Source organism: Elephas maximus, chromosome 3 (assembly GCF_024166365.1).
Source record: "Elephas maximus indicus isolate mEleMax1 chromosome 3, mEleMax1 primary haplotype, whole genome shotgun sequence".
In the NCBI taxonomy this organism is placed as follows: domain Eukaryota; kingdom Metazoa; phylum Chordata; class Mammalia; order Proboscidea; family Elephantidae; genus Elephas; species Elephas maximus.
The window spans coordinates 194,344,500-194,470,196 of NC_064821.1; the positions used below are offsets into that span (position 1 = coordinate 194,344,500).

The window sequence follows — 125,697 nt, forward strand, 5'->3', positions numbered from 1 at the left end:
TCCTCTTCTGAAACTGGCCTGAATTTCTGGCAGTTCCCTGTCGATATACTGCTGGAGCCGTTTTTGAATGATATTCAGCAAAATTTTGCTTGCGTGTGATATTGATATTGTTCTATAATTTCCACATTCGGTTGGATCACCTTTCTTGGGAATAGGAATAAATATGGATCTCTTGCAGTCAGTTGGCCAGGAAGCTGTCTTCCATATTTCTTGGCATAGACAGGTGAGCACCTCCAGTGCTACATTTGTTTGTTGAAACATCTCCATTGATAGTCCATCAATTCCTAGAGCCTTGTTTTTCGCCAGTGCCTTCAGAGCAGTTGGACTTCTTCCTTCAGTACCATTGGTTCCTGATCATATGCTACCTCTTGAAATGGTTGAATACCGACTAATTCTTTTTGGTATAATGACTCTGTGTATTCCTTCCATCTTCTTTTGATGCTTCCTGTGTCGTTTAATATTTTCTCCATGGAATCCTTCACTACTGCAACTCGGGGCTTGAATTTTTTCTTCAATTCTTTCAGCTTGAGAAATGCTGGTATATAGTAAATGCTATTTAAGTGCTGAATAAAACTGTGGTGTTCTGCAAAAAAAAATTTAAATGGCAGCAACAGATGGAGTAGGTCTTGGACTCCACCACCACCTCTTACTTTATAAATTCTGGGTGAGTGGGGCAGGATATATTTTGGGTCATTATTTTATAGCTGCACCTCAACAGAATGAAGTCAGCAAGCAGTGACAGTCCTTTATTTATGTATTTCTGCATTTGGGGAAGCAGTACATTATAGAATAATGGTAAAGAGTACAAGCAGCCTGGATCCTAGTTCCACCAACAGCGATCCCTGTGTCATTGGGCATGTCATTCAACATCTTTGAGCCTGAGTTTTCTCATCTTTAAAATGGGAATGATAATAGGGTTGCTGTGAAGATTAAATGAGATGAATCATATAAGCACCTGGCACATTAAAAAATGTTAGCTATGTCAAAGAAACACACTTCACATTGTGTCTTAGAAAGGAATCTTTCAGAATCACCAAGTTTATTTTCCCAAACAAGTCTAGACGCAGTCTTAACTAATATGTAAAAGTGAAGCCACTTATGTGCTGGTGAAGTTATAAAGTTAGCAAGGTTTGAAATAAGATTATTTAATGGTAGCATGTACATTACAGTTTAGATGAGTAAACTCAGTTTCCAACCACAAACAGTTTAACAAAAACAATTCCTTACCACAATCATTTGGTTTCCCACAACAAACATGTAAGACAAACAGCTGGAGGCCAAAGGTACATCCCGTAGGTGGTGACTCTTTTATAATTGAAAAGGAGACTATGAGATGAGTAGTTAAAAGCAGGAGGGGATTTTTACTTTCTCAGTGAACTAGCCAGGAATGCATTTCATGATACAGAATAAAAATAAATCTTGCATGAAAACAGAACGTTAACTCCACCTGGATCATTGTCTTTATTCTTTCTGCCTTAAGGGTAACTAGTTTATTATTCCCAACCCTCTTTAACCATGCAACAGAGTGTATTTAGCATTCTCTATTCCCATAGCTATATCTTAATAAAGCTTGCTTTGGACAATCATCAAGAGGAATCACTCGCTAGGGAAGGACACTGTGTTTGGGGAAGGAGAGGACCTACTAGGTCCAGTGAGACCCTGGGTGAGATGGTGAGATGGACTGGTACAGTAGGAGCAAGCATGGACTTGAATATGCCTGTGATGGAGAGGATGACACAGACCAGGCAACTTTTTGTTCCGTTGTACATAGGGTTGCCATGAGTTGGAGTCAACTCCATTATAGTTATCTACCTAGATCTCTATCTTAATAATCTGCTGCAGTCTGGTAAATTCCAACTCATGGTGGCCCCACGTGTTTCAGAGTAGAACAGCACTCCATAGGATTTTCAGTGGCTGTAAACTACACAAGACATTTCTTCCATGGTGTCACTGAGTGGATTCAAACCACTAACTTTATTAGTGGCCCAGCTCAAATCCTGTGCACCACCCAGGGACCTATCTTAATAAAGTCTTACGTATGATTAGGGAAGTACACCGTGCTATACTGCTAAACAAAAGTACCATACCCATTGCCATCGAGTTCATTCTGATTCATAGCGACCCCAGAGGGCAGAGTAGAACTGCCCCATAGGGTTTCCAAGTAGTGGCAGGTGGATTCTAACTGCCAACCTTTTGCTTACTAGCCTTAGCTCTTAACCACTGCCCCACCAGGGCTCCATAAAACATTTAGTGTAAATAACAACAATAGATTAATTTACTAAACCCTATAAAAAAATTTTTTTTTATATATGTGCCAGGCGGGAACCCTGGTGGCGTAGTGGTTAAGTGTTACCGCTGCTAACCATAAAGGTTGGCAGTCTGAATCCACCAGGCGCTCTTTGGAAACTCTATGGGGCAGCTCTATCCTGTCCTATAGGGCCGCTGAGTTGGAAACGACTCGACGGCAACGGGTTTGGGTTTTTTTGTTTATGCGCCAGGCCCTGTGCACAGCTTTACATTCATTATCACCCTATAAAACATGTACTAGTAACCCCATTTTATAGACAAGGAAACTGAAACCAGGGGTGTCTTAAGGTCAGTTAGTCAGTGGTGGGGCAGGAATTTGGTTATCATATACAGCTTCCTAAGATAGCTACTCGGCTGCTAACTGAAGGGTTACGGGTTCGAACCCACCAGCCGCTTTGCGGGAGAAAGATGTGGCAGCCTGCCTCCAGAAAGATTTACAGCCTCGGAAACCCTATGAGGCAGTTTTTCTCTGTCCTGTAGGGTCTCTGTGAGTCAGATTCAATTCGGCGGCAATGAGAAGAGTTACTTAAATATGAACGATTATTATTATCTAAGAGGGATTGGGAGCAAAGCAAATTATTTCGGTACATCTGGAAATGTAGGGCAATACCGGGTGACTGCTCTGGAGGAGTGTTGGGCCCCAGGCTGTAAAGGAACGTGCACAGAAGCTGCCTGCGCTCCACAAAGGAACCGGAAGCCGCCACAGCCCCGCCCCCGAGCTGTCAGTCCCCGGCCGCTTCCGGAGACGTCGCGCGCCGGCCGGGCCTCCCCCGGGGCGGGGCGCAGCGCCGCGCATGTGCCGTGGAGGGCAGGCCGGGCTGCGGGCGCGCTCTGCGGGCTGCATGTCCGGACTGCGGGCGCTGCTGGGGCTCGGCCTGCTGGTTGCTGGCTCGCGGCTGCCGCGGGTCAGAAGCCCAGCTGGCGTCTGCCGCTCGGGACGCGTCTGGTGGGCGTCGCCGCGGCTGAGTTCGGGGGGCCACGGAGACCCAGGGGCCATGGCGAGCATAGCGGTGAAGTATCTGAGGTGGGCGAGGCTCCAGGCGGGCCCGCGAGGCGCAGACGCGCGTGGACGGCCCTCCGTCTCGGGGGCGGGGCCTGGGGCGGCGCGCAGCACCACCTGCGCGACGGAGCACCTGAGGGGCGGGGACTCAGGCCAGAGGTTTTCCCCCAGCCAGGAGGAGGCCCAGGCGGTGGATCAGGAGCTGTTTAACGAGTACAAGTTCAGCGTGGACCAACTTATGGAGCTGGCTGGGCTGAGCTGTGCCACAGCCATTGCCAAGGTCAGTGGCACAACGCTCGCCCCCTGGAGGAGCTCCTGACAGCTTGGCGGAGGAGCAAGGGAGGCGTCCCTGTCCAACCTGTGGGTTGTAACTGCCCCTGCTTCGGCTCCTCTGATTCTGCCCTCAGGCATATCCTCCCACATCCTTGTCCAGGAGCCCCCCAACGGTCCTCATCATCTGTGGCCCCGGGAATAATGGAGGAGATGGCCTGGTCTGTGCTCGACACCTCAAACTCTTTGTGAGTACGTAGGGCGGGGCTGTGGGAAAGGTCATGAGGATTCTAGGATCTGGGATTAAATTACCCCTTCCTCCTAGGGCTACCAGCCAACCATCTACTATCCCAAAAGGCCTAACAAGCCACTCTTCACCGCGCTGGTGACCCAGTGTCAGAAGATGGACATCCCTTTCCTTGGTGAAATGCCTTTAGAGGTAGGAAGCTCTAGGTCAACACCTCACCTCCCAGTAGGCATTACCCTTCCCTCACTGCCAGGCTGAGGTCATTTATCTTCATCTCTAAACTAGTAACTCTCAGAGGACAGGGATGGTGCCTGAAGGGTACAACTTGAATATAACTGGTTTAAGGGTCATCTCTTCCTATGTAAGGTGTGCTCTTTGAGACCCCAACACCTTCTCTAAAGCTTTCTCTCCCCTTCATCTCTCCTGGTCACTCCTTTCACTCTCTAGTCAATTCCTCTTTCCCTAGCATGCAGTAAACACATCCTCTGCCCCTCTCAGGAGCTGGAGTGACTGCCTTATCTTAAACCATTTCTGCACACTTGGATTTAGGGGTAGAAAACTTGAGAACTTACCTTTAAAAAAAAAAACACATTTCACGGATGGTGAGGCTGAGGTACAGAGAAAAGAAGTGGTTTACCCAAAGTCACAGAATCTGATGGCAGAGCTGACACCAGAACCCTGCCCTCCTGACTCCTAGGGTCGGGCTGTCCCACACCGCAGCCTTCCCAGTGATAGGCTGGCACTCAGAACAGATAACGTGTCTAGCTTGGCTTGATCAGTCACCAACTCACACTTACGTTAGGTCTCAGAATGCCCTCTGAACAAGAGAGAAGATTGAACTTGTGGACAGCCCTCTCCAGTTAAGGGCTCTTTGTGCAGCTGCTGGCTTTGACCTCTTTTCATGTTCCACCACAGCCTCTGATGATTGATGAGCTGTACGAGCTGGTGGTGGACGCCATCTTTGGCTTCAGCTTCAAGGGTGATGTTCGGGAGCCATTCCAGAGCATCCTGAAAGTCCTGAGTGGAATCACTGTGCCCATTGCAAGCATCGACATTCCCTCAGGTGCTGGGCCCAGGGAGGTTGGGAGGTATCAGGGCCCTGCCCTCTCTTGAGGCGGGTACCTTGGAATCTTGATTTTTGACTGAAAGCTCATACCAGGTCTAAAATAATTTAAGTCTGGATGTGCAGGACATGGCTTTATGGATCCCGTATCAGGGCTAGACAACAGAACTCAGGAGCCCCCAGTACACACCGCCTCCATGAAGAGACCAAAGCCCAGGGGTGCATGGAATTCCAAGGACAAGAGTTCCTTAGGCGGGGACCAAGGGGGCTTACCACCCCTTTTAGGACTAGGGTTAAGCAAAATGTGGCAGGGCAGTAGATATTGTGGTCTCATGTGTTCTTCCTAAATACTGTTCTCTTTTCAGGGTGGGATGTGGAGAAGGGAAACTCTGAAGGGCTCCAGCCAGACATGCTCATCTCCCTGACAGCACCCAAAAAGTCTGCAACCCAGTTTACTGGTCGCTACCACTACCTGGGGGGTCGTTTTGTACCACCTGCTCTGGAAAAGAAGTATCAGCTGAACCTGCCCTCCTACCCTGACACTGAGTGTGTCTACCGTCTGCACTGAGGGAAGGTGGGTGGGCATTCTCCCCAATAAAGACTTAGTGCCTATCTTTCCCAGAACTGTGGGGTCCTGGGAGCTCTTCTGGCAGTGGGTGGCTGGAGCCAGAGAACACTGAGGATATGGGGACATCTCTCTGAGGGAAACAGCAGGCAAGAGGTTGATATGGCATTTGGAGGCAACGAAAATTTGACTGTTAGGTGCTGAAACAGACTCCCAAGTGAGGTGTCCTGTTCCTTAGACACAAGTGATTCTTACACATTTGGGCTGCAGGTAGGGAGCTGGATGAGGCTCCCTAAGCCTTCGCCTTTCACTTAGCAGTACAGCAAAACTACAGTTAGCCAGTAGGGTTTTCTCCAGAGGCCTCCAAGGAAAATCCAGTTTGTATTGAGGACCTGCCCTGGAGACCCAGGCTGGGAATGGAGAGGCCAGAATATATATACATATGCTAGGAGCCCAAGCTGATGTTTATTCAGTTATCTGGTATAGTGTTAGAAACTGGCAGTCCATGGGGTGAATTCAGACCTGTCTGTGTATGTTTTTATTTAAAAATCAGAACATTTCAAACAAGTCTATATTTTCAGCTTCTCTTTTTTTAAAAAAAGAGGGCATCTGACAACACTGGGCCTACATGTCGGCATTCAGCTGGAACTGAGGCAGGGATGCCCTTCAAAGGGTATCTGTGTTCCTGTTTGAGGAACGCAGTCCTTGTCCCCAGCTACCTGTCTGCTGTAGACACCCAAGTTCATGATCTCTGGGTTAGAAGCTGCAAAGGAGACCCCACCTGCTCCCTCAACTCAGGCATGGCTCCCACGGTCTCTCTTCTCAGGAGATTGGTGTTCCAGAGCTCAGTTCCCTCCATGGGAGGGACTCCTCGTTAAAAGGGGTGCAGAAGACACGAATTGACCCAGGTCTCTGAAGCTCTAACTCCTGAAAAGGAATCAGTTGAGCCCCACCTTCAGTCTCTCTTCTTCTGTTTCTTCTTTTTGGTTCTCTGGCCAGTGTTGACTTCAGCTCTTTCCTCCTCTGGAAGCTGCTGCCTCTTCTTTTTATCTCTACTGCTTGGAGCAGTATCTGTTCTGTTCTCTGCTTCCCTAGTCCTCCCACCTCCTGCAGTCTCATCTTCACCCTTTAAGTCCAACACCTCCTCCTCCTCCTCTCGATGCCGCTTCCTTTTCTTCTTGCTTCTCCTGATACTTGGGTCACTGCATGCTCTGCTTGCTGCTTCCCTGGTCCTGTTGTCTGCAGAAGCTGCCTCACCTTCTTCATCCTCTGTGTTCAAGCTGTCTTCCTCCTCACACTGCCGCCTCTTCTTCTTGCTTTGTCTGCATGGGTCAGTGGATGCTGTGTTCTCCACCTCTGTCCTGACAGCCCCTGCAGCCACCTTACCTCCTTCTCCTTCATCCAGGATTCCCCCTTCCACCTGCTGCCGTCTCTTCTTCTTTTTTTTCCTGAGGGGCTGATCGGTTTGTTCTCTGCTCTGCAATTCCCCAAGCCAACTTGTTCCTGCACCCTCTTCCTCCTCATTTTCTACAGTTCCCTCTCTCTCACCTGAGACTTTTTCTTCTTGGTGTCGCCTCTTCTTCTTGCTTTTCCTCGTACTCTGGTCAGTCTGTTCTCGGGGTTCCTCTTCCCCACCCCTTTCAGTTGCTGTAGACTCTTCCTTCTCTTTCTTTTTCTCTTTTTGGGGGGGCTTGCTGTCAGACTGTGGTTGGGGAGCCCCAGGGTCCTGGCCTTTGAGATGAGCCAGGAAGGCCTGTTCCTGGGCCTCCAGCCGAGCAAGCTTGGCCTTCATTGTGATACCAAGACGGGCAGCTCTGAAACAGACAGGGCCCAGGTCAGAACAAGGATATGGGGGGAAGTGGGCTAATCCTTGGGACTGGAGGAAGGTTGAGGGGGACAGGCTTCATCTTCAGGTAAGAGACAGGTGCGTACAATGATTTCCCTGGGGCAGAAAGAAGACAGTAGTGGCAGAGGCCATCCTCAAGGGTGGGCTTGGGTGTGGAGAGGAGAAGGGATCAAAGGAGCTGACTGTTACTTACTTGTGTGCTGTTCGCCCCTCACAGGCTTGGAGCAGCATCTCATCGGTCAAACTGGGGGGAGAAATTAGGCGTTACAAACAGATCTGGAGAACAGGCTTAACCTCTCCTCCCCTCTAAAACATTCCCTCAGCATGGAGTTATTGTTTAGGACTTGGCACTTTTCTAGGTGTTGGGATATAAAGATTAGTACAAGACGGTTCTACAGCCCCCCACCCCCAGAAATCCGTATCAGCAGTAGAATTGATCCTTTCTCTTGAGGTCTGAGGACATCTCCTCCCACAAGCCCCCAGCACTAAAATCGTCTCACATCTTTGGGGACTTGGGCCCCTGGTTGTCATCGTCACTGTAATTCTCCAAGTCCTTGTCTGGTTTCTCCCCGCTTGAAGTCAGCGTGGCCGTCTAGAAGGAGGGATCATGGAGGTGGACAAGGCCCACTCAACACCACTGCCATCCCTGTTCCCTTAGGGAAGCCCCCCAAGAATTCATAGCCATAGGCACAAATCTGCCAACCCCCAACGTTGCAGAGCCACATAGAGGTGTGCCATCCTGCATGCTCCAACTTGGGCAGGACGTAGGCAGCTGCTGGGAGAGGGAGCAGCTCTGAAACGGGGTAGTGGCTGAACTCTTACCCTCAAGGGAGGGCTCTGGGTCATCAGGTCTCCCCAGTAGTATAAGTGTCCCCCTGCTGGCCGTCCCCCGGTGCCAGTAACTGACAGAGATGGCACTTTACCGCCTCCAGTAGCTATTTACATTTAACAAGTATTAGATGAAGCACCTTCATTTAACCAGTATTTATGGAGAATCTACTATGGGCAAAGGGTCTGGGGATACAGAGTAGAATAAGAATGAGGTGGGTCCAGCTCAAACAGAACCTTCATGGTGGGCGGGGGGATGGGGAGGGAGGAGAAGCATGTGGCAGGACACAGGCAGTTATGACGGAAGAGCGGCCTGTGCTGCAGGGGAGGCACCTTAACTCAGACTTCGGGACTAAGGTCAGGGGCTCTGGAGACAAGAACAAGTTCCCAGGTGAAGGAGAAGAATGTCTCAGAGGGGGATAGCATGTGGAAAAGCATGGAGGTGACAGCATGGTACCTTCAAAGAAAAGAAACACTTCATCTGGCTTAAATGTAGAGGTCCTGGAGAGAGGAGGCAAGAGAAAAGGCTGGAGAAAGCAGGGACAAGGCTTGAAGGGCCATGCAAGCCATGCTGGTAAGTCAGGGCTCATCATCCTAGGTAAAAGGAATCAGTGACTTGGTGAAATCTCTGTTTTAGAACACTCTGGCTTCTTTGTGGAGGATGGACTGATAGGGGAGGAGTGAGGCTAGAAGTGAAGAGTTTGGTTAGGTGGTTCAAAAGAAATTACGCAAAAGATGATGACGGCATGAACCGGGGTAGCAGATGGCAGCAGAGATGTAGAGAAACGGGAGAGACTTACTAAATAACAATGTTAAGCCCTTAGCATGTAAGATCACCTCAGCCCTGGGAACACAGTGGATAAGAGCACACCTGCTAGCCAAAAAGGTCAGCAGATCAAATCCACCAGCTGCTCCTTGGAAACCCTGTGGGGCAGTTCTACTCTGTCCTGTAGAGTTACTCTGAATCGGAATCGACTCGACAGCAACAGGTTTGGTTTTTTATCATACAGTGCCAGCAGGGGACAGTAGAAAGCAGGAGTCTGAAGACCTGGGCTCTAGTTCTGTCTGCCATTACTAACCAGTTATGGGCTCTTCAGCAAGTCTTTCCCCATCTGGACTTACCTGCAAAATAAGGAGGATGGACGAGATAATCTCTCTGGTTTCCTTTGGCTTCTAAATCCTTTGAAGACCCCCCCTCCACCCTGCTCTGGCAGCTCCTGTCTGGAGGGACTACACCCCACCCTCCGCTCCCTATTGCTACCCCTCAGCAAATGTGGGGGACCTGTGGAACTTGAAGATCTCAATTCTTGCTGAGGGTCTAGGCAGTCTAAGTGAGCGAAAACAAGGTGGTCACAGGATCCTACCATGTTACAGCAGTTCTGAGAACAGGTGTGGCTCACAAGGCAACTGTTCAGGCCCCAGGGGAGACCAGCTAAGGAAAAAAGGATGGGCCTCTCACCCCCAGCCTGTAATACCTTCACAAACTTCTGATACAGCAGGTTGGGCTTGGGACGATCATGTCGGGTAGTCTCCTTAGAAACATGCTTTATCTGAACTCCATCCTGTGGGAAAGTGTCAGTGAGTGGGTGACATGCCATGTCTTCCTCACCCCCACATCCCCCAGCCTACATGTTTCATGTACGTATTTATTAGAGCTCATACCTGCCCAGTTTCCACTACCAAGCTGGCTGCAGTCTTGTTGAAGAGCTCATTCCACCAGTGGTCTGTGAACTCCGTGGCAGGGTCATGTCCCACCTGCCAGGGGAAGTATGAGCTCTGAGCACCTGCCCTGCTGCCCTGCTGCCTTTTCCCATCCATACCAGCCTCCCTCTGCCACCCAGTCTTACCCCATGAGTATCCTGCTTCAGCGTCACCCTGATGGCCTGGGTGATGCCATTCTCCTTCCGGCCCAGGCCTTTGCCTACAGAGGACAGTGAGTGATTTGGCTCATCTTGCTGCCTGCCCCAAGCCCCCACAAGGCACCCCCCACACATGCCACTCCTTGCCATTCCACACATAGCACTGGGCCATACTCTATCCCTCCCAAAAGCCCTCCCAGTTCCATTCTTTCTAGCACCACTCCATGGAGTCCCCCTGCCTTTGTCCAAGCCTGAACTATCTATTCATAACTCTTTCAGGACAGAGGCCATGTCTCTTCCTCCCTCCTCCCCCAGTCCTCCCAACCTCTTCCTTCTCACTACCCACTGTCAAATTTCTTCCATTCTTCCCTTTTCCGGGAAAGTCAGGAAATGTCTTCTGCAAACTTCTCTTTAAATTAGCTTTTACTCCTCTTACTGAATGGTCTAGATGAGGGTCATCCCAGGATGCTTGAGTCTGGCCTCTCCCCTGGGCAGAGGGTAGGTAGAGTTGGGGGGATGTGGAGGGGCCCCATGAGGATCACCTTGAGTCCATCCATGCTTTAGCAGCTGCTCCTCAGCAAACTTCATCCCACGACTCTTGACCTCTGGGGTGACACTCATGGTGAGAAATCTCCGTCCTTAGGTCCTCACCGGGGAAGAAGTCACTATTACCCCTTTGGGAGGAGAGGAGAAAGTATCCAAATCATCCACCAACTCCATCCTGACTGCTTTTACAAGAATTCTTTCCTGAGCCCTGGGGAGAGACAGCGGAAGGAGGAAGCCTGGTCTTCGGGGAGTTCCCTGTCTGACCACAGTGAGGCCAACATCAACACAAGTCAAGGAGGATTAATGTTAATAAAAAAAAAAACCCTGTTGCCATTGAGCCCATTCCGACTCATAGTGACCCTGTAGGACAGAACAGAACTGCTCCATAGAGTTTCCAAAGAGCAACTGGTGGATTTGAACTGCTGGCCTTTTGGTTAGCAGCCGCTCTCTTAACGACTACACCACCAGGGCTCCAATGTTAATAACTAAATATATGGGAGCTTACCACATGCTAGACTCTGCTAAGGCTTTACATGGGTTACCTCATGTAATCTTCCCAGCCTATCAGGAAAGTATTATTATCCCTATTGTACTAAGGCCTAAAGAGCTCAGGTGATTTGCTCAAGGTAACACAGCTAATGGGTGTAGAATTCAAACACAGGCAGTCTTATCTGCAGTCTACACTCTTCACCACTACTTGGTAACATCTCCCAAAATATACTACTATGTTAAACAAAGCTATCAGGTGCCTGTTAAGTTATTCTAAGAACCCATAGTCCCTACCTATGCTCCAGCATTTACACTGTCTTTCCAGTGTGTGGGCTACATACCTATTCCCACACTGCCACTGTCTTTCAGTCTTTTTGGAGCTCCCCTTTTGAAACTGTCCAGCTTAGTTAAGGCATTTTTATTTAGCACTTAATGCGTAACAAAGGGAGTCCCCGGGTGGCACAAACAGATCAAGAGCTATGCTGCTAACTGAAAAGTTGGTGGTTTGAGTCCACCCAGAGGCACCTGAAAAGAAAGGCCTGGTAATCTATTTCCAAAAGATCAGTCATTGAAAACCCTATGGAGCACAGTTCTACTCTGATATGCATGGTGTCACCATGAGTCAGAATTCATGGCAACTGGTGATGCCTGCAGAATCACTATGAGTCGAAATCGACTTGACGGCAAGAGTTTTTTTTTTTTTTTTGTAACGCCTAACAAGTAGATTACACATGTCCTGACAGCTCTGCAAGATAGGTTGCCCTTATTTTACAAATAAGGAAAACAAGGCCTGGGTTTCCTGTCTGACGTTACACAGCTAGTAAGAGATAGAGCTAAAATATGAGCCCAGATTGCCTGACTCCAAAGTTAGTCCTCTTTCTACTGAATAACTAAGCTGCATTTCTTTACATGCAGTGTTTCTCCTTCTGGACCCACAATGGCATTATCCAACTTACATACGGAATTTCTCCAAAGTGGTTAAGATGGCACAAGACATTCAAAACTAAGACTACTAATGTTGACTTACTACAGTCAACTCGTACTAAGATCTGTAGATTGTTCACTTATTACAGGCATTGTAGACAATGTTTAAAGCTAATTAATGGGCACCACTGGAATAATTCTTAGCCTCCCAAAGTGACAACTCTAAAGGGTAATAAAACTTTCATTTGAGTTTAAAGACAGTCTCATAGTATGTTTAGAAAAATTGGTTGCATTATAGTCAACCCTCCTAAGCAAGAGCCCACTGCCGTTGAGTCAATTCTGACTTACAGTGACTCTACAGGACAGAGTAGAACTGCACCAAAGGGTTTCCAAAGAGTGGCTGGTGGATTTGAACTGCCGACCTTTTGGTTAGCCGCCAAATGCTTAACCACTGTGCCACCAGAGTTCCAGTTAGGGATAAGAATGGTGACCAATCTCTTTGGGCCAAATTCTACACACATTTCAGATAACTCAGAGCACTGTTCACATTTCTATCGTGAAGGTCAATTACTTGAAGACCTAACTGATACCTTGAGTCCCAACAGAAGTGTTGCGCGAAGAAGTGGCCTTATCTTGCTTCTTGATACTATAAGAAGTAAAATTCAAACATGGAAGCTTTTAAGGCAGTCTCAAAACTCCGCCTTCTGCCAGAAGACATCTTTGACCTCTCAAACCCTAGACTGCAATAGTGAAAACCACCTCTAAAACTTGTTGCCCATTTACTCAATGCCGGCCAGCCTGTTACTAATAGCTTTACGTGGACTATCTCATTTAACTCTCCCGACAACCCTATTAGGTGTTATTAGGTGTAATTTACATATGAGGAACCAGGCACTGAAAGGGTTAGTTACTTGCTCAAGTCAAATACAGTAAAACCTGCAAAAGCCGGAACCCATATCAGAGAAGGAAAACTCATATATTTTCCACTAAGCCGAGCAACAGAAAAGTGTTAATTAAGAGTGCACCCTGTCAAAGGCGTAAAACTTGAGAGACCTGGAAACACAAGGCAGTTTCTGTCGAGTTCCGGCTCTCACAGGTTTCACTTTAGCTAGCAAACAGTGGATACAGCACTAGTACTCAGGCATTTCAGAACTGCCGTTCTTAATTATTACAGTCTTCAGTCTCTTACAGCTCCTTGTGCTTGCTGCCATAAGGCTGCCCACACCCTACCCCTTGTCGCAGTTAATTAAAAACTACACCCCCTGGAAGTTAGAGGCTGGCTTTTGGCTTTATTCCCCAACCCCAGAGCACTTAATGAAGCGCCAGGAACCGATAATGTGTTCAGTCGTATTCGTTGAACTGAATGACACATAGGTAGGAACTGTTCTAATGGGTAACTGTGGACAGACGCGACAAGGTCCCACCCAGGCTGTGAGCCGCAGTCTTTGCAAAGGCTGCGAGCACACTTAGAGACACTCTTCTCTCCGGTCAACCTGAGTTTTCTGAAGGAAAGACCCAGCCGGCTGCCCTTTCCCTCGGCCTCCTTCCTCTTGAGGTCAAAATTCCAGCCCTCCCGCCGCAGTCGCACTTGGGTAAGACCACACTCTCCCTCTCACATTTGCTCCTGAGCCCGGGCTCCTCCTGCTAACATTCAGAGGGATGGGAGCCCCTTACCGTCATTGCGCTATCCCCTCCGTAGAAACATGTGCCAGAAATGACATGCGTGCAGCCATCTTCCCGGAAGTGCTGCCTTGGTACTTCTAGGCTGTCGAAACCATAGAGACGCCCGAGGAAACCAACGTCCGGGTCCTCCCAGGAGAAACTCTATGATGGAGGGCAGCTTACCTGTGTGCTCACCATAGGAATTGGGCCCTGGAGTGTACCCGTTTCCGGAGGTTCTGGAGGGGTTCGGCTTGCTTCCTCTCTGCAGGTTCTGAGCGGCCAAGGGACGATGGCTTTCCCAAAAAGCTGAGAACAGCTTCGGGTCCCACCTTCAGTTAGTCCTGGGCACAAGATGGAAAACAAGGGGAAGCACCGAGTTACCTGAGAGATGGCAGAGAAGGAGGTAGCATTTCTGCGGTGATTTTGCGGGGACGAATACTCAGCCTATAGGAAGTTATTTATAAAAGCCTAAAGGCTAGAGATTTTAGTAGGTTCATCAAACACTTTTTTGACTCATTACGATGTCCCAGGACCTGTGCCTTTGGTATTCGGGATACAAAGATGCCTAAGACAGGAGCCCTGATTGCGGGGAACACCATGCTAACCACGGAAGTTGGGACCTTCGGTGGAACTGGAGGAGATGGGGTTTAGGGCACGGAGAGAGAGAGATGCAGGATCCAGGAATGAATGACAGGCTGAGCAGTTTTGGACTTGCCTTGTAGGTAATGAGGACCTACTGAGCAGGGGAGGGGAAAAGATTTTACAAAGAAACCAGCAAAAGGGGTTGCACCTGCCCCCCCTCCCACAAGCTATCCTTAGGCTTCACTCAGCCACCCTTTCCGAACAGTGCCCAGGAACTAAAACCTGTTTAAAATCTTTCTTATCCTCCCGCCCCATGTCAATACTTTCCTTCACTTAGCGCCCCCTAGGAACTTCCGAAGAGAAAAATCGCCATTTCACAGTGAAGAGTTCCTATTACAACTGCTCAGTATGTCATATCCCCTTGTCTCCGTAAGATTTTTTCCATAAAATTAATTTTACTTTTAAAATATGTTACATGGGGACAATACTTTAAACAATGGATCTTGGTTACTGAAATTTTAGATGCTTGCAGAAGGGTTGTGGGATGTTTCAAGGGACTCCTAAATTCACTAGAGGAACATTCTGTGAGCTGAGTCCCTTTCCCACTCTACCACTAATTGTGTGACCTTGAACAAGTCACTTCTCGTAGCCCAAGAGCACCCCTTCCCTGATTTGTAAAATTAGGGTATTGGACTAGTTCGATAATTTTGCAAACTTAGTTTTATTTCAGTGTCTGAGGAGCCACTGAGAAAATTACATACACAGGACTTAAGTTTTCATCACCCCTCCTCCATCTCTTCTACCACTCCCATGTCTTCTACCACTTCTCTTTTATATTTTAATGTGCATGTGTATAATTTATAATATGTTTGTATGAAATGTAATGTATACAAACATTGAATACTTTGAAAACTCCTAAGTGAGGTAACCTCGAGAGCCCTTTCCAGCCCACAATTCCTGTGTGGCATACTTTGCAGGCCACTCTGAAAATTAGGTGGCTGTAAACCTTTAATTTAAGACTCCTAGTCTGGCCTAGGACCTTCAGCTCTCTGCTTTGCTGACCCATTCATTCAACAAACGTTTATTAAGGGTCTCCTATTTTTTTTTTTTTTATTGACCAGGGGGAAACCCTGGTGGCGTAGTGGTTAAGTGCTACAGCTGCTAACCAAGAGGCTGGCAGTTTGAATCCTCCAGGCGCTCCTTGGAAACTGTATGGGTCAGTTCTACTCTGTCCTACAGGGTCACTGTGAGTCGGAATCGACTCGACGGCAGTGGGTTTTTGTTTTTGTTTTATAGACCAGGGATTAAAACCAGACCAAAACCCGTTGCTGTTGAGTTGATCCCAAAGGACAAAGTAGAACTGCTCCAGAGAGTTTCCAAGGAGTGGCTGGTGGATTTGAACTGCTGACATTTTGGTTAGCAGCTGAACTCTTAACCACTTCGCCACCAGGGCTCCATAGACCAGTGATTAAAGATCTAAAAGTATTCAACCCTTGTCCTTTTGGGGCTAATAATCTTGTCCACACAAAAGCCTGCATATGAATGCTCATAGCAACATTATTCATAATAATCAGAAAGTGGAAGCCCAAATGTCCATCAACTGATGAATGGATAAACAAAATATTGTATAGATATACAATGTAATATTATTCAGCCATCAAAGGGAATGAAATACCACATTCTTCTCCAGCATACATGGATCATTCTCTAGAAAAGACTGTATCTTAGACCGCAAAGCAAGCCTCAATAAATTAAAAAATATGAAAATAAGGCAAAGCATCTTCTCAGATCAAAACGCTGTAAAATTAGAAATCAATAACAGGAAAAAATCAAATACTTGGAAACTGAACAATGCCACTCTTAAAAACCACTGGATAATAGAAGTTAAAAATGAAATCTAAAAATTCCTAGAATCAAATGAAAATACAACATATCTAAACTTTTGGGAAAGAGCAAAAGCTGCTCAGAGGCCAATTTATAGCAATAAATGCACACATCAAAAAAGAAGGGCCAAAATCAATACCTTAGCTATACAACTTGAACAAATAGGAAAAGAGCGGCAAAAAAAGCCCACAGCCAGCCGAAGAAAGGAAATAATAAAGACTAGAGCAGAAATAAGTGAAACAACAATTGAAACAATCAACAAAACTACAAGATGGTTCTTTGAAAGGATCAATAAAATTGACAAACCACTGGCCAAATTGACAAAGAGAAATATAAATAACCCCAATAAGAAATGAGATGGGCAACATCACAACAGAATCAACTGAAATAAAAAGGATCATAACAGAATACTACAAAAAATTATGCTCTAAAAATTTGAAAACTAGAGGAAATGGGCAAATCCCTAGAAACACACTACCTACCTAAACTAACACTGAGGTACAAAATCTGAACAGACCCATAACAAAAGAAGACATTGAAGAGGTCATAAAAAAAAAAAAGAAAAGAAAAAACCCTGGCCCAGACAGTTTCACTGGAGAGTTTTACTAGACATTCAGAGAAGAGTTGATACCAATACTACTCAAACTATTCCAGAACATAGAAAAAGAAGGAATACTCCTGAGTTTGTTCTATGAAGCCAGCATAACCCTGATATCAAAGCCAGGCAAAAAAAAAAAAAAAATTTTTTTTTTTTTTTTTTTTTTTTGGCAAAGGCACCACTAAAAAAGAAAATTATAGGCCAATATCCCTCATGAACATTGATGAAAAAAATCTTAAACAAAATTCTAGCCAATAGAATCCATGAGCATAAAAAAAAACCAAAAACATGACCAAGTGGTATTCATACCAGGTACACAAGGGTGGTTCAAAATCAGAAAATCAATCAGCGTAATCCACATAAATGAAACAAAGGAAAAGAATCACATGATCATCTCAACTGATGCAGAAAAGGCATTTGATAAAAGTCCAACACCCATTCCTGATAAAAACTCTTACCAAAATAGCGATAGAAGGGAAATCCCTCAACATCATTAAGGGCATATACAACAAAACCAACAGCCAACATTATTCTCAATGGACAGAGATTGAAAGCATTCTCCCTGAGAATGGGAACCATACGAGGATTCCCTTTATCACTACTCTTATTCAACATTGTACTGGAAGTCCTAGCTGGAGCAATAAAACAAGAAAGGGAAATAAAAGGCACCCGTATTGGTAAGGAAGAAGTAAAACTATCCCTATTCACAGATGATATGATCCTATACATAGAAAATCTCAGAGAATCCACAAGAAAGCTACTGGAACTGATAGAAGGATCCAGTAAAGTGACACAGTACTAGATCAACATACAAAAATCAGCTGGATTCCTCTACACTAACAAAGAGAACTCCAAAAAGGAAATCAGGAAAAGAATACTATTTACAATAGTTCCCCAACTGGCATAACATAGTTCATAAACAAAATATCCAACATCCCACTTTGGTGACATAAAACACTTATACAAAGAAAACTAACTACAAAACACCACTGCAAGAAACCAAAAGAGACATTCATGAATGGAAAAACATACCATGCTCATGGATAGGAAGACCTAACATTGTGAAAATGTCAATACCACAAAAGCGATCTATATATACAATGAAATCCTGACCCAAATCCCAACAACATTCTTTAACGAGATGGAAAAACTAATCATCAACTTTATATGGAAAGGAAAGAGCCCCCAGATAAGTAAAACATTACTGAAAAAGAAGAACAAAATAAGAGGCTTCACACTACCCGATCTCAGAATCTACTATACAGCTACAGTAGTCAAAACAGCCTGGTACTGGTACAACAACAGACACATAGACCAATGGAACAGAATTGAGAATCCAGAAATAAATTCATCCACCTATGGACACCTGATCTTCAACAAAGGGTAGAAATTCATTAAATGGGGGAAGAGACTGTCTCTTCAACAAATGGTGCTGGAAAACTCGATATCCATTTGCAGAAAAATGAAACAGGAGCCATACATCTCCCCATACATAAAAAGTAACTTGAAATAGGTCAAAGACCTAAATGTAAAACCTAGAACTATAAAGTTCATGAAGGAAAATATAGGGACAACACTAGGGGCTCTAATTTATGGCATAAATAGAATATTAAGCATAATTAAAAATGCACAAACTCCAGAAAATAAACTTGATAACTGGAACTTCTTAAAAATTCAATATTTATGTTGATCAGAAGAATTTTCCATAACAAGGTGTGTATAAATTTTTGTATGAGAAACTAACTTGAGCTGTAAAGTTTCACTTAAAGCACACACACACAAAAAAAGACTTTTCCAAGAGAGTAAAAAGAGAGCCTAAAGACTGGGAAAAAATCTTTGGAAACAACATATCTGATAAAGGATTAATCTCCAAAATATTCAGAAAACTTCAACAACTCAACAATAAAAAGCAACCCAATCACAAAATGGACAAAGGACATGACAGATACACACCAAAGAGGATATTTAGGTGGCCAACAAATACATGAAAAGATGCTCACCATCATTAGCCATTAGAAATGCAAATCAAAACCACTATGAAATAACATTTTCCCCCTGCAAGAATGGCATTGATCAAAAATTCAGAAAACAATAAATGCTGACAAGGTTGTGGGGGAGATTGGGACTCTCATACACTGCTGGTGGGAATGCAAAATGGTACAACCACTATGGAAAATGATACGGTGCTTCCTTCAAAATCGAGAAATAGAAATACCTTATGATCCACCAATGCCACTCCTAGGAATATATCCTAGAGAAATAAGAGCCGTCACATAAATAGACATTTGCACACCCATGTTCATTGCAGCATTATTCACAATAGCAAAAAGATGGAAACAACCTACGTGCCCATCAACAGATAAATGGATAAACAAATTATGGTACATACACACAATAGAATACTACACAACGATAAAGAACAATGAATCCGTGAAATATCTCACAACATAGATGAATCAGGAGGGCATTATGTTGAGTGAATAAGTCAATCACAAAGGACGAATATTGTATGAGACTACTATTATAAAAACTCAAGAAAAGGTTTACACAAGGGAAGAAACAATCTTTGATGATTAGAACAATCTTTGATGTGGAACAACCTTTGAAGGAGGGTACAGGTAGGGAGAGGAAATCACTAACCAGACAGTAGACGTGTCAACTTTGAGTGAAGGGAAAGACAATACACAAAATAAAAAGAAGTCATCACAACTTGAGGCAAAAGAAGTCACTTAGAGGAACACAAGGGGAAAAAAAAAGAGGCAATCACAGTAAATATGACAGTACGTACAACCCTACAGTAACAGTAAAAACAACTTACAAACAGACACAGGCAGACAGGATAAGGGAGGAGGGCACATAGCAGTATATGTATATACATACATAGACTGTGGATATTTTTACATACAAGTTTGTATGTACAGCATGTATATTCAAATATATAATAGAGCACAAAGGGGGCACAGTCATAGAAACTTCCTAGACACATCCAAACACCTTGAGGGACTGAGTTAGTGGGGCTGAGGCCAGGGGACCATGGTCTCAGGGGACATCTAGGTCAATTGGCATAACATAGTTCATAAAGAAAATATTCAACATCCTACTTTGGTGAGCAGCATCTAGGGTCTTAAAAGCCCACGATCGACCATCTAAGATATATCTGTTGGTCCCATTCCATCCAGAGCAAAAAAGAATGAACAAAGCCAACGACACAAGGAAAATATTAGTCCAAAGGACCAATGGACCATGTGAACCACAGCCTCCACCAGGCTGAGCCCAGAAGAGCTAGGCGGTGCCCAGCTACCACCACTGACCGCTCTGAGGGATCACAATAGAAGATCTCAGAGAGAGCAGGAGAAAAGTTTAGAACAAAATTCAAATTCACACACACACAAACAGACTTACTGGTCTGACAGAGACTGGAGGAACCCTGAGATTATGGCCCTCAGACACCCTGCTAACTCAGAACTGAAGCCACTCCCAAAGTTCACCTTTCAGCCAAAGATTAAATAGGCCTGTAAAACAAACAATAACACACATAAGGAATGTGCATCTTAGATCAGTCAAGTGTACAAGAACAAATGGACAACACCTGCCCAAAAGCAAAGACAAGAAGGCAGGAAGGGACAGGAAAACTGGACAATTGGAAATAGGGAAACCCTGGTGGAAAAGGGGAGAGTGCTGACACATTGCAGGCATTGCAACCAGTGTCGTGAAGCAATTTGTGTATACGCTTTTGAACGAGAAACTAATGTGCTTAGTAAACTTTCACCTAAAGCGCAGTAGGAAAAAAAAAAAAAAAGCAGGGAATGAAGGACTGATACATGCTACCACATGGACCAACCTTGAAAACATTAGCTAAGTGAAAGAAGCCAGACCCAAAAGGGCACATATTTTAGGATTCCATTTGTATGTTGTTGTTGTTGTTGTTGTTAGATGCCGTGGAGTCAGTTCTGACTTATAGTGACCCTATGCACAACAGAACAAAACACTGCCTGGTCCTGTGCCATCCTCATAATCACTGCTATGCTTAAGCCCATTGTTGTGGCCACTGTGTCAGTCCATCTCGTTGAGGGTCTTCCTCTTTTTTGCTGACCCTCTGCTTTACGAAACATGATGTCTTTCTCCAGGGACTGATCCTTCCTGACAACATGTCCGAAGTATGTAAGAAGTAGCCTCTCCATCCTTGCTTCTAAGGAGCATTCTGGTTGTACTTCTTCCAAGACGGGTTTGTTTGTTCATTCATTCTGGTTGTACTTCTTCCAAGACAGGTTTGTTCATGGCAGTCCATGGTATATTCAATATTCTTTGCCAACACCACAATTCAAGGGCATCAATTCCTCTTCGGTCTTCCATTTGTGTGTAATGTCCAGAATAGGCAAACCCATAATGACAGGAAGCAGATCGGTGGTTGTCAGGGGCTATGGGGAGGGGACAACAGAGAGAGACTGCTAACGGGTACAGGGTTTCTTTTGGGGATGATGAAAACGTCCTGGAATCAGGTAGAGGTAATGGCTACATAGTCTTGTGAAGTCAATAAAAACCCCTGGCTTCTATACTTTAAAAGGGTGACTTTTATGGCATATGAATTATATCTAAAAAAAAAAAAACCCACAGGCATACTAAAATAACATGTTATGAACTGTCATCCCTAGGTGATGGGATTATCGATAAGTGTTTCACCTTCTTTATACATTCTCCCTTCATTTCAAATTTTCTACAATTAAAATATTTTATCCGAAAAAAATAATTTAGAAATAGCAAATGGATACAAATCAGAGTTCCTCAGTGCCGAGGGGCCTGGCACAGAGGTGAGGAGAAATATGGGCAGCAACAGGGGAGGACCTTTAGGAGGAAGTAAATGTGGCCTCTGGGATGACCAGCTCTTGGATTCCTTCCAAATTTTTTTTGCAGCAGCATTAAGGTAATGAGTTAGGGTTCTATTTCTTCCCCTTCTCGGTTTAAATCCTCCCACAGTGTTGTAAAAACTATATTACGCCAGCAAATCTCTGTGGCTCACAAAGTAATCTCACTTCTCTTCCTCCACCTCTGTGAAGAAGGAACGGCTGTTATTTTTTCTGTCAGTGAAATCTGAGGCAGAGGGAGGAGAAAACAGCTTGTGGTTGCAATTACAATGTGGGATTTTAAAATGCCTGTGTAACAAATATTGGCAATGTTTACCTAGTAGAACGTTATTTACTTTTCTTTTTGTTGAGGAAAAAAAAAAAAAAAAGGTGTGCTTGTATCTCACAGGGTTTTTCTCAGGCTGGTATTGTTTTCCTAATCCTCAGCCTAGGCAGGTTCTGATTTTTTTGAGTCCATGATTAAAAAGAAAAAAAAAAAATACAATCCATTGTGCACAGTAGTTTACTATTTAAAAATCATTTCCACAAACATTATCATATTTGGTCCTCACCATGATCCCTATCTCTTGGAATTGCCATGAGTTGGAATCAACAACAACTGGTGTTTTGTTTTGTTTTGTTTTTGATAGATAAGTAAGGAGCCCTTGGGTGGTACAGTTAACGAGCTTAACTGCTAACCCAAAAGCTTGAGGTTTGCATTCACTCAGAGGTGCCTCGAAAGAAGGCCCTGACGATCTGCTTCGGAAAAATCAGCCATTGAAAACCCCACGGAGCACAGTTTTACTCTGACCCACATGCGGTTGTCATGAGTCAGAGTAGAGGCCTCAACAACTGGTTACTGGTTATAGGTAAGTAACCTGAAGGCCAGGCAGAGCAGAGAGAAAGGAAATGGAATGAGAAGACCATGGTCTCAGCACTATGACTACTCCCCCCCACCCATGCAATCTAGTGCTGCTTCAGTTTAAGAAACATTTATTTCTCTTTGATGCCACTGCCATCTGCCCGTTGTTACCGTCATTCTCTAAGCCCTGCATCACTGTCCCTCTAGTTCCTGTCTCTGCCGTTCCCTGGCCTCAGCGTCTTCTCTTTGGAAGGACTTGAAAACCCCAGTGTGTGTAGGAGCTGGTTATGGGGTGGCTGGGCAGGTGGCATGGAGGGAGGTGGGGCTAACAGTTCTTACTGCCACTTCTAGGGTTGCCCTAGAGGAATGCAGGTTTCAAGGAAGCACGCGCTCATGTGGGTTGCTTTTTAAATGTTTTAAAAAATGAAATGTTTCTAGAAAATTCCATGAAAACGCTGTGGGAAATTTTCTGAAAGGGGCAGTATAAAAGACACCAAAAACCAACCGGTGTAGAGGTGGGAAAGAGGACCAGGCTAGAAAGAAAAACGGCAAGGAATCTCAGCTTCAGGCTTCCTCTTGGCTTTGCTGCCACAAATACGAAGAACAATGCTTGGAGAAATTGGGACTCCCTCCCTCTGAAATAGAGCTTAGCTAAGCACAGAAAAAAGCAAATCTGAAGGGCTTGCTGAGTCTGAAGGACACCCCGTAACTGTGAAGGCTCTACTCAAGCATCTTCATCTCTGAGCACCCTCAGCGTGGGACACCCGATGATCCCTGCAATAGTGCTCAGGGCTGGGTGCAGCGCCAAGAACTCAGTAGCATACGGTCAGGGCTAATAAAGCGGCCTTCTTGCCCCACCTGCTGGCCTTCTGCTGTATTGCATGTTACCGTTTAAATCAAGCTTTTAAAAAAACACATACTATGTACGCATATAAATGCCTTGAAAGTTTGGAAGGATAGACAATAAAAAGTTAAAAGTTATTTCCTCTATGTGGTGGCACCAAGGGGGATTTTCATTTTATTACTGTTTTATGTTTGTTAAACTGTCTACAATTAACATTGTCCCCCCCCCAAAAAATTGTAGACAATGTTTATCATTGAGTAAACGGTGTATCACTGGGTAATCAGAAAAAATGGCAATAAAAGTTCTCTTCCAGTTGTAAAAAATTATTGTTCTAATATTTATTCTGGTACTTTGATGGTTTCGTTTTTGCATTTAAACTTTTGAGCTTTCTGGGATTTATCTTAGCAGAAGGAATGAGTATGGATTCAACTCACCCCCGTCCCCAGCACACACAGAAGTAACCGGTTGTTCCAGCCTCTAGCAGCCTACATTATGCTGCAGCCATCTACCGGAATACCATACAGACATGGAAAAAGGATAAGCAAGCTTTGTCAGGGACTGATAGGGGAGGTGCTGGCGACATATTACTAGGTAAAAAAAGTGAGGTAGGCAACGCTGTGTATAACATGATCTCAATTCAGTTCATAAAAAGAATATATGTATGATGTATGTTTCTATCGACTTACATGTTTGTAGATTCTTAAAAACTTTCTGGACAGGTACAGAAGCAGCTTAACAACGGCTTCATTGTTCCAGGGGGAGGTGAGAAGAAGGAAGGAAGGGAGAATTTTACTTTTCGTTTTATCCTTTTCATCATGGTTTAATTCTTTGCGTTACATGCATGTAACACTTTTGTTTTAAAGAAATAAATAAAAATAATTAAGTAGGTGGCTTTAACGTTTGCATGTGTATGTGTGTGGTTTAGATGTCCTTGTAAAAATCAGACGACCCCTTAAAATCAATCTTTATCTCTGTTTTGATTAGTTCTGTTCCCTTGGACACGTTTTTCTTTCACCAATAATAATGGCTGAAATGTACTGAGTGCTTTCTATGAGCTAGGCAAAATTAATTCTAATCTAATTCGCTCTGATTATTGTAGCTGTTGTGGTGGTGGTTGTTATCTTCATTTTCAGATGAAGACACTGAAGCACAGAGAGGGTAAGCTGCCTGGTGTTATCCAGTTAGTAGGTAACAGGGCTGAGTTTTGTCTCCGGACACTCAAGTTCCAGAGCCTGTAGAATTTAACTACTACTCAATACTGCCTTTTTCTTAAGATTGCAGATGTTGGAAGAAAATTTCAATTTTATTTATTTATTCAGGAAACATTTTCTTAATGCCTAGTGTGTGCCAGGAGGCCCTGGGTGGTAGAAACAGTTAACATGCACAGCTGCAGCCAAAAGATCTGTGGTTCAAGTCCACTGAGAGGTGCCTTAGAAGAAAGGCCTAGCAATCTACTTTAGAAAAATCAGCCACTGAAAACCCTATGGAACACAGTTGTACTCTGATAAACATGGGGGTCACCATGAGTCAGAATCAACTGATGAGAGCTGGTAACTAGTAGTGTACGCCAGGTGAGAAAGCTGTGAAATCCCTTCTTGCTTTGGTTAAAGAAGGCTTCCTGAAGGAACACAAACAGGTGCATAATAAAGTTTCTTTGATATTGCTATTGGGACAGAGGAGCTGTAACAAGGGGTGGCCCACTGGGGCAGCAGCCTGTGAAGGGTGTTCTTAAGTACCAGAAGGCACTGCAGAGGACTCTTGCTGAGAATGGCCATTTCCTCTGAGTGTCCACTGCTGGTCCAAGCCAGGTGCTGACCAGGAGCTGGAGATACAAAAAGGGCCTGCCCTCAAGGAGTTTCAGTCTTCCTGGGAATCCCTGCTCTAGTTCCACCAGCAGAACTGCGTGGGGGCTGACTCAACAGTAGGCAACAACAAAATACCGTGTCACCTATCATTCTGTTTATGACAGTCCACCCGCTGCTGTGTCCAGGTGGGCCGTGGAGCTGGGTGTTTGCTCTGCTAGCCCTGCAAAGAAGCCCTGGTGGCGCAGAGGGAAGCAGAGTGCTAGTGTGCTGCCTTTCATGTAGTGAAATTGAGAAGTGTAAAAAGATGATTCTCAAAGTCTTTTGTTAACTCACGTCCAAGTTTTATTGAACTCATTAATGAAGGAACCGGCAAGAAGACAAAAGAGCTACATTGTTTAAAATGCATTTGAGAAACAGGGATTTATATAGTTGCTGAGGAAAGGAACACCTCAATAGATTGTTCCTTTAGATATAAACTGGTGCCACCAAGTTGACTGGTGACAACCACATACATGTCAGAGTAGGCTGCTCCAGAGGGTTTTCAATGGCTGCTTTTTTGGAAGTAGATCACTAAGTCTTTCTTCAGAGGTGTCTCTGGGTGGACTCAAACTCCCCACCTTTCTGTTAGCAACTGAACCTGTTAACCATTTGTACGACCCAGGGCTCCAATTTAGACATAGGACCCGTTAACTTTCTAGGACAATAAAACCCACAGCCCTTGTAGTTCACTTCTCTACTGGACAATAAAACTATGCTTTTATCATGTTTTGCAGGTTGACTTCTGTGATGGTTAAGATGGCTAAGATTCACTGTATTGATTGCGTGTGCTGGGCCATGATTCTCAGTGTTAATATGTGATCACTCCCATGACTGAATCTGCTGTGAGTAGCCAATCAGTCGAAAGGGAGTTTCCTTCGGGGTGTGGCCTGCATCCAAATATAAGCAGATGTCCTGGCTTCTTCACTCATTCTGGATCCTGCACTGCCTCCTGTTCATCTGACCTCCGGCTCTTGGGACTTGAGCTATCAGCTCATCTGCAGATCTTGGAATTCATTGATCTTCGCAGCCTGGGAGCGAGAGCCCTGCTCTCTGACCTGCCAGTCTTGGGTTCTCCAGCCCCTGTGGCTTTGTGAATTGAGAGAAGCCTCTATCCTGATACACCGACTTGGGAGGTTTCAGCCTCTACAATCGCGTGGCCTGTTTCCTTGATATAAATCTCTCTCTCTCTCTCTCTCTATATATATATTTATATGCTTTACTGGTTTTGCTTCTCTAGAGAACCCAGCCTGAGACAACTTCGAACTGTACAGGCTGTAAATATCTACACCTTTGTCAATTGTGGATTATTCCTCAATTATACTCTGATGACAAAGTCACATTCCTCAGATGAATCAGATGAGGGTCAAACAGGTTTATTAGAAGATGCTCTAGCATGCTACCAAAAATTAAATAAATGTAAAAATTAATCAAGCAATCCTCATTTACCTTTTTCCAAGTTTGAAGATAAACTACCTGGTTTACTTCGTAACTGTGTGTTCTGTAGGGTTGCTATGAGTCGGAATTGACTCGACGGCACACAACAACAACATAAGACCTTGGCAAGTTACTACTCTCTCTGGACATCAGTTTCCTTGTTTATAAAATGGGAATAATGAGACTGTGCTAATATTTCTTTCTCCCAAGTGCAAGAATAGAACTCGCTTTTTTTAAATTATTCAAATTCTGGTCTGAGAAGGGTTGATTAATACTTGCAAATCTTCTTGCTTCTGGGATATGTTTGATCAATGTGAGCCTGGGAGTGAGAGTTTGTACAAACTGAAGTCAGACCCAGCCTGGACTGGCTAGAAGGAGAACAGAAGCAGAACTTGGAGAGAGAAGCCTTGATGCCTGGAGCCATGAGATGGACATAATAAAATGAAGACAGGACCTCAAGGTATTTGCAGGGGTCAAAAACCAAAAAAATTAATTCTTTGCTGTCAATTTTAGAGAGCAGTAGAACTGCCCCCATAGGGTTTCCAAGGAGCAGCTGGTGGGTTCAAACTGCCAACCTTTTGGTTATAACAGAGCTCTTAACCACTGTGATATCAGGGCTCCTTTGCTGGAGTAGTAGAACAAAAATGCAGTTCAATGGTCCACCTGAACACAGCAGTGGATTGATTATTATAAATAGAATGATAGATGACATGGGTATTTTGTCATTGGGTGCTGTTGAGTCAGCCCACGCCCATGGTGACCCCATGCACCTGGTCCTGTGCCATTCCTACTATCAGTTGCAGATCTATACGGTTTTCACTGGCTGGTTTTTGCAAGTAGATTGCCAAACCTTTCTTCTGACATGGATATTAATAAGTAAAGCAAAATTGTTAAGTCTTAGTAACTGTGAAAACCTCTTCCAGACATTTGTCTTTGACTTTTCTCTGCACTTCCCATCATTTGATTTTACCCTTGCCTACCTCCAAGATAGGTGGAATAGGTATCATCCCATTAGACTGAGAGCTTCACAAGGTCATGAACTGCATTTATTTCTGTTTCTCACTCAGTGAGGGCCTTCAGAAAATAATTTAAATTGAACTGAGTTCCCATGGTGCAGGTGAGGAAACAAGCGCACTGACGAGATCTTGTCCAGGGTGACACAATTAGTGGAAGACCTGTAACTAGAACCCAGGTCTCCTGCCTGCCCTCTACTATATGTCTCATGCCTAGTAGCTGCAAATGTTTGTACAGCAGAGCTATGCCTTGCATGCCCAGGGTGGATTTCTGTCTAGGTGGTGGGTACATCTGTAGCCAGGAGTAAAGCCTAGGTGGTTGTTGTTATGTGCCATGGAGTTGGTTCCAACTCATAGCAACCCTATGCACAATAGAACGAAACACTGTCTGGTCCTATGCCATCCTCCCAGTCATTGTTATGCCTGAGCCCATTACTGCAGCCACTATGTCAATCCATCTCGTTGAGGGTCTTCCTCTTTTTTGCTCACCCTGTACTTTACCAAGCATGATGTCCTTCTCCAGGGACTGATTCCTACTGATAACATGTCTAAAGTACCTGAGACAAAGTCTTGCCATCCTTGCTTATAAGGAGCATTCTGGCTGTACTTCTTCCAAGACAGATTTATTCATACTTTTGTCTATGTTGGTGACCCAAATAAAGCAGAATGCTAAGTTCAATGTTGCTGCCTTTTGGCCCTAAAGAAAGACCAAGGAGAGCCATGCCTTCCTAATACTTTTTCTCTGACAGCACTGGCTTCAGGAGCAGGCTAGCCCAGGAGAAGGAGCAGCACCCTGCCTCTTCACCCCCGTGTCCTCAGCATAGAGATAATTAATGAACTTGAACATTTGCCAGGTTGAGATGAGGACAACATGATACCTCCATCCATTCTTTCAAGGCCTTTCAGAGCCAGGACAAAGCTGCTTCTGGAGCTAGGCAGCTTCTCCCTCTGGACATCTTCAGTTCTAGCTTTCAGGTTCTGATTAACACTAGTGGCACCATGAGATCTACTTCTCAGGAGTCCCAGGTAAAGGCTGGAGTGAAGAACAGGAAACTGAGTTCTCACCAGGATTTCCTGACTGGTAGGGTAGCCCAAGAGGAAGCACAGTCTCCTGTCAGGGCTCCAAGTGGCACCTGAGATATGATGGTGGCATCCCTACACTCTCCATGTTGTTGCTGTTGCTGTTAGTTGCAGTCGAGTCGATTCCAGCTCATGGCGATGTTATGTGTGCAGTGTAGAACTGCTCCATAGGGTTTTTAAGACTGTAACCTTTTGGAAGAAGATCACCAGGCCTTTTTTTCGAGACATCTCTTGGTGGATTTGAACTGCCAACCTTTCAGCTAGTAGTCAAAGGTTTAACCATTTACACCACCCAGGGACTCCATACAGATGAAAATATAGAATAATAGAGAGGTCTCTGGCTATCTATTATTTTTTACTTCCCCTTCCTCTCTCCCTCTTTCCTCCCCTTTCCCTCCCTCCCTTCCTTTTCTCCTCTTCTCCTGTTTCATATTTTCAGGAAATAAGGAAACTGGGGTACTCCACGGGTGACTGTCGTGGTAAAGGAGACCCCAGCCCCACAACAGGCCCTGCCCGTTCACTTAGAGGGTGTGACTAGTGAGAAGATGAGTGGGTCTCTTCTTCCCATCTTGTTCTCCCCTTCTCTGACCCTTTTCCTGTTTGAACCATATAACAATAAACCTAACTCATAGTGTGCTTTGCACTTTGTAGAATGCTCTTTCTTTACCCTCTCACCAACCTGTACAGATGAGCAGATACCATGCTGCCTGTTTGATAATTAGAGACTGAAGCTCCAGGAAGTAGGTATAGAGTCTCATGAAGTTAGCATCTGGCTGGAACAGGATTCCTGATTCATGGACCAGTGTTTCTCCCATTAGCTCCTGTGGCCTCATGCTCCTTTCAGACTGGCAATCTTCCCCCTGCCCCTGCCTCACGAGCATGGACCCCACCTCTCACTTCCTTCCCACCCTTGACTATATGCCCAGTACAAGGGCTGTTCAGGGTGCAGCGAGGCCTCCTGAGTGGAAAATAAGGCTTTCCTCAAGACTGAACCTCTCAGACTCACTCCTCATATCATCTGTAGTGAAACCAGGATCCAGTCCCAGGAGAGGCCAGAAAGAAATGACTTGGGGGTTCCCAAGAAGGAGGCGAAAGGTGGGAATCAAAAGAAGGAGGCGAGGAAAGCTCCAATCCAGCATCTGCAGAGAACTTCACTGTGGCAGGCAATGGAGGTAATGAAGTAACTGTGTGTAAAAGTGAATTTTATTCGGAAGGAGGGGGAAGTCCTAGCAAATACACACAGCCCCTGCCTGAAATTCCCCCTAAGATGCCATCTTGCCAGCTCTTCCACTTGTTCATGCAACAGCCCCAGTGGTAAAATTGGTACCATGTTTACCATAGGTGAATTAGTTGCCTGGGGCTGCCATAGCAAAGCACCACAAACTGGGTGGCTTAAAACAACAGAAAACAATTTTATTCTCTCACAGCTCTAGAGGCCAAAAGTCCTAAATCGAAGTGTTGGCAAGGTCACGCTCTCATTGAAGGCTCTAGGGGAGGAATCCTTCCTTGCCACTTCTAGCTTCTGTTGGTTGCTGGCAATCCTCGCCATTCCTTGGCTTGTAGACGCATTGCTCCAATCTCTGCCTCTGTCTTCACACGGCCTTCTTCCCTGTGTGCCTGGGTGTCCAAATTTCCCTCTTTTTGTCAGGACATTCGTCATTGGATTAGGCCAACCCCAACCCAGTATGACTTCATCTTCACTTGATTACATCTGCAAAGATCCTGTTTCCAATAAGGTCATATTTTGAGGTTCCAGGTGATCACGAATTTTGGTGGACACTATTCATCCCAGTATACCAGAGGTCAAGGAAATTGGTCAGCTGAACCTAGCTGAAGGATGGAAGCTGAGTCTGAGAAAGGGATGTCAGAACTCCGTATGCCTACATAACTCCCCCTCACCCTGATCAGTAGGTAGCAAGAGTGGCAAAGGTCTCTCCTCAAAAGATACTAGTTCAGTGCAAAGATGCCAACTCAAGCCTGAGCAGTCTTACCTCATTCTTGTTTTGCCGTGTCATGGGGCAGAGTGAAATTGACCTTGAGTGAACTAAGCAGTTTGTCTATTCACTGTATATTTATTCCTGTCTTTTCCTTTCTCATTCAAAGGGTTCTTTGTGCATCTATCAAATAGTTCTAGGCGTTCCTCCCTGCAAAACTCAGTCTCTCTGGGATTTAAATACCAGAGACTTCTAAGGCACAATTCAGAAGTGATTTAGGGAGAAAGGAGAGGTAATGAGTGAGACTGGCCTTGGAGGCAGTTACCCAGGCTTTGGAGCCATTTACATTCTCCCCCTTGCTCTGTTGGGAGGCTGTTTGTTTTGGTTGGGTTGAAGCCAATCAGATGCACTGGATCAGGGTGTACCGTCAGAGGAGACAGGGGGCTATTTGTCTTCTCTTATGAGACAGTCCAGGGGGTGGAGGGAAGGGCCTAGAAACATGGGTGGAGTGGACAGGGAGAAGATAGTGAATCAGATCACTAGAGTGGAGTTGGGATGGACTCCCTATTACTAGGTATAGGCCAAGTGAAGATCCTGGGTTCCTCTGACTCAGAGAGGGACAGAGGAGCAAAAGAAGAATTTGTGTAGAAAGCAAGAAGTTCTAAGATCAACAATTGGACTCTCTGTGATCTCAGGCAAGCCACCTTCCTCTCTATCTGCTCTTCTTCATTTGGTAAATGAAGAAGCAAAGTGTCTGAGGTCCTCTTCGGTTCTAATAGTGTGATTCCAATCCCATGAAGCTATGGATATGGGGCTGTTCCGCAGAGGGAAAAGAAGGGTGAGAGGCGATCTGAAGGTCTAGAGGTTTCTAAATGACAAATTACAGGAGATTTCTCCCTCTGCATCCATAGAAAACAGAAAGGTATGGGCTTATTCTGGGTTGTTGGAAGTGTTTTTGTCTTCATCTGGTGGTAGTTACGTGGTGTGTACACATGTAAAAACTCAACAAGTTGTACACTTCAGATCTGTGCACTTTACTGTGTGTCACTTATACCTCAATACCAAATAAACAAACCCACTGCCATCCTATAGGTCTAGAGTAGGACTGCCCCATAGGGATTCCAAGGAGTAGCTGGTGGATTCAAATTGCCGACCTTTTGGTTAGCAGCCAATCTCTTAAGCACTGTGCCACCAGGGCTCTTCAATAAAAAGGTTTAAACTCCAGCAGCAGCTCATACTTCAGAAGGAACTTCTTAACAAGAGGAACATTAGAGGGACTGAATTTCAACCCAGGGAGGTTAAGAATCTCCCTTCTTTTGAGAATTTTAAGCCAACAAGATTATTCACCTGGACCAAAGAGAGCTTTCCAAAGCCCCTCCATCCCAGAAATTCCCAGGTCCCTTTCCCAGGGACAGAAAAATCCTCCTTGCTGTCTAATTTCCATCTCTCGCATTGTAGTGCCAGCCATTCATTCTGCCCTCTGCAGAGCCCAGCCCCTCCCCTGGCCTCAGACAAAATGAGAGCCTTGTAAGTTGCAGTGCTGGGAGACCCCATTCCAACCGTCTCACCATCCATTCTCTCCCCCTCACCTCCTTCTTTTCTTCTTGGGGATCTCAATTCCTGTTCTGAGCCCGCCCCCACCCAGGCCCTTTTTCCGGTGCTGTGTGCCAGCCGGTCCTGCATCCCACATCCCCAGCTGTTGACATTTCGTTGCCACTACCCATGGGATAAAGAAAGGAGCCCTGTTATTCAACAATAGGGGGAAAGACGGAGACAATGGGAAATTGTGCTTTCCATGGGGTGGGGACAGAGAAGTAAAGAACAGACAGACGGACAGACAGGGGACTGGGCAGAAGGGATCAAGTTTCTTGAAGCAGCTGGAGGTCCTGGAAATCTGGTTCCCACCTTGAAAGCCTCCTCCCATAGGCAATGTGCACTCAGGCACCGGAGGGCAGAGGTGAGGACTTTGTCGGGGGTGGGTGGCAGGGGGTAGGGGTACAGGGTACTACTTGGATGAGGCCCATACAGAAGTGTGGAAGCAACTGAAACTTGACATAAAGATCTTTGAGCCTCATTCATAGTTCATTCCCATCCCCATCTGTCCGATACCCTCCTGCCCGCCAGTCAATCCACCCCTTCTCCAACCCAAGAACATCTCAGAAGCAACGAGGCACCGACTTTCCGCACTCTTCCAGGTTATCACATCATCCCTTTCCAGCCCACCCACTATCCCGAGCCCAGCACCTTCTCCTGATCCTGTGACAGTGAGCTCCATAGATGCAGTGCACGGCCATAGAGCTGGACGCCAGTCACTTAGCCTGGCTTAGCAGAGTGATGGGGAAGGGGAATGGCTAGTTCTTGGCTCCTTGGATTCTTTTTGAGCTCATGGCAGAAGCCTTTCCTCAAAGGTGCAAAAGGAGAGACCACGTTCATTAGGTCTTCAAGTCCTGGGACTTTAAGGTGCTTGGACTTCCCAGGCGCCCAGGCAGCACCTTCATTCGGAACCTCTTCCTCAAGCAAGACCAAAAGCTGCTAATCATTGCTCTCTCGTCTCTGTGAAAAGACTAACTTCTACCAGGTAGGCAATGAAGCTGTTGGCACTCGTTTTCTTTAAGGGGTATGAAGATGATATGTGTGCACCTGCTTTTTTTTGTGTGTGTGTGTGGTAACATACACATAACAAAAGATTTGCCATTTTAACCATACAATTCAGTGACACTAATCATATTCACCATGTTGGGCAATCATTGCCATTTTCTATTTCCAAAGGTTTCTCATCATCCAAAAAGAAACTAAGTACTCCTTAAACAATAACTACCCCCCTCCCCCAGCCCCTGGTAACCACTAATAAACTTATGTCTCTATTCATTTGCTTATTCTAGATATTTTATGTAAGTGGGTTGATACAGCATTTGTCTTTTTGGGTCTGACTTATTCCACCCAGCATAATGTTTTCAAGGTTCATCCATGTTGTAGCATATATCAGAACTTCATTTCTCTTTATGACTTAATAATATTCCTTTGTATTACATACCACATTTTGTTTATCCACTCATCTGTTAGTAGACACTTGGATTGTCTCCACCTTTTGGCTACTGCAGATAACGCGGCAATGAATATTGCTGTACGAGAATCTGAGTCCTTGCTTTCAAGCCGTTTGGGCATATACCTAGGAGTAGAATTGCTGGGTCACATGGTAGCTCTAGGTTTAACTTTTGAGGTGTGTGCTCCTGCTTTGAAATACAGAAACACTGAAGATCGATTAAAAGCTTGAGACTCCTGTCAGATCTGGGTTCAAATCCCAGCAAACTCTTTCTTCTTATTAGTGTGTGACCCCACTCAAGTTTCTTAAAATTTACGCTCCTTTTATAAAATGGTTTTCATCATAGTTCCTATCTCATAGGATTTCTGGGAGGAGTATATAAACTTATATATGTAGATACACGTGTGTGTGTGTGTAGATAGATAGATGTAAACGTAAAGCGCTTACAGCAGTGTCAGGCACATTAAACTTTAAACACCTGTTAACGCTGCTAGCATTATTTTTGGTCTCCGAATTGATTTTCTAGTCCCCATGATCACTCTTATTTACCAGGTCGTACTGTAAAGGAGAAGTGGTTTTCTTGCCCATGTCCCTGTTCCAGACACTTTCACTTTTAACCATTAGGAAGTTCTTTCAGTGCCTAACCTCCATTTCTCCTACTGCAAACTCGTCTTTGGCTTTCATTTGCAGGAGGACAGAACTCAGGTCCTTAGCTTTCTCACTCCTTTCCTCCCACTCCCTATGTCCCAGCTCTCCTTCTCACAAGTCCTCAATGTGAGCTCATTCACTAAAACACACACATTTATTTAGCCCCTACCGTGTTCCAGAGGAAACCCTGGTGGCATAATGGTTAAGTGTTACGGCTGCTAACCAAGAGGTCGGCAGTTTGAATCCACCAAGCACTCCCTGAAAACTCTATGGGACAGTTATACTCTGTCCTATAGGGTCGCTATGAGGCAGAATCCACTCAGCGGCAGGGGGTGTGTTTTGGTTTGGTGTTGGTGGCACGATGATTAAAGCGTTGGATACTAACCAAAAGTCAGCAGTTCAAAGCCACCAGCTGCTCCTTGGGAGAAAGGTGTGGCAGTCTGCTTCCATAAAGATTACAGCCTTGGAAACCCTATGTGGCAGCTTTACTCCATCCTATAGGGTCACTGAGTCCATTCGACCTGACTTCCTGGGTATTCCAGAAGCTATGCTGGGAGCTAACACATACATCACACTTACTATGTATCAAGTGTTATTTTAAGCATTTTACATCTATTAACACATCTAATCTTCACAACCACCCAGTGAGGCAGGTACACTATTATTGCCCACATTTTACTAGTGAAGACACTGAGGCAGAGAGAAGCAATTTGTTCAAAGCCATGCAATTAGGAAGTGGAGGAGCCAGATTCGGAAAATGAAAAAAAAACTAGGTCAAGAGATCCCCAGTCCAATTTTAAAGAAGGAGGGACAAGGTGATAAAATATAGATACCATAAAGAAGGGGAAAAATTAATTACCAAAATAGACAATTGCATTTAAAATAGTGTTTTCTAATAACTGGAAAATTTCATTGATATATTTTATCCTTGAAAAAGCCAGTCTGAATTAAGAAAAATATAAACTACACTTTAAAGAGAAGGAAAGGGTCAGCAGTTCAAATCCACCAGGCACTCCTTGGAAACCCTATAGGTCAGTTCTACTCTGCCCTATAGGGTCGCTACGAGTCGGAATCAATGGCAATGGGATTAGTTTTTTTTTTTTTAATAAGCAATACATATGCATTACTTTCAAATGCACACTGTAAATTTAACTGCTAATAAAAGTAATTCTAAGGGGAAAAAAGACCCCAGTCCAGTGCAGTAGGGAAACTAGACAAGTGGATCACAATGCATACAGTGTGGCCAGCTGGGGGCTGAGGAAAGGTTTACCGGAATAAGCGAGGCCCAACCTGATGCCTGAGAAATCGGGGTGAGGGCAAACACAGACTGTTTGGGGAACTCCTGCAAGTCTAGTGTGACCAGAGTGTGGTGTAGAGGGCGCAGGTGCTGCAGGGCAGGGGTGTGGGGGAGCAAGGCTGGAGGGGCAGAGACGCTGCATCACAGAGAGCCTTGGAAGCCATGGTTGGGAGATGGACAATGGGGTGCCACTGTTTGAAGCACGAGAGTGACATGATCACATGTATGCTGACTTCAGGGTGGAAAATGGGTGTTGGGAGAGGGTAGAGACTGGAGATGGCAATCCAGATGCCAAGATGTGGGAATTAGCAGTTGTGATGAGAAGGGCTTAGATAAGAAAAAAATGTAGATCAGGACCTACTGACTACTTCTGAGAGAAGAGAAATGGGCCCAGGAGGCCTGGTGGAAGGTTTGGTTATTTATGTTCCTTTTGCTGGCAACATCAGCCTCTTTTTCTGCCCCCATGGCTTCTAGCTGGACAGTCCCCTCTGAGGAATCCCTCATGGGAGTTCATCCCCAATACTCCCCCTTTCCCTCAGTCCTAAGGAACACCACTCTTCATGTCACACAGACAGTGCTGGGCTGAGTCGCCATCATGCTAGGGTGGCTCGCCCTCCCGGCACTCTGCAGCTTCCTCCTCCCTTGGACCTTCACCATCTTCCATACAGCCCTGGGGGACACAGGTAAGCACCCAGCCCAGCCTAGAATCTGGGGAACATTGTGGGGGAGGCTCTGGGGCTGGGAAAAGTGAAAAGGGCAGCTGTTGAGAGTACCCAGGGAGTGAGAGCAGTCGCTGCCCGGCAATGGAGAAGAGGATTGCGGGAGTCCGGGGAACTGCGTTTGGGGGGCAGGGTCTGGAATGGGCACTAGGGGCAGTGGGGATCAGGGGGTTCCTGCCACTGTGGCCCCCTCTGCTCAGCGCCCCACCCCGGCCCCCACTACCTCCTGCCCCCCATCCACGAGGTGATTCACTCTCGTCGTGGGGCCACGGCCACGCTACCCTGCGTCCTGGGCGCCCCGCCTCCCAGCTACAAGGTGCGCTGGAGCAAAGTGGAGCTGGGGGAGCTCCGGGAAATGCCGATTCTCATCACCAACGGGCTCCACGCCCGGGGCTACGGGCCCCTGGGGGGACGTGCGAGGATGCGGAGGGGGCATCGGCTAGACGCCTCCCTTGTCATCGCTGGCGTGCGCCTGGAGGACGAGGGCCGGTACCGCTGCGAGCTCATCAACGGCATGGAGGACGAGAGCGTGGCGCTGACGCTGCGCCTGGAAGGTGAGGCTCTTGCGCTCCCGCCAGCTCCTCCCGTGAGAGGAGGGTCCGGCCGCCTCGCCTCGGGCCGCCCAGGGCTCCTTTCCCAGCACTCCCCAACCCCCTCCCACGGGTCCCGGGCCCCTCTCGTAGGCTGTCCCCTCGCCAGGCTCTCCGCCACCCCCCAGGTGTGGTGTTTCCGTACCAGCCCAGCCGGGGCCGCTACCAGTTCAATTACTACGAGGCCAAGCAGGCGTGCGAGGAGCAGGACGGCCGCCTGGCCACCTACGCGCAGCTGTACCAGGGTGAGTGGCTGAACCCCAGCACGGCACAGGCCCCTCCCGGCTGTCACAGGGGCCCCAACGAGGGGACGCGGCGAGCTTGGGGTCTGGCTCTTGCCAGTGGCGCCTCTAATTGCCCCGCCCGCTGCCATCTCCCGCCAGCGTGGACCGAGGGTCTGGACTGGTGTAACGCCGGCTGGCTGCTCGACGGCTCCGTGCGCTACCCCGTGCTCACGGCGCGCGCTCCATGCGGCGGCCGGGGCCGGCCCGGGATCCGCAGCTACGGACCGCGCGACTGGAAGCGCGACCGCTACGACGCCTTCTGCTTCTCCTCGGCGCTGGCGGGTGAGGGCCGGGGCAAGGGGCGGGGCGGGGGCGGGCCCGAGCCGGCTGTGGGCGGGGTTAACGCGTACGGTGGGGCGGGGCGGGGCCAGCTGGGGCAGGGACTTGGGCGGGGTGTGGAGGGTTGGGGGCGTGGCATGGGCGGGGAGAAGTAGAGCGCGGAAAGATGGAGACCAGGGGCGGGCCGCCCTGTTTCAAGGCCCCGCCCCCTGGCGCTAACCGGCCCAGCGCCGCGGGCTCTGCTCCCCACGCCTGCGTCCCCCCGCTCCGAGCTCGGCCCCGCTTCTCCACCGCCTGCCCCACGGACTCCGCTCCCTGCGAGTCTGAATCCCGCCGCTCCCCGCCGCGCCCTGCTCTCGGCTGGTGGTTGACTGGCTCCCGTCTCCAGGAGACGTGTTCTTCGTTCCCGGGCGGCTGACGCTGTCCGAAGCCCACGCGGCGTGCAGGCGGCGCGGGGCCGTGGTGGCCAAGGTCGGGCACCTCTACGCCGCCTGGAAATTCTCGGGCCTGGACCAATGCGACGGCGGCTGGCTGTCGGACGGCAGCGTGCGCTTCCCTATCACCACGCCGCGGCCGCGCTGTGGGGGCCTCCCGGATCCCGGGGTGCGCAGCTTCGGCTTCCCCAGCCCCCAACAGCCGGCCTACGGGACCTACTGCTACTCCGAGAACTAGGGACCCACCTCACGGCAGTGCGACAAAGCCTGGGGGTCGTGGCGGGGTCCCTCGCCGCCCCTTTCCCGTAAGCCTCCGCTCCCGCCAGACGGAGCGGCCCTCCTGACCCGCTTTCCCGGACCCAGGGTGCAGGCCACGGACCCCGGCTGGCCGGCCGTCGGGGAGGCGAGGTGGTGGCGCCTCCTGCAGTAGGGTCCGCATATGATCCTTGGACCCATGGATCGACGACTGCCGGCGAGGACGGAGCCGCCTCAAGGGGGGCCGGTGGGGCGCCCAAGGGCATTAACTGATCTCTGTGTACAGCAATAAAATAACTTGGGGACTTTATGTATTGGGTGGAGATGTAAGACCTGCGAGACGTGGGGGGTAAGGTGCCCTACTCTGGACCCAGCGTGCCAACTGTGCGCCTAAGAGGACAGGGTAAGAGCAGAGGCCTCTGCCGCTACGAGGTGAACCAACAGGAGACGGGGAGGTGCTAGGAGAGGGGACCAAGAGGCCGAAGGAGACAGAGTTGGAGACAGTGCATCGCCTGGCGGGGGATGGACGCTGGAGAATTTAGGATGTTGTAGCTCCAGGCGCCACGAGGGGGCGCCGCACAATCACCGATTGCTCTGGTTCGGCTCTACCAGGAGCGCTTCTTCCATACCCTGAGGCCTACGCACTGGGCCCCACGGAAAGAATATAAGATGGACCTAAAAATATTTCAAAATGTGTTTGTATCCTGCCAGAAACGCATTGCAGAAACGTTTCCAGGGACTACTATTAAAGACAGGGAAGTCATACAGTTGATACAGGAAATTAAACACAAACACCGTCCCCACGAGGCTGATAATTCACCTTGATCGTGCACTTGGTTTAAACTTCGCCACCTACGCCGCCAAGGCGAAAAGCCGAGAACTGTACCAGTAACATTCTTAACATCTGGCTAAAGGAACCATAACTAATAACTCAAGAGACAAACTGTAAGGTTAATTCATTTTTCCTTACCTTTTTTTCAAAAAAATTGTTGAAGAAATCCAACTAATTACAAAAAACCTGGACTAGAGAAGAGTCATGAAGGAGGCAAAGGGTATGAACATTTTAATGGTGCTCCATAAATGTAAAATTGCTTCCTAAAAGGGTTCTTCTTATAATTGCTAGAGAGAATTCATTCCATGAGATTTTATATAAGGGACAGCAAAGGACAGAATGCACAGCATCTTCAATAACCAACATATGGCAAATAAAATATCTCTGCCAGTTCCTAAGCCTTGGTTTTCTCATCTGGGTCATGGGATAGTAACATCTGCCTCCTGTGTTAGTTATGAGGATTCATTGAGACAATGCATGTACTAGGTAGTAAGTAGTACAGTGCCTGACAGATAGGAGGCTCTTGGTAAGTGCTACCAATAACAATAATTGGGAGACATTGGTGGTTCGGTGGTAGAATTCTTGCCTTCCATGTGAGAGACCCAGGTTTGATTCCTGGCCAGTGTACCTCATACACTGCCTCCACCCATCTGTCAGTGGTGGCTTGCTTGTTGCTATGATGCTGAACAGGTTTCAGATGAGCTCCTAGACTAAGATGGACTAGGAACAAAGACCTGGTGATCTACTTCTGAAATTCAGCCAGTGAAAACACTATGGATCGCAACAGTCCCATCCACAACCAGTCATGGAGATGGCGCAGGACTAGGCAGTATTTGGTTCCATTGTGCATGGGTTTGCCATGACTCAGGGGCAAACTCAACGGCAGCTAACAATAACAACATAATAATTGTAATACTTTACTACTAATTATTATTATTTAGGTTCTTACCAGGCAGTTTGTAGGACTGGGTTTCTGTATGGCACTGTATTAGTCAGAATAAGCTAGGTTATGCTGTGATAACAAACAACCCCAAATGTCAATGTCTTAGAACAACAAAAGTTTATTTCTCACTCAAGCTACATGGGCATCATTGTCAACAAGCAGGCTGTTTTTTTTTCAGTGACTCAGGGACCAAGGCTGATAGGATAGCCACCACCTCAAATGCCATCAATCACCACACCAAAAGGAAAAAATAAAAGAGCTTTGGAGGGCCTTATACTGGCAATTTATTGCTCCGGCCAAGAAGTCACACCTGTCCCTTCTGTTCACGGCTCATCCCAGGGTACAAATCACATGACCCCACCCAAACCACAAGGAGGCAGGAAAGTGTGACTTTGGCCTAGAAATAGAACTACAAGTATTTGATGAACAGCATCAACAGAGTTCACCAATCTAAACTCTGGGACATATTGCTAATCACTCACCCTTCTGCGTCTCTTCTGGATTTTCTGAGTTCTGGCCTATTTGAAAGTCAGAGCCTCAACAGCTACGGTGGCAGAAATTTGGCTTTCCTTCAGAGTAAAGCCTCTGTCAACAGACGTACAAGATACAGCCATGAGAGAAACTTGCCTTTTGCTGTAAAGTTCTGGTTCTTCACTCATAAAAACACATGACCCATAATTCTTACAAGTACTCTGCAGATTAGGTCCCCTGGGTTGCACAAATGGTTTGTGCTCAACTATTAACCTAAAGGTTGACGGTTCAAACCCACCCGGCTGCACCACAGAAGAAAGGCCTGGCAATCTGCTTCTGTAAAGATTACAGCCAAGAAAACCTTATGGAGCAGTTCTACTCTAACTCATGGGGTTGCCATGAGCCACAATTGACTCAACGGCAATGGGTGGGTGACTCTGAATATTGCTACTACCATTACTTTTAAAAATCATTATTATGGAAACTTTCAAACATGCACAAAAGTAAAGAGAATCGAATAATGAACTACCGTGTCCCCATCACCCAGCTTGACTATTATCAAAATTCTGCCCTTCTTTGTTTCATGTGTTTGTTTTTGCTGGAGTATTTTAAACCAAATCCTAAACATTCTATCATTTCACCTATAAATACTCAATATGTACTTCTAACAGATAATGAATTTTAAAAATAACCGTATCAGCAGGAGCAATCGGAAAAGAAAATTAAGAAAACAATTCCATTTATAATAGCATCTAGAAGAATAAAATATCTGGGAATAAGTTTAACCAGGGACATGAAAGACTTGTACTGTATATTAAAACTATAAAGCATAGCCGAAAGAAATTAAAGAAGACATAAATAAATGGAAAGACATACTGTGTTCATGGATTGGAAACTTAATATTGTTAAGATGTTAATACCACCCAAAGTGATCTATAGATTTAATGCAATCCCCAGCAAAATTCCAACAGCTTTCTTTGCAGAAATAGAAAAGTCAATCCTCAAATTTATATGGAATTGCAAGGGGCCCTGAGTAGCTAAAGCAGAACAAAGTAGGAGGACTCACACTTTCTGATTTCAAAACGTACTATAAAGCTACAGTAATCAAAACAATCTGGTACTGGTTTAATAGTAGACACATAGACCCAATGGAATAGAATTGACGGTCCAGAAATAAACCCATACATCTATGGCCAGTTGATTTCTGACAAGGGTATGAAGTCCATTCAATGTGGAAAGAACAGCCTTTTCAATAAATGGTGCTGATACAACTGGATGTTCCTATGCAAAGAATGAAGTTGCACTCATGCCTCACACGATATACAAAAATTAACTCAAAATGGATGAAATACCTAAATTTAAGAAACAAAACCATAAAACTCTTAGAACAAAAGAGAGGAGTAATGCTTTGGGACCTAGTTTTCAAAAATGGGTTCTTAAATATGACACCAAAAACACAAGCACCAACATACGAAATAGATAAATTGGGCTTCATCAAAATTTAAAAGTTTTGTGCATCAAAGGACTTTATCAGCAAAGTGAAGAGAAAATCTATAGAATGGGGCAAAGTATGTGGGAACCATATATCTGATAAGAGTTTAGTATCCAGAATATACAAAGAATTCCTACAACTCAACAGCAAAAAGACAAACAACCCAATTAAAAAATGGGCAAAGTACTTGAATAGATATGTCATCAAAGAAGATATACAAATGGCCAATAAGCACATTAAAAGATGCTCAACATCATTAGTAGATAGATATAGAGAGTGAGAGAGATAGCTGCCATTGAGCCGAGTACGATTCATATGGACCTTAGATGCAACAGAACAAAGCATTGCTTGGTACTGTATCATCCTCACGATAGCCAGCGTGTTAGGAGTCTATTGTTGCAGTTATTGTGTCATTTCATCTCAAGGAGGGTCCCCCTCACCGTCGCTGGCCCTCTACTTCACAAAACATGATATCCCCCTCCAGCGATTGATCCTTCCTGATGAAGTGTCCAAAGCAAGTCAGACAATGTTCTGTCATGATCCAAAAGGTTTTCATTGGCTAATTTTGGGAAGCAGATCTCCAGACCCCTCTTCCTAGTCTATCTTGGTCTGGAAGCTCTGCTGAAACCCATCCACCATGGGCGACCCTGTTGACATTTGAAATACTGGTGGCATAGCTTCCAGCGTCATAGCAACATGCAAGCCACCACAGTAAGACAAACTGATGGACAAGTGAGGGTTCCTCCAAAGCAGACCTTAAGTCAAGGATCTGAATATAAGTGGTCTATCTGGAAGAACTTCAAGGAGATAGACTGACACAGTGGCTGCAACAATGGGCTCAAACATAGCAGGATTGTGAGGAAGGCGCCGGACCCGGCAATGTTTTGTTCTGTTGGACACAGGGTCGCTCTGAGTCAGAACTGACAACAGGACAATAGAGCAGGTGGGAAGCTGGGAAAACTGGGACTCAATCCTGTTGGGGATCTCTGGGAGACGATATAGAACCTTCCTCAGAGAATCCTACCTGAGGGGAGGAGAAACTAGGGTATTTTTCATCAACTCTGTTTTTGGTTGAGGGCTATTTCTGAGCTTATTAACTTTCTAGCATTCCTAGTTTGCCCTGAGCACAAACTGCTCCCAAAGCCAGACAAAAACCCTCAGGCAGAGCCACAGATGTTTACAAAAAGGAGCCTCCTTATAGGGGTGAGTGCTGAAGGATGTAGGTGGCAGCTACAATCCACCCTTTTCACTGCCCAGATCTATTTGTGCCCCATGTTTAGTTTACTTTGTCCTGCTATTCATTCTTCAAGGTGGTGACTGCTACAATTTCTAATTTTTTTTTTTAAGTCTTACAGTAGGAGAGTTGGTGGGACAAACTACAGTGACCATTGCTGCAGCTGGTTCCAAAGCTGCAACCAGTATTCAATACCTCCCTCCTCTACAACCCATTCTGTTGGTCTAAGTGGCTTTCTCAATGGATAAACCCAGACCTTCTTCTTTGACAGCACCAGACTTTTGTTACCATACCCTTGTCAGGCTACTATTGGTGCAATTACCTGTTCATGGTTACCGCTTGACATGAGTTATCAAGATGAATAATCAAGATCAGTTTTATCTGCCAGTAAATTCCTTTCTTTGTTGGTCAATTGGCATGAGGTGTCCAAAGTGACCCAGTGGCTGCTATAGCCTTAAGATTAGTGGTATCCTTACTGTGATCCCTGGTAAACACATCCTCCACCCCAAGAACCAAGCCTCTAGCCCTGAAAAGCCTAAATTTATAGGGACAGAAAGTACAAATTCCCCAAATGGGTCACTGGGAATGATGGGGAGAGGGTGTCTTAGGCTTGGTTCTCTAGAGAAGCAAAACCAGTAAAGCATATAAATATATAGAGAGATTTATACCAAGGAAACAGCTCATGCGATTGTAGAGGCTGGAACATCCCAGGTCCATGGATCACAATAGAGGCTTCTCTCGATTCACATATTCGCAGGAGTTGGCGAACCCAAGATCAGCAGGTTGGAGAGCATGGCTCTTGTTCACAGGCTGTGAAGATCCACAAGTCCCAAGATTGTCAGGCAAGGTCGCAAGGCTTCTCCTGATTCACATAACTTCAGGGGCTGGTGAACCCAAGGTCAGCAGGTCGGAGGGCAGGGCTCCCACTCACAAGACTGTAAAGATTGACAAATCCCAAGATCGGCAGATAAACTGATAGCTCAAGCCCCAAGAACCTGAGGTCAGACAAACAGGAGGCAGCCACAGGATCCAGAGCCAGCGAAAAGCCAGAACCTCTGCTTATATTTGGAAGCAGGCCACACCCCCAAAGAAACTTCCCTTCAACCGATTGGCTACTTACAGCAGATTCCATCTTGGAAGTGATCACATATAAACACTGAGAATCACGGCCCAGCCAAGTTCACACACAATCTGAACCGTCACAGAGAGGTAGTCCTACTTCCACATCTTGATTCCTGTACCCATAATTTCTGGTTATCTTGGACACAGTAGCATACAATGGTCATTGGTTCAAAATATATACAGCAGTTTGAAGGATAGCAGCCCAATCCCAGAAGGTGTTATCCCTAAGCTGGTATTTAGATGTGCCTTAAAGAGACCATACCCTTTAAGTTTGGTAGTTTCTAGGTGATGTGGTACATTGTAAGACCAATGGATCCTATAATCATGTGCCCGTTGTCATACTTCCTTCGCCATAAAGTGGATTTCCCTTGGTTAAAGGTGATACTACTTGGGAACTCATTTACTTTGAGCCCTTGGATATCGGTGCAGACTAAGGCACTTGAGCAGGTAAAATAAATCTACCTCCAGAATATGCATTTATCCCAGTGAGGACATATTGTTGCCCCCTCCAGATTGTAAGAAGTCTTTTGTAATCAACAAGATACTAAGTGGTTGGCTGATCTCCTTGAAGGACGGTACCAGGTTGAGGGTTCAGCATCTGTCCCTGCTACTGACAGGCCAAATATTTAGCAGTGGCAGTAGCTAGATCAGCCTTGGTGAGAGGGAGCCCATGCTGGTGGGCCCTTGCCTAGTCTCCATATCTATAGCCATAGCTATTCCATTCATGAGCCCATTGTGCAAACACAGGGAGGGCGGAGGACAAAGGCTGTGTTATCTGCTTTTGCCATGACCCTTAGTCTGATAACTTCCTAATTTTCAAGCATGACAAGCTATCCTGCCCACGCCTGGAATTTCTTCAAAGAGTCCTTGTTCCTTTTAGTGAGAAGTGTTATTTAGAGACCACAATCTGGACATTAGAGGTGTTCATTGCTACTGGGTTGTCACTGCTCCTGTCTTTTCAGTAGACAGGAGATATATCTACACACACACATCATGAGTTCATGCTGATATTTCCAATTCATGTTAAAAATTAGGAGGTTTTCTTTCCCCCTCTTTACTTTCCTCCTCTTATACTGAAAATCTTGGTTCCTAATACCATTAATGCAATTACTTATTTGCTTTATCTCAACAGTGTTTTTCAAAATCACATATCAACATTTAGATTTCTCCATGGTTTCTTTTGTTCTTATAGGGCTAAGGATGTATAGTCAAAATGCTGAGTTTTAAAACCACTTGAATGAAAATTTTTCTATGTGTGGTTTTACCTCCAATTTCATATACAATTAGGTGCATTTATTTTCATTTGTTTTGGTGGCGCACTGGTTAAGAATTCAGCTGCTAACCAAAAGGTCAGCAGTTCAAATCCACCAGCTGCTCCTTGGAAACCCTATGAGGTAGTTCTACTTTGTTCTGTAGGGTCACTATGAATTGGAATTGACTCGACAGCAACGAGTTTTATGGGTTTTATATTTTTAGAGACTGCTTTACTTTTTTCTTTTTAATTTTTTTAAGTCTAATATTGTGTTCTAATTATATAAAAAATGTACATGGTTCCAACATCAAAACCATAAACAAGGTGTTACTACCACCTGGCAGGTGAAGAAACTGAGACTCAGAAAGAAATGAGTGGTCTTTTCCTATCAGGAGACAGGGTGGGGGGCTGCAGGGAGCCTGTGTGTTTTTCTCAAGAAGTAGCTATGGATGTACTGAGTCAAGCCCTCCAGTAACTTCAGCTGTTCTTTGTGGAAGAGGCTGGTGGTCTCTGAACATGTGAGTTTGCACCCCACAAAGTGGGGGTTCTGATCCACTCAGGAGACACGGGATCAGCCTGAGGGTCCCACCGCTGTTTCCCCACCATCCTACTTCTCCCCATTTGGCTGCAGAAGGCCTAAGAGCTACACTTGGACATCTCTGGCCCCTCCCTTGCCTGAGCTGGGGTCCCGAGCTTCCTGGCCCCTTTCAGCAGCTATCAAAGCCCCTATTCTCCAACCACAGCTGTGCTAGCATTCAGCATGCATCCATCCCCCCTCCCAGGCCCACTCCCATATCCCCATGGCATAGAACACAGGTGCCTGTGCTACGTGCAGCCCCTCAGAGAGGAACTCAGCTGCCTGGGCACCCACCCCCATGTCTGGGTGAATGGGAGCAGATGTTCACAGGGCTGGGAGGCCAGTGGCTAGTGCAATTGAGAATGCAGTGAGGAAGTCTCGGGGCTAACACTGGAGAAGGGGGAAGCTCGGGATGCAGGAACTTGGAGGGGAGATTCTGTTTCCTCAACTTGGGTCACGGCCTCAGCTTTGGCCTGGATTGGGGAGGTAGGGGGTGTGTGGAGGCGGGAGATTGATTGTTCTCGTCAAGAGAGTCTGGAAAACTCCCCAGGGCCTGAGAGGCTGGGAGTCAAGCCAGCTTGGCTACACGTGGAACAGGGAAGAGCACTGCCCACACTCTCTCTCCTTCTCTCTTTCTTTCTTCCTACTCCCACCTCTATTCTCTCCCCTGAGACAGGCAGCTGGCCTGGGAATCAAAGACTTGGGTTTTGGTCACAGTTCAGCCAATTATATGCTGTGTGACCCTGGACAGTCACTTTGCCTCTTTGGGTTTCATTTTTCTTGTCCAGAAGATACCTAAGGTTACCTGAGACGTTCTTTTCCCATTACTGGGGCAGGAAGTTCTACCTGAAATCAGACTTTCATTCTTCCTGCTTCCATTGACCCTGTTTACTTTCAGCCAGTCCCTGAAGATCCCTTTCTGCAACGTGGAAGGGCTGGACCAGGGGAGGCCTTGGTTCTTGCTTCTTCTCAGAAAGCAAAGAGAAATGGGGGAGAGTCACATGGCCGTGGGTCAAGACGCAAAGCTCTGTAAAGAAAATCGCTCATCAGCAATGGCCAGTTCGAAGTCCAGGTTAGACTTCAATATGAACTTTCCCGGCTGGAGGTGGAAAAGCCTCAGGAGGTGCTCATTTCCTCCACAGGAAGCCCTCAGGAAAGGACCCCTCTCCCAAATAATGAGCCCTCCATCCCATCCACAGGGAAGTGGCCTACTGACCTCCCCGCCAGGAGATCTGATGCAGGTTAGGGGTATGCGGTTGTGCATGCGTGCATACGTGCGTGTGTGTGTGTGCGTGTGACTGGCAAGGGAAAAAAGGCTAGATTTTGCTGAGCCTAAACCGTGGGCGTTTCACTTACCCAGGTGCAGAAATACAACCCACTACAGTAGATATTACTCAGCCCATTTATTGTACGGAAGAAGAAGCAGTTTCAGAGAAACTAAGACCTTCCCAAGGTTTTGACACTGCAAATGACAAAATAAGAGTTTGACCTCAGTGGACCCCAGAGTCCTTGCTCTTCCAGGTCTTCACAGCAGCAGCTGTCTGCCCTCTCGCCCTGTCTGGCTTCTCACCAGGGGTTTGCCTCTTGAAACAGACTGCCTGGTACCAGGCTTGTTGTCCAGACAAGGTGCGGCTGGCCTCCGTCAGGGTTGGATCCCCCCAGGGCACCAAAATGTATGCCTACATTTTAGGTCATGAGGGGAGGAGGCAGCGAAAGTCACTTTCTCTGCCTGCCGGGTCACAGCCAGGTTTTCCCCAGGCAAGAACTGTGGTTATATCTGAGCCACCACTGGGGTTGAATTTCAGCCTCTTGGTTGCCTGCCTCAGCAGGGCTGGGCTCGGGCTGCAGAGCCTGTGTGGGGTAGGCCAGACACACGCACCCACACTGAGACTGTCCCAGGGGCAGGGGTTCTCTTTCAGCTCTGGGATGCAAGGTCTGAGGGAAGCAAAGAGAAGTCCTCCAGCCACCCAGGGTGCCCAGATTTGTCCCTAAATGCCTTCTCAGATCCCCCTTTCCACTAGGCTGCATCTCCAAGACCTAAAATAGTGCCTGGCACATAACTGGCATTCAATTAATATTTGTTCAACAAAATGAATAAACTGAGGTCTCTTTCTCCCCAGACTCTCCGAGGTACCTTGCTGTCTTCCCTTTTGACCTGTATTCCTGTTTGGGGCATTTGTCTTGCTGAGGTACGTTACCACTCACCACCCCCTGGCCTTCCTGCCCTGCCCCCACAGTCCATGGGTCTCTGGGGAGGAGCAAGAATCCTCCCTTCAGATCCTCAAGGATTTAGGGGAAGAGTTTTCTGTGAGCTTCCCAAAGTCTACAGAGTCCACAGCACCGGGAGTGGAAGCAGCAGGCAGTTGGGGGCGTGGGAGGCAGTCCAGAATTCTCAGCAAGAGGGACTTAGGGTACAGACCAGATGGGAAGAGCCCTGAGCTGGCTAGAGGACCTGCCCTCAGGTGGCATTTGCATTCCAGGCACCCCACTGTATTTGGGATGTTTCAGGATTCTGACGGATAATATGGGGATCAAAGTCTCCTCCAAGCTACCCTTGGTGCCACTGTTGCCATCCAGGGCAGAGAATCCAGGCGTCAACTGTGCCTATAGTCTGTGCCAGGGGCTTTGCCTGGAGTTCCAGGAAGGAGGAGGAAAAAGGGAGGAGGGAGGAGGAAAGGGAGCCTGGGAAAGTCGAGGGAAGCCCAGGCCCTGGGGCTGTGGAGGGTGTGGGGTGGTTGTCGTTGGTATTCTGGGTGATGAGGAGTCATTCCCCCTTCCTGCTGGGCAACGCTCAGGGCCCGCCCCCTGGCACCAGGCTGCACATTCAACAGCAGCAGCCCTGGCCTGTGGCCCTCTGGGCTCCCAGCAACGCCTGGGTTTTGCACATTGGCTTGCATGCCCAGTAATGTCCATCCACAGTGCCACCCCTTTAGCCCGCCTCCCCCCTTCCCCCCGCCCGCCTCGTGTCTAGAGATTTCCTGACTTGCTTTACTTAACCCGTGATACTGCTGTCTAACCTCCATCCCTCCAGCTGCAAAGTCAGCTACTCCTCTGTTCAGGGAGTGGGAGCCTCACAAAGACAAAACTCAATCAGAGCTTCCTCTACGGTCATTTGCACTTCATCTCTGCCTCCGAAAAAGATATTTCTTCCTCCATTTTTCTCTCTCAACCCAAACTATGAGGGGAGGGATCATCTCTCTTTCCAGAAACAAAGTCTCTCATTTTCCTTTCATCTTCCCCCCTCTCCCCCGTTGCCTAAGTCTGAATCTCTGAGTCCCTCCTCTTCCTCCCTTGACTAATGGGAAGTCCCTCTGGCTGTCTAACTTCCATCCCTCCAGCTGCAACATCGTCCTCTTGCTCGGCTAGCGCTCCCTCCCCGCCCCTTCTGCCCTCCCTCCCTACTCCAAGTCCTCGGCTTCTCGTCCCCAGAACCATGTCCTACTTCGCTCGTCCTTGCTCTCGTCGCTGCCGCCGGAAACAGACGCAGAGGAGGTAGTCGGTCCCGTGATCTACCGGAGCCCCTCAGGGTTCCCTGCTGGGGGAGGGGGGCGGGAGCGGCCCGGGAAAAGGCGGGGCAGGGGCGGGGGGAAGAAAGGGGGTTTTGTGCAGCGCCCGGCAGCCCGGCGCCCTCTTCCGAGCGTCCTGCGGGCCCGGCCTCTCCACGCGCCCGCGCAGTCCCCGCCGCAGTCTCGCCTGCAGCTGCAGGACCGAGCCGTGGACCCGGAGGAGCCCCCGGAGGAGGCGGCAAACTTCGCGGTGCCGCACACCCACCCCGGCCCTAGGCCGCCTGCTGGCAGGTGAGTGCGACCGCAGCCCAGCCGCCCGGCCCCGGGAGGGAGAGAGAGAAGGCGCGCCCACCGGCCGCCCTGTGGTCCGCACCCCTGGTCCCGCAGCCCCTGCCTCCGAGGCTCTGGTGCGCCCGACTCGCCGAGCCCGGACACCTGGGCGAGGTCCGCTGCTGGCCACGGCGGAGCGCCTACTGCTCCTGCTGCCATCTGCCATCTACAAACGCCCGGCTTTGCAGCTGGCACCCCCATTACTGCTTGCAGCCTGACCGGCAGCCCCCTCTGGTCCGCGGCTAATGGGAACGCCACTTCTGGTCCTTGCGTCCTCCCTCCTGCGCGCTCCAGTTCCGGGGCCGCCGCCGAGATGCTCGACCTTGTCCTGGGCAGGGAGACCGCGGTCGGTGTCAGCCCTGCCTCGGTGCGGGAGGTGCGAGCCCCACCGCGGGAGGAGCAGCAGCGAAGAGCCCTTCTTCTGGGGACACTTCGCTGTAGTCCGCGGACAGCCGATAGGAGGCGCTGTGGCGAGTGGTAGTGGCGCGGACTCCGAAACTGGAATCCCCTCTGCCACTTGCTGTGTGACCTTGGGCAAGTTAATTACCTCCCTGAACTTTGGGTTCCTCATCGGTGTAATGACGAAAACGTAAACATAGTGTTTTGCTCACAGTTGAGGCTTTATCCACAGGAAGCAAGTAGGAGGCCTGGTTTATGTAGATGTTCGGGAAGAGTAACAGGTAACCGGAATGCCGGTTATCACTCCTGCTTTCCATTCCTAGCGTGGCCAGTGGGCTCGGAACCCTTTCCCCCCGGAACTCCCTAATCCCTTCCTAGCAGAACAGCTCTTCTCACGTGATTCTAACAGGGCCAAGAGTTTTGCCGTGGGTTTTGTTAGCACTGCCATCACCTGCATTCCTTAGAGTCCAGGTAACACCAGAAAGATCAGGGAATACTTTTACTGATAGACCCACCGTATTACCACTGCCTGTGCCATCATGGCTAACTTGGCCATTGGTAACAGCACCATCCACATTTCAGATTTTATACTAAAACGAGCTGCAATAGCTGGGTTAATGGTGTTGCTAATAATACTACTAGTCGTACTGCCAATAAACAGGACGATTTATATGATTACTGCAATTACCCCTGCCGGCCCTGCTAAAGCTCGCTGAGACACAAGTTCATGTTGCTCTCTAGGCAGCCACTAAGGGGACAGCTGAGAGCTATCCTGCTGTGACCAAAGCTCTGGCCTCCTGCTGCCTGTGCAGGAGCTGGAGCTCAGTTCCTAGGGGGCATGCCTTGGACTGCCAGCTAGCGAGCATTCAGCATGGAGGTGGTGGATGTCAGGTGTGTGTGTGCGTGTGTGCGTGTGTGCACTGGCTCTGTAAGCCTGTGAGAGAAGTGCAGGTCCTAGGTCAGACAGGAATGGTGCTCTAACAAGAAGGAAGTTTCCTGAACAGCTCGAGGAAACTCAGAACAAAGGCAGAAATCCAGAGGCTGGGGCAGGAAAGAGAAAGTTGAAGAGGCAGGGAGGAGATGGAGTGGAGGCAGGGGAAGGGACAGGATGACTGCCAAAGGAGCTCTGTAGATTAGAGATGGAGCTCAGTGTCCTTCTCTGGAGGAAGACAGAGTGGAAGTGGATGGTGTGTGTAGGACAGAGAAGGCCAAGGCCTGGATCCCTGGGTTATGAGCCAGGTGCTGGATGAGGGGATGCCTGCATTTTCTCAGGACTCCTGGATGGATGAGGAAGCAGCTGAGGTCCAAGCTTGAGCTCCCTGAGAACCTGCACAACCAGGGCTACCCTCTTGGCCCCTCTGGTCAGTGGCTCCCAGTCCTAGAGTTGGGAGTGGGGTGCCCTCCATGTTCCAGGACAGCAGACCCTCCTCCTCTATTTCCCCAGCTTCAGAACAGGAGTGGAAGGGGTAGTCCAGGGTGTTAGCCTCAGAGTGGCTCCGGCTATATGGGTTTCTGGGCTGCCTGTCTGGGAGCTGGGTGCCAGGTCTGTGAGCTGTTCCAGCTCCAGCCCAGAGAGGGGAGGGAGGGCACCAGGAGAGAGCTTGGCCTAGGCCCTGGCACAGCTCAAATGCATGGTCAATGGTCTCCTAAGCACCTGGCAGGCACTGGCTCCCCATGCCTGGTAGTGCCCTCTCCAGCTCCAGCACAAAGCCCTCCCAAGTGCCCATGCCTAGTGCTGGTTTCAGCACCCTCTGATCTGGCCCCCTCCAAGAACCTCCTCCCTATCAAAGGTCAGTGAGAGGCCCTGGGCATCTGGCCCCTGTCACTCCTCCCCCAACTCTGACTCTGAGGAAATGACACCCAGCCACAGTGGGTTACAATGGTGAGGAAGCAGGAGAGCTAACCCTGGGAGGATCTGTGGAAAGGGTGAAATTTCCCATCAGTGCCGGTTCAGGAAAGGCAGAGCCTGAGAGGGCAGAGGAGATGGTGGTTGAACAATGGGCCTGGAGTGGGAGTGAGTTGCCAGTGAGAATAAGCCTGAAAGTCTTGCCTGCAGTCTAATCTTCATCCCTTCTGCTGCATCATTGACCTACTCCATAGCAGACATGGGTCCACATGCTCTTCTATGTCTAGCCTGACCCTTACAGGTAACCTTGGACACCGGCTGTGCAGCCTTCTCTCCTGAGGGCACATGACCTGGTACCTAACTTGCTTTGCTGGGGACCTAGTGTCAACCCTATCCCTCTCTGGGTCTCAGCTTCCATTCTCAGTGTCACATCCCCACCCTCCCATTATGACAGTATAAGTGCTGAGATCTTCAGAGGAATATTCTGAGGTTTTAGAGCTTCTGATAGTCAGGGGTAGGAGGGGGATGGCCCCTCCCATTTATTCTCACTCCCCTTAGCCCACCCTCCCAGCTCAGGGTTTTCACAAAAGGTGGGGCGGGGGAAGGGAGAGGCTGGATGGGAGCCAGGCTGGCAGAGACAGGGGCTTTGTCCCAGCTAGCTTCTGAGCCAGGAGAACCGGTGGGAAAGCCCGTGCCAGGCATAAAGGAAAGGCTGGGGGGAGGAAGTGAGGAGGCAGCCAGGGAAAGGGGGTGGAGGATTCTGGGGAGTAGAGAGGAGCTTCCTTATAAGTAACGGGGAGGGGGAGAGAAGGAGTTGGGCAGAGGAAAGGTTGGGCATTGCCTGGGTTCAGTCTAGGGGGCCATCTTGGAGGAGGCCAGGTGGGTACGGTGCCTAGGAAGGGAAAGGTAGGAAGGGAAGGTCAGAGGGGTACTATGGGAGGAAGAAGCTCTGGGTTCAAGGAAGAACTCTGGCACTGGGAAGAGCAGAGGGAGTCCTAAGTATAATAACACCCACAGTTTATGCTACAAGCACTTATTGAGCTCCTACTGTGTGCCTGGTGCTATAAAGCACTCTCAAAGCATCATAACCTTGTCACAACCTGTGAAGTGGTAGTAACGGTGCTTTTTCACAAGTAAGGAAACAAAGTCCTAGAGCGGGTAACGAACTTGACTAAGGTCACACAGCAAGTTGACTAAGACCCAGGTCTTAGCTCTGAGGAAGAATCCTTGGCTGGAGACAGGGATCACACAGTCACAGTGAGTTAATGGTAAGGTGGGGGCAATGGGCTTCAGAGGCCAGGATATGTGCGAACCCAAGTGGATATGGTAGGGGGCCAGAGGAAGTCTATCTTAAGGTCTAACTCCATCTTTCCTCCTCAGGTCCCTCCACCAGCCTGCATCATGGCGCCACTGCTCCTGCCCCTGCTGGCAGCCCTGGCTCAGGTCCCTGTGGCCTTAGCTGACACCCTGGAAAGGGACAGCTCAGGTAAGCAATTCCACTTCTTGTCTCTGTCTTCTGCATCTCCCCTCTGGTAGGAGTTGGCCTCTTTTCCAGCCCAAACCAAGCACCTCCTGCCTTGGGGTGGGGAAGGGTCTGGGCTGGGGCACTTGGAAAGAAGGTATGAGTTGTGGGGACCCTGGGTGGGGTGGGGGAAACCTGGGAGTAGGACTTGGGTGGGGCCCTAGGTACGTGGCTCCAGGACCCTAGAGTCTAGGTTAGGAGACCTCAGGAGAAGGACGGATGGGGTTGGGAGGCAAAACAGGTATGAAGTTGGTAGAAAACTTGGAGATGGCTCTGAAGAGAGCAGACTGGGAGATTTTGGGGACAGGGCTGAAGGACACAGGGGCGAAGTTAGAGGACCCTGGAGGTTTCCAGGGAATCCTGGGGGTGAGGTTGACTGGGAAACTTTGGGATGGGTCTGGAGGACTGTAGGGGTGGGGTGGGGGCCCTAGAAGAGGAAGTAGCAGGACCCTGGGAGCAGGGCTGGGGTCCTGGGGGCGGGGTTAGGAAACCGAGGGGCGAGGCAGGGGAGGGGCACAGGGCAGGGCTTGGAGACCCTGGGCGGGACCCGGCCAGTCCACAGCACTTAGTTCCAGCCAGCTTGGCCTGCCCACAGAGGACCGGGCTTTCCGCGTGCGCATTGCCGGCGACGCGCCGCTGCATGGCGTTCTCGGCGGCGCCCTCACCATCCCGTGCCACGTCCACTACCTGCGGCCGCCGAGCCGCCGGGCGGGGCTGGGCTCTCCGCGCGTCAAGTGGACCTTCCTGTCCCGGGGCCGAGAGGCTGAGGTGCTGGTGGCGCGGGGGCTGCGCATCAAGGTGAGCGAGGCCTACCGGTTCCGCGTGGCGCTGCCTGCCTACCCTGCGTCGCTCACCGATGTCTCCCTGGCGCTGAGCGAGCTGCGGCCCAACGACTCTGGCATCTACCGCTGCGAGGTCCAGCATGGCATAGATGACAGCAGCGACGCTGTGGAGGTCAAGGTCAAAGGTGAGGGGGCGGGGCTGGGGAGAGGTTCCTGAGGAAGGGAAGGGAGCATTCTTGCACTCAGGGAACCCATAGCCTGAGAGGGGAAGCAAACACACCCAGAAGGCACACACTGAGTTGGAAAAGGGGTAAGGAGGTACTGGCTTTTGTCACCTTTCTCTTGGAGCCCTGGTGGTGCAGTGATTAAGCGTTTGGCTGCTAACCAAAAGGTCTGCAGTTTGAATCCACCAGCTGCGCCTTGGAAACTCCATGGGGCAGTTCTAGTTGGTCCTATGAGTCCTATGAGTCGGAATTGACTGAGCAGCGAAGGTTTTTTTTGTTTTGTTTTGTTTTTTTTTGTGGGGGGTGGTTCTCACTTCAGATGCACTAACTCAAGCTCGCATGCTGTAGAGTGGGAGCAATTTGAACTTCATTGTTTGCATACAGAGGAATCACAAGGAAGGTGAGGGAAGGTCAGTGTGTTGGCTGGGTGATTACGGGGCTCAGGAATCCTCTCCACCCCTCAGGGGTCGTCTTTCTCTACCGGGAGGGCTCTGCCCGGTATGCCTTCTCCTTCGCTGGGGCCCAGGAGGCCTGTGCCCGCATCGGGGCCCGCATCGCCACCCCAGAGCAGCTCTACGCCGCCTACCTCGGGGGCTATGAGCAGTGTGATGCTGGCTGGCTGTCCGACCAGACCGTGAGGTGGGCTAGGGGCTGTGGACTGGTAGCTTCCAGTTACGTTTGTGAGGTGGCTGTGGCCTGTGGCTCTGCCAAGGGCTGCATCGGGTTGGGCATACAGGGCTCTCTGCCTCAGGGAATGAGATTGGTCTGAAGAAGGTGATGAGAACCCTCCACTGGGGGACAGGGGGTGGAGGTGTCCCTGCAGAGCTGGGAGGGCAGCCAGACCATCAACAACTGGCTGCATTGAGAGGGCATTGTGATTTGGTAGGATCAATATGGGATGGCTTCCTGGTGAAGGTGCCTGTGCTGAGCCTCTGCTCTCCCTCCCCAGGTATCCCATCCAGACCCCCCGAGAGGCCTGTTATGGGGACATGGATGGCTTCCCTGGGGTTCGGAACTACGGAGTGGTGGACCCGGATGACCTCTATGATGTCTACTGTTATGCTGAAGACCTAAATGGTGATTGGGGGTGAGGGGTTCCCGGAAGATGGAGCCCATTCTCCAGCATTGACCGTAGGTCTTCCTGAAGCCTCTGCTAGGGGAAGACCTTGCCCATCTGGACCTCAGCGTCCCTCATGTGTCTAAGGGGGAAGTCAAGGGCAAGGAGATAATCCCTCCTTCCAAACGTTGTTGAAGAGGCCAAAGCCTCAGGTGGCAGGAGACCGAATTTGAGTTCTGACCCTGCTGCTACCTGCTGTGCATTGCTCTCTGCTTCTTGGCATATCTGGGCCTCAGTTTCCTTCTTTGCAGAATGAGGGTGCACAGGCTGGTTCAGGTCGCTTTCAGCTCCAATATCCATCCTGAGCGTCTATCCAGACTCTGACTCTATGGAGTAGAGTAGTTGACCCCATGTCACAGATGAGGAGATTGAGACCTGGAGAAGCTTGCCCAAGGTCCCTATGGGATCCCAGGGTTGAAGGGGCTACAAACCACCTAGTAATCCAGCCCCCTTTTCCTCACACAGGAGAGCTGTTCCTGGGTGCCCCCCCAGAAAAGCTGACTTTGGAGGAGGCAAGGGCATACTGCCGGGAGCGGGGTGCAAAGATTGCCACTACGGGTCAACTGTATGCAGCCTGGGATGGTGGCCTGGATCGCTGCAGCCCAGGCTGGCTGGCCGACGGCAGTGTGCGCTACCCCATCGTCACACCCAGCCAGCGTTGTGGTGGGGGCCTGCCTGGTGTCAAGACCCTCTTCCTCTTCCCCAACCAGACCGGCTTCCCCAACAAGCACAGCCGCTTCAATGTCTACTGCTTCCGAGGTGAGCCTCTCAATCCACAGAGGCTGAGACCAATTTCACAGGGACAGGGTCAAGCCCTAGAAGTCCTACCCCAACTCTGATAGAGTTCTCTTAGGTCTCTGCCATTTGCCTGAAGGACCCTTGGGTGATACATGACTTTATCATCTAGGGCTGTAATTCTGGGCATGCCTCCTGGCTTGGTCTCACTCAGCTGTGTGGCCCCATGGAGCGATCACCTCCGTGCATCTCTTCACTTGCCTCCCACATGCCTTTCTCTTCCAGTTTCAAAATTACTTCTCCATATTGGGCTGCTGATTGTGTTCGCATTTGCTGTCAGCTCATTGACAGAGCAGAGATGACTGACATTCTCTGAAGCCAAGGAGTGGTCATATCTGCTCCTCAAATTCTCCCAGTCAACTAAATGCCTTCAAGAGCCCCTGGGGGTGGGTGTGGGGGGAAGAGGCAGAGTTTCCAGAACCTGAAGCTTGAAGGTGTCAAACCTTTAACTACTAAACACTGATGGGCAGACAGAATTCCCCCCATAGGGAGCAGAGTCTCAAGAACAGTTGGGTGTAGAGATAGTTCCCTGCCCACATCTTATATTGGGAGGTGGAGGGAAGGCACTGCCTGTGACCCCCAGAGGTGCGGCATCCAGGCCAAGGGTGGCTAACAATCAGGGAAATGTTACCATGCGTCCTCTAAGTCCCTGCCCCAGTTGTGAGCCTGCAGTCCTGGTCCAAGGTCTGGGGGCAGAAAAAGGAGGGGGAGACACAGCCATTGCCCTCAGGGAGCCCCTAGTCTGAGGGGGAGGACACAGCTTTTGCCGTGGGAGCCCCCAGTCTGAACAAAGACAGGATGCCTCACTCCCAGGATGAGAAGAGACTGAGAGAAAAGCATGATTTCCATTGGACAGATCTCCAGACATCTTTGGCTTGGGGCTGGGCATGAGCCGGAGATGAAGTTTGAAAGATGATGGGTCCATCTGGGGAGGTTTCCTGGAACAGGGTTAACAACAACAATAATGACTATGATAATGGTAGCTAACTTTTCCATGCACGATGTGCCAAGCAGTGTTCTGGGAAGAAATGAAAGGAGGAGCTGCATCAGGAGGAGGGGAGAGGACAGCTATTGTTGGGAGCAGGTGGAAGACAGGCAAGCGAGGGCACGGGTTTGCTTTTCTGGCATGGAGCAAGGCTTACTGGAGCAGGTGATGAGGGCAGGGACGTCCTGTCCTGTCTTGCTCGGCTGAGTAGACAGCCCTCAGGGCTTTTCTTAGCCCAATTCCATCTTTGCTTCATTGGTTTTCTCCTTTCTGTTCCCTCCCCCAAAGGACAAAGTGGTTCATTCCAAACCTCTAGTTACTTGAGAGGCGCAGACCCCAGAAGAAGGGCATGGCCCTTTCTTTGCCCTCTTGTCCCAATTCTGAGATCCTCAGGTGGTGACTGTCAAATGTTCTTTCTGAACTCTGCCCTTCACCTCTCCTGTGGTGATGGCAGCCTGCTCCCTTCCATTTCAAGATTCTTGGGATGTGAGGCTGAATGAATGGGATCCTTCATAACCTTGCCACCCAGCCCAGGGTCCCCAGGTGCTGAGGCACTCTGCCCATCCTTTTGCCTCCATCCCCTCACTCAAGGGAATATCTCCCGTCTGAGCCTCTCCTGATCACTCTACCTAAAGTACTTCCCATCATTCTATCTCCTTTTCTGCTTAACTGCTCTTTACATTGTAACATTATATATTTATTCATTTATTTTCTGTATCTCGAATATAAATTCTCTAGACAGCAGGAAGTTTGCTGTTTTGTCCTTCACTGTATCCTAGGTGCCCGGAAGTGTACTTGGCTTGATAAATGGTAGACACTTGATTAATGTTTGAGGAATGAGTGACAAAGCCCTGGGATGCTTCCTGGGCCCCATGGGAGCTTCACAGGGAAGGTGTGAGAGGATCCCATAGTCTCTGACAGCCTAACCCTGAGCCCTAACACTGTAGGCCATGACCTGAAAGGTACCTGTTCAACCTCATTTTGGCCCTTTCCTCCTGCCACAGACTCTGCCCAGCCCTCTGCCATCCCTGAGACCTCCAACCCTGCCTCTGATGGACTGGAGGCCATCGTCACAGTAACGGAGACCCTGGAGGAGCTGCAGCTGCCTCGGGAAGCTGTGGAGAGTGAGTCTCGTGGAGCCATCTACTCCATTCCCATCATGGAGGATGCAGGAGGTGGCACCTCTACTCCTGAAGACCCTGCGGAGGCCCCTAGAACCCTCCTAGGTAACTAGAATCCCTTATCCTGGGGATGTCTCCACCTGAGAGAAATTTGGGCCAGAAAGGGCAAGCCCAGGTAGTTGCTAAGGTCATGACTGGAATGACTCTGCCCCATCTTTTCTCAGCAGCTCAGTGATGCATGGCATCTCCCCTGTCCCTCTCCCAACCTTTGCCTTTCCAGTACATCCCACCCCCAAGTCTCTGGGATGTCAGTACCCAGAGCAGAATCAGTGAGCTGGAAATGCTTGGACTAAGGAGCTTCCCCCAGGAAAGAGGAGTCTCCTTTCTTGCCTCCCCTAAACAGAATATTGACAGGCAAGGAAAGGGAGATCCAACGAACATGTCCTCTTAGGCTGATGAAGAGATTACAAGGACTTCTCAAGTATCCTCTCAATGCTGAAGCTCAGGCTGAAGTTCTGCTTACAGTGTGGAGCAAAGAATACCCAGAGCCTCACCCTCCCCAGCCCTGCCTTTCTCCCCTTCCCTTTCCTGCTGAGACGCTGTCCTTGGTGCTGAACTCTCTGTGCTTTTGCCCAGAATTCGAAACCCAATCCATTATACCTCCCACGGGGTCCTCAGAAGAGGAAGGCAAGTTGTTAGAGGAAGAACAGAAATACAAGGATGAAGAAGAGAAAGAAGAGGGGGAGGAAGAAGAGGCGGATGTGGAGGACGAGGCCCTGTGGGCCTGGCCAAGCGAGCTTGGCAGCCTGGACCCAGAAGCACCTTTTCCCACGGAGCCTGCCCTGGAGGAGTCGCTGTCCCAGGCATCCCCAACAGCAAGGGTGGTCCTGCTACCTGGTGCATCACCGCATCCTGGTAGAGAGTCAGAGGCTCCCAGGCCTCCAAGGGTCCGTGGGCCACCCACTGAGACCCTGTCCACTCCCAGGGAGGAGAAACTGGCATCCCCACCGCCTTCCATACCATTTGGGGTGAGAGAGATGGGGGAGGAGACTGGGGGTCCTGAGCTGTCTGGGGTCTCCCGAGGAGAAAGTGAAGAGACAGGGAGCTCCGAGGATGCCCTTTCCCTGCTTCCAGCTACACGGGTCCCTGAGGGCACCAGGGAGCTGGAGGCCCCCTCTGAAGAAAACTCTGGAAGAACTGCCCCAGCAGGGAGCTCAGTGAGAGCCCAGCCTGTGCTGCCCACTGACAGCACCAGCCATGGTGGAGTGGCCGTGGTCCCCTCATCAGGTAACGCTGCCCAAGGCTCCACCTTCGTCTTTATCCTCCTCCTTTTTCTCCCTGTGCTGCACTGGGTCACTTGACCTGTAGTCCTTTAATCCACCATTGTCCCAGACCCTCCTGTCCTTTACCTTCATTCTGTTACCCACCTGTACCTGGACACCCCACCTTGAGACTTCCATCCCAACTCTCTAACTCCTCACCCTGTGACCTCCAGCTCCATGATCCCCACCCTGTGATCCTCTCACTATTCTTGAAACCCTTACCCTGTGACCCTCAGCCCCACCACTGACCACCTGGGCTACCCTTGGGCTCTCCACCCTGGGATTTTCATCTCATCCAACCCACAGAGTACCCTCACGCCCTCCTCAGGGTGCCCCCCTCACCTGTCACACTCTTCAGGGCCCAAGTCCATCTTCCACTGTCCCCTTCCCCCCTCCTGTGTGCCACCCCCTTCAGCTGCCTCCCAGTGATATCAGGGAAGCCTGGGATTCCATCTTTCCTCTCACAACCTTTAGAGCCCAGGAGATACCTTGTCCCCACGGAGCCTTAAGTGACTACTTCTGTGAAGTATTTTTTTGACTGTTTCATGGAAAACAATCCTCGGAAATAAATCTCTATTAAACCGCTTTATAACCAAAACGCTGGCACCCTCTGTTTCCATCTCCAGCTGTCTGATCTTTTCATTCCATGGATCTGTGTCCTACAAAGCTCTTTGATGCTTCTCTACGGCGTCATGTCTCTCCCTCTCTTTCTCTCTCCTTCTGTCTCTTTGTGTCTCTGCCTCTGTCTCTCTTTGCCTCTCCTCCTTTTTCATCTTCAGCCTGGGCTCTTTCTTGGCCTGACAGTCTAACAGTTTCTTGCTGCTCTCTCATCTCTTCAGGCCTGTCGACACTTTCCTTCCTGACTGCTGAGATTCTAAATATGACTGTACACATTACCCCAGAGAAGTCATCATCAGCCTGGGAGGGTGCTGGGACTTCTAGTCCCTCACTCATGATGGGGAGAGGCCTACACAGCCTGGGGCGTGTCTGTGTGTGCATTTATATCTATTTCTGACTCATCCTGGTTGCTCCCATATACACAGAAGCGACTGAGATAATCCTTGGTGTAGAAGCCCTTGCCTGGAACACAGGTGGCCCAGCCCTCCACCCTCTGCATCTCAGCAAGGGGAATGGCATCTAACTCTCATCCCACTGCCCATAGCTTCCTCCTCCTCCACTAATCCCTGCACTAATGACCACCCTCACACCCCACAGAGAATGATTTCACCTTCCCAAACCCAAAGGACCTCAAGGTCCCTAGTGCTGGAGAAGACACAAATCAGAGATGGAGAATGTGGAGGGGAGCAGAGGGGGTAGTTAGGTTCTGGGGTCTGAAAGAAGTTGAGCTTCCCAATGGAGGCCCCTAGAGAAGGCTAGGGGCCTCTCTGCCCCTGGAGCCCCCCTTCTAGATGGCCCAGGGTGGGCTAGGTGCCCTGCATCTCACCCAGGCTCACCATTTCCAACTGTTGGCTCCCTGACCAGTTGGCCTTGGAGTTAGTTCAGCACCGGGAAGGTGGTCTTGGTGGGGGAAGAAGCACCTCTGGAGGTGTCCGTTCTGTCTTAGTTACCTGAAACTCACCATGTGACCAGACTGGAGGATGAGTGAGAGGTCACCTGGTCTGCTATTGCAGCAGGAGGAAATGGTGTTAGATCCAAGTAAAGGAGGAAGGAGGACAAAAAAAAGTCTCAAGAAGAGCTCCTTCATCCCCCACTCTGTGGGTCCTGGGCCCAGGTTCTGCAGCCCACAGCCAGGGAAAGGGACCTGTGACCTGGGTGGGGGACCAAGTTGGACCAGAGTTGGAGGTTTGTTGGGTTGGGCAGGAAGGAGCGAAGAGGACAGCAGGAGGGGCAGTAAAGTGGGGGAGGGGGGAGAGGTGTGCAGGATGCCTAAGCTGTGTGGGGCCTGGTGCTTAATGAGTTAAGTAAAATGCCTCCCCCTTTGCCCAGGGGAACAGAACTCCCAGCTTGGGAGAAACTATTGGCAGGAGAGGAGGTGGCAGGGAGAGTGGTGCCGGAATAGCTGATTCATTTTAACCAAAACAGCTAGGTCATCCCAGCAAAATTCTTTGAGTCAACTCCAGATTCTCCTCTCCCCACCCTTGCTCTGATCCCCATCAGGCAATGGGATCTGGGGCCAGAGTGAAGCACTGTGGGTCTTGGCCTGTACCACTACGGGTAGGTGGTACAGTCTGAAGGGTCCCACCCATGCAAGACATTAACTCCTAGGCTGAGGGCCCTAACCTGCACTGTAGTACCATCTTGCCCTGGGTCATCTGGACCACAAATGGGTCAACTGACAACCCCTCTAGCTCCCACGACCCAGCTTAAGGGCAGACAGCCCTCACCCCAGGATCCAGAGAGAGAGGTAGTCTAGGGGAGAAGGCAGGTGGCCTAGCCAGACACAGCTGGATCCAGACAGCAGATTCCAGGCTGTCAGAGTAGTGTCAACCTAAGAAGACTGCCTGGAGGTGAGGGAGCCAGAGGAGGAAGTGAGATGGAGTGGCAGTTTTCTAGGTTGGGAACTTGAAAAGGTCCTGAGGTGGAAGAGGGAGGGGAGTCTTGTAAGGGGGAAGAGTCCTGAGAGATAAGAAGTAGAGGCAAAGAGAAGAGGTTGGATGATGCCGAGAGAAAGCTGAGTGTGTGGGGCTGGCACTGCGAGACAGTGGGAGCCACTGCAACTTCTTTCCCGAGCTGTGGGAGAGGAGGCAAGGCACTGAGGAAAGAGCCATGGATCTCCACTGACGGCTTCTGGGGCTGGCTGACCCTGCCCAGTGGACAGCAGGAGGAATGGTTAGCCTCCACCTGGGCCACCCCAATACCAGGTCCCAGAGGCAGTAAATGTCAGGCCACACCCCACTGTTGCTATAGCTACTCTTGTAGACCATACAGACCTGTGCTGCGACCTGGCACAAAGAAAGAGGGGAAGCACTAAACTCCAGGTCTAGAGAAGGGCATTGACCTGCCCAAGGGCATGCAGCAGAACTAGGAGCCAGATAAGAGTCCAGATCTCATGACCCATGGCCGGGTATCTCTTCCCTTAGTGTGGTTGGCTCCCGAGAGCCTTCGTGGGTACTTCTCTTCAGCCCCTGTTGGGCTGGGCCCACACTGGCGGGGATGAGGATGGCCCACAGGAGCTGAGCCAATGCTGAAGGGGGGAAGGGACCGGGAAGAAACCCAGAACTCAGGGCTGGTCTTTGAGCAGAGGCGGGCTCCAAGGTGAATTCTAAGGTTGTTGTGATAGCTACCAGGACAGGGAGGTCAGGGCTGAGGGACTCTCTAGACCCTCTCCAGAGGGGCTCTGGCTGCAGAGTTGTGCTCCCCCACCCCACCCCCACCTCACTCTTTCCACCTCTCAGGTGACTGTGTCCCCAGCCCCTGCCACAATGGTGGGACTTGCTTGGAGGAAGAGGAAGGGGTCCGCTGCCTGTGCTTGCCTGGCTATGGGGGGGACCTGTGCGATGTTGGTAAGTGTGTTGGGGGGCATGGGGGGGAGGAGATCTAGAGCCTGGATTCTGCCACACGTACTAGATCATAGAGGAAGGGCAGTGGCTTTGGCTCTGTCACTAACAGGTCCCCATATTAGGCAAGGCGCATAGTCGTTCTGAGCCCTGTGCTCAACTTTCTCACCTGTTAAATGGAACCAAAAGGCCTCTCTCAGGGGTCCATGGGAGAGGAGCACTTAGCACACTCCTGGCATTTGGTAGGCACTCCATTCATGCCACTTTCCATTCTCCCAGGAAGAGAGGAGGGTACCATTCTTTTTTGGGATGAAAGAAGGCAGAGACCCAGGCTGAGATTGCATCCCTTGCCCTGCTCCTCCCAGGCAGAGAAGGCATCAAAGACCCCCGCTCAGGGGCCCCCCCATCGGGCTCCCGCCCCGCCCCCTCACGTTCTAAGAGCTCCTTAGCACCGCCTCCTGCCTCTTAGGCCCATCCTTTCGCTCCGCAGTGGTGGGAGGAGCCCAGTCCTTTCCAGGGGGACCTCGCCCCTTCGGGTTCCAGGGTTCTCCTGCCTAAGCTGCCAGTCTTATGTGCCCCAGGCCTTCAGCTCTGCAGCCCCGGCTGGGACGCCTTCCAGGGCGCCTGCTACAAGCACTTTTCCACTCGGAGGAGCTGGGAGGAGGCAGAGACCCAGTGCCGGATGTACGGCGCGCACCTGGCCAGCGTCAGCACGCCCGAGGAGCAGGACTTCATTAACAGTGGGCCGAGGACGGGGCTGCCGGGGGCCCCGCCATCCGCTCACTCACTCATTCACTCATTCATTAATTCGCCCCTTATTCATTAATTCACTCGCTCATGATTTGGCTCACTTCATTCGTTCACTTTTTCGTCCTCTCTTCCTCCTTCCCACTCCACGCTTGGGTAGTGGGGCTTCAGGCCGGGGAGGGCCGGGGTTTCGCGCGTGAGGTTACACAGGTAGAAGCCTGGCCATGGCTCAAGGAGCCCGCCTGCAGTCCCTATCACCCTCCCCGGGGCTCACCCATCTCCATCTGCTTTCCCGACTCTGACCTTACTGAAAGTTTTTACTCTTTTCCTAGAGTTTTCCCCTTTCTAGCCCTGCTTGGTATTTCTCCCACTTCCATCCCCACCCCTGCCTTCCATCTGGCCCGTACGCAAAGGCTGGAGGGAGGAGTGAAAACTGGGAAGTGCGGGCCTGGGACGCGGGAAGGACTTCCCAGGGCGGTCACCTACAGACTGCCAGATAACGGGGAATGAGCGGCATCTGCTGGCCAAGATGCTCACTGCACTCCTTCGTTTCCTCTGCGGTCATTTACCAGATCGATACCGGGAGTACCAGTGGATCGGGCTCAATGACAGGACCATTGAAGGCGACTTCCTGTGGTCGGATGGTGTCCCACTGGTAAGAGGCCCCAGCCGCCCCTCATGTCTTCTAGTTCACATCCCTGAAGCACTTTTGCCCTCCATCCCACAATGACCCCTCCCCTCCTTCTGGAGTTGGGCCCCTTCCTTTTCCCCTGCTCTCTCCCTATTCACCCTGGTCCCCCCTCCCTTCCCTGTGACTGTCCCTTCCCTGTATTCCTTTTTCTTCTCCTCCAGCTTCCATCCTCTCCCCGTGCCCCCTTCCGCCCTTCACCTTCCCTCTCCTGGTGCCTCCACCCTTCCTTCTCCCTAGATACTCTAGGCCCCCTTCCCCCAGTGCTCCTGGTGTTCCAGAGCTGCCCACCACTTCCTCTGTACTCCCCCCACCCAGCTCTATGAGAACTGGAACCCTGGACAGCCTGACAGCTACTTCCTGTCTGGAGAGAACTGCGTGGTCATGGTGTGGCATGACCAGGGACAGTGGAGCGATGTGCCCTGCAACTACCACCTGTCCTACACCTGCAAGATGGGGCTGGGTGAGGGCGGGCGCGGGAGGGTCAGGCAAGGGAAGGGTGGGATGGGGCCTAGGGGATCCAGGGGACCAAAATATGTATAGAAGAGGGTGTGAAGCTGCACAGTCAGAAGTGTGTCCCAGACCCTGGGAGGGATAACAAATTATGTGAGACCACTCGGAATCCCTGCTGTTTTTTGTGTCAGGTTGTGGCTCACTCCTTTCCTCTCCTCTCCATCGACTGTGCCCCCCTGTAGTGTCCTGTGGGCCCCCACCGGAGCTACCCCTGGCTCAAGTGTTTGGCCGCCCACGACTGCGCTATGAGGTGGACACCGTGCTTCGATACCAGTGCCAGGAGGGGCTTGCCCAGCGCAACCTGCCACTGATCCGCTGCCAGGAGAATGGTCACTGGGAGCCTCCCCAGATCTCCTGTGTGCCCCGAAGGCCTGTGAGTGCCCAGGAGGGGGGACACTAGCCAATAATAGCCGTGGGCTCCCATCCCAGTTGGCTGTGTGACCTTAGAGTAATCACTGCCCCGCTCTCCGCTTGGATCCTCCTCTGCAAAGTGGGGGCAGGGGGGGCAGTTAGGGGGCTCAATGCTCTGGGACCCCCTTCAGTGCTGATATCTGAAAACATGCTACCTTACTCTGGGCTCTTAGGGCTGAGCCAGGGCTAGTGTTTTGATAAGATCAGAGACCAGGGTGCAAGAGCACCAGGGGGCAGGCTCTGAGAGAAAAGGAGGAGGAGCCCAGGATGGAGGGTGAGTGTGCTTGTCTTCTCCAGGCCCAAGCCCTGCATCCAGCAAAGGCCCCTGGAGGACACCAGGAGCGGCTGCCTGGGCGCTGGAAGGCACTGTTGACTCCCCCTTCCAGCCCCACTTCAGGTCCATCGGGAGCAAGGCCTTGAACACTGCTGCCCCCAGCACTGGCCTCTCACCCAACCCTCCCTTGCTCCCTGTGTTCTTCCCACCACAGGCAGTGACAAGATGAGAAGGCTGGAGCTGGGGTCAGGTGACAATGTCTGAAGGGCCTTCTGGGAAACCCCTGGTTTGCTCTGCCAGCCCAGGCCCTCTCTCCTCCCACCCTGGGCATCAGGTTTTTCCCTCAGGGCAAAGGGTAAGTCCCTAAGTGCCTCAACTGCTCTCTCTGCCAGCTATCCTGTCCTCTCCATTCCCCTAGGGGGCACTGTGCCCACTCATTCTTGGTTTCCAAGAGAATGGGATTGTTGGATGGAGTGCCTGTAAAACCAGCAGGAAATAAAACTGCGTTTGAGCCTAAGCAAGTTGGATGCCCTTGTGTGTGTGAGAGAGAGAGAGAAGTGGCGTTGGGCAGGGCCTCATAGGATAGATAGGGCCTCTGGGTTTATTAACTTCTGAAGGTAAGAGAAGTCCCCGAGAAGTCAGTGGCTAGCACGGTACCTGGCACAGAATAGATGCCCAGTAAATATCTGTGGCATGAAGGAACCCACAGGCATTGGAGGACAGCTGGAGGAGTGCAGCATCAGGACGTTTGGAAGGAGATGAAATCCCTGGAGTGCTCAAGATCAAGCAGATCTAGCCAAGAGAAAAGCAGAGCGGTGGGTGCTTTGGTGTCCTAATTTCAGAGCTCTGAGGCTGATTCTCTTAGGGGATGTAAGAATAAAGGGAAAGCTAGACAGGCACTGAAGCCAAAAGATTGGGGTCTAGAATGCAAGAAGGCTTGCCGCCAGCAGAGAAGGCAAGATGCAGGAATCCGGCAGCGGTCCCCAGCCCTGCTGTGGGGCTGGGCTCTGGGGAATAACCTGTGGGTCTTTCAGGCTGTGACCAGCAGAGGGCGATGCGGACGTAGGCACGTCGCCATGAGAGTGCTGTGTGCGCGTGTGTGTGGACACGCCTGAGAGGAGTGTGGAGAGTCCTAGAATACCGCCAGGGGGCGCCTCGGACTTTCTTTCTCTGGCTCCCGGAGGGGGGAAGGGGGGTATTTGGCTGGGAGGCAGGGTAGCACTTCCGGCCAGGCTGAGCTGGCCCTGAAGGGTGTGAGTCAGCGGAGATTGAGGTGGTGAGGTCACTCTGAGAACTGGAGAGAGTGACAGACCGATGGTGTGTGTGTGTGTGTGGTGTGTGTGCGCACGTGTGTGTGTGTGTGTTACCTTATGGTAACGTATGTGTCAGGATTGGTATGTCTTTGTGAAGAAGGTGAAACATATTGCCCCATATCCTCACACTTAACCACACTCTGTCACGGATACGCACACACGGGCATGCTGTCATATGTATCACTCCTGCTTGTGCCCACTCAGTTACACCACATTCACCCACATGGGTAATTCTTACTCCTTTTCCTAAAAGTCAATGAAACCTGATACAACCAAGAGACAGGGAGGCATATCCAGAGGAGCAAAAATATGAGAGAAATATGAGACATGCAAAGATGGTGAGGCAAGATTGGCAGAGAGAGACAGGTGCACGTGGAGGGGAGCTGGGGGCTCTCACAGATCATCCCTACCCTGCTCCTCGGCCTTCCACCACCCTGTAACTAAACCTCAACCAGTTGGTCTCTGAGATACCAGCACTGAAATCCCAGACCTCAGCTGCCCCCCTCCCCCACCCACCTCCACATTCCTCTCCTCACCCTAGGGGCCCACCTGCCTACCTTCTGTGCTCTCCACACAACCCAGCCCAGCTTGGCCAGGGAGTGGGGACTGTTTCTTGGGGCTACAGAGAAGAGGTTGATCCCGGGACTAGAGTGGACCCCGACTTTATCCTGTATTATTTTGCCATTGCTAACTCAGTACATTTTTAGGGATGTGAGGGCACTTAGCTGGAATCATGAGTAGAGGAAGACCAAGGTGGGCCTTTGAAGGTAGTCCCTGAAGAGGAGAAGACTGGAGAAGGGGATGTTTGTCCTTGGATTCTTGAGGGAGTTTCTCCGAAAAACACATCCTAACAGAGATAGAGTTTCAGTAACAAGTTGGATTTCCCAAAGAGGCCCTGGTGGTGAGCTGGAAGGGGCCTTGGTTTCTCAGCCCTCTCTTCAACACTCTCTCACTGAATTCCCCCCACAGTGGTAGGCAGGGATCCACCAGCTTCTCTGATGTGTGGATGAGGAGAGTTCCAGAGGGAGATATGGGACTAGAACTAGAATCTTTCCCCTACTTCTGACACCTGCTGGGCTGCCTGAGCTGGGCCGGAAACGGAAGCTTCTCCTGGCTTTGTTAGGCTTCCTGGGGAAGGGTGAGCTGGTCTGGATGACTCAGCATGCTGCCTAGAATCCAACCCCTGGCCCAGTGTAGGTGTCTGTGTGAGGCATGCTGTCCTGGCCTGGGGAGGGGGATTTGCCTTTCATGGAGTGTCAGCCCCATGTTTTGGGGGGAGATGGAGCAGGGGCCACGCCTATCTCTGCTTCTGCCTCTGGAAGCGGGGGCACAGCACAGATCTGACCATATATCCCCCTGCTAAGGCCCTAGATGTGTGGTTAAGCTCTCTGTCTCTTTGCTGCATCTCTAAAATGGGGTCCCCCCACAGAGTTTCCCATTCCCTCGGGGTGAGAAAGGTCAGAGAGTGTACCTATGGGTGTGTACAGAGGGAGGAAGGCCCAGCCTGAGTAAAGGTTGGGGGATGGAGCATTGTGCAGGGCCTGAAATTCCTGAGAGATGGGCCTTCCAGAGATCACCCACCTGCCAGAGTCCCCAGCTACCCCCCAGACTGTTCTGATCCAAAAGCCACCCCCCATTGCCAGCCCCCAGTCCCCACCCTCCACCCCCGAACTCCCACAGCCCTGCCCTGACCTCACTGGGGCCTTTGTCTGATCCCTGAGGCCCTGTCTGTGGGCCTGTCTCCTGCATAGAGAAAGAATGGATCCCATTGTTCAGACTGCCTGCTGTGACAGAACTCCCAAAGACTTCCAAAAGCGCTCAGTCACTTGGACCCCTGCGGGTGGGTGGACTCTCTAAGCTTTGAACCCCATGCCCAGGGGCTGCAGTCAGGCCCCTGCCTGGAGTGAGGACCCAGATGCCCATCCTCATAGCTATGCAAGAGTTCCTCCACCCCCAGACTAGAAGTACTTCCTGAGAGCTAACTTCCACCCTACTTGCTGCAAGGGAAAGATTCCAGTGGGCAAAGCATGAGAAAAGGATTGAAAAGAAGAGTAAAGAAAAGAGAGAAAGAAGGAGGATGTGAGGAAATTCACCCCCTGCCGGATGTGGGAGACCAGCTGATCCATCTGAGTGGGTGGTTCTGGTTCTCGTGGCTTCTGTGTTTATTTCCTGGTGGCTCTTTTTTAGTATTTAGACGGTTGGTTAACAGAGGGAAGGTCATTGACCACTTTGGCCTGCAGTATTTAAGGAGAGAATCTCACAGCCCCTGGCTCGTGTTCTACCTATAGACCCCAAGTGGTGTCTAGGGGCTCCTAGGATCATTGACAAGGTGCTTCAGTTTCCCCACTGAGGTGAGCTGAGGCTCTCTGACATTGTACAGCTTTCTGGCAAATGAGATGAATGGAAAAGGGAGGAATATAGGAAAGCCCAAGAGACTGAGGAGATGGGCAGGGGCCTAGGAGGAAAGATGAAAGTAGATGGAAGACAGAGGAGAGGTGAGAATGGGCAAATAGCAAAGGAGAGCTGGGTCCATGAGTGAGACTGACAGCATGAGGGGTCTCTCCTTAGGGGGAGGTTGGAGTCCAGGAGCATCCAGAAGAGGCCCGGAGGCAGCTGGGCATTGCCCCAACCCACCAGGTCTCCCAGCCACCCTTCCTGGGCCTCTGGGGCACCAGCTTATAAGCAGCTGAGCCCACAGTTGCTGGGAGGGGGTTCCTCGACAGAGGCCTCCTGGCACCTGCCTTGGTCTATTTCTGGAGCCACAGCTGAGTCACTGGGGAAGGGGGGGGCTGTTGAATAGGACTGGAGTTTGTGGCTATGAAAGAAAAAAGCTGAAGGGGGAAGAAAGGGGTCTAGAACCTTGGATTCTAGGGTGTGGGGGGTGATCACTAGGATCTATCCCTTTGGGGCAAGAGGGGCTGATGTTACAGCAATAAGAACAGGAGTTAGATTATGGGAGGGACTTCCACATTGGAGTCCTGGAATAATGTGGAAGGGTTGGGGAGCAGGAGGTAAAGCCTTCTTTTTCTGAAGTAGCCTGATCTGGGGGTGGGGAAGTGGGTGCTGTCTTAGAGAGGAGAAAGAGAAAAGGGCCCTACAAGAGTGGAGGGAAGCAGGGGGCATAGATGGGGGATCTCAGAACCCTGCGAGAGGAAACCAGAGAGGACCATGGTTTCCTCTGCTCCCAGTCACAGACTCCGTGGACCTGCACCGCACCTGAGGCCATTCTGCCCCTCCCTCTGCCTCTGAGTCCCTTCCTGGGTTTGGCTGCTTGAGATTCTCGTTTCTCTTTCTCAGTGGGCCTGAGAACTCAGAAACAAGACGTCTAGCTGCTTTCTTTCTCCAGGGGAAGACTTCCCCTCTCTCACTTCCCAGGAAGACCCTCACCTCAAACTTCCATCCACCCCATTGCTCAGCCTCCCTCTGTGAGTTGGGGGTGGGAGCCCAGTTGAGGCCCAGGGGCCTGTCCCCAAGCCTGAGCCTTCTTGGGTTTCCTGGCCTTGGATAGGCTTGGTTTCCATTCCCTCCCCCATCAATGGGCAGCAACAGGGGGCACATTCCAGCTGAAATTAAATTACATTCCTCCTTCTCTGTCTGACAAGGATGGCATCGATGACAGCAGCTGTGCCGCTACAGGGTCAAGTGGCAGCAGCCGGTTCCCCAAGATGGGGCTGAGAAGGGGGAGCTGAGGGGAGTCCAGAGACCAGGGCCTCTGGAGCCAGCGAATGTGCTCATATTCTTTGATCTCAAGAGGCCAGAGCAAGAGGGCCAGACCCTGCAGTGGGAGGGATAAAGGTTAGCCCACAGGGTAGCACAGCTATATGGTACCTCAGGGAATGATCAAGTCCAAATGGTAAGGTAACGTGGGAAAACCTAGGCCCCGTCAGCAGGGAATAGTCCAGCACCATGACCTCTGAGAGGACCCTGGAAGGATGCCCCCTCCCCACAGCAGACACGAAGGCTGAGAGGGCCCTTTAAGAGATCACGCTTCAAGCCATCTTGTGCTTGGCCAGAGCCCAGAGCCCAGGCCTTTGATTTCCTCTCAGTCTCTGGCAGTGGCCGGTGGTGGCAGCAGCAGCAGGGACAGCAGCAGCCTGGGCTGAATAGGGAGCTCAGCCTCTGACCTCACCCTCTGTGGTGCCTCAGCCTGCACAGCCTTATAAGGAAGTGCCTCAAACAAACTGAGGAAGCCACCTCCGGCCCCCCACCCTGCCCCCTGTGCCGTCCCAAGGCTATATTTACCCAGAGGAGGCCCCAGAATAACCTCCCACTTGTCCTCTATCCTCGTGCTGGGCTGGGGGTGCTGCCCCTCCTCACTCCCTCCCGGGGGAACTCCTCCCTCAGAAAAGCTTCCTGTTGTCTGACCTCATCTTAGTCATTCCTTCATTCACTTATTCAGTACCTATTTCTTGAGGACCCACTGTGCCCCAGGCACTGTGCTAGGCTCTGGGTGATAAACACAGATTTCCTTTGCTTTCCCAGAGATTTCTAAAATAACAGGGTTTTTTGAGTTGCCACACCCCCCTGGCTTCCCTTCTACTCTCCCTTTGGCTCCTTTGTCCTGGATTCTCCTCCCCTCTCCTATAAAACTCTCACTGAGTGATCTCTAGGTCAATGACAGCCTAATTCTTGTCTCCAACCTGGCCTTCTCGCCTGAGCTCCAGGCCCACATATCCACCCTCCCTCAACCAAAAAAAAAACCAAACCCATTGCCGTGGAGTCTTTTCTGACTCATATCTGCCCTACAGGACAGAGCAGAACTGTTCTACATGGTTTCCAAGGAGCGCCTGGTGGATTGGAATTGCCAGCATTTTGGAGGTCACGATTTCCTCCTGGATGCTCCATCTCAGAAAATGGTACCGCCATCCCCCAGCTGCCCAGGTACCACCAGCCCACCTCCGCTGTCTTATCCCATCTTGTCTCCCACACTGGATCACCAAGTCCTGAGATTCAGCTTCCCTTACCTATCTCTAATCCATCCCCTCCACTCCCTGCCCAAGGCTGCCATCCTCCCCTGCCTGAACCCCTGCGGTCTCCTCCCTGATTCACTCCTGCCTGCCCCAATCCATTCTTACACACCAGCCTGAAAGTTTTATTTAAAACGCACACCTGGTCCTGTCATGTCTTGATTTAAAACCCTTCAGAGGCTCCCCATTTCCCTGAGAAAGAAATCTATATTCCCTGGCAGCCGGGTGAGACCTCTGCCCCCTGACTCCTGACTCCCTCTCCATTCTCATTGTGAACCTTCTTCCCTCATTCTGCTCTTTCCAGCCACTCATGCCTTCCTTCTGTCCCTCAAAGGCCCCAGCTCTCTCTTGCTTCGGGGCTTTGCCCACGCTGTTCCCTCTGACTGGAATCCTTTTTCTCTACCCTCCCTCCATCACCAGTCAGCTCCTGCTCATCCTTCATGGTCTCAGGGTGGCCTTCCCTGACCACCCCCTCCCATGTCCCTCCAGCAAGAACAGATGAGGGCCCCTGCTCTGTGTTCCCATAACCTCCTGCTCCTCTGTTTCCAAGTATGACTACCACTCAGAAGCCTTTGTTCAATTAGAAGGTAAAGCCCTCTGAGCTAGGAAGCATGTTTTTTTTTTTTAGCTGTTGCTGGATTCCCAGTGCCTGTCCGGTGCATGGCACATAGTAGATGCTCAGTAAATATTTGTTGGAAAATGACAATCACCCCTGTACCTACCACCAGGAATATTCCTGTTACTATCTCACCCCGTTTCTCTTGCTCTGCTGTCAGGCCATCACTGCCACTAAGAGCTCCCTTTCGGAAAGTTCTCACTTTTGTCTAACTTACATCCTCCGCCCTGTTTGGGCTTATTGACAGAGCTCTATTTGGGTGTCCCTGGGTGGCACAAGGAAACCCTGGTGGCATAGTGGTTAAGTGCTACAGCTGCTAACCAATAAGTCAGCAGTTTGAACCCACGAGGTACTACTTGGAAAATCTATGGGGCACTTCTATTCTGTCCTATTGGGTCGCTATGAATTGGAATCAACCCGACAGCAGTGGGTTTTGGTGGGTGGCACAAATGATCAAGCACTCAGCTGCTAATCATAAGGTTGGCAGTTCAAGTCCACCCAGAGGCACCTTGGAAGGAAGGTCTGGGGGTCTGCTTCTGGAAGGTCATAGCCACTGAAAGCCTACGGAGTACAGTCCTACTCTGACACAAATGGGGTCACCACGAGTTGTAATTGACTCAATGGCAACTGACTGGGTAGTTCTGTAGAGGGGACCTTGGTGTGGGGCAGGATGGGCAGCCAGGCACAGGGAACGACTGCTTGGCTCAACCTTCGTCCTTGGCTCTCACCCACGCAGGGGTGCCCAACGGCTTGGGAGACCAAGCACAGGGTGTCTCTGTCCCTGTGGAGGGGCAGGGAGGGGACCCTACTTGCCTGGATGGCAGCCTGGTGGGATCAGACAGGGCCTTGTTAGCAGTGGGTGCAGGAAGGAAAGAGCAGAGGCCTGGGCTGCCAGGAGGGTGGGGTGGGCAGAGACAGGATCCCGGACCCTGAGGCAGGGGATGTGTCTAGAGGGGGTGAAATGGAGTCTGGGTGCCCAAGACAAAGACTCCCAGATGGAGATAGAGAAAAGCAGACAGTGAGATACATTCAGGGAGGCTCCTGTCCACCTGTCCTTGGTTTGAGGATGCAAGTGAGGACCTGAGGGGCTGGGATTTCTGTCTCACAACTTTCCCCAGACCTCCGCCTTGGATCCAAGAGGAGGGAGAGTTGGCTCCTGGATTTGGGGTTATGTCCAAATGTTCCGCATTTGTTTGGCAGCTCCCGTCACATCCCCGCCCAGGATATTTAGAGGTGTCGCCAGATCTTCCTCCCCTGCTGAACTGAGCTGAGTAGTTTCTATTTGAGTATCCTGACTTCAAGGTCTTCAGACTCTGCCTAATCCAGGGACCCAGGGAACTACCAGGAAGCAGGGGGCTGGGCATGGGAAGAATCTGTGGTTGGGTGGACTTGGGTGTAACCCCAGTTGTCAGCGTACCCCCATAACAGTGGTCCATCGCCCTCCCACTCCTGCTTGTCCTTCTTCCTTTTCCTGCTTCAGTATGTGCCGGAAGTCCCACTGGAGACCTAAACTGAAGCCCTCTGGCTTCCCCTAGCCTTCCTCCTGCTCTCTCCATCCCTGGAATCCCCCAAGTCACCTGGCCCAGCCCCCCTCATCAGGTGGCAGAGTCTGAGGTTCAGAAGCTAACAGGCAGACCTGAGGCCACACAGCCAGCCTGAGGCAGAGCTTCGCTCTCCCCTCACCCTTCTCTGACCCCGCCAGTCCAGCAGACATCACAGGCCAGACAACTGTTTGGATTCGGGGTCTAGGGGGCTTATTATGCTGGCGGCACTGAGGGGCCAGTGGGGAGGGTGTGCAGGCATGGAGGTGGCCCCAAGGCCTGATCCCTGTAATCACCCGTGCTGTGGGCAGAGATGATGATGGGCCTGGCCAGGCCCTGAGGTCACCTGGACAGGCCTCCCCAGCCAAGCAGCACCCCCAGCCTTCCCCAGGATCCCAGCACTGCTGTCTAGAGCCTCAGTCTGTCACCTCCATGTTCCCCATGAGGCCTCCCAGGTCCTCCTTTCCTCAGGAGGCAGCCCCTTCCCAACCCTGGCATCTCCCATTTCCTCCCCCAGAGTCCCGCTGCTGTTCCTTCTGCTCCTGTGCTGGCCCTGAGAACAACCCTGTCTGCCCCGACCACCACCACCAACTCAGGGAAGGAAGAGTCCAGACACTGCAGGAGGAGGCATTGCTTTATTCAGGCAGAGATGAGCCACACAGGGCCGCATATGGCAGGCATGAGGGGGGTTAAGACGTGGGAGCACCCCCTCACCCCTATCAGCCACAGGCCAGACAGCCTGTGAGAAAAGGGCTGCTGCAACAAGGAGGGTGCAGGGCTGGTGAGACCAACACAGCCCCCTCCCCTCAGAGAAACCACGAGGCCTCTTGCCTCCTCCAGGTGATAGGATGGGAGGGAAAGGGGGACAGAAAAGGGGGCCTAGTGCTATAGGGCCTCAGCTGGCTTAAGCCTCACGGGACAGTGCAGGCAAGATATCCCATTTTGCAGGGTCTGAGGGGCAGGTTTTTATTCCTGGAGCCTCCATTCTTGTAAAGACCCCTTTGCCACACCCCATTTCACCTTGGCCTGTGGCCAAGCCTCTAGGGTGGAAGCCACAGGTCAAGAGATCATAAGTTAAGGGTGCTGCCCCTGAGTAGGAGGGGGCTTGGGGACAACGCTCCCCCAGGGCCCTCAGTGCGGGAGGAGGCCTTTCTCTAGTCTTCCCCCGAGGACCAGGAATCTCCATCACCTTCCTTCTGGGTGAACTGCAGAAACTGGCCCTGGCCCAGGCGAAGAGGAACCCCTGGCCAAGGGGCCTTCAGGGAACCCCCCTCTTCCACCTCTAAGGGGCTCCCTTGGTCCCCCTCAGGGGCCCCCGGCTTCCCCTGCCCTCCTCCCTCAGGCTGTTCCAGCCTAGTCACCAGCCCCCCATTCAAGTGCTCTGACTCCTCCTCCCAGCTGGGACCTTGTCCATTGACACCAAAGGTTTCCCCTGCACCCTGGTGGCCTGTGTCCTCTACCTCACTGGGGGTCTCCAAGGGGCCAGAGACTTTGTCCTCCCTCTCCAAGGGAACCAAGTCAGACTCCTCCTCTGAGCAGGAAGGCTCAGCGCTGTCCTGGGACTTAGTCTCCAGGGCAGTCATGGGAGCACTGACGCTCGTAGTCTCAGATTCCACGAGATCCCCTCTCTGCAGGCCACCCAGAGTCTGCAGACTGCCCATAGAGGACCCTGCTCCCCACTGCCCAGCCCCTGGCCCCCTCCCCTCCTCTTCCTCGTCTTCCTCCTCCCCACTCTCTTCCTCATCCGCAAAACCGTCAGACTCCTCATCTCGATCCCAGGCTGCAGGCTCCAGTAGCACCTGGGGCACCTGTCTCAGGGGTTCTGCCACCTCCCCGGGGACCCCAGGAAGAAGAGAGGCCTCTGTTCCCAGGTCCTCAAACTCCTCAGATAGGTCAGAATCATGGCTGTGCCCCTCCTCTTCATCTCGATTGTCCTCTTCAGAGGGCTGGGCCTCAAGACCCTCAGAGGACTGGAGGGTGGGATCCCAGCTTTCCTGTCTGGCCTCCCCCTGAGGGAAGGGCCTCTCCTCTTCAGCTGGGCCCCACTTGGAGGAGGCTGAGGACCCAGGGAAGAGGACCAGGGGAGTAGAGTCGGGAAGGGTCTCCCCTAGCTCATCGGCCTCACTCTCTTCTCCGCTCTCTTCCCCCTCCTCCTGGAGGCCCTCAGGGATCCCCCCAGAACCCATCTCCTGCTCACCCTCCAGCTTTCCTTGGCCCTCAGCACTACCTTCCAGCCCCCAACTAGCCTCCTGGTTCCCCTCAGTCTGGGGCCCAGGGGCATCTTCAGGGAGTGAGGTAGGCACCCAGGGCTCAGTGGGCCTTGGACTGGCGGGCCCCAGTACTGGTTTTGTATCCTCCTCTGGCCTAGGCTGAGAGGCATTGATTCCATTAAGGCACAGGATATCAGCAGGGAGCCCCTCCTCTGTCCCCCAGGCTGCTTCAGACTCAGACTCCTCCCAGCCCTCAGATTCTTCGGGCTTCTGGGGGTCTGTGCTCTCTCTGGGCAGTTTGGAGAGCTCTGATTCCAGAGCATCTGCCTCCTTTAGGTCCCTCCTGGGCTCTTCCAAGCCTTGTACTTTCTTTGCCTCCAAATCTTCCTTCCCTAGGGGCGGCTTCGTCACTTCCTCTCTGGCCAGGGGGCCTGGGTCCTCCAGCCTTACCGCCTCCTGCTCCAGTCTCTCCTCAGCTCCCACAGCAGACTCACCCATGGCTGTCTCTGACCCCAAGGTAACCTGTAACGAGGCGGGATCACCCCCTGGAGCCACATCCTCATCTTTGAACATGGGTGCCACAACCTCTGGCATCCCCTGAGGAGCTCTGAGGCCTGGGGCCCCCATGTGATCTGGTTGCCCTTCAGGGTCCTGGAGGCCCTCAGCACCTCCTTCCCCCTCGGCTCCCTCAACTGGGATCCTCTGCTCTTCAGGCTCAGGGCTCCCTGGGTGCCCTGAGCCTGTGTTCCATGTCTCCCCTGCAGCATTCAGCCGTAGCTCCACCTGCCCTTCAATCTCCTCCTTCCCATGGAGGCCATCTTGCTCCCTCAGGCCCAGCTCTGCTTCATTCTCATTTTCTACTTCATCCTTCCCAGGTTGGGGGTCCTGGTTCAGCTCTTGGTCCCCCACTACCACTTCTTCCCATCTCTGCTGATTTGCAGACAGCGGCAGCTCCTGTCCCTCCTCTTCCAGAGACCTCAGCGAATCTTTATTCTCTCCCTTCTCTAGGTTCCCCTCCTCTTCTAGATATCTTTGACTTTCCTTATCCACCTCTTCTGAAGATTTCAAATTTTCTAGGTCCCACTCTCCCAGAGATCTCAGGGGTTCTTGATGCTCCTTTTCTAGGGGTTTCAATATCTCCTGGGTCTCTTCCACAGACCCCAGTGGTTCTTGAATTTCCTTTTCCAGAGCCTTCGTTGTCTCCTGATTCTTTTCTTCTAGGGGCCTGAGTGGCTCTTGAGTTTCTGGAAGTTTTAATATTCCCAAGAGTTTTTCTTCTGCAGACTTCAGTGATTCTAGATTCCCTATTTCTAAAGATTTCACTGCCTCTACACTGTCTTCTTTTAGAGACCCCAGTAGCTCTTGATTGTCTTTTTCAAGAGGCTTCAATGTCTTCTGGTCCTCTTCCCCTAGAGACCCCAATGGCTCTTGAATTTCTTTTTCAAGAGATCTCAATGTTTTCTGGTTCTCTTCTTCTTGAGACCCCAGTTGCTCCTGATCCATATTTTCTAGGGCCTCCTGATTCTCATCTTCTAGAGACTTTAGTGACTCTTGATTCTCTTTCTCTAGAGGTTTCAGTGTCTCCTGGTTCTCATTTTTTAGAGAACTCAGGGGCTCCTCATTCTCTTTTTCTAGAGGTCTCAATGTCTCCTGGTCTTCTACTTCTTGAGATCTCAGTGGTTCTTGATTTTCTTTTGCTAGATGTCTCAGTGCCTCCTCATCCTCCACTCCTTGAGATCTCAGTGGTTCTTGACTCTCCTTTTCTAGACCTCTCAAGGACTCTAAGTTCTCCTCTTCTAGAGACCTCACTAATTCTTGGTTTTCCTTTCCTGGAAATAAAAATGTCTCTAGGTTATCATCAAGGGATCTCAGGCGTTCTTGATTCTCCTTTTCTAGAGATTGCAATGTCTGTGGGTCCTCTTTTTCTACGGGTGTAAGTAGTTCTAGAGTCTCTTTTTCTACAGCTCTAACTACCTCCAGACCTTTTTCTTCTAAAGATTTCAATAGCTCTTGATTCTCCTTTTCTAGAGTTTTTGGTGTCTCTAAGTTCTCTTCTTCCAAAGACCCCAGAGAGTCTTGACTCTCCTTCTCTAGAGATCTCAGTGTCTCATGGCCCTGTTTTTCCAGAGACATTAGTGGTTCTTGAATCTCCTCTTCCAGAGACTTCGGAGTTTCTTTTTCCAAAAGACTCTGGGGCTCCTGGATTTCCTCCCTGTCCACATCTCCCTCTTCTTGCCATGTTTCCTTCTGTAAGCTGCTCCCTACTTTCACCTCTATGGTTGCTTCTTCCTCTGTCAGTCCCCACGTTTGCCCTTTACCTTCCTCCTGGGATACGCTGGACTTTCCAGACCCACTGGGCTCTCCATCTTTGGCCTCTAAACTAGGGTGATCAGGGTTAGGGGGTGGGGCCAAGGAGACATCATCCTCAGGGGACTGGCCTGGACTGGCCTCTTGCTGCTTGCCCCCAGGCTCCTCTGGTCCTGCAAGGATACTGGCAGGGATGGCCACCTTGGCTTCAGCCCACAGGGGCTCTGGAGCCTGCTGCTTCCCACCCTGTGACTGGAGAAGGGTGAGAGGGGCCTCCCGGGTTCTGATCTGTGTATCTGTGGCAGGGCAGGGAGCCTGGGGTGTGGGCGAGATGGGGGTGCTGGCCAAGGTAGGGGTACAAGCCTGGAGGAATTCCTGTCTCTTTGGAAGGGCTGGCATAGGTGTCCTAAGGGTATCAGGCAAGGGTGAGGTGAGGGGGGTTGGGCTAAGGACCGGAAGTAAATGTCCCAGGCGTCGGCCTTCTGGGGTCCCAGGAAAATGCAGCTCTGGCTTTGGGTCTGGAAAGGCAAAGGGGGAAGAAACAGGGTCAGAATGTATTGTCATAGAGGGGAGCCACAGAGCAGTCACCCTATTTCTGCCAAGACTGTCCATGGGGCCTGCCCCTGACCCCCACTGGCTGGGCTGAGAGAATGCACAATGCTGTTAGGGCCAAGGCGTCAAGACTGGGACTGGCGCCTCTCAGGAAAGGAACAGATTTGGGGTATGAAGAGCAAGGAGGGGTAGAGTTTCAGGGGGAACCTAGCCCCTCCTCTTACCCTGGAAGCCAAGAGAAGTCTTGGGACCACTGCCTGATGTCTGCAGCCGGGTGTTCTCAGCCTCCAGGAGGGTCCTGGGGATGAAGGAGGAAAGCGTAGGTCAGCCCTCTGCCCACAAGCCTGCAGGCAAAGCCGCCTGAAAAACTCACAGCAGAGCTTCCTCGACCCTGGCACTGCAGGCTTCCCCTTCACTTCACCACTATCCCACAAAAGCCATGCATGTGGTATACTTGGCTGCGCACATGAAATCAGTTACATACCCACAGACATCACACAATTGGTCACACAGAGTCACACACATATTTGGGACAGAGTTGGGCTCACAGTCACAGAAACAGATGCACACACACACCCCTACACACACACACACACACACACACACACACACCCTTTAGACTTGTCTCCTCCTCCCCACCACAGGCCAATGACCTCATCCTCAGTGTAGGGGACCAATTCTTATGCTAATTGCTGCTGCCATTGTCCAAATGGCCATCTGGAGGGTCTGAGAAGGGGGGCTTCCCAGGGGAAGTGGGAATTCTCAGGCCGTTCCCATGGGATGGGCTCCCCCCTCCTTCCCCGCTGCTTCCAGAGCTGGTCACAGACAAAAGCAAATGAATTCAGGCCCCTCTCTGCAAATCCTTTTCATGCCTCAAAAACCAGTGGTTAAATTCCTTGGGGCCTGCCCAGACCCTTCCCCTCAGTGGCTAGACTGGGGGTCAAGGCCCTCATCTTGGGATTCCAGGCCCCCCAGAGCTAATGGAGGTCTTTGTGTCCAGGCTCCTGCCTCGGTACCCCTGGGGCTGACTGGGGAAATCAGCAAGTTAAGCTAAACACCCGCTGCTCTTCTCCTGAATCTGGTTCGTCCTTCCTATGGTCTCACTTCTGTCCTTCACAAATGCAACATCGTCACTGTCATTCCCTCGGAAGCTCAGTCCTCTGTGGAGGTGGAGCCATTCTCTTCTTCCTTTTCCCGCCTATATCCTCACTGATCTTCCCTTCCTAGACCATGTCTCCCCTCCCCTCCTGAGCCTGTCCCCAGGGCCCCTGCCTTTTTGCAATGGATTCTGGATTATCTGGCCCCGGCCCCCTCCCTGTGTGTTTGATTTGTGCAGCCCTTTCTGAGTTGCAAAGCCCCTTCCCTGAGCTCTATGACTGGACCCTCCCCACAGCCAATCTGGCCAGTTTCCTAGAACAGACTATGGGTTTGCTCAAGGCCACGCAGCCAGTGAAAAGCAGCACCCTCTTTGGTCAAAGAAACAGGGAATATGGGCAATGGAAGGGCTGGGCAGGGCGAACAGCAGGAGGGCTTGAGGGGGTCAGGCCCCGTGGCATTCAGGCTAGAAGGGGCCCTGGAAGTGACCCAGCCCATTCCTCCTCCTCCAGACAAGGAGACTGAGGCCCAGTCAGGTGGCAAGTCAGTGTGACCACCGGCACCTGCAACTCCTCCCCTCCTCCATCCCCTCAGTGTGAGCACACAGAGATGGTCAGGGAAAGCTCTGGATGCAGAGGTGCTAAAGGTGCTACACGTGTCCAATCCCCTCTCCTGAGGCAGCTCCACTCAGCAATGCCACATCTCCCTGGGCACAGGACACCTCTCTGGTCCTTAATCCATGGAGAAAGCAGGCGGGCTCAGGCGGGACGTGTCTGGTGTGGAAGTGATTGGCCTAGGGTCACAGAACCTGGCACTGGCATAGCCACCACCCCTGGCTCTGGGCCTTTGTCAGCTGAGGAGTCTCTGCCTGGCATATGTGTGCACGCCTGTGTGCCTGGGTGGGTTGGGGTCAACCTGCACCTGTATGTGGCCACCTCCAGGCTGAGGGACATCTTGAGGTGTGCCAGCTGCTGCCGACCTTCCAGGACCTGGGCGATCTGGTTCTGCAGACCCTGTTTCTCCTGCTCCAGGGCCTCCACCGCCAGCTGCAGAGCAAGCCAGAGGCAGTCAGTGAAGGGGGAGGGTCCTTCCTGCTAAGCAACCATATCCCCTACCCCAGTTCCTGCCCAGAAAACCCCTCTGGAGCCCCTGAGATGAGCACAGAGGCCTCTCTCAGCCCTCTCCCACGGCCTGGCTCTTCCTTGGAGGATGCTGATTAAATGGTAGCACATGCTGCTCAGAATTCAGCTCCCACAGGAAGGGGGAGGCAGGCGAGGGAGGAAAGGGATAGGGATAGGTTACAGAGGCCGGGAGAGGGAAAAAAGTGAAAGCAGAAGGAAAAAAGATTAATCAAGAGGACTGGAGCCAGCAGGACTGGAAGCCAAACAGCCCCCGTCCCATCACTGTCTCCTGCTCCTCATCAGTCCCCCACCCCCTCCCACGTCCCACAAGTTCTGGAATCTTTCTCCTCTGAAAGGAGGAGCGGGGAGGCCCCGCCAGTGCGAGACCTCTGTCTGGCCCAGGCAGGACACTGTTTTCTCAGCTGCTGGTCACAGCTGTGCAGTGTGAGGGGGGTGCAGCTGTCCTAGGCCCCTGGAATGCACTCCAAGGAGCTTAGGAGTTGTGACATGGGAGAGGGGATGGTGGCCACTCACCCAGGGCCCCCTCTGTCCTGTCAGAGGGAGGAGGGTTGTTAGGAACTTGGAGATTCTAATAGCCAGACTGATGGCTGAGGGGGAAGGTGCTGGGTATCCTGAGTGATGGCAGACCTGAGGGAAGGGCCCAGGAGGCCATCGGAGCAGGAAAAGTGCCACACAAGTGTTGTGTAGAGGATGAGGGGGGCTGCTGCGACGGAGTCCAGAGCCTGTCTGCCTTTCCAGACTCAAGAAACCCTATCGTTCCCACTCCACTCTAGACAGGGCTGTGAAAGCCTAGGCCTGGGGCACCAGGGATAGGTTTTCTGACAAGCGGTCCCAGAATAAGCAGCCACTGCCTCCTCACTCCTATTCCCTTGCCCAGAAGGTCTCTGAGCCCCACAGGGACTCGCCTAGGCCCAGGACTTCCTCACCTGAAACTTCTCAGTGGCACGAAGCCGCTCCTGCCAGCGGCCCTCCAGCCTCTGCTCCAGAGCAGCCCTGCGTTCCTGGAGGCCACCACGCTCCGCCTGAAGCTGCTGCAGCTCCAAGCGACCCTCACGGGCTCCCTGCACTGCGCGGCCCAGGCGCTCGCGGGCCTGACCTAGCGACGTCTCCATGTGCGCCACGCGCTCCTGGTAGCCGCGCACTGCCCCGCGCCACGCCTCGCCCAGCCGCTGCGCCAGCTCCTCCACCTCTGGGGCCGGCCCTGGGGGCCCGCGGGGCGGCGCGGGGCAGCGGGGGGAGCAGGCGGCCTGCGCGTTCAGGCAGGCGCGCTCCTCCTCGTGCGCCGCGCGTAGGGCCTCCACCTCGCGCTCCAGATCAGCCGCCTGGGTGCTCAGCCAGGTCTGGGCGCATTTCTCGGCCTCGACCGCCCGCCGACTGCGGGCTGCTTCGTCCGCCGCCTGCTCACGGGCCAGACGCTGCTGCTGGCACCGGCCCGCCACCGCCTCCAACTCTTCTGCCAGGTTGTCGCGCGCCACTTCGGCCGCGTGCTTCTCCCGCCAGCGCTGGTCCACGAGGGCCCGCAAGGCCGCCAGCTCATCATTGGCGCGGGCCCGCCAAGAGGCGTCTGCAGATTGTGCCCGAAGACCCCCGAGCTCTGCGCTCAGCAGTTCATTCTGCTCCTCTAGCGCCTTGACCCGGGACAGGTAGATCTCCAGGCGCCGGTTGAGCTCCCACATCTGAAAAGACTCCTCCCCCAGGCAGCCCTCCATCCTGCTCATCCGACCCACAGAGGGTAGAGAGATGCGGGGCACTAGGAGACGGGAGCAGTTCTCAGCTCTTAGGGCCACAGGGAGGAGAGACCGACCGTAGCAAGGACGAAGCAGGGCGGGGCGCGGGTAGCAGCGACTGAGAGCCGGGATCTGAGCTGGGCTATTCATACTCCCGCCGGCCGGGCGGGAAAAGGGGCGGGACCCAGGCCTTAACCCCTTAGAGTTCAGAGAAACGGAGGCAGCCTCTGTCCCTCTGTCGCCGGGTTGCTGAGGAGTGGGACCAAAGAAGGAGCCATGGCCTGCAGAATCCGGTCGGATGGGGGTGGCCCTCTGATGGAGGAGGCCGTGAGGAGGGGGCGTAACCCGTGATAACCGCAGACAATGAGCAGAGCTGAGCCTGCGGAGGGCGTATCAGGAGATTCAGACCTGGGAGGTAGTACGTGCCTCAGTTACTCAGCACAGTCAAGGGTGGTATCACTTCATTCCTCTAAGACTCAGTTTCCTCGTGCTTAAAATGGGAGCGATAAGGGAAACCTCAAGACTGCCGAAAGGATGGACGTGGCCACTTTTCTTGTAAATAGCATCCTTGTGAGATACTGAGCTGAACAGTGTTGCAGAGAGAGGTTGGGAGACACTGCCTGTAAAATAAGAACAAAAGCTGATATTGGAAGACACACACGCACATCCTATTGCCTCAACGTTTCCATCAGAAAACAGAGACCAGGCACAGGGTGTCATGGGCTTAATTAAGAGCGTCATCCCCCTTATTCACCTCCATTCTTCCTACCGCCCTTCCATATAACCCGAGGTTCACATACGTGCTCATTTTAGGCAGTGGTAGGCCTCCCCCAGTTCTCAGGGAAGGGCCCCTCATCCTGTCCCTCATGTTAGGGGAATTATTGGGAGCAGAGGGTGCCCCCTGGTGGCTTCCAGATCGGGTCAAGCGGAGGAAGTAGAAAGAAGGAGCTCTCTTACTCATCACAACTAGCCCAAGCTTCGTGAGCCTTTATGATATGCCAAATCCTGTGCTAACACTTTCCTTACATTATCTAACTCAATCCTCAAAACAGCCCTTTGGGAGTTCTGCAGTTCAGGAAATGGAGAGTAGCTGGGAAGGCTTTTAGGTGGAAAGCCTCAGTTTACCTATTTGGTACCTGTCTCCATTGAGTCAATTCCAACTCATAGAGACCCTGTAGGACAGAGTGGAACTGGCCCATATGGTTTCCAAGGCTGTAATCTTTATGGAAGCAGACTACCACATCTCTCTCCCTTGGAGCAGCTAGTGGGTTTGAACCAGTGATCTTCGGTTAGCAGCCAAGCGCTTTAACCACTGTGCCATCAGGGCTCCCACCTAATTGGAAGGGGATTAATATTTAGTTATTCCCTTCTGTTTGTTCAGAGGATCAAAGGAGACAACGTAGAGGGAGGTTTGGTACAAAGCCTTTTTGAGAACCATCACTATGAAAGCCATTAAGCTGGAGAGAGCCTTCCCCATGAACCACTCTCAGTGAGCTTGGGGAGTGTGGGGAGCAGAGATGGTCTAGAATGCTGGGAAAGAGTGTGGTGTTGATTTTCTGAAGGTAGGAGAGGGTGGATTCCAGCAACAACAGCCTGACGGAGCTGAGATCAATGCTTAGCAGATTCTAAACAGATGACAGGTGATTTGAAGCAATTATTTAAAAAAAAAAAAAAAAAAAAGGCCTCCCTGGGAGCCACCAGGCACTCAGTGGGCTAAAGTGGATGAGGTGGGCTCCTTTCTTGCCCCAAGGAGGGTTACCAACATTTCTGTGAGGCCTTGTCAGCACCTTTTATCATGTCCCTGGTGCCAGGAGGGCGATTTAGGTGCATAATACCACAGTGGGTGGACACAAAGTCAGTTCAGCTGTCATCCCCAGAGATGTCCATGAACAACCCAAGGAAGGCGCTGTGGGCTGCCCACGGGTTTCTGTCATTGGTCCTGACTACTAGAAGTTTCTGCTAAAGACTTGCATGAAAACATAGAGGCCACGCTTATCAAATCTACAGATTATGCAAGAACTGAGAGTTAGATTTTAACAGAATGGGAAAAAATGAGCCAGATAATATTCAGTAGGAACAAATGTAAAATTCTGCATTTTAAAAAAATTTTTTAAAACCATTTTTAAAAATGGTTTTAAAAAATCAACTGCATAAGAACAGGAGAGTGGAAGACCAGCTGAAGAGCATGTCTAGTGAAGAAGACCTGGGGGTTTTAGCAGACCACAAGCTTGGTATGAGCCAACACTGTAAGGTGACTATCTAAAAACAAATTAAAAGTATAAGTGATAGATAAAACATGTCCAGATCAGGACTGAGGACATTCCTATTGCCCTCCACACCTGGGGTATTGTTCTGGACACTATTTTATGACGGACCTTGAGAGGTTGAAGTTCATCCCAGAGGAAGATGACTAGATGGTAAGGCATCTTGGAATCACATTTGACAGGGACTTTCTGAATAAACTCATGTCTCAGGATTGAAGCTAAGCTTCCAAACTAATAATAATAGGCTCTGAGTACTACACACTCTTAAAGTTACCATACATACCCTGAAGGCCTAGCCCCTGCCCCAGGCTCAATGAGAGAAGGTAAGCGGGGTGTGAAGAGGCATTGCGCAGCATCGCTGGAGTGGAGAGTGTACAGCCCGGGAGGGCAGACTGTGGCTTCTCCTCCTGTCCTCGGAGGCGAAGTGTGATACCCCTCCAAGTGGAGTCAGTGAGGACTTCCAAGGGGATGACTTCTCAAGGTTGGGGGTCTGCCTCAAGGACTCATTGGAATCCCACCCCTGGGCAGCTATCTTTTAGGGCAGAGAGCTTGCTCATCTACCATCTGGACCTCACTGAGCAAGGGGCACAGACCCTGGAGAGATGGCCCGGGAACAGAGAGGACCACAGTGAGGGACCCATGAGGTTCTGAGGGTCAAGAGGACTTCATGAGGGGAGTCCCCCTGGGGCAGCCAGCTTTAAGCATCACCACCCCCAAGGGAGGTCCACATCTAGGGGAGGCTACCTTTAACACCGGCTAATGGCGCTCACTCCCTGTGAATGCCTTAGACCATCAGAGAAGAGAGGTGAGGGGGAGGGTGCATGAAGAGCAGAACACTTCTATACCCACTGCCCATCTTTGGACCTGGGACCAAGCCATGGGTAGGGAGTAAGGAAGAGCTTTTTAATGGGATTGAAGATTGAAGTTTTAAACTGATAAAGTTGAACTATAACCAGTTGCCATCAAGTCAGCTCTAACTTATGGCGATGCAGTGTGTGCAGAGTAGAACTGCTCCATAGAGTTTTCAAGGCTGTGATTTTTTGGAAGCAGGTTGCCAGGCCTTTCTTATGAGGCACCTCTGGTTGGGTTCGAACTGCCAACCTTACAGTCAGTAGCCCAGCCAGCACTTAAAACCATCTACACCACCCAAAACCAAACCAAACCCAGTGCCGTTGCGTTGATTCCAACTCATAGCACCGCCCAAGGACTCCCCTTATTATGTTTTAGTGAATTGAATTATATAGGGCTTTTTTATAACCCTGAAGTGCCCAGAAAGCCCTGGAGTCTGCCAAAATGCTGTTAAGGATCAGAAGAGGGAGATACAATGGAACATTATCACAGGCAGTAGTTAGAGAAATCTAAAACCATTTCATTTTTGTTACCTACCCGCTCTACGCCCCTTCTTTGCTTCCCCACAATTCAAGGACTAGGGCAGGAGCCAGGAAGTCACTATTGCCCCCATCCCTACCTTTGTTCCTCTTTTTATCTCCCTGTCCCTCTCCTCTCCCCTGTTCTCCCTTCTCCTCCACTTCCTAGCCAGATGGGTCCTACCAGATGCGTATGTCCAGGGGTAAGGTCAGTAATGACTCCTTGTCTTTAAACAACAAGAGATGGGAATGAAGGAAGAGAGTGGATGAAGATCAGATGGTAGGAAGGTGGTACCTTTGAGGAGGTCTGGACCAAGTGATCTGGGTAGTGATCTGGGTAGTAGGGAGGGAGAAAGCTGGAGCTGAGGAAGCAATGGGCTGAGCAGAGAGAGGGTTCAGAGACCCCTCCTGGGAAGTCTGGTTTGGCCTGAGAGCTTTGGGAACTGGCTGGACCCTGCCTTTGCCTCCTGCTCTTCCCCAGCCACATGAGGGAAGACGCTGGATCTGGGGCTGGCTCTGGGAGGCAGAAATGCTCCTTCTCTCTCCACTTTTCTCCTCTCCCAACGGAAGGGACAGTGGGACTAGCTTTCTTGCCTTCTCTTCTCCCTCATGTCCACAGCAGGAAAGATTCCCTCCCCTGTTTTCCATCCTGGGAGTAGGGGCTGAAGGATGGTGCAGTGGGATGGAAAAAGCATTGTACGAGGAGCCCTGTCTGACTATGAGACCTTGGACAACTCAGTTCATCTCCCTGGGTCTTGGTTTCCTCATTAATTTATTCAAATAATATTTTTTGAGCACCTATTGAAAGCCAGTTGCACAGTAGCACCTAATTAATGTTGCAAAGGAATCAAAGGTGACAAAAAGAGTCCTGTCCCCAAGCAGCCTATGGGCTTGTGGGATGACAGACGTGGGAAACACAGAGTGTGATCCGTGTTATAGAAGCACCAACAAGGGGAAGGGGGGACAAAGGAGGCAGCCCGTAAGGCTAAGGAAGGAGATTGGGCCTTTGTCTTTAAGGTAGTGAGGATCCATCAAAGGGCTTTAACCCTCAATAAAGGAGCAGCCTGGTCAGATTTGCCTCTTAGAAAGATAGCGGTGGAGAACTGGGCTGGGATAGGGGACACAGGCAGGAAGCCAGTCAGGAGGTAGTTGCTGCCATAAAGGTTGGAGGCGATGAGACCTGAACCCGGGAGTGGAGAGAAGGGAAGAGACGTGAACGTGTTTAGGATGTATCAGTTCCAGGATGACCAACTGGTTAGATGTGGGGATGGAGGGAGGGGACAGGGAAGACTTCCATGGAAGTGACTTGGGTGCCTTGGGGAGGGGGAGGGATGGTGACACTGCTGTCCTGAGATGAGCTACTAGAGTGGAGTAACAAGCCCAGTGGTGGCCATGTTGATATGTTGGGTACCTAGGCTCCCCCACGGGGAGGTGCAAAGCAGGTCTGGGGCTCAGGGCTGGAATTCAGGTTTATCCAGGTAGTGCATGGGTGCGATGGGTGAGGCGGGACCTATGAACATGGTCGTTCAGGGAGAGACGGTAAGGACACAGCATGTTGAGCTTTTCTTCTAGCTCTGCTCCTCAGAGTATGTTTTTGATGAACAGCTTGCGGAGAAGCAACCTGCCCCCCCTTCACTCAGCTTGGGTCTCCAACCTACAGAAAGTACAAAGCACACAGCCACTAGGGGCCGTTATTGCTGCAAGAAAATCTACACTGCCAGGGAAATTGATGTTCTAAAAACCATAAAATTTACACAGTGAGGCAAGTAATACTATTGTCATTATCAGCGTGGTTTTCTACCTGAGGAAATAATTCAGAGAGGTTAAGTAATCTATCCAAGGCCACAGCTAAAACTTTAAGTCGGAGTTCTGACTCAGCCTGTCCGTCCCTGACCTGGGGAAAGAAGGTAATGGTTGGGGTCAGAAGATCAGACAGAGATGAACTGGTAGGAAAGTCTTTAATCTCTTCACCAGCCCTCATGCTTCTCCTACCATCTCACTCAGGGCCACCTTAGGCCACATGGAACCAGAAGATGACCAACTCTGGACTCAGAACACTTTTCCCTGGTTCAAATCTAGTGTATTCCTCCTGCCCACATCCACATCCACCTCCCCAATTTTGGGGAGAAATGGAAAGAGAACTGCAAGCCAGCTGGAGCTGTCCTGGAACTGGAATTAGGGGGCTAGGGTTGAGTTTGGGTTGAGCTGGAACTGGGATTAGGGGGGTTGGGCTGGGCTGGGCTGAAGGCTGTGGCTGAGGCTGGGCTGAGGCTGAAGTATGGCTGAGGCTGGGCTGAGGCTGAGGCCGGGCTGCGTCTGGAGTATGGGCTGAGGCTGGTCTGCGTCTGGAGTATGAGCTTAGGCTGCGCTGAGGCTGGAGGCTGGGCTGGGCTGAGGCTGAGGCTGGGCTGAAGCTGGAGGCTGGGCTGGGCTGGGCTGAGGCTGAGGCTGGGCTGGACTGGGCTGAGGCTGAGGCTGGGCTGAGGCTGGAGTATGGGGAGAGGCTGCGCTGAGGCAGAGGCTGAGGCTGGAGTGTGGGCTGAGGCTGAGGCTGAGGCTGGGCTGAAGCTGGAGTATGGGGAAAGGCTGGGCTGGGGCTGAGGCTGGAGTGTGGGCTGAGGCTGAGGCTGAGGCTGGGCTGATGCTGGAGTACGGGGAGAGGCTGGGCTGAGGCTGAAGCTGGAATGTGGGCTGAGGCTGAGGCTGGGCTGAGGCTGGAGTATGGGGAGAGGCTGCGCTGAGGTTGGGCTGATGCTAGAGTACGGGGAGAGGCTGGGCTGAGGCTGAAGCTGGAATGTGGGCTGAGGCTGAGGCTGGGCTGAGGCTGGAGTATGGGGAGAGGCTGGGCTGAGGCTGAGGCTGGAGTGTGGGCTGAGGCTGAGGCTGAGGCTGAGGCTGGGCTGAGGCTGGAGTATGGGCTGAGGCTGGGCTAAGATGGACTGAGCTGGGATGAAGCGGGACTGGGCTGAAGGTGGGCTGGGCTGAAGGCTGAGCTGAGGCTGCGCTGAGTCTATGCTGGACTGGGATACCATGGAAGAGGTAGAAGATGAGGTCTGTGTTGGGCATTACCTGGATCCTGTCCACACTTAGCTCTCGTTAGGTGTTTGCTGACTGAATGTCCAACCCCGAGACTGAGTTTGGCTCTGAGTGCCCCACTGACAGAGGGCACAAGTACCAACACACCACAGTGTGCCCATGAGTGAAGGATGCACTCCCTAGAGGCAGTATGGCCAGGCTGTTAAGAGCACAGGCTCTGGAAGCAGACCTGAGTTTGAGTCCTGGTGAGACAGGTAACCTTTGAGTCTCAGCTTCCTTATCTGTAAAATGGAGACAATAATACCCACCTCATCTGAGCACAAGGGTTTGGTTTGTCTTGTTCAGATTTCCAATCCCTGGCCCTCAACAGGTGCTCAATGTACGTTTGTGGAATGAATAAGCGAGTGAATAAGGTGGGGGCGTTTGGGTTGTTACCAAGCATGCTGCTGTGAACACTTGCCTGTGTCTCCTGGGGGGTGGGCGTGTGCCTGTGGTCCTCTTGGGTGCAATCTGGGAGTGGGATTGCAGGTCATAGAGAATGCACACCTTCAACATCACTGGCTAATGCCACATTGTTTTTTAAAGTAGCAATACCAGTCTGCTGTCCCACGTGGCTCCACATGGTCTCCAACACTTGGTACGCTGGCTTTTTAATTTTTGATAACAGGGAGGTATGTTCATTCAGTAAGATACTATACAACACTGACAACATGTCAATGGGGATGAACCTCACAAATCTCATGCTGAGCAGAAAAGCAAGCTGCAGTCATATACACACAGTAGGATGCCATTCATATAAAAGTTCAAAACACTGCAACACTGAACAATACAGTTTAGAGATACTTGCACCTGCAGTAACGTTTTTAAAACACAGAATAATAATAAAAATAAAGGTGAAGATAGTGGTTCCCCCTGGGGAGGAGAAAGAGGGTACTAGTGGGGAAAATGCTCAGGAACTCTAAGGGGATTGAGAGGTACACCACTCTTTGGAATATAATTCTTTATTAATTAGTTTATATGTGTAAAACGGTTGAGGAGGCAGTAACAATAGTGTCGTCAGAGCCTATCTAACCGCAGGAGGAATAATGACCAGGATCAGCCCAAAGCTGATTCCCATAAGGCAGAGCTCAGGCATAACCTCCATTCTCCGACCTTTTTTTACCAATTCTGACACCAGCCCTTCCTCCCACGGCACTCTCTACTTCTCTTCCGGGTTTGATGATCCGTTGCAGTGGCCACACAGAACTCACAAACCATACTTACAGTTAAGTTGTTTATTAAGGAACAGGGTACAACTCGGGATCAGGACCAAGAGGCTACAACTCAGGATCAAGAAGCATGTAAGCAAAGTCTCCCTTCTTCAATGCAGGACAGCTCTCCCAGCTCCTCTCGACCTTGCAGGTCTCCCCTGAGGACAGGCTTCTCTTGGCCCTACTGTCTGTCAGCAACAGCTCTACAGCTGGGCCTTTTCCAGGCCTTTCACTGTCTTCAATGTTACAGCCCTTAACTGTTACACCTCTTTTAGGAGGTTCCTTGCCTCTGCTCTCTCTCTCTGTCTGCCTCGTTTCTCTTCTTTCTGACCGCAAAATCTCTGTGGGGTTGTCCTCTATATACACAACTCCTTGTAAATTTCAAGGCACGGCCCCTCCCAGCAGAAGGGGGGCACAAACTGACCAATTCCCTCTCAGTTAGGCCACAGACACTTCATTTGCATAGTAGGCTACAGCTCACCTCATTTGGATAGTCTATTGACCAATCCCTGGAAGGTGCATGCCAATCACAGGGCAGGCTGCAGCCCAGGACCAAACAAAAAGTATCAAACCAAGTTGTTTATAGCTTACCCAGGCAATGTCAATCAACCAGAACAAAAGTAACAAACCCTCTGGGGTAGAAAACAAGGGCAAAGGTAACTCCTCAGGGCTTAGGGGTACAATTTTTCAAGATGTTTTTCCAAAGAATCAAGGCAAAAGACCACATAAAGGAACTCATTTCACCACAATATGAAATATTTCAAAATAAATAAATACATAGGGTGGGGTCATCTTGGACTCTTTGGGTGGTGCAAATGGTTAACATGCTCAACTGGTAACCAAAAGTTTGGAGGTCAAGGTCCACCCAGAGGCACCGCAGAAGAACGATCTGGCAATCTAATTCTGAAAAGTCATCCCCTGAAAATCCTATGGAGCAGAGTTCTCCTCTGACATACATGGGATCGTCGATAGTGGGAGTCAACAACAGCAACTTGTTGTTTGGAGTTTCAGAGTTCATCTGAAATGAGAGCTCTTAGGGAAAAGAGCTCAAACTTTTTCCTATGGGGTTCCAGCAGGCAGAACCAGGTCTGATGGGTGGAAGTTATAGGGACTGGATTTCAGCCCAGACTAAAGACCGTGACCATACTTGTTTCTGTACTGGAGCAGGCTGACACCAGAGGGATTGAGCGCATGTTATTGGTGGTGTTCAGGGACCAATCAGATAAATACTGGTGATTCATTTTGAGATCTGTCCTAGACAATCTTGGTGGCTTCTTCAATCCCAGGGACTCCAACAATCTAGGAATAAACAACAATCTATCTTGATCCTCTTCTGGCCTCCCCGGAGAGCCTCAGTCTCTGCCCTGAACTATTCCCAGAGAGTTCTTCGAGTCATACCAAGAGGCCTGAAAGTTAGTTCCAGGAGGAACTTCCCTTCACTGTGGAAGCAAACAGAGGTAAGCGGGATAGGAAGGAGGAAGAGGCAGGGGACCAGCAACTCCTGTCCTGGCCAAGTAGGAAAGGTGACCCAGAGCTCAAGCTGGGGTCGAGTAGGCAGACCAACCCACAGGAGTGGCTTCTGTCCAATACTTCCTAGGGCATTCCGAAGTCCTACCCACCCCTGTGCGATCACAGAGGGTGAAGCTCTCACCCGAGCCATTTGCTGGGTGTGATGTCCTAATATACCACTAGGTGGAGCCAGAACACCTAAGGGTCTCCCTCCCGCCCCATTTATGGGATTTGAGGGTCAAGTTGTCCTCTTGCTGCGAGTACAGAGAGGGGCCCCCTAGGAGAGAATGTGAGGAGAAGGCATTAGGGGTTAGTCAGGTCTGAGGAGACTGGGTGAGAGGTAGGAGGAGGGAGTCTGTCCCCACGACTGGGGGAAGGGGGAGGTATATTTATCTGCTGAGCTGATGACATTAAAAATAACCAGGGGCCCTCAGTAACCCAAGATCCCCAGCCTTTTATGCCGGGGTAGGGGCCGCCAGTAGGGAGTGGAGACACGCAGTGATGAGGAAAGAGTAGATGGGCAAGAGAAATCCCCTATCTTACCCCGCCCCCCAGCCTGGGGCCGCTGTATGCCAGGGACTGGGCAGGCTGGTGCCCCATGGGCTGTCTGGAAGGAGGCAGGGAAGGAAGGAGGAGGGAAGAGGGGGGCCAGAAAGGAACAATGCTGGCCTTCAGCCAGGAGCTAGAGTGTGGAGGACTAAGGAGAGAGGAGGGAAGGGGAGAGAATTGAGGGGAGGAGAAGAGAAAGAGAAAAGCAAGACAGAAAGATGGAGAGAGGTTTTCCACCTGGGTGCCCACACTATTCCCCTTCAAGTCCCCATAGCCTCCTGAGGAAAGGAACCTGTCCCCTGGGTTCCATTCCCATGAGGAGCTGAAGCTATATCAGAAAACACCTAGGATAGTCTTCAGGAGGTACTTCCCTGGAGGAATGCAGTCAAACCTTGGGAAAGGGTGATCCAGAGAGGATTAGTAGGTCCTGGGACTCAGCTGGGCTGTAGAACATGTTCTGCCCTGGATGGGGTGACCTCACCTTTCTGACTTGGTATTCCCACAGTTCACTGGTTGATTTCTGAGTTGGGGCTGTGATGACAGAAGGACAATTACAGGAAAGTTTGGTTGAAACATTTAGCCCCTACTTGCAGCTGTGAGGAAGGGGGCTGGAGCTGAGGCCCAGGCTGCCTGAGGATGGCAGAGGAGGGGATGGCCGGTGGTGGCTAGAGAGAGCCCTCCTTGACATCCTATCCCACAGAGCTTGCTGTGGTGGTCTCCCGAGTCGGCTCTGGAGCTGATGAGCTTGGTACAGGGTAGGAGCTCAGTAAATGTTTCCTGAGAGGTGGATGGAAGGGCAGATGCAAGCTCTTGAGTCAGGGGTTGCACAGGCGTGGCTCACCAGTGTCTGGCACACAGTTAATGCTTAGTAAATGCTAAATGCTGAGAGAATGAATGCTGCCATCTGCCAAGGCTGGGCCTGCGTGGGGGCCCTGTCTTTGTAGGCACCCCAAATGAACACGAGAGTCCTGGAAACAGTAATGATACCTGTGCCCATGTGTGACCCAAGTGTGAAACAATCTGGTTCCTCTTGGGTCTCCTTATACTCAGCCACCTCCCTGGGGGTGTTGGAGGTTGAACTGGGCCTCTGAGGAGCTCCTGTACCCCTCCTCTAGGCTGGCTCAGGGGAGGGAGGCCCTTCCTTCCCAGGCAGCTCTGGACTGAGCCCAGGACTCACCTGCCCTCAGGCTCCTGCTGAAACTTTAGCCCATAACCCCCCACCTGAGCTTGAAGGGCCTCACACCTGTCCTGGCCTCATAATCTGCAGCCAAGAAGAAGAGGAGGGGAGGCCCAGGGCAGGGGCAGGAGCTTTCCCTCACTCCAAGGTGGGGGTTGGGAGTTATACTATGGAAAGCCTAACCTTCCTCTCCACACTGTAGAGCCCACTCCCCTTGCTGGACAGAAAGAGCGTGTGCAGGGGTCTAACTGACACCCGTTGGGACCGAGCTTGTTCATACTGAACCCGAGCGGCCTCTCGTGTATGTGTATGACCAATGATTTCCCTGACACCTGAATGACCCCCAACTTACTGGCCACACCCCTTCTGGTCCTCAGTTTCCTCCTGTACAAAGGAGAGGGATGATCCCCGAGGTCCCTTCCTTCTGGGACTCTGTTCTCTGACTTTAGAATTCCCAGCTTCTAAGATCCTGCCTTGGAAACCCTGGTGGTGTAGTGGTTAAGTGCTACGGCTGCTAACCAAAGGGTCGGCAGTTCAAATCCGCCAGGTGCTCCTTGGAAACTCTGTGGGGCAGTTCTACTCTGTCCTGTAGGGTTGCTATGAGTCGGAATCAACTTGTCAGTGCTGGGTTTGGTTTTTTTTTTTTGGTTTAAGATTCCGCTTCAGGCTGCCAGAATAGAAGGCTCGTTGCCAAAGACTGCGCAGCTGTTGGGATGCCCCAGGTTGACTCACCACCATGAGTCCCAGCCCAGCCTGACACACCTGCTCACCTCAAGGTGCAGGGGTGGGAGCTGAGGCCAGAGGCCAGACTCCCCCAGCAGCCCCCAGATCTCCCCTGATGGCTTCCAGAATTGCTCTTCTCTCTGAGCGTCCATCCCTGGTGGAAGTTCGGAGAGGCTGGTCCAACTGTGATGGGCTGGGACAGGAACAAGGAGAGGTCTGAGGTTTCTGGGGTGCTGGCCAGGGGCAGAGGCCAGACAGACATGTGTTGAGGGGGTAGAAGAATGGAGGTGATGACCTTTTAAAGTCCTTTCCAGTTGGGGAGTGGAGGGCTGCAGCTTCAAGGGATGAGAAAGGGACCAGAATGTCATGAGGCATGAATGATGGTCCATGGGCTAGGGTTAAGTGGGGTCAACCCAATCTCACCCCACCCCCTTCAGTGCCAGTGACTCGGCAAGGGGCTGACCCTGCTGTGGGGACTCGATTGATCACAGCAGCTGTGGGGAGTCTGGGGGGTAGGTGGCAGGGGTGGTTCAGGCAAACACTGATGGGAAATGAGAGAGGGGGTGGGAGAAGAGGGACCCGACCTCTGAGACCTCCAAAGAAAGAGTCAAGGGGGGACCTGCCACATGCAAGGGTCTTCTGAGGAGGACCTTCTGTGAGTGGAAATGGGGATGGGCAAGGCAGGGCCTCAGTACAGCTCCTTGGACCTTACAGGTCCAAATGTCATTGGAAGAGAAGATTAGACATGATAGCCACTTTCTAGGGGCTGGCACTCAAACAAGAGAAAGGGCTTCTCTAGGTACCCTCTTTCTAGAAGAGCAAAATCGCTTACCCTGAAGCAGGGAGACTAAGAGCAGACAGGGAGGAGGTCTCCCAGTGGCTGAAGGAAGAGATCTTGGACCACAGAGCCAGGCTTCTCTAGTGGGAGATGGTGAGGGAGGGGCCATGTCTGGAGGGGGAGACCTTGGCGGGCCTGGCTGGGGGTGGGGTTGCTGTTTGTCTGCCAGGTTTCTGCCGCTGCCTGGGAAGAGCCCAGCCCAGAGATCCTTATCCAGGGCAGGAACAGAACTGGTTTCTCGACTGGCAGAGCCAAGGGGGAGAGGGACAGGAAGAAGCCGCCGAGAGGTCAGGAGGGCAAGTGCCAGGCCCAAGGGAGAGGTGGAGGACTCAACCTGGAGACCCCAGTGAACCCTCACTAGAACAACAGTCTCAGCTCACCTCCGCTGGGGCCTCTATTGGCATTGTGTTTGCATGGTTGCTTCACTTTTCATATAGACTGAAGGACACCCCCGTCCCCCCACCCCCCACCCCACTCTACCCTGTCCCCTTCTTTCACAGGTAGGACTGGCCCAGGCAGGAGAAACACCTGGTTGGGCTCAGCACCGCCCCCCCCCCCGCCCCCACCTTCTTCCTCTACCCCTGTCCCCCCTCAACACTTGAAAGCTCCTGAGATCAGTCACTGGGGGCCGGGTGGGGAGGGGCAGAGAAGCCAGTAAGAGGTGGGGACTCTAGGGACTCTCTTTAGAGCCCTCTCCCTTTCATCCGCCGCCACAAAGGGCCCAGCGGCCCCAAGTCCATCCATCTTGTAGCCAGTGGCGGTCCATTGGCAAACGTTTGTCAGGAAACTGGGGTCAGAGGGCATGCACCCTCTCCTCTGACTTCACCCCTCAGGCCCTTTCTTCCCTTTTCTCCCCGCCCCCTGGGGTCTTTCAGCCCCATCCTGTCAGGATCGCCCCCTTTCTCCTAAGCCTCCTCCCCCAGTCTCCCCTTGCCCTTCTCTATCCCGTGCTCTCTCTGCCTTTGGGGGCCTTCCAACTCTGGTTCCACTTTCGCTAGTCCCTCCCTTCTGGATTCCTGTAACTTGGCTTTCTACCACACATATGCATGGAGTGGCCCCCACTGCTGGGGGTCCCAGAGTCTCCCCCTGGACTTTATCCTCTTTGACCTCAGCCATGCTCTGAATCTATGGGTTTGGACATCACTGAGCTTTTCTCTCGGCTCCACACTCCTGGGTTTATCTCCACCTCAGTTTCCCTAAGACACAGGTGCAGACTCTCCCAGTGCCGTGTGTGTCTGTCAGCCCCCTAGCCCCAGGGAAGAGTCATTCTGTTCATGCATTTTGTCCTTCTAAGACCTCCAGCCCTCCTTGTTTTGCCCCCTGAAGGACTGTGGCTCTGTGGCCCAGACAGTTTTGCTGCCCAAGATGTTTTGGGCTCTTTGGTGGAGCCCTGAGAAGCTTGGACTTCAGAGAAGACTCTGCCCAAAGAGATGTCACAGAATTTTCTAGGTGCAGGAGGTGGTTGGGAGCTTCTGTGAATTTCCTCCCAAATGATAATGCATTGTCAAGTGGTGAAGGCCCAGGTAACGGAAGAGGAGCCCAGAAGGGCCCTCAGAACGGGAAGGGAAGCTGGAGGAACTTTCTCACGGGCTGGGACAGGCTGGGCCAGGCTGGGCCAACAAGGTGAGGGCCCCTCCCTAATCCAATCTCTTGTCCATGACTATAACTTCCCTGTCATCTCTCGCTGGCAGGCAGGAAAGTCCTGGAGAAGCAGAGCAGAGGAAAGGGCCCAGCCCTTGCCCTTTGGGAAGCCCCAGTCTGAGGGGGAGACATGACCACTGCCTTTAGGGAGCCCACAATCTGATGTGGGAGACCCAGACCCTGCCCTCAGAGATTCTCTGAGAAAAAAGAATAGGCCTCCCCTCTCTCCCCTTCTTGGAAACTTTGTTCCAGAAAAAGACTGAAATTAGTCAGAGAAACAAGAGCAGAAGCTCTGGACAGACTGACAGAGTTCTAGCCACCAGGGCCTGGGAAAGGGTCAGGGAGGGCTTGGAAAAAGGTTTCTCCAGGAGTGAGAGTGGGGAGTCAAGTTAAGATGGGAAGAGGTGGACTGGGGAGCCAGCCGGACAACCTGGATGGGGACCAGATAGAGCTGGGAGTCAAGGATGGGGTGAGATGGGAGGAAGTGATACAGAAAGAAGAAGAGACAGGGCTAAGGAGTTAGAGTCCTCCTGGATTAAAGCAAGCAAACAAACAAAAAACAAAACAGACATCCAGAAAGACCCTCTTGGGTAGCCAGCCCAGTGACTGAAGCCAGAAGCTGAGGGCCACTGTTTTTTTTTTCAATTGTGGTGAAAAAATGCATTAAAAAAACATAGACCGTCTCAATAATTTTCTACATGTACAATTCAGTGACATTGATTACATTCTTCAAGTTGTGCTACCATTCTCGCTCACCATTAACGTAAACTTAATGCCCCCAAGCCCTGGTGTGCAATGATTAAGTGCTCAGCTGCTAAGTGAAAGGTTGGCGGTTCCAACTTACCCAGCAACTCAGCGGGTCCAAGAGAGAAAGACTTGGTGATCTACTTCCATAAAGATTACAGCCAAGAAAACCCTATGGGGCAGTTCTACTCCATCACATGGGGTCACAATGAGTTGAAATCGACTTGATGGCACCTAACAAGAAACAACAAGCATAAACTCCCTGTGGTGGGTTGAATTGTGTCCTCCAAAACCATGTGTTGTAAATCCTAACTCTATACCTGTGGTTATAATCCCATTTGGAAATGGGTTTTCTTTGTAGTGTTAATAGCAGTATTAGTGTAGGGCATGTTTTAATCTCCTTTGAGGTATCACACAAGCAAGTGAGCAAGCAGAGACCAGAGACAGAAGAGACATCCCAAGCCACATGAAGATTGCCCAGGAGCAGAAGCTCAAAAGAGACAAGGACCTTCTTCCATTGCCAACAGAGAAAGCCATCACCTAGAGCCAGCACCCTGAATTTGGACTTCTAGCTGCCTCCCTGTGAGAAAATAAATTTTTGTTTGGTAAAGTCACCTATTTGTCGTATTTCTGTTATAGCAGCACTAGATAACTAAGGCACCCTCCTTCCCCCCTCCCTTCTACCACTACCAACCCGTTGCTTTGAGTTGATTCCGACTCACAGCGACCCTATACGAAAGAGTAGAACTGCCCCATAGGGTTTCCAAGGAGTGGCTGGTGGATTCAAACTGCTGACCTTTTGGTTAGCACCCGAGCTCTTAACCACTGTGCAACCAGGGCTCCTCTACCACTAGTAACCACTAATCATCTTCGGTTTCTATATATATGCTTGTTTCATGTAAGTGAGATCATACAGTATTGGTCCTTTTGTGACTCACTTATTTCGCTATGCGTGATTTTTTCAAGGCTCGTCCATGTGAGGGCATGTACCAGGACTTCATTTCTCTTTATGGCTGAATAGTACTCCATTGTGTGTATAGGCCACGTTTTGTTTATCCATTCATTGTGCTGCAGTGAACACTGGTGTGCGGGTTTCTGTTGCCTCCTTGTCTTCACTTCTTCTAGGTATATACATAGGATTGGGATGGCTGGGTTATATGGTAGTTCTAAGGAGCCCTGATGGTGCACTGGTTTAGGTTTTCCGTTTACAGTGATAGAAAAATGTAATTGATTAAGGGTAGGGTTGACAGCTGATTATCGTTAAGTGCTGTCAATAAGTTGTACAACTGTTAAAAAGTTGAATGGGCAAAAGTTGTGTGATAGTCATTGTCATGGATTGAATTTGTCCCCCCAAAAATGTGTGTATCAATTTGGCTGGGCCATGATTCCCAGTATTGCGTGATTTTCCTGCATGTTGTAAATCCTGTCTCTATGATGTTAATGAGGGAGGCTCCGCAACAGTTGTGTTAGTGAGGCAGGACTCAATCTACAAGATTGGAATGTGTCTTGAGGCAATCTCTTGAGATATAAAAGAGAGAAGTGAGCAGAGAGATGGGGGACCTCGTACCACCAAGAAAGCAGCACCAAGAGCAGAGCGTGTCCTTTGGACCCAGGATCCCCGTGCCTGAGAAGCTTCCGGACCAGGAGAAGATTGAGGACAAGGACCTTCCTCCAGAGCCAACAGAGAGAGAAAAACTTCCCCTGGAGCCAACGCCCTGAATTTGAACTTTTAACCTACTTTACCGTGAAGAAATAAATTTCTCTTTGTTAAGCCATCCACTTGTGGTATTTCTGTTATAGCAGCACTAGATGACTAAGACAGTCATAATTACAACAACAGGAAAAAAAAAAGAGTAGCTGCTGAGGCTGCTTATGTACAACGAAACACCTCATGGAATTTGGTTCCTTTTTTCAGAGGTTTAAGGTCCTGTTTTCATGGGACATCCCAGTTAATTGGTCTAGTATGTTTAACGCTTCTTTAGTTCACTGCATGGTGCCTGGGGTCTTAAAGCTTGCAAGGAGCCATCCAAGGCACCGCAATGGTCTCTATTCACCTGGAGCAACAGTGGAAGAAGGAGAGTCAGGAATAGAAGGAGGACATAGAATGTGTGGATAGTTGCCTCCAAGACCAACTGCCTCCTTTGCCATGAGACCAGAAGAACTGGATGGTGCCCAGCTACCATTAGTGAATGTTTTGATTAAAGATTCTGTAGAAGAATCTTGATCAAAAGGGGGAAAATTCAGAACAGAATTTCAAATTCTCATGGACTGCAGACTTTCTGGAGCCATGGAGGCTGGATGAACCTCTGAAGCTATCCCCTGAGATAGTCTTTAAACCTGAAACCAAAAATATCCCCTAAAGTTTTCTGAAAACCAAACAATAGCTTAGCTAGAAAAAAAATATCTGCCTTGAGCATTATGCTCCTTTAAGAACTACCTGCATGGGATCAAATTGACAATAGCAAGTTTAAAGATTAGATAGGAACCTTAGGGGATAGTGAGTTTATGTTAATGGAGGAAGAACAACTCAGAAAAGGAGGGTGAGAATGGTTGCACAACTCAAATGTAATCAGTGTCACTGAATTGTACGTGCAGAAACTGTTGAATTGGTGTGTTCTGCTGTGCATATTTTCAACAACAACAACAAAATTACAGACTCTTTCTGTCGGCTCTGGAAGAAGGTCCTTGTCTCTGAGCTTCTGCTCCTGGGCCATCTTAATATGGGTTGGCATCTCTCTCCCCATCTCTGCTTGCTCACTTGCTTGTGTTATATCTCAAAGGAGATTAAAATACGCCCTACACTAATACTGGATGCAGCCCATGGCCTTCCATGGGGCAGGAGCGAGGCCGAAGCCTGGCCCCAGGGCACCTGGTCTTGCAGGGAGAGGAGGCTGTGAAGTGTGACCACTGGCTGTCAGCCCTGATGGAGGGAGAGTCTGCCTTGGGCTGTGAGGAGCTAGGCTTTGAGAAGAGCTGGTGCCAGTGGGTGGAGAGGGCGGCAAGCCATCCAGGAGGGGTTTGGGCAGAGGCCTGCCTGGAGGAGGGTGCACAGTGAGGGATGGCTGGGAGCCATGTCTTGAAAGGCCTCTGATACCAGTTCAGACTTTATTCCAGACAAAAAGAGGGGATGCTGGTAAGGTGAGCTTTTGTTTGGTTTTTTAAACAGCAATGACACAGTAACATTTATGTTTTAGAAGGACTGTTCTGGCAGCATTGTGGAGACTGTCATTATTTGAGAGCTTACTGTGCTCAAGAAGACATTGGTGGTTCAGTGTAGAATTCTCACCTTCCATGCAGGAGACCAGGTTTGACTCCTGGCCAATGCACCTCGGGCACAGCTACCACCCGTCTTTCAGAGGAGGCTTGCATGTAGCTATGATGCTGAAGAGGTATCAGCAGAGCTTCCAGATTAAGCCTGGCAACCTACTTCTGAAAATCACCAAATGAAAACCCTGTGGATCACAATGGTCTGATAGCAACGGGTCATGAGGATGGTGCTGGACTGGGCAGTGTTTTGTTCATTGAGTCAGGGGCTGACTCAATGGCAGCTAAGAGCCATTCTATATAGATTAGAAAATTATGACTCGTAGTGCCCCTTTTCATTGGAAAACTGCTCCTTCCCATCCCATGGAACTATGGTGGGACCGTCAATCACAGCGTTCCACCTGTTCTTTGGCCATAGGTGTGGCATGAGGCCCAGGCCTGGCCAATCATTGGGTCCCTTTCCCTGCCAATTAGTCTAAGGGATGGCTGTGTGATCCAAGCAGGACCAAAGGTTGAAGATATGATCCTGGGAGAGACTTCCTCTTTTTTGGATCTCCAGCTATAACTGTGTAAGCTTGAAATGTCAGAAGTCGATTTTCCATGACTTGGAGGAAACTGTGACAAGTTTGAATGTGGTCAAAGCACAAAAGAAACAGAAATGAACAGGATGAATAAAGAGAGACAAGTCGATGACCTTGTTTGAGACCCTGGATCTAGCCAAACCTGAAGTTAGACCCATCTGGAACTTCCCAGTACATAAGCCATTCAATTACATTATTTTGTTTAAAAAAAAAAAACCCAAAACTGAGGCTCACAGAAACGAAGTAACTTGCCCAAAGCCACACAACTAGTAAATGGCAGAAGCAAGATTTGAACTTCTCTTTTTAATTCCAGCACCTGTGCCCGTTTTACTCTGTCATTCATGCAAGACAGGCAAACCAGTTAGAAGCCACTGCTGCATAAAACCAGGTGAGCAATGAGAAGGTCCTGATCTAGGACAGTGGCCTGGGAGGGAGAGGACGAAGTGTTTGCGAGAGATCATGAAGGAATTTGAGAAGATGTGGGTGTGGAAATAGATCATCAGAACTTTCGTCAGGAGGCTGAGGGCCTGGAAGATCCAGGAGCCAGGGCAGGAGTGTATGGGAGATTTGAAGGCACAGAGGAAGGACAGTAGCAGGGATGGCCCATCTCAGACACAGAGGGCAAACAGGCAGGATGAGACCTCTTGCCAAGAGACCTGGGCAGAAGCGAGGGCCAGCTCATGGGTGCGTATGAGCTCATCTGAGGAACCATGTGGGAGACTGAGGCCAGGCCTGGGGCTGCCCAAAGACTGGGGTTGGAGGAGAGAGAAGGAACAAATGGAGGAGAAAGCTGTGTCGCTCTCAGGGAAAGCATGGGAGGAGATGGCCGTGTGCCTGCAGGTAAGTGCAGGAGGTCGGGAGGAGGAGGCCCTGGTGACCTTGGAAGCCAGAGTAGGGGACCACGGAGGTTGGAGGAGAGGAAATGGAGGAAGGGAAGGATTGCTTTCTCCCCGTTATATAACTCAAATCCATCTTGCTGAAACATCCCCTCTTCCCCACACTGTATTTTAAAGGCAAAGCTGACCTCAGGCAACTTATCCACCCCTTTCCCACTGAACCAGAAACCAGTTTTTTTTTTTTTTAACATTTTAATAAAATTAACAAAATAAATATTCTAAACTGTATAGGCTACAGGGACAAAGAACAGAAGCCAGAGGGCCAGTCTTGGCCACTCTGGCCCTTAGGTCCCCTCACAGAGAGACCCTGCTTTGGGCCGGTTTGGGGCTGGGATGCTGACTTGGGGAGGGGGAGTGAGTGATTCCAGAGTGGGTGATCTGGGCTCTTGCAATCCATCCCTCTTTGGTGGAATGGGGATGGGAGAAGGGATCAAAAAGAAAGCAGAGACCCAGTGACTCCCAGAAGTGAGCAGGGTGAGGGGAGAGCTAGCCTAGAAGGAGGGAGTGGGAGGGAATGAGAGCAGGGTGGTGAGCATGGGCTGGTGGTGGACCCAGGCAGCTCGGACCCATGGCCACTCACTCTTGGACGTAGACCCTGGTGCACACAACGTCGTCTGCTGTCATGGTCTGGAAAGACAGAAGTAACTGTTAGCTGGGAGGCCCCCGGGGTTCTATGGCATTGCAAAAGGAGAGTTGAATGGTCTCCAGGTGAAAACCTGCTTCTTGGCTTAGGACCAATAGGCAGGAGCTGGTCTCAGAATGCCCCGGCATCATTAGAGGGATGATAGCAATAGAGTCCCAGGGACCCCTCCGCACCTCCTCCTCCCCAAGCCTGGTAGATTCCCCGGAGAACTGCTGGGGCCCCTCAGTGCTTGTCCCTGCTGACATGTGAGGCAGACCCCTGTTCAGGATGGGAGGCACAGAGCACTCCATTCTCAAATCCTGATTCTCTGACAATAGGGTGCCATCTTGTATGTTGGGAGCCTTTGCTCCACACAGAAGGGGCACCATTTCTAATTCCCACAGGGCACCATAGGGGATAAACCAAGAAAACAAAATCATTGCTGTCGAGTCGATTCCGACTCATAGTGACCCTATAGGACAGAGTAGAATTGCCCCATAGAGTTTCCAAGGAGTGCCTTGTGGTTTTGAACTGCCAAACTTTTGGTTAGCAGCTATAGCACTTAACCACTATGTGCCAGGGTTTCCGCTATAGGGGATAGGGACAACTTAATCCAGTTCCAGCGGCCCCAACAGGAGGGTAAGGAGACCAACCATGGTTGTTCTTGAACATCCTGCGCCCCGGAGTCTCCCAGATAATCACTCAAGGTTAAGACTGGGTTTGCTCTTAGCCAGGAGGAGGACCGGCTCACCAGGATCAGCTCTCCGTCATTGGTCAGTTCTCTGGTCCAGGAGGTCTTGGGGCCCTCTCCCTTCAGAAGCTTCTGCTCACAGACTAGTTTGTTCTCACTCTCCCATTTCACCAGGCTCTGCAAGGAAGAGGTGGCCAAGTAAGCTGCCTCCGCAGCAAGGAAACGCAGTGGGAGAAATAGAAGCAGGGCCCCCTACCTTCCCCAGACTCCACCAACACCTAGGGATTTCCTCCACTAGGAGTGGAAAAAAGACTCAAGGAAAGACTGGGAACTGGCGAGTTGAGGACGACAATGCATGCCGTGATCCCAAGGGCCCCTTCCTGGCATTCACCTTACAGGGTCTCCCGTCCACAGTCTGCTCCTCAAACTCCTCCCCGACCTTGAAGTTAATCTCGGTGGTACGAACAGTAGTAGAGGTTTTGATGTAGAAAGTGTCCCCCTCCTGTTTGATCTCCACCGCTGGCTTAGAGGCTGCGGCCACAGCGATCTTCCTCAGCATCATGTTCACCCCTGCAGAGGGCAAAGGTTCACTTTTTGGGGTGCTTCAGGCATCTGCCCCTACCTAACCTCCCCTATGGGGACTGGCTGTGCTGTGAGTAGCTGGTGGAGGGAGTCTGTCTGGGTGTCCTGGAAGGTACCTGGGCAGAGACAGCAGGTGGTGCATCCCAGGGCCCTGCCTTCGGGGGTCTTACTCCTGCTGTGGCCCCACCTTGTTAAGTCAGCTGGCCTGGATGGGGCTCCCCAAGTCTCAGCTCTGTACCCACAGTTCTCTGTGCCCCTCACCCAGCAAGCAACCTGCTGCGGGCCTCACCTTTGCTGTTTACCTCACTTTCAGCCCTTTGTCCACCCTGACTTGAGACCCTCTCCCGGGGTGGGCATATCTGGATCACTGTGTCTTTACCCCTGCCCAAGTCCAGGGCGGACCCTCCCCAGTGAGTCCCCAACTGATCATGTCCTGGAAGGTAGGGGCCACTTCCCTCTGTTCTACCCACCCCCGTCTGGGGCTAGGAAGGCCTTTATTTGCTCAATCTCTGCCCCTCCTAAAAATGAGAAAAAACTAAAACCAAACCCATTGCCACAGAGTCAATCCCAACTCATGGTGACCGCATGTGTCACAGAGCAGAACTGCTCCTTAGTTTTCTTGGCTGTAATCTTTATGGAAGCAGATTGCCAGAGCTTTCTTTCTTCTACAGCATCACTGGGTGGATTCAAACCGCCAATCTTTAGATTAGTAGTTGAGCAGAAATTCTCAGCACGTGAAGATATGGAGCAGTTGTTTGCCTCTATAGACTGGCCAGCAGCCTGGGAAGCCAGACTCTCTGGAGTCAGAGCCATTAGACTGTGATTTCCTCCTGGCTCAGCCCCCTTACCAGCTGGGTCTCCCTGGGCAAATGGTTTAACCTCTCTGAGCCTTAGTTTCTTCAACTGAAAAATGAAACAATAGCCTTTTTCAAATGCCTATCAAATGAGATGGTGTGTGTTTAGGACCTAGCACATATGTGCCAGGTACACCTTTAGGATCTTGAGGAACAGTGGCTCTTTCTTGTTATTGTTGCTATCATTTTTACTGACAAAACGGAAGGCAAAGAGAAAGCCAAAGCTAGGGCTCAAAGCTCCCTGCATCAGACTCCTGCTCACCTGCGCTCCTGGAGGGCTCCCATGCCTTTCTCTTCTTAAGGGAACCCCCTCCTGCCCCAAAGAAAGGACAGAAAGGGACACTGCCTCCCACCTTACACCTCAGGTGGGCCCCCTCTGTGGGCTCCGAGCCCCTGTGCCCCCTATGCCCTCCCCCAGATTGGACCCCTTTTCTCTGTTCCCTAGTTATTAGGATGGGTGTGGGAGACAGGAGACAGCCCCTGTGGCTGGAAGACCAGAAGGTAGGGAAGCACTTCTGGCCCAGGCCCAGGCCCAAGCTCCACACCCCCGCCTTGCCTGGCCTCCTGCCCTGAACTGGAGCAGAACCCTCCAGGGAAGCAACAGGTAGGGAGAAAACGGCCAAGCTGGGCTGGGCCAGGCAAGTGGGGTTCCTCTGCTCCTGATCTGGCTCAGATCCCCTGGCCCTGGCTAGGCCCCCACCTGGTCCTCCCAGGGTGAAAAATATTTCAGACACAAGGGAGAGGGACGGGGAGCCCTGACTCTCAGGAGACCTAGGAACTCCACTTCTTGGCTACTGATCTCTTGGGGCCAGGGAGAACTTGCTCAGGTGCCCAGGCCCCACTGACTTGGTAAAGGAGACATACCCCACTCCATCTTCTTGGGCAAAGGAACTGCTTCACTCTCTGCTGCCTGTGAAGTCCATCCTCCTATCTAACATCCATCTTCCCTATTATAGTAGCAGTGTGTGCCATGAGCACCACACTGGATGAGACAGGTATCCCCCAAATATCTGAGCATCCCTCGTCAGGAGAGGGGTCCTCCAATGGGACAAATGGGAATGAGGAGACTGAGATTCCTGTGAAGGCGAGGCTGCAGTCAGAGGGGACATCCCTCCAGCCAGCCCCTGGTGCCTGTAGAATGGCGGGGGGGGGGGGGGCGGGGGGGCTGGCTCGGCTGGCCTTGGCTGACTCAGGACTGTGTTTGTCTAACAGGGCTGTTTTCAATCTGCTCCCTGAGCAGGGCCTGAGGAGGGCACGTGGCTCCGAGGGACCCTGCAGGGAGGCGAACAGACTGAAGACAGACAACAGGGTTAGGCTTTGAATCTTACTCTCCAGCTGGGGTCTGGGGGTGTGCCAGGCCACACCCTCATTCACTGCGGACAGGGGCCAGAATCCAGAGAAGATGGGGGACGAGGGAGTGGCATCTAGGTTTTCTGAAGGGAAAATTTCTATCCTTTTGTCTTTAATTTCAGAATAGGCAGAGCAAGGGCTGACGTGACTGCAATATGTATTATGGTTTGATGGCAGGGAGAACTCAGTGTCAAGGAACAATGGAAATCACAGCTCTACCCACAGCGTTTCCAGACCCTTCCTCCATCCAGACAAGCTTCTCCAGCTCCCTGCCCCACGTAGGGTGCCCCTCCGGCCCAACCAGGGTCTCTCTGTCCAGTCCAGAAATTAAAGCCATGGGAAGGTCCCTGGGTGACCCTTAGGTTCCAGGGCTCCCAGGCCCTCCTCCCAGTTGCTGGGTGTCTTGAATATAGTTCAACCGTCATCTCCTCCCAGACCAATCTCTCCAGTCATGGAACCCTGGTTCTTTCTCCCTCTCCCCAGATCCTTCAGCCAGCCTGCCACCCCCAGAAGTCTGGAAGGCTGGAAGGGCAGTCTAGGATGGTTCAGCTCAATTTCCCACACAGATATGCTGAATCAGAATCTCTGGGTAGAAATTCAAATTCTCAGCAGGGAGTTGAACCAGAAGGAACTGGTTCGAAGCCCTGGTTCAGCTTCTATTACCTTCAGACTAATGTACCCAGCTGGGCAGGAGCTTAGTTTCTGGGGATAAAGAAAGGAGGAAACTGGGATTTTCAGAAATGGGGGGGTTGGGGTTTTACACGAAGCCATTTGCTGAAACCCAAGAAAGTGATAATTATCCAGAGAGACTTCGGGACTCTGGGGTTGCTCCTGCAAGAAAATATTTGTCTCACAGAGTGGGGGGTGGGAGGTGGGGAGAGTAGGCAAAGTGGAAAGAGCGGAAGGATGTAGGGGGATCTAGGGCTAGGGCCAGGATCACTTGGTGGGTGCAGAGAGGTAATGAACCTGTGCCTGGCTGGGACTGGGGTAGGAGGAGGGGAGCGGGATGCCGGGAAGCAGGCTAGAATGTCTCTGAGGGGCTCAGGTAGGTAGAGACCCAGGCTCTCACCCTGGATGCAGGGTTTGCGGCTCTCCCAGTGGCAGCTTCTGAACTTCTGAGAGCCAGGTGTTCCTGGTCAGCCCGGCCAAGGCGCCAGAGGCTAGCCCCCTCACCTTACAGGGAAACCGACTTCGTGCTTCTGGTTTCTGCTTGATTCACAAGCTCTGAGTCACCGCAGGAGCTGGCACGGGTGGACTCCCCGCCGGTAAAAGCAGGATTTAGGCATCGGGGCCCAGTGTCCCCGAACCCAGGCGTCCAGCCCCTTTTCTTGGGGATGCAGGCGCCCAGCCTCCCACTCTCTCCTGATCTGATCCCTCTTTCTTTCTCATCCCACCTCTGAGGACTCTGGAGCCTCTCTTGCCCCTCCCCGGCGTTCGGAAACCTTACCCAGCGCTTTGAGTAAATCCTCGAAATTTTCCGACCGAATGATCTTCCAGTTGCCGGAGAAGTTGGGCATGGTGGTGGGGCGAATGGTGGTCCCTCGAGGTCCTTCGGCCGGAGCCCTGAATGCTCAGTCCTCTAGTAGAGATAGATGTTGCCGCCTTCGCAGGATGGCGAGACTCTCAAGTTGGATACGACCCAGGACAACTCCAAAGCCGACCCGGGCGCCCGCGCGGGCAGCTTTTATACCCCGCACGGGGCCCGCCCCTGCCCAGGAATGAGGTGGCCCCGCCTCCCATCCCGACCCCACCCCCCCGGGGGGCCCTCAGCCCGGGCCCTGCATTACCCTCAGTCTCCTGCCTTCTGGATCTAGCCCCCTGGATGGACCCAGGGCACGCTAAGGGCCGAGATAGCTTGCTCCATCGCTAATGGGTGAATAGGGAGGGAAGTGGAGGCAGGGGGAGCACTTCGATTGCCCGAGTGGAGGAGGCGCCGGGATCGGGGCATTTGCTCCCGGGTCCCAAGTCCAGCAGCCCAGGCCACAGGGACACGTCTTGCCTGTTCCCTACCCTTCCCCAATCTGACTCGGTGCACTCGACTTGTTGGCGCCGAGCACCCAGTGACCCCACCAGCCGGGGAGCGGGCAAAACCCTGGTCCTCATGCCGGCTCTGGGGAAGGGAATGAGCAGTCGAACTTCGGCTCCACCGAAGCCTGAACTGGGTCCGAAGGGTCAGCTCCTAATTCGGAGACCGACTGGGGAGCGTTGGGGCTCCGGGGTTAGGCACCCGGTGAGGCAACGGCGCCCCCTGCTGGAACGGCTCGAAGGGCTGCGAGGGGGCTGCACGCTTTCTCTCACCCCTTTCCTCCCCTAACCGCACACGGGTTCGGCCTGGGGTTGCGCCTGCGGACTCTGGAAATCCGAGCAGGGTGACTCATTCCTCTTAACGCGCTGACCGGACATCGAAGGGTTAAGCAGGAGCCCGGGGCGCAAGGCTGAGGAGGGCAGAGGTCACAGCCAATCACTTGACACGAGCTCTTTATTAAGGCGCTTTCCGCGTGGCTTCGCTTGCCAGACCCCCGAGGGAGTCGCGGTAGGCGACGGCGACTGGAGGTGGAGACAAAGGCGAGGAGCCCGGCGCGCCGCGCTACCACCTAGTGCCCAGAGAGGGGGCGGGGCAGGGTCTCAGGTGTCCTGAGCCGTAAAATGGGCGGAATAAGCAGCTCTGGGAGCGGCTTTGAAGTGGGAGATCAAAGGAGGGGGGAGGGTACGGCTCCTTGCGGAGCCCCAGGTGGGAGCGGGAGAGACCCCGGTGGCGAGGACCCGGAGACAGAAACAGAAATGAAGGTTAGGCGGGAGCCTTGGAGACAGGCCGGGACACTCAAGAATTGAACTGCAAAGGAGCAGAAGACCGGGAGGGATGCGGTGCCCCGAGCGGGTACAGCCTCCCTGGCCTGTCCAGCTCTGAGGGTCGTCGCCGCCCCGTTGGCCTCGACGAATGGGTTCACGTGGCACCACTTTACAAAACACCACCCTGGGTTCCCCTTCCCAGCTCCTTCCGCAGTGGGGACAGAAAGCACATCTGGTCCTAGCCTTGGGTCTCCGCCCTGGCGCCTCCCTGCCAGCGTGGCCAGGGGTGGAGCAGAAGACAGGCTCTCCGAAATCTCCGAGTCCTTACCTTTAGAGCCTGGCAACAGTCTAGGGTTGGGGACCTTGGCAGGAGTTGAGGAGGAGCCCGGAGGAAAGAAGCCAAAGTAGAGGGGATGGAGGATCTGACCTCAGTGTTGAGAACTGAAGTCTGGAGAGGTCGTCAGTCATGCCTTTGGGCTGTAAAGGGGGAAGTCTCTGAATAAGGGAGTGTGCAGAAAAAAATAAAGCAGCTAGGCTGACTGCAGCAGAAGGGATGGAGGGTTAGACTGTAGAAAGAACTTCTTGATAGGGCCCCACCCTAGAATAGCCAATAAACTGTCAAGTTTGAAGAAGGGAGTTGAATGCTTCAGCCAGATTTGGGGGTCCAGTTATCTGGGCGTGTGGAGAGCCTGGGCTCCTGGAGGTAAGAGGGCTGCAGGTCGAGGAGCTCTTTGAGGAAGGACAGACAAAGGCAGAAGTGGGGGAAGGAAGGGAGGCCCCTGGGGGGTGCTTAGGGCCTGGGGTTGCAAGCATTGCCGGTCTCCTCCCCCACCCACCCTGCCAGCTCTGCAATGCTGTAGGTAAAGGGAGGGGGATTAGGTTTTGACAGTGAAGTCAGGCTCCTAGCCAAGGGGATGAGGAGAGGCTGGGGAAGGGAATGTGGCGGAAACCAGACTCCTGCTGCCCCCCTTTCCCGCTCACTGCCTCCGACTACTCCCACCCAGGGCATTATGTCCATCTCCACTTCACTCCAGCCTTCTTGAGCCTCCAGCCAAAAAAGTCCAGTATCCTACTCAATAGGCATCCCTCTTATTGCAAAAGAAAAGGGTCCCTGCAGGCAGGCTCCCTGACAGCCTTGTGACTGAAGATATTAAAACCTCACCCAAAAGATGGTCACCAGGATGAGGCAGCTAAACCTCCAGAAGCCTGTAGAAGGGATGTGCAGACCCCTCGACACTAGAACAGGGGGAGGCGGAACTGGATGGATCTGAGGACACTCACTGGGGAGGCTGGAGCCAGGGAGGGGTGGGTTCCCTGGGGTGGGGACAGGGAGGACTGGGTCCACTACCCTCCCTTCAGTTCCCCATATTCCCCGCTGGCCAGCAGGCCAGGATTTCCAGAGAGACAGAAGTAAGACAAAGGGAAGTCAGGCTGGGAGGCAAATTCTTTCCAGATACGAGTGTTTGCGGTTTGGCAGCTCTGAGCCTCAGCTTGAGCCGGCCCGGCACTCCAACGCCAGCTGAGGGAGGTGGATAGAGCCCTGAGCAGGGTGCTGAACAGCTGGGGCAGGACGGCTCAGTCTCCAGCAGCCCTGTTAACCCATGGGAGCAGGCAGGCATGGGGGGAAGGCTTGGAAAGGGAGTTGGGGTACAACACTGGGGGCTGAAAGATGAGAGGGCTGGGGGGGTGGAGGAGGGAAGGGGAGCTGAGGAGGATGGGGGAGCCTAGGGGCAAGGGCTGGGGCCCTGAAACCAGGTGATGGGGAGGAGTTTCAGCCAGCCCCAGCCACTCAGTCTCAAACAACAACTGGCTTTAATTTCCCGCTGGGATCAATAAGGAGAAGGAATTTCCCAGTGTCGCTGGCCTTTTAATTATGACCAAATGTGGGGCAGATCTGCCCAGGGTGACCCCTGCCCCCTCCCTAGGAGCCTTGGTCACACCTCTCTGGGGCTCTCCCGGGAATTTGGAAACTCAGGTGGGGGCAGGGTGCAAAGTTGTTGAGAGAAGCTGGGGGAGCTGAGGCAGGATTGGGGGTGGGGTGGGGTGGAAACTGACTGAGGCTTGAGAGTTTGAGGAAAGGAACATTCTGGGGCTTTGTTCCCACTGCAGCCTGGCTAAGAGGAAAGTAGTTTTGCACCAGAAGGAATGGAGATCGGTTTCTAAAAGGTGGAGGGCTGTGTGAGTGTGAATTTATGTACAATCGAGAGGTCCGGGGGCTTGGGAAGAGGAGACACCCCCACCCTTCTTTATCACGCCCAGGCTGAGTGGGGAGGAGAGACTGCCTGGCCCAGCCACTCCCTGGGGAGGGAAGGCTGACGGGATGAAGAGAGTGCGAGAGTCATGAATCCCTCAACCTTACCACCAACGGTGAGCGAGGAGATTCTCTGGCCAAATTCAGCACTTGTAGAAGAGCCTCACCCTGAGCGTTGTTACTGCATCTGCTGGGTCAGAGGGTTTGTTGGCTGGGAGTCATGTAGAAATTAAACCCAGGTGGGACTGGACACCTGGGTCTCTGCTGCCCAGTACAGAGGCAGGGAAGCAGGCAGGGCTTCTCCAGAAGGTGGGAAACTCTGAGCTAGAAGAGAGGGGTTGGTGGTGGCTGGGGCAGGGCAATTGTGCCCTCTGCCCTCTTTGAGCCCCACAGTATTCCACTCAGCACAGAGTGGAGGCCCAAACACCCTGCCTTTCAGTCTATCTTATCCTCAGTACAGATGGAAGTGATCTATTCTTGTCTGTCTCCCTGGGTTCAGGGATCCAGTCCTTTTCAAACCTGGTAGGGTCAGGATCTGACTCTCCCCAGATGAGATTTCCATTGTAGCAGGATGGTGGGAGTTAGGCCAAAGAGTTTCCAGAAAACTGAAGTGTTAGCTGGGAGACAGGGTCTGAGATCTAGAAAGAAGGCAACTCTTTCCCCAGAAACATTTGTGTTTAGAGCAGAGACCCTAGGAACTAGGGAGAGACTGGGCAGAGAATCCTGAATGACCCGGACCAAAGGCAGGGGATGACAGTGACCTCCGGAGCCAGCACCAGGTCTGGCAAAGGGAAGCAGGTGTGGCCTGATAGGTTCAGACTGCAGGGTAGGAGGAGGGGGCTGACTAATAGGAGGGATTGCAGTTAGACCGGGAGTGGACCTGCCCAGCACCGAGGCATCCAGGCGGCACCTCTGTTGTTCTTGGCTCTACACCTTGTTCCCGGCTTCAGCTGCCAACGCTCTCCTCAGGGCTGGGCTGGGTTGCGCTGAGGGAGAAGAGACGGAAGAGGTGAGGATGCACGGATTGAGGATTTACTTGGATTGTGTCTTGGTCTCCAGGAGAGGTCCTTGGCTGTGCTTGGCCTTCTCAGAGGATGTCACAGAGGTGTAGGCAGCCACTGAAGAGCCTGAAGACCCTGCAGAGGGGGCAGGCAGCTGCCTTCACTGGTCTTGTCCTTGGACCCTGGGGTCTTTGCCTCTTATCCTTCTGCCCTGGCTTAGTCACCCAGACTGGTGCTTCTTGACAACGTGACATAGGGGCTGACTTAGTTACCTAAAAAAAAAAAAACCAAACCCATTGCCGTCGGGTTGATTCTGACTCATAGCGACCCTACAGGACACAGTAGAATTGCCCCATAGAGCTTCCAAGGAGTGCCTGGTGGATTTGAACTGCCGACCTTTTGGTTAGCAGCCGTAGCACTTAACCACTACACCACCAGGGTTTCCACTTAATTACCTAGTGCTACTATAACAGAGGAAACCCTGGTGACGTAGTGGTTAAGTGCTACGGCTGCTAACCAAAGGGTCGGCAGTTTAAATCCGCCAGGCGCTCCTTGAAAACTCTATGGGGCAGTTCTACTCCGTCCTATAGGGTCGCTATGAGTCGGAATCGATTCGAGGGCACTGAGTTTGGGACTATAACAGAAATGCTGCATGTGGATAGCTTTAACAAAGAAATTTATTCTCTCACAGTTTAGAAGTCCGAATTCAGGGTGCCAGCTCCAGGGGAAGGCTTTCTTTCTCTATCAGCTCTGAGAGAAGGTTCTTGTCATCAATCCTCCTCTGCTCTAGGAGCCTCTTAGCACTGGGACCCCAGGTCCAAAGGACGTGCCCCCATTCCGGCTTCTCATTCTTGGTGGTAGGAAGTCCCTCTGTCTCTCTTTTATATCTCAGAAGAAATTGACTCAAGATACAACCTTATCTTGTAGATTGAGTCCTGCCTCATTAACATAACTGCCTCTAATCCTGCCTCATTAACATCACAGAGGCAGGATTTACAATAAATAGGAAAATCACACCAGATAATGAAATGGTGGACAATCACACAATACTAGGAATCATGGCCTAGCCAAGTTGACACATATTTGGGGGGGGGGTGGGGGGCATAGTTCAATCCATGACAAGGGCCAATCTCTTTCTCATATAGGGAGTTTTTTCTCCTTATATGAGAGACCAAGGTTAGATGCCCCTTCTTCTGGACCCACCCTGCTTCATGAAGAACCTCAGGTTGAGGGGACGTGGCCCGGTCTGTTGGTGGAAGCTGCCAACATCTAAAGGTTGACCAGCCTGGGCCTGAGCCTGGCCAGCTGCAGTCCTCTTCTTCCCCTCCTAAAGGAATGCCCCCAGGGCAGCAGTGCCGGATGGGGAATTCATTCAGCACCATGACCTGCAGTTAAACCCCTCTTGGCTTTTATGATCCAGTTACTAGGGCCAGACCCCTCTCCTACTCCCACCCCCTGCCCTGTACCTTAACCCCTGGCAGCCCAGAGTAGCAGGCAGAAGGTGTAGCTGTGGCAAGTTCAGCAGACTGAACACCTGGGTTTGCGAGGCACCTGGGAAAAGATAAACAGCCTGCAGTCTAGCCTCCACCCCTTCCACGGCTGCTCAGGGTGCTGGGGAACCCAAGCCATTTCCCAGATGCCTCCTGGAGAGCCAGGGGTTGGAAGGACTCCTTCCAGCTCCTACTTTAAGATGATGGGGAGTTTCTGGAGGGAGGGAGAAGAAATGCGGGACCGCGCTGCAGACTGTAGGGGTGCTATGTGTGTGTCTCCCCCCACCCCCAGCCCCAGTCTCAACTGCAGAGGGTAGGCGCTGAGCCAGAAAACCAGATTCTGAGATCTAAAAGAGGCAGGAGAGAGGGGAGAAAGGCAACATCCCAGAGAAGAGGAGGTGAGGGGCTTTGAGGTTCTGGGTGGAAACAGAAGAGGGTACTGGACTCTGTCTCTGGGGGACAGGTAAGAGGGGCTGATGGGACAACCTCAGGGAGGAGGCTTGGCTAGACCTCCTCTCTGAGGCTGCTAAGGCTCCCGTTTCCTCCCTCTCTAGCCCCCGGTACAGTTACTCCCTCCAGACAATGGGACCCAGTAATCTAGCCAGCAGCCTGGCTCCCAGGGGTCTATAACCAGCTGCCCTAGGGGCTCCAGTGAGGCTAAAGCTCCAGGAATTAGATAATAAGGACCAGCTTCCCCCTTTTTCTTTTTTTTTTCCCCCTACCCCAGGGTGCTTCCTGCTGCAGATCAGACTCAGGTCCAGGTGCCCCTGAAGGCCCTTGGGGCCAACGGGCCAGACTCTTTGGAGACAGTCAGAGGTGCAAGGGGATTTGAGCAGGGTAAGGGAGGGCCCCTGGAGCCCAGATTCCTGGTCCCTGCCCCCAGCCTCTCATCCGGAGCAGGCAGGGAATTAAGACGGGATGCAGAAGTTCAGAGTCTGGCCCCTTAGGCTGGGGCCTTGTCCTTCCAATGACCCCCCCACCCCCACCCCTCCTGATAGCCAGCTAGAGAGATGGGTAGGCGGGGGAGGCCCCAGACTGACCTAGCCCTAATGGCTTTCTCTGGGCAGCAAGAACAAAATGGGAAAAAGATGTGTGAGGTGGGAAGCTCTGATTTCCTTTCCCCTACAGGCGCCAGCTCTGGAAAATGTCAGCTGTCAAAGAAAGAGACTGAACAGTCCCCTCACCCCAGCATCCCTGTACTACCCCACCCACTGGGGCCCCCTAGCCTGCCCGATTCCGTTTCCCAGAGGGCACTGAGCTACTCCTGTGAATTTCAGAGTTAGCCAGGCTGGGGACGCACCCTGCCCTGACGAAGTCCCCAACATCCCCTGGCTGTGACTTCTACCAGCCGGGGGGCAGGGTGTCTGGGCTGGGCTGTGGAGCTTGGGGATCTGCAGGGACATGTCTGGCGGGGGCGGGGGGGGGCAGGGGGGTGGCGGGGAGCAAAGGAACCATCAGCTCCCAGATTTCACAGCTGCCAACCTCCCTGCCACGGTCTCACGCCTCCTAAATTCCTGAGCTCTGGGACAGTCAGGTTTCTGGATGATCTGGACTTTGGGCTAGTCAGTATTCCCACGAGCCCATGGCAACTGGCCTAGAGAGCAACCCTGAGTCCAGGCCACTCACCCTACGCTCCATTCAGGCTGTTTGTGGCACTTGTGGTCTCTTTGGTACAAAACCAAAAAGCCAAATCCATGGCCGTCAAGTCGATTCTGACTCATAGTGACGCTACAGGGCAGAGTAAGACTGCCCTATCGGGTTCCTAAGGCTGTAATCTTTATGGAAGCAGACTGTTGCATCTTCCTCCTGCGGAATGGGTGGTGGGTTTGAACCACCAACCTTTTTTGCTTAGCAGCCTAGAGCTTAACCACTGTGCCACCAGGGCTCCTTTCTTTGGGCCAAGACTCCTCTTATAAGCTCCCAGCTCTAGGTGCCCTAGGGATTTAATTCCAAGACTAAGAGGAGACAGCCCTGCCTTGGAGTGGAGTAAGGTGGGGGGACAGCTCTATCCTAGCAGGAAGCTACGGGAACACTCTGGGTTTCCCCAGTCCTGGCCCCTTTGCTCCCACCCTAGCTCCACCCTTCCCTCCTTCAGAAAACCTCCGGAGATCTATCCACTCAGCCAGTCCTGGACCCAACCCTAGCCCTTAGGTTGTGAGCTGCCAGGCTGGATTAGCTGCCTCTGCCTCCTGGGTGTGGGCTCCATTGCCCTCCCCGCCCACCTACCCCCCTCCAACCCAGCACAGGGGCAGCCTGACTGCTTCCTCCTCTGGGTCTGGATCCCTCTCATGGAATCTTTCCAAAGAAGCGACTGAGCAGGATTCCACAGAGTGAAGTGTCCAACCTTTGGGGAAGCTGCCCCTGGCCCAGGGGTGCCAGACAAAGTACATTTCTGGTGCTGCTCTCCACTTTGTCAGAGGCGTCAGGGTCATGGGTGTGGCCCCTGGCCTCCTCTGGGAGAGGATGGCACTGACTCTGGGCCTTCCACTGTGCAGGAGCTTTACATGTCCTGTCCTGGGTCTGTCTGTTTCCAAAGCTATGCTTTTAACCACCTTCAACCCTATGCACTCTTTGAAAGGGTATACTGTAGGTAAAACACAGGATTTTGGGAGAGAGAGAGAGAGAGGGAAGGGATCTGTAAGAATCTAGCATGGAAAGACAAGCACCATAATCCTCTTCCAGGCTCAGCCAAATTCCATTCTGAAGTGTTTATTGTCCTTAAGAAGGCAAGAGCCATATGTATTTTTTTTAAAAAAAGAAATGAAGCAAAACCAGCAAGTCACCACAGCTAAGTGACGGGAGTGCAAAGGCAGGTGGAACGAACACCTTTGCAGCAGTTCACAAAGGCCAGGGGCTGGGGTGGTGAGGGGGTTAGGAATGGAGGCCTGGCTCACCATGGCCCCTATCTTCAGTGGCATGATTAGATGTCACTTACCCATTTACCCACTGCCTAAATGAGATGCTGTGCCCTGCTGGTGTGCCCAGTGTGTCTGCAGCTCCTCTTCCTCCCTGGCCTTCTTGGGTCTGCCACTTCTGAGGGCACGCACACTCCCTGAGCATTCTTTGGTGGGCCAGGACTATAGCCCCAAGGATGTGGGCCTTGAGTTCAACCTCTGCTCAGCTTCAACCACACCGAAGATCATCCATGTGTATGTAATCTGTCCCAGCTCAGCCCACTTCTCCCCACCTCCACTGGTCCCATCATCTCCTGCCTAGATTACAGCAAGAGCCTCCACACTAGTTCTCTCTTCCTGATCTCTCGCCTCGCACCAGCCAAAGGAGCCCTTTAAACTATGTCTGTTTATGCCATTCTCCTGCTCAAAACCCTGCAATGGCTCCCTGTTTCAGGCAGAGGAGAAGTCTAAGCCCTTACAATGGTTTATAAGGTTCTTCATTACCCCATGTATCCCCCGCTCCTCTCTGACCTCATCTACTTCTCTCTCCCTCTTACCATGCTCCAGCCTAGCCGGTCTCCCTGCTGTTCCTTAAATACACCTAGCACACTCCTGCCTCAGGGCCTCTGTGCCTACCACTTCGTTTGTCTGAAATGTTCTTCCCCCAGATATCTACATGCCGGGCCTCCTCACTTCTTTCAGGTCTCTAAAGTGTCACATCCTCAGGTCTTCCCGAAACAGTCCATCTAAAATCTTAAGTACGTATATACCTGTTCTATCTTTTTACATTTTTCCCTATCACTTATCACTCCCTGACTAGAGAGTAAGTCCACAGATAGGCTTCACTTGCCTGCAACAGTATGTGGCACGTGGTTGGGGCTCAATAAGTATTTGTTGAACAAATGGATGAAATGTAAGCGAATAAATTTTTGGCAGAAGTTCAGCCATCACCCAATGTTAGCAATCACTCAGAGGTAATTTTGATTCTGCCTTTCATTTGTCTTTTTTTGTATTTTTAAAAATAATTTTTATTGTGCTTTAAGTGAAAGTTTGCAAATCAAGTCAGTCTCTTACACAAAAACCCATATACACCCCGCTACACACTCCCAATTACTCTCCCCCTAACGAGACAGTCTGCTCTCTCCCTCCACTCTCTCTTTTTGTGTCCATTTTGCCAGCTTCTAACACCCTCCACCCTCTCATCTCCCCTCTAGGCAGGAGATGCCAACATAGTCTCAAGTGTCCACCTCACCAGCATCCCTCTCCAACCCACTGTCCAGTCCAATCCCTGTGTGGAGAGCTGGCTTCAGGAATGGTGCCTATCCTGGGCCAACAGAAGGTCTGGGGGCCATGACCACTGCGGTCCTTCTAGTCTCAGTCAGACCATTAAGTCTGGTCTTATGAGAATTTGGGGTCTGCATCCCACTGCTCTCCTGCTCCCTCAGGGGTTCTCTGTTGTGTTCCCTGTCAGGGCAGTCATCGGCTGTAGCCAGGCACCATCTAGTTCTTCAGGTCTCAGGATGATGTAGTCGCTGGTTCATGTGGCCCTTTCTGTCTCCTGGGCTCGTAATCACCTTGTGTCCTTGGTGTTCTTCATTCTCCTTTGATCCAGGTGGGTTGAGACCAATTGATGCATCTTAGATGGCCCCTTGCTAGCGTTTAAGACCCCAGAGGCCCCTCTTCAAAGTGGGATGCAGAATGTTTTCTTAATAGATTTTATTATGCCAATTGACTTAGATGTCCCCTGAAACCATGGCCCCAAGACCCCCGCCCCTGCTTCACTGGCCTTCGAAGCAGTTTATTCAGGAAACTTCTTTGCTTTTGGTTTAGTCCAATTGTGCTGACCTCCCCTGTACTGTGTGCTGTCTTTCCCTTCACCAAAACTAGTTCTTATCTACTATCTAATTAGTGAATGCCCCCTCCCACCCTCCCTCCCTCCCCCCCTCCACAGCCATGAAAGAATGTTTTCTTCTCAGTTTAAACTATTTCTCAAGCTCTTATAATAGTGGTCTTATACAATATTTGTCCTTTTGCAACTAATTTCATTCAGCATAATGCCTTCCAGGTTCCTCCATGTTAGGAAATGTTTCACAGATTCCTCACTGTTTTTTATCGATGCGTAGTATTCCATTGTGTGAATACACCATAATTTTTTCATTTGTTCTTGATTTAATCATTTATTTCATTGTCCTTGTTAGGAGCTTTCTTGCATGAAAGAGGTGCTTTGAAAAAACCAGGTCTGAAAACTAGAGTGACACAGCTGCGGCCGAGGCCACAGACACTTGCGGGACATGCTCTGAGCTCCATGCTCCTCCTTGCTGCGTCCTGTGCCTCCACCACCCTTTCATACAACTCCTCGCCCCATTTTGAGGGTCATGCCATATACCTATTCCACCTTCTCCTCCTCATCTGCCGCATCTACCTGCCACTGTAGACCTAGCTCAGGCTTCCAGTCTTCTCTGCTTCTCGTCCTGCAGCAACCTGGGGGCCTCCATTGCTTACTCAGCAGCTTCACCTCTCAGTTCCTGACTCCCTGGACTCCAACAACTTCATCTCTTTGCGTTTCAGACCACACCATATCCCCCATTACAGTCTGCACAGCCCCGACCATCTGAACTACTTCTGTATTTGTGCTGCGGAATTATAGTAGGGAAAGAAACCTCACAACCAGCTTGCAGCACCCCCTGCAAATTCAGTTTCTGATCCCAAATGGGATTGGGATCTTCAACTGGGAACTTCAATATTGCTCAGCAGCCCTGCCTTGGGTTCTTGGGCAGCTCACTCTTCCATTCTTCCCAGTGGCTTCTCCAAACCATCTTTATTCTTTCCAAGTTTCTGACCCACTGAATTCTTCCTTATACTCAGCAGACCACACTGCCTCTAACTTAATGAGCAATCAGGGTCACCAGGTGATAATCACTTTATTCCACCACCATTCCGGAACATATCCATCTACCCTCCCTCTTTTCTCTTTCCTTTCTGTCTTAGAAGTCAACGCATCCCTATTGCTGACCAAAGCTAAGCTGGGGATCCCATCTCCCCTACTCTTTTGGGATTCACTTTAGCATTCACCTGCCCTTCCCCGGCCACCTTGTCCTCTACTGACGCCATCCCTCAGTGCGGTATGATTCATTACTTTTGTTTGTGGCCTTTCTAGCCATGGTCTTTTAACTCCCACCCAGGGGACTGGGCAGGACTGTGTGATAGGGTAATTGTGGCCCACCAAGGGGATTGGTGAGTTTTGCCTTAAAAGGGAGCCAATTCCAGAGAAGAGGGTCCTACTACCAACAAGGAAGAATGGCCAGGAATAGAGAGTGAGTCCTTTGGACCCAGGATCCCTGTGCTGAGAAGCTCCTGGAAGCAGGAGATTGAGAGAGAGAACAAGCTACAACCCTGAAGACAGTGAGAAGCGGTGGCAGGAGATACTCTGCAGCAGGAGACGGCGTGGTGGGCTTCCTGGCCCACAGGGAGAGAAAGCTGAGTGCCTTGGGGGAGAAGCCTAGAGCCAGGGAGAGGCGTGCCTTCAAGCACAGATGGGAAGAGGCTGTCCTGATGGAAAAACTGTATCCTGAGTGTTCTTGAGCCTAAATCTTAACTGTTACTTCCCTCATAAACCCTACAATCATGAGTATGGTCTGTGAATTATCAAACCCAGCAGAGAAGTAGACAGTGCTGTGGGAGGGACAGTTCGTGTCAGAATTGGTAAAGATGGCAGAAAGAGGAGGCATGCCTGACCTTCACACCATAGGAATCAGCCTTGGGCTGTTGATCTTGGTTCTCCCAAGGGGATGGAGGTCAGACACCTCCCCTGTGCCATTTTTACACTCAGCATCTTTAGACCTCTCACCCTTGTTGCTTCGCTCATCTGCTTCCCTTCAGAGCCAAGAGCCATCCATGCCCACCTTCTCTGATTCCTCACCTCCAATTTATTCTTCAACCTGTTTCTTCTGTGACACTCCCCCACTCCACCACCACACACAGATGAGGGGCACCAAATTGCTACAACAAATAGGTCTCTCCTTGGTGTTACTTGCTCCTCTCCCTCCTGGAGTTTCCTTAGTTTTCCCCTTACCTGTCTGGTAGCCCTCTCTTAGGCTTTGAGATGGAGTGAATTACTTAATATGGCCATAGTCTTTGTAACTTCCACCAAATAATGGGGTGAGACTATGTAAATGAGGTGCTTGTGGCCACCCAGGGGATTGGATAGCTTGCTAATAATGTACATAAGGTGCATGGCCCCACGAATAAGGTGTATGGAACCCTAATGAAGGGATTGTTCAGTTTTGCTATCCTGCCAGGTTTAAAAGAGAGCCAGTCCCAGAGCAGAGGAGGACTTATACTACCACCAAGAAGAGCTAGGAGTGGAGCGTGTCCTTTAGACCTGGAAGCCCTGCACTGCAAATTTCCTAGATCCAGGGGACAGAGAGAGAGATTTGTAATACCAGAGATGGTGAGAAGCCACAGCAAAGAAATGGCAGCAGGAGAACCAGTGAGCTCCCTGGCCCACAGAGCAAGAGAACTGAGTACCTTCAGGCAGGAGGGTGCTGTCGGAATGGGGTGCCTCTGGGCACTTCTTGGCAGAGCTAGGCTTACCAGTTCACCGACCAAGAGAGCTGAGCGCCTTTGGGTCAAGGCTTACTGGTGGAGTGGGGTACCCCCTGACACTTTGTGGCAGAGCTAAAGAGCTTTGTAACACTTGCCCCATCAGGGCAGAGGCTGGACCTAGGGGCCAAAACACAGAGAAAGGCCTACCTGTGGACATAGCTGAGAAGAGGCTGTCCTGATGGAAGAACTGTATCTGGAGTGTTCCTGAACCTGAACTGTAACCTGTACTTCCCTAATAAATCCTACAATCGTGAGTATGGTCTGTGAGTTCTGTGTGGCCACTGCGATGAATTATCAAACCCAGCAGTAGATAGTGTAGTAGGAGGGACAGATGGCATCAGAACTGGTGAAAAGGTTGGAGGGTGGACGCATGTCTGACCTCTGCCTCATAGGAATCAGCTTTGGGCTGATGCTGATTCTCTCCCCTTCATGAAGTTAGAGGTCAGAGAGTGGCTTTTTTTCCTCCAGCAGCTTGTAAGTGCTGGTATTTCTCAAGATTCTGACCTTGACCTTCTCTATCTACCCTCCCTGGAAGACCCCATCCCAATCCAAGGCTTCCATCCCATTACTACGCTGCTGACCCCAAGCCTGTTTCCACGCCCAGATCTCTTTGCTGCGCTAAGCTCCATTCTGGTTTACCCAGCTGCTGACTGGCTGTCTCCCTTTGGGAGTCTGCAGGCAGCTCAAAGTCAGCCTGATCAAAATCCAGGTCCTTTTCACCCCCCTCCCCTTTACCATTTTGGCAACTGGTACTACTACTGCCTATTCACCCTGATGCAGAAACATCAAATCAACCTTTTATGCCTCTTGCTCTAGGTCCTGTTGATTCTACCTCTCCATTATGTTCATATGCATCCTCCCACTTCACTGAGCAGGCCTCCCTCACAGCTCCTCCCATTTATTCCAGCAGACTAACTCATCTCCTGGGTCTTCTCCAATCCAGCTTCCATGTGGCTGCCAGCTTCATCTTCCTACAACACAAATCTGATCACATCACTCTCCTGCTTTAAATCGTTCAGTGACTCTGGACAGCACTTGCCATAGCACGCTGAGACTATTTTACTGGTTTCTCTTCTTCAGGTTGCTGTAAGCAACTGGGGTACAGAGACAACGGTCTGTTTCTCTAATGCCTAGCACAATGCCTGGCACAGAGAAGGTGCTCGATAAATATTTGATTGGAAGGATTCCAAGTTTCTCCAGATGGCACTCGGATGTGTTAACAGCAGAGTAGGGCAGTGGTTAAGACAGGCAGACCTGGCAGGTTTGAATGCCAGCACTGCCAACTTCCAGCTAGTTGGCCTCAACTTCCGCAACTGTAAAATTAGGATACCACCTACCTTATACAGAATGAGAAAATGCACATAAAGGGGTTAACACAGAGAAAACAGAACCACCAAACCAGTTGCCACCAAGTTGATCCCAACTCATGGTGACCTCACGTGTGTCAGAATAGAACTGTGCTCCACTGGGTTTTCAACAGCTGAGTTTTTGGAAGTAGATTGCCAGGCCTTTCTTCTAAGGAACCTCTGGGTGGATTCAACCTGCAGCCAAGCGCTTAACCATTTGCACCACGCAGGGACTCCTAGCACAGAGGAGCACTCAGTAAGTGGTTGCTATTATTAATTATAACAACCAGCAGTTAAGCGTCAAGATTAGAAAGAATCCCAGGATGCTGATGCTACAACTACTGAAGCTCCAGGAGGCAAAGTGACTTGCTCCTACTCACAAATTTAGTCAGTGGCAAAAATCAAACTTGGAAACCAGGACCAGTACAATGTAACTTGCTGTTAAGCTGTCAGCTGTTCAGTGGAGTTGCTCTACAGAATAAAGTCAAAGTGTTTTGTGAACCACAACACCCAGGCTGTAGATAGATGTAGGAGGTCACAGATGCACCTGGCCTACTGCATACATGAGTGTTTGCCTCTCTAAACACGGACTAATATGCTCTGGGGGGCAGGTTTGCAATTACCGTACGGTTGAGCTTTCCTATTGTCAGCTGTGCTCATGTGTTAGAACTAAGAATCAAATGATACCTTAGTGAAGCCTTCGCTGGATCGGTGATTCTTAAGGGTGGAGGGAGTGGCAGCACTACCACCTGAAATTTCAAATCACATGCCCGTCTCCCCTTTTGCGACCCTTTATGGAGCTGTGGTGGCACAGAGCTTGGCGGCTAACCAGAAGGTTTGCAGTTCAAATTCACCTTAGAAATCCTATGGGGCAGTTGTACTCTGTCCTATAGGGTCCCCATGAGTCAGAATTGACTCACAGAAATGATAGCAATGGACTATGTTAAATGAAGTTTTAGGCTACCACAAGTTTGGGAGGCTACGGTGGTTCTCACACCCTTTGTGTCTTCCCATTCTAACCTGCAGCAGGGAGTCTATCAGCATTAGAAAACATCATTATGCTATGACAATAATATTATCAGCAAGAAATTTTGTTTTGTCACATACATGTTCCAATCAGAAGGACCTTAGATTTAAGACAAAACAAGACTTGGTTCAGATTCAGGCAGGAATATACCATGGATAGTGCTTTTCGGAAAGCATCTGGAGGAAGCCAGGACCCTGGGGACAGAAAAGGAAGGAGACTCAAGTACAGGGGACTTCCAGGCACCCTTGCAAAGTGTGCTGGGCTCTGACCAGAAAGTGCGATAAGGGGAAAGGATACCTCCGCAAGGTTCCCTTGGTCTTCGAAGCTCTTCTTGGTGAGCAAAAGGTTGAGCGCTTTCCAACACTGAACTGAGGAGGCCAGGTATCTTTCTGGACATAGGGGTGGGATGGGTGGAGCATAAAAGCCAGTTCACCAAGACACAAAGCCACTCCCCAGAACTTCTGATGGCACAGGACAGGAACCATCCCCGAAGACAACTCATCAGGCATGAAAAGGACTGGTCAGCGGAGGGGAGAGAGATGCTGATGAAGAGAGAGCCAATTAAATTAGGTGGACACTGGAGAGTGTGTTGGCAACTCTTGACTGGAGGGGGGATGGGAAGATAGAGAGAGAGGGAAGATGGCAAAATTGGCACGAAATGAGAGACTGAAAGGGCTGACTCAATAGGGGGAGAGCAAGTGGGAGAAGGGAGTATGATGTATGTAAACCTACATGTGACAGACTGATTGGAATGGTAAATGTTCACTTGAAGCTTAATAAAAATTAATTAAAAAAAAAAAAAGACACAAAGCCAGGTTTGTTTCTGTCAACAAGGACCCTAAAAATTGAAG

General features: G+C 51.0%; 6 protein-coding genes across 7 annotated transcripts; 3 read left to right on the forward strand and 3 right to left on the reverse strand.

The window, feature by feature from the left end:
• The first annotated feature begins 3,090 nt into the window (after positions 1 to 3,090).
• NAXE (NAD(P)HX epimerase) lies at positions 3,091 to 5,628 on the forward strand. Of its 2 annotated transcripts, XM_049880794.1 has the most exons (6): positions 3,092 to 3,331; positions 3,479 to 3,587; positions 3,715 to 3,825; positions 3,903 to 4,016; positions 4,740 to 4,887; positions 5,253 to 5,627. In XM_049880794.1, exons 1-6 carry the CDS (start codon positions 3,102 to 3,104, stop codon positions 5,453 to 5,455), a joined length of 915 nt encoding a protein of 304 aa, XP_049736751.1. In that variant the 5' UTR covers positions 3,092 to 3,101; the 3' UTR covers positions 5,456 to 5,627. The 2 variants fall into 2 exon arrangements, with proteins under 2 accessions (XP_049736752.1, XP_049736751.1); XM_049880795.1 differs by lacking the exon at positions 3,903 to 4,016 and having other exon boundaries at positions 3,091 to 3,331; positions 5,253 to 5,628.
• A 121-nt stretch (positions 5,629 to 5,749) lies between these two features.
• Positions 5,750 to 13,932, reverse strand: GPATCH4 (G-patch domain containing 4). The gene is made up of 8 exons (XM_049880793.1): positions 13,619 to 13,932; positions 10,528 to 10,659; positions 9,974 to 10,047; positions 9,789 to 9,881; positions 9,602 to 9,688; positions 7,799 to 7,890; positions 7,492 to 7,542; positions 5,750 to 7,266 (listed from the first exon to the last, which is right to left on the reverse strand). The coding sequence occupies exons 2-8, from the start codon at positions 10,604 to 10,606 to the stop codon at positions 6,408 to 6,410; spliced, it is 1,335 nt and encodes a 444-aa protein (XP_049736750.1). The 5' UTR covers positions 10,607 to 10,659; positions 13,619 to 13,932; the 3' UTR covers positions 5,750 to 6,407.
• Positions 13,933 to 33,060: 19,128 nt separating this feature from the next.
• HAPLN2 (hyaluronan and proteoglycan link protein 2) lies at positions 33,061 to 39,109 on the forward strand. Its single transcript, XM_049876027.1, has 6 exons — positions 33,061 to 33,100; positions 36,050 to 36,193; positions 36,430 to 36,783; positions 36,948 to 37,064; positions 37,203 to 37,385; positions 37,771 to 39,109. Exons 2-6 carry the CDS (start codon positions 36,106 to 36,108, stop codon positions 38,052 to 38,054), a joined length of 1,026 nt encoding a protein of 341 aa, XP_049731984.1. The 5' UTR covers positions 33,061 to 33,100; positions 36,050 to 36,105; the 3' UTR covers positions 38,055 to 39,109.
• Positions 39,110 to 49,652: 10,543 nt separating this feature from the next.
• BCAN (brevican) lies at positions 49,653 to 66,540 on the forward strand. Its single transcript, XM_049876028.1, has 15 exons — positions 49,653 to 49,791; positions 53,456 to 53,561; positions 54,193 to 54,564; positions 55,068 to 55,242; positions 55,553 to 55,680; positions 56,186 to 56,479; positions 58,505 to 58,726; positions 59,258 to 59,908; positions 63,300 to 63,407; positions 63,983 to 64,141; positions 64,721 to 64,803; positions 65,155 to 65,299; positions 65,532 to 65,722; positions 66,058 to 66,157; positions 66,249 to 66,540. Exons 2-15 carry the CDS (start codon positions 53,477 to 53,479, stop codon positions 66,296 to 66,298), a joined length of 2,763 nt encoding a protein of 920 aa, XP_049731985.1. The 5' UTR covers positions 49,653 to 49,791; positions 53,456 to 53,476; the 3' UTR covers positions 66,299 to 66,540.
• An 8,553-nt stretch (positions 66,541 to 75,093) lies between these two features.
• NES (nestin) lies at positions 75,094 to 83,637 on the reverse strand. The gene is made up of 4 exons (XM_049880796.1): positions 82,704 to 83,637; positions 81,557 to 81,681; positions 79,765 to 79,838; positions 75,094 to 79,506 (listed from the first exon to the last, which is right to left on the reverse strand). The coding sequence occupies exons 1-4, from the start codon at positions 83,493 to 83,495 to the stop codon at positions 75,626 to 75,628; spliced, it is 4,872 nt and encodes a 1,623-aa protein (XP_049736753.1). The 5' UTR covers positions 83,496 to 83,637; the 3' UTR covers positions 75,094 to 75,625.
• A 19,937-nt stretch (positions 83,638 to 103,574) lies between these two features.
• CRABP2 (cellular retinoic acid binding protein 2) lies at positions 103,575 to 109,086 on the reverse strand. The gene is made up of 4 exons (XM_049876029.1): positions 108,890 to 109,086; positions 105,048 to 105,226; positions 104,717 to 104,833; positions 103,575 to 103,970 (listed from the first exon to the last, which is right to left on the reverse strand). The coding sequence occupies exons 1-4, from the start codon at positions 108,957 to 108,959 to the stop codon at positions 103,920 to 103,922; spliced, it is 417 nt and encodes a 138-aa protein (XP_049731986.1). The 5' UTR covers positions 108,960 to 109,086; the 3' UTR covers positions 103,575 to 103,919.
• Between the last annotated feature and the right edge of the window lie 16,611 nt (positions 109,087 to 125,697).

Excerpts from the sequence above, each read along its gene's own strand:
- BCAN (XM_049876028.1), top strand. The coding sequence starts at position 53,477 with ATGGCGCCACTGCTCCTGCCCCTGCTGGCAGCCCTGGCTCAGGTCCCT. Across the intron at positions 59,909-63,299 it reads GGCCGTGGTCCCCTCATCAG|GTGACTGTGTCCCCAGCCCC; the intron begins GTAACGCTGCCC and ends TCCACCTCTCAG. Across the intron at positions 64,804-65,154 it reads GGTCGGATGGTGTCCCACTG|CTCTATGAGAACTGGAACCC; the intron begins GTAAGAGGCCCC and ends CCCCCCACCCAG.
- CRABP2 (XM_049876029.1), bottom strand. The coding sequence starts at position 108,959 with ATGCCCAACTTCTCCGGCAACTGGAAGATCATTCGGTCGGAAAATTTC. Across the intron at positions 105,227-108,889 it reads GGATTTACTCAAAGCGCTGG|GGGTGAACATGATGCTGAGG; the intron begins GTAAGGTTTCCG and ends TGCCCTCTGCAG. Across the intron at positions 103,971-104,716 it reads ATGACGGAGAGCTGATCCTG|ACCATGACAGCAGACGACGT; the intron begins GTGAGCCGGTCC and ends CTGTCTTTCCAG.
- HAPLN2 (XM_049876027.1), top strand. The coding sequence starts at position 36,106 with ATGCTAGGGTGGCTCGCCCTCCCGGCACTCTGCAGCTTCCTCCTCCCT. Across the intron at positions 36,784-36,947 it reads GCTGACGCTGCGCCTGGAAG|GTGTGGTGTTTCCGTACCAG; the intron begins GTGAGGCTCTTG and ends GCCACCCCCCAG. Across the intron at positions 37,065-37,202 it reads CTACGCGCAGCTGTACCAGG|CGTGGACCGAGGGTCTGGAC; the intron begins GTGAGTGGCTGA and ends ATCTCCCGCCAG.
- NAXE (XM_049880794.1), top strand. The coding sequence starts at position 3,102 with ATGTGCCGTGGAGGGCAGGCCGGGCTGCGGGCGCGCTCTGCGGGCTGC. Across the intron at positions 3,332-3,478 it reads ATAGCGGTGAAGTATCTGAG|CCAGGAGGAGGCCCAGGCGG; the intron begins GTGGGCGAGGCT and ends GTTTTCCCCCAG. Across the intron at positions 4,017-4,739 it reads TTGGTGAAATGCCTTTAGAG|CCTCTGATGATTGATGAGCT; the intron begins GTAGGAAGCTCT and ends GTTCCACCACAG.
- NES (XM_049880796.1), bottom strand. The coding sequence starts at position 83,495 with ATGAGCAGGATGGAGGGCTGCCTGGGGGAGGAGTCTTTTCAGATGTGG. Across the intron at positions 79,839-81,556 it reads CTGGAGGTGGCCACATACAG|GACCCTCCTGGAGGCTGAGA; the intron begins GTGCAGGTTGAC and ends CTTCATCCCCAG. Across the intron at positions 79,507-79,764 it reads GACTTCTCTTGGCTTCCAGG|ACCCAAAGCCAGAGCTGCAT; the intron begins GTAAGAGGAGGG and ends TTGCCTTTCCAG.
- GPATCH4 (XM_049880793.1), bottom strand. The coding sequence starts at position 10,606 with ATGAGTGTCACCCCAGAGGTCAAGAGTCGTGGGATGAAGTTTGCTGAG. Across the intron at positions 10,048-10,527 it reads AAAGCATGGATGGACTCAAG|GCAAAGGCCTGGGCCGGAAG; the intron begins GTGATCCTCATG and ends TGTCCTCTGTAG. Across the intron at positions 7,267-7,491 it reads GAGGGGCGAACAGCACACAA|AGCTGCCCGTCTTGGTATCA; the intron begins GTAAGTAACAGT and ends TGTCTGTTTCAG.